The sequence below is a fragment of the Lissotriton helveticus genome, chromosome 4_2, assembly GCF_964261635.1.
Source record: "Lissotriton helveticus chromosome 4_2, aLisHel1.1, whole genome shotgun sequence".
NCBI lineage: Eukaryota > Metazoa > Chordata > Amphibia > Caudata > Salamandridae > Lissotriton > Lissotriton helveticus.
In genome coordinates, this window is record NC_136064.1 from 79,601,403 (window position 1) to 79,745,581 (window position 144,179).

Here is a 144,179-nt window from a genome sequence, read left to right on the forward strand (position 1 = left end):
GAATAGGTCCATCAGAGGCGGCACATGAGAGGGGCTAAGTGCATCAACAGTCAATTGCACAGAACAGGTCCATCAGAGGCGGCACATGAGAGGGGCTAAGTGCATCAACAGTCCATTGCACTGAACAGGCCCATCAGAGGCAGCACGTGAGAGGGGCTAAGTGCATCAACAGTCCATTGCACTGAACAGGCCCATCAGAGGCAGCACGTGAGAGGGGCTAAGTGCATCAACAGTCCATTGCACTGAACAGGTCCATCAGAGGCGGCACATGAGAGGGGCTAAGTGCATCAACAGTCAATTGCACAGAACAGGTCCATCAGAGGCGGCACATGAGAGGGGCTAAGTGCATCAACAGTCCATTGCACTGAACAGGCCCATCAGAGGCAGCACGTGAGAGGGGCTAAGTGCATCAACAGTCCATTGCACTGAACAGGCCCATCAGAGGCAGCACGTGAGAGGGGCTAAGTGCATCAACAGTCCATTGCACTGAACAGGTCCATCAGAGGCGGCACATGAGAGGGGCTAAGTGCATCAACAGTCCATTGCACTGAACAGGTCCATCAGAGGCAGCACATGAGAGGGGCTAAGTGCATCAACAGTCCAAGGCACAGAGCAGGTACATCATTGGCAGCATATGAGAGGGCAGAATGCAGTATCAGAACAGCAACAGGGCATTGTGGACAACAGAGCAGGTACATCATTGGCAGCACGTGAGAGGGCAGACTGCAGTATCAGAACAGCAACAGGGCATTGTGGACAACAGAGCAGGTACATCATTGGCTACCCAAGTACGTGTGTCAAGCGACCCGTCCCAAGGAGATTAATAATACCTAGGTGGTTACATCCGTCAATCTACACACAAACTTAAATGACATGTGACTGATGGCAACTAGACCTCACACCACAGAATCTGGTGGACTGACTGAACAACTCGCCTCGGACACACCGCCAGCACCAGCAACAGGAGTGTGAGACACAGCCACCGATCTACTGACTGACACATGAGCCCTAGACCCAGACACACCACCAGCACCAGCACCAGGAGTGTGAGACACAGCCAGCGATCTACTGACTGACACATGAGCCATAGACCCAGACACACTGGCCGGACATGTCCCTGTACACTGACCAACAAATACCATGCCTGCACCTGACACATGTGAGTGAACAGCAGCTGAGCCACTAGGACCACTGAAATGGTGAGCCACAGGGCTGTATGGGCCAGGAGGCAGGGTGGCTCTGGGAGCTGGGGACAGCTGTACTGGAGCGACATTGGGGTGTTCAGGTCTCAGTGGTGTGTGTCTCCGTTTCTTTGTGAAATGTAGGGGCACCCCGGACATGCCTGTACTGGTAAGTGGAGTGGCATCACCAGACATCAAAGGTGTATCATGTGCTTGTGGTGGTCTGCTCTCTGGGGACGTGCTGGACCCTGCCTGCCATTTGCTGTGGGCCTGCCTTCTGCCCTCTGCATCATGTGTAATGGGGGATGCAGCAACAGTGTACTCCTTCCTCTGCTTTAGCGGGGCGTGGATGGGATTAGAGGTATGGGGGGACTCCACCGCTGACACATGTGTTGTACGTTCCTTAAACATCATCCTCAGTGCAGCCAGGGGTGAAATATGCCTGTCCTTGATGGTGCTCGTGTCCATGGGAGAAGCCTTGGCCATGGGATGTGCCTTGGACATCGGAGGTGTCCTGTCCCTGGAATGGCCCTGATCCCTTGCCGGTGCCCTGTCCCTGGGTGCAGACTTGTCCATTGTAGTGTCCCTCTCCTTTGAAGCTACCTTGCTCTTGGGAGGTGCCCTCACCTTGGTACTGTCCTTGTCCTTGGGCACGTCCCTGCTCTTGGGAGGTGCCCTTTCCTTGGTACTGTCCTTGTCCTTGGGAGTGTCCCTGCTCTTGGGAGGTGCCCTTTCCTTGGTACTGTCCTTGTCCTTGGGAGTGTCCCTGCTCTTGGGAGGTGCCCTTTCCTTGGTACTGTCCTTGTCCTTGGGAGTGTCCCTGCTCTTGGGAGGTGGCCTTGGCTTGGGAGTCACTTTGGTGGGGGATGGCTGTGTAGCTTGTGAATCCATTTCCACACACACCCCTAGATGATCCTGTGTGTCAACTCCAGTGTTGGACACGTCATCTTCGGATAAAGAGATCACAGGCTTAGGGGATGGTGTCTATGCCCTCCGTGCCCTGCCTTGCTGCCTGTGGCTGCTCCTAGTGTAATAACCTGAATAAGAGGCCTGGTCTGAAGACTCACTCTCCCCTGTAACATCAAGTGGTGTGGATGGTTGTACAGAAGTAGCACCCTGTCTATGCGACTGTACAATGGCTGAGGACACAGTGTTTGCCAATGACTGAACTGTTCTGTGGAGACCAGCAACATCGCCATGCATCCCCTCCATGAATGCCACCACCTGCCCCAACTTCCTATCATGGTCTTGGAATGCATTGATTATGTTGGTCTGCCCTACACACAGCTGTCGCAGCAGACCAACAGCCTCAGCACAAAGTGCACTTTGTGTCACTGGGGCAGGGGTGGCGGTTCCTGCACCGAAGGCAACTCTGCTCCCCCTCCTCTGGTGAGCACGAGCAGTACATGTTGCAGTGGGTGGCAGTGTGGGCCCTGTGTGCTGTGTCCCGACTGAAGGTGTCGATTGCCCACTCCCTGTCTGTGCCAACAGTGCGGACTCACCAACACTTTCTGAGGATGATGGCGATGGTGTTTCCACATGTGAGTCCTCAGGGACGGTCCTGTCCCCCTCTCCAGGGCTGCCCTCTTCAGTGTCAGTCTGCGTGTGTGTGACCTCTGATTCGGAAGCATTGCCACCACTCATCTCCGTCGTCTGTGGGTTAGTGCCCTCTGCCAAAGCTGAAATAGAGAGAAACGCGGTGTGAGTAAGTGCCACACTCATGTACTGAAGGACAACAGATCTAGGATTCCATTACATACATTGTACATGTAGCACACATCCTGCACACGCCCCACCCCTACTATCTGCACACATGTCATGCCATGGGACCACAGACCTCAACGGCATGTCCTGGAACCCTCAACTACTAAGCAAGTGGGCTGTCCACCTGGCGGACATGGATGCCAACGCCTACTCCGCTAATGGCACCAGCATGGTATTTCAGCTAAACATACGCACCACGGAAGCCACTACTGTGTCTGAGCAGCAATACATGCATCGCAGGCCCAAGTAACATACACATACAATCTGCTTACCGCTAGTTTGCTGTGGTTCCCCACTCAGCTGGGCGGACAGGTCAGGATGCGTCACAGCAATGATACGGTGCATAAGAGGGGTCATGGTGCGGCGGGCCAGACGTCTAGATCTTGGAATCATCCCCAGTGTCATCTCCGCCACATTCTTGCTAAGCCTGGAGATGTCGTCCCAGCGCTTGTGGCAGTGTGTGTGTCGTCTATTGAACCCCTCCACTGCCCCTACATCACGTGCTATGGTCCTCCACACGGCCTTGTGAAGGTGCAGCTTTACCTGCCATGATGGGAGACAAGAGGGTAACGTAAGTGGACAGTATGACATGCACAAACATCGTAGTGACACGTTTCAACATGCAGCCATGCTCAGCACTACACATGTAAAGGTCCCACAGCACACCGCCAGGCCTGCAAAAGACAGGAGCCACTGAACACCTCATGACCAACAACATGTACACCACTGTACTTACCACCTGTCCGGGTGCACCGTGGAGCCGTTGGTAGTGGCTGAGCACACCGTCCACAAGGACATCCAGCTCCGCTGCGGTGAAGGGACGCGACCGGGTCTCTCGCACTCCCTGCATGGCAAGGTCCTGGACTGTGGCACAACAGCAGCAGCCGTTGGTCAGCTCAGCAGCAGCAGGTCGAGGTGATGGTCACAAGCAGCAGCCGTTGGTCAGCTCAGCAGCAGCAGGTCGAGGTCATGGTCACAGGCAGCAGCTGTTGGTCAGCTCAGCAGCAGCAGGTCGAGGTCATGGTCACAGGTAGCAGTCGTTGGTCAGCTCAGCAGCAGCAGGTTGAGGTGATGGTCACAGGCAGCAGCCGTTGGTCAGCTCAGCAGCAGCAGGTCGAGGTGATGGTCACAGGCAGCAGCCGTTGGTCAGCTCAGCAGCAGCAGGTCGAGGTGATGGTCACGGGCAGCAGCCGTTGGTCAGCTCAGCAGCAGCAGGTCGAGGTGATGGTCACAGGCAGCACTGGATCAAAGCAGTGAATGTGTGCTTGTGAAAGTCACACATATATAGGGCCCAGAGCCCATGTCAGTGGCACACGTCGCCAGCTATTGGTTCCCCCTGGATGCCTCATTCGAAAAGGCCCAATGACAGGCCCTGGTGTGGCGGTGCACTGTTTCCGCCATTGTCGATGGCGCATATGTGCCCCACGGTACCTCTTCCCATTGGCTGCCTGTGCACGTGCCGTCACGGACACACATCGGCAACCGCAAGTGCGCACTACCGCGACGGTTGCATCTTTTGCAACAATGTTTAATCAGTGGCGCCACCATGGCGGTGCACGCCTTCCGCGGGGGAGGTGCAGGCCAACACATACTTGTAATTATGGAAATCGAAATGGCAGTTCATGACCCCCCTTACAGTCACATTCCATCATCCACCATAGACCGACCGTCCCAGCCCGGTCACCCACCGCCGGGCCAGGCCGGTCACCCACCGCCGCCCCAGGCCGGTCATCCACCGCCGGGCCAGGCCGGTCACCCACTGCCGTCCTAGGCTGGTCACCCACCGCCGTCCCAGCCCGGTCACCCAACGCCGGGCCAGGCTGGTCACCCACCGCCGTCCCAGCCCGGTCACCCACCGCCGGGTGTTGACTGGCTGGCCCAGCGGTGGGTGACCGGCCTGGCCCGGCGGTGGGTGACCGGCCTGGGACGGCAGTGGGTGACCGGCCTGGCCCGGCGGTGGGTGACCGTCCTGGGACGGCAGTGGGTGACCGGGCTGGGACGGGGGTGGGTGACCGGCCTGGCCAGGCGGTGGGTGACCGGCCTGGGACGGCAGTGGGTGACCGGCCTGGCCCGGTGGTGGGTGACCGGCCTGGGACGGCGGTTGGTGACCGGCCTGGCCCGGCGGTGGGTGACCGGCCTGGCCCAGCGGTGGGTGACCGGGCTGGAACGGTCGGTCTACGGTGGATGATGCAATGTGACTGTAAGGGGGGTCATGAACTGCCATTTCGATTTCCATAATTACAAGTATGTGTTGGCCTGCACCTCCCCCGCGGAAGGCGTGCACCGCCATGGTGGCGCCACTGATTGAACATTGTTTCAAAAGATGCAACCGTCGCGGAAGTGCGCACTTGCGGTTGCCGATGTGTGTCCGTGACGGCACGTGCACAGGCAGCCAATGGGAAGAGGTACCGCGGGGCACGTATGCGCCATCGACAATGGCGGAAGCCGTGCACCGCCATGTCGACGCCACTGATTGTATATTTACAAAGGCAGCACCGTTGTGATAGTCCGCACATGCGTTATGAGGGGTGTGAACGTGATGGCTAAACAGCATATGTCATGCACTATATCATGTGTGTTGACACTATGGCCATTGATGTGCACCCAATTTGCTACACATGTGCATGTCTACGTGTCGACCTCTTGTTTTACCGTAACACGTTTCAACGCATACACATCTACACACTACATCAACGCTGTCTGGCCACATTCAGGATCTGTTATGAGTGTGTGGTTTGTGCGTGCAAGTAACAATGGTGGGGGTACACATGGAGTCAGTGTATGCGTATGTGTGTTGCCTCTTGTGTGACCATGCATGTAATGTGAGGATGCTCAGCATTGTAGGAGTGGTAATTTGTGCATGAAGATATGGAGTGTGTGTGTGTGCACGTGCATGTGTGTCTGTGATGACGCGTGTCCACATTAGGGTCCTTAGGCATGTCTTGTTGGCAGTTATTTTGACATGTGAGTACGTTACATTGTACATGGTGGCACACATCATGTTGTTAGTGGCTGCACATTGTTTGCATGCTACTCTGTATTGTAGGTAATTGCAGACATGTCACACATATGATAATTGTCGACGACATTTCTCATTTTGATTGTGTTGGCCTACATGTGATAGAGTTGCACAGCTATGCGTTGTTGGTAAATTGACATCTACTACATCTACTCCCACACAGGAGGGCTCCAAATGTGCATCGCCCATACACTGTGCTGGAGGACATGGTAGACGAGGAGGTGATCAGGAAATTCCGGCTTGATCGACGTAGATTGCTGGAGCTTGTAGACCAATTGTCTTCTCATCTGCAGCCACGAAGAACATATCCTGGTTCCATTACACCCACAGCAAAGGTGATGGCGGCACTTCACTTCTTTGCAACTGGCACCTTCCAGTACACAGTTGGACATGCCGGGGGGATGTCACAGTCCATGTTCAGTATGGTACTGCGGGATGTTCTCAGGGCCATGATGATTTACAAGGATGATTACATCCATTTTCCACGGGCGGCAGAGTTGGCAGCAGTCAAAGCAGACTTTAATGCACTGGGCCAGATACCACACGTAGTGGGTTCCATTGATGACACCCATATCGGTCTCATTCCACCCCGGGCACGTGAGCCTGTATATCGCAATCGGAAACACTTCCATTCGCTGAACGTACAGGTGGTGAGCCTGGCCGACAACATCATATCCCATGTGTGTGCCAGATTTCCAGGGTCCGCACATGACTCCCACATCATGCGGAGCAGCATTGTATCTCAACTGATGGCAAATCTGTGACCAGAACGTGCGTGGCTTGTTGGTGAGTATGCTGTGGGGACAGTTGTGTATTCTGTGTGGCATGGGGTACCCACCAGTCCTGGTAGTGATATCTGTGTCTGTCATCCCCCCACATAGGCGATTCAGCGTACCCAAACAGGCCGTGGCTGCTGAGTCCCATACGTAATCCAACTACAGCTGGTGAAAGGCGATACAATGATGCCCATGGAAGGACACGTAGAGTGGTGGCACATACTTTTGGACTGCTAAAGTCTAGGTTTCGCTGCCTGGATAAAACCGGAGGAGCCCTGCCTTACTCACCAGGCAAAGTATGCAGGATCGTGATTGCCTGCTGCATGCTCCAAAACCTGGCCGTGCGCAATGACATTGAACTGATCTTCGACCCTGAAGACCAACAAGTCCCTCGGCCTCCCATCCCACCCATGTCGACTGATGAGGATAGTGGTGAGGAAGAAGGTGTGGACCAGAGGCGTCAGCTCATTGATCGCTATTTTCCTTGAATGTGAGTGACTACCTCTTGTGCAGGTTGACAATGTGTGATGTATGTTTGCTGGTGGTGTGTGGATGTGGTGTGTGAAAGCTGGCTGCCCTAGTATGTTATGTTAGCATGTGTGTGTTGTATGCATTGTGGACATGCAAGGCTCCATGATGTGTGTCCTCTCATCCACAGATTTTGTGGTGTGTGTGGTTTGTGGTATCTTGCAGTACAGTGTGTTGTGATGGGTATGATTCAGTTTCATGACGTGTGTTTGTTGTCTCTCATTTTCCCTAGGTCACTCCCACTGAGGCATAATTCTCACCGACATAGTTCCCTGCGCCTGGTGACGTCTGATTCTGATACAATCATGTGATTAAAACATGGAGGCAACACATAATTGAGTGTGTAAGTGAAATTTATTTACAGGTTGTGAATTGATGCTGGTGGATATTTACAAGTAAGTGTTGGGTGGGGGAGTGTGAGTTGAAGGTCATGGTAGATGAAAAGACCGTGGTGACACCACATTGGGTGATGTCCAGCTAGTCCAGCAGACCGGTGCCAATACTTGGCGTTGTGGATCAGGATAGTTGGCGGGTGAATGGCAGGGTCAGGCAAGGTTAATGTCATTTGCGGCCCCTCTTTGGGTGGGTGGATGGTGCATCCCCACTGCTCTCACCTACTTCCAGCCTCGGACGGCCCCTCCGTCTTGTAGCCGGAGCGGAGACAGCTGGGGGGGCAGGTTGGTCATGGGCCACATCCGTGTCCATGGGCTCAGGTGGCGGTAGCGGTGGTGTTGGCGGCCGTGACAGCTGGGCACTTGGCTGAGGGGGGGGGGGGTGTTGCGGGATAACCAGTCCCTCCACAGTGCTGCTACCTGGCCCACGATTTCCACGAGTTGCCCTATGCGCCTGTCAATTGACCGCAACTGATTTGTGTTCTCCACAGAGTCCTGGTGGGCACGGTCAGCCTGTGCTTGCCCCCGGTTATAGGAGGCCTGGACTCTGGCTAGGGCTTCCAGTGTTTCTGCAGCAGGATGGGGTGGGTGTCCTTCCACACCTCGCCGGCGAGAAGCACTCCTGTGGGTGAGATGTGGCCTCTGGTCTGTCCTTTGCCGTCCACTCTCCCTGCTTGGCTGTGATGTAGATAGGCCTGCGTCCTGCGATGGGTCAGGCAGGGTGGCACAGGCAGGAGTGGTGGTACAGGTGGTGGTGGAGGTGGTGGTGGTGGTGGTGGCTGCACAGGTCACTATGGCAGGTGTTGTTGGGGTGACACAGGCCAAGGTTGTGGAGGCAGGGATGTCCTGTGAGCCAGATGGCCCTGGGAGTCGGCTTGGGCCCGCTTCGTCCTCCGAACCGGAGCTGACAGTGGGATCATCCCCAGAGAGTCCGTGCTGTGAGTGTGGCGACTGTTGCAGGCGGTTGCTGGTTTCGCCTGTCAGGTTGCGATCACCTTCGGGACAAGATTTTAATGATCAATGCAGTGGACATGACATGTTGTAATCTTTCAAACATTAAAAATCACTGACCCCTCTACACACCCCACCCACCTCCCAACACACCCCACCCACCTCCCAACACACCCCACCCACCTCCAAACACACCCCACCCACCTCCCACCACCACCCTCCCTGTGGACATGGGGGCCTGTTGGGAGTCGTAGTGCTGGTCTCTCACACACCCCACCCACCTCCCAACACACCCCACCCACCTCCCAACACACACCACCCACCTCCCAACACACCCCACCCACCTCCCAACACATACCACCACCCTCCCAACACACCCCACCCACCTCCCAACACATACCACCACCCTCCCAACACACCCCACCACCCTCCCTGTGGACATGGGGGCCTGTTGGGAGGCATTCACATTTTGGTGAGTATGTGGCCCACATGCATGTGTTGGGGCCTGGGGGATGTGTCCTCTCAGTTGTGTGAGGCAGGCCATGTCGGTGTGATAGTGGTGCTTGGTTTGTACTTATCAGCCTCTTCTCCCTCGTCGATTCCTTCAAGGCTCTCTGGGTGCAGTATGCCCAGCACCTTTTCCTCCCAATCTGCATAGGGTATGGGCTCCGGGGGTGTGCCGCCGCCAGTGTGGTGTGCCCGCAGGTGATTTTTGGCACGGATGCCTTTGACCCTTGTTTTGAGGTCGTGCCACCGCCTCTGGATGTCATGCTTGGTTCACTCGACTGACTATCCTGTCCCTCATGTGGTTTTTGGTTGCCACGGTGGTCTGCTGGACTAGTGTGCCGAAAAGGTGGGGTTCGACACGGATGATTTCATCTACCAGGACCTTCAACTCTGTGTCTGTGAATTTAGGATTTTTCTTGGGTGCCATGGTGTGTGATGTGCAAGGTGTGGGTGGAGTGGTTTGGGATGTGCAGGTGTGTGGTGTGTAGGAATGGTGTGGTGGGTGTTTGTGTGGTGGGTGTGTTTGTGTGCAGGTTGTATGTGTGGACTTTAGTGTCTGCTGTAAGTTGTATTGAGCCTCTTGCTTGCAGCTATGCTGTGGTGCAAAGGATTGTGGTAGTGGGTGGGAATCTTTTTATACTCGGTGTCGTGTTCGTGTCCCAATGGTTGTTGCCAGTCAGGTGCTAGGTGGGTGTGTTGACTTCAGTGGATTTTTAGGTGCTTGGGGGGTGTCACTGTGGCTTGTGATTGGTGTGGGTGTTTCAGGTGGGTGGGTGTCCTGTGTAGTGTGTTTTGTATTTACTTCCGTCAGCCATTTGTAAATTGGTTTGACGGTAGGGATGGTGTTCGTGTTGTCCTTCCGCTGGGATGCTGGGTTTCTCGTTGCATTGTTTCCGCAGCGGTCGTGGATGGAGGTGAGTTCCGTGGGACTGGCGGCGTTATCCTAATAGCGGGAACAGAGCATCCGCAGGTATTGCGGTGGCTGTGCCTGTTCCTGCGGTCATGTTCGTCCGCGGCGGACGGAGTTTCTTAGGTTCCGTCCGCTTACGGCGGTCTCAGGTGTACTCCGTCCGCCGCGGACGGGGTTTGATGTACTCCGTCTGCCGCGGACGGAGTTTCATGGCATTATTATCCTAATCGCAACGGCGGTTTCTCCGCGGAGCGGTCGGGAGTATCTTGGCCGCGTCCTTAGCGGACGGAACCCATTTCCGTCCGCCATCCTAATCGACCCCATGGTTCGGAGCCCTTCCGACCCGAATCGGAATCGGCCCCTAAGTATTCAGTCTTGGTGGGACTGAGGTAGGTGCTGGACAGGCAGGTCTGGATGAGGAGCAGGCAGTGTTGAGACCCTCTGGGTGAGTAGTGCGCTATATAAATTTCTGAACTTGAACTTGAACTTGCTCGAGGCACTGGATATCTGGAGCGCGGCAGACTTTCAAGGATAGTGCTGCAATGTATATTGAATGGAGCTAAACCTGCCATTCACGTTGGGATATCAGGGATGCTGGCATTCTTATTGGATACTGTGGATGCTGCCGTTTACATTGGATGATGGAGATGCTGCATGAGACTTGAATAATGAAAATGGTCCTCTCAATGTTAGCACTAGGGATGTTTGGGATGGTGATACAGTCACTCTCTTCAGATGTTGGGCATGTATGCATTCACATTCAGTGGCAGGGATGCAGCATTCAAATTCCATGATGAGATGCTGCCTTTCATACTAGATGCTGGGAGCACTACCCTTCTCCTTGGATGTGGGCAGTCTGCCATTTATATTGGATAGTGGGGATATTGGATCCATTTGTGACAGTACAAACACTGTCTTTTTATTTCATGGTGGGATGCTCGAGCCCACATCAGGTTGTATGGAAGCTATACAATACAATACAATACAACAACATTTGTAGAGCGCGCTGCCTACCCGTGAGGGTCTCAAGGCGCTGGAGGAGGGGGGGGGGGGCTGCTACTGATCGAAGAGCCAGGTCTTGAGAAGTCTTCTGAAGGTCGGTAGGTCCTGGGTCTGTCGTAGGTGGGTGGGGAGAGAGTTCCAGGTCTTGGCGGCGAGGTAGGAGAAGGATCTGCCGCCGGCGGTGGATTTCCGGATGCGAGGAGTTGTGGCGAGGGCGTGGCTGGCCGAGCGGAGGCTGCGGGTGGGGGTGTGGCAGCTGAGTCGGTCGTTGAGGTATTTGGGTCCGGTGTCGTGGAGGGCCTTGTGTGCGTGGATGAGGAGCTTGAAGGTGATCCTCTTGTTGACGGGGAGCCATTGTAAGTCTCTCAGGTGGGGTGTGATGTGGCAGCGTCGTGGTGCGTCGAGGATCAGTCGGGCCGCGGCGTTCTGGACGTGTTGGAGCTGTCCCAGGAGCTTGGTTGTTGTTCCAGCGTAGAGGGCGTTCCCGTAGGCCAGTCTACTGGTGACAAGGGCGTGGGTGACGGTTTTTCTCGTGTCGAAGGGGATCCATTTGAAGATTCTGCGGAGCATTCGGAGGGTGTTGAAGCAAGACGCGGAGACGGCGATGACTTGCTGGGTCATGGAGAGGGTGGAGTCGAGGAAGATCCCCAGGTTGCGTGCGTGTTTAGTGGGTTCTGGTGGAGTTCCTAGCGAAGTGGGCCACCAGGAGTCGTCCCAGGCTGAGGGGGTGGAGCCGAGGATGAGGACCTCTGTCTTGGCTGAATTCAGCTTCAGCCTGCTGTCTTTCATCCATTCGGCGACGGCCTTCATTCCTCTGTGGAAGTTGTCTTTGGTGGTGAGGGGGTCTTCGGTGAGGGTGAAGTTATTGTCCTTATTGGATGGTCAGGCCTTTTCACTGTCTTTTTATTGCATGGTGGGATGCTCGCGTCCACATCAGATAGTGTGGAAGCTATTGTTCTTATTGGATAGTCAGGTCCTTTCACTGTCTTTTTATTGCATGGTGGGATGCCCGCGTCCACCTCAGATGGTATGGAAGCTATTGTTCTTATTGGATGGTCAGGTCCTCTCACTGTCTTTTTATTTCATGGTGGGATGCTCGAGTCCACATCAGGTGGTATGGAAGCTATTGTTCATATTGGATGGTCAGGTCTTTTCACTGTCTTTTTATTGCATGGTGGGATGCTCGCGTCCACATCAGATAGTGTGGAAGCTATTGTTCTTATTGGATGGTCAGGTCCTTTCACTGTCTTTTTATTTCATGGTGGGATGCTCGAGTCCACATCAGGTGGTATGGAAGCTATTGTTCATATTGGATGGTCAGGTCTTTTCACTGTCATTTTATTTCATGGTGGGATGCTCGAGTCCACATCAGGTGGTATGGAAGCCATTGTTCTTATTGGATGGTCAGGTCCTTTCACTGTCTTTTTATTTTTATTATTGTGGAGAAGTGTGGCTCAGGGGTTAGAGGCAGCAGACCCGGAAGCTGAGATCGGTCCTGGACCAGGGTTCAATTCCCCGCCTCGGCGGGTCTTGGGCTAAAAATTCCACGGACTCGATAATTCTCGCCCCGGTGCCTCCTCGACTCACGGGTTCACAGTCTGCGACTCTGGGCAATAGCTTGCTTAATCTCCACAACGGCCCCTTGCGGCGGGATGCCTGACTTTCACCTTGTGGATACCCTGCTATCTCACAGGGGAATATCAGGACGGGTTCCCTAAGCAAGTGCTGGGAAACCCACTGCGGGTAGCTGTGCGCTATATAAGCTCAACTACATTTACATTTCATGGTGGGATACTCGAGTCCACATCAGGTGGTATGGAAACTATTGTTCTCATTGAATGGTCAGGTCCCTTCACTGCCTTTTTATTGCATGGTGGGATGCTTATTCCACAATAGAGGGTATGGGAGCTATTGTTCTTATTAGATGGTCAGGTCTTATCACTGTCTTTTATTTGCATTGTGGGATGCTTGCATCCACTCCAGTTGGTCTATTTTCAGCTATTGCTCTTATTGGATGGTCATGTCCTTTAACTGTCTTTTTATTGCACAGTGGGATGCTCACGTACACATCAGATGGTATGAAAGATATGGATCGTATTGGATGGTCAGGTCCTTTCAACTTTTTGGGTATGTACAAATACAGTTATTTGTGATTTAAGGTATGTTGCTGACCTAAACTGAACTGACTGACCTTATAAGGCACACACTACCTCAGAACTGAGAACCCTTGACACAGGTCAAATGGTTCAGCTGAAAGCCAAGAGGGTACATGTTTTCAGAGCCTTGTTTAAACTTATAGGAATGAGAGCAGGGTATTTGAATAGGGGGTGTCTTCATGCGAGTGCACACTTCGGGTAAAAAAGTCTTCAAAGATGCTGGAAGGCGACTAGTTTTTGTATCACGCGAATTTTTTATACATTTTGTGAAATTTGCACACAGCAAAATTCGGGATTACACAAATTTCTCCATCACAACAAAATTTTACCTGATTCTAGTTGTGTTCCAGAGAGCTGCAGAGAGGCATGTGTGATGTTTCTAAGGGTTTTTTCTCCCCAATTATATGAAGTTCTTTTTAAAAGTTTGTCACCTTTATGGACTTCAAACGAAGAAACGTCCTCCTCACGTGGGTTTGCAGGAGAAGAACCCTGCAAAAATCAGCTCATAACAGGGGACTTAATAATGTTTTTAGTATGCAGAAAACTTCTCCTGCAAAAAGGACTGGGCAAAGTGTTATAAATCGGCAAACTTTTCAAAATGGAGCTAGAGCAAGGTGTAAACCTTGGCCCCCAGGCTGGCGACCAGACTCATCTATATGGAGCATTATTGTGTGTTTGCCCTCTTGTCTTCTGTCTCTGTAAATACAAGTTTTGCAAAGTGCGCTAGTTGGTTAAGTCCTGGGAACAGCCAGGAAGTAACCACCCCTTTGACTGGATCTTGGAATCAGCCAAAGGAATTCTATTCCACAGTTTAGAGGCCAGAAGGCAGAATGAACTCCAACCCTTCTTCTGCCTGAAAGAAACATCACCTGATGAAGGCAGTAGTGAGCCAACAGAAGCTATTTAAGGAGTGCTTGTGATGAGTTTATTCTTCTTAGTAAAGGACATTAAACTTCCACAAAGAGATCAGTTTTTATTGCACAAAATTTTGGATTGTTCCCGAAAAGCCAAAGGGATCCCAGGAAAGGCCCTTGAAGGAGGCGGGATATTATCAAACTCTTGCGCTCCATTGGTTGGAAAGTCAGCCTCGTTCTGAATGACCAGTCCTAGATGAGAGACTGGCAGCCATTTTTAGATGGGAATTACTGTAGTCAAAATCGTAATCAAATAACAGAAACATTTGCAGATCCCCCGCACAAAGGGATACATTGAGCTGACTTTGTTTTCAGAAGGCCTCAGAAGTTGATATTGACTCTCTTATGATGCCCAGTATTAGGAGCCTTCTATCCGAGCTCCCTCATGTTTTGCAAACGGAAACTTTACAAAAGAGCACCATGTTTTTTATATTTATGGTAGCAGAATAGAGTGGAAATGATGCCTAGATAGATTGCAGATGCTGGTGGGAATGAGGTAGTGTGGTGATAGCAGGGGATGTGTGAAGCTCTCTTATAGGATATGACGTCACACACAGTTTGACATCACACTTGACCCTGATGACTCACACGATTGACCCTTTGTCCTACCTCGCTACCTCCACAGCCTCTGTTTGCATTGGGCAAAGTCAATGCGTGGACACTACTAAAAGTCAACATAGCTCTTATAACCTGTTCAATTTCTATCCCAGCTTAGACGCTGATGTCACCAGAGACCAGGGATAGCAAAGACAGTGCGATGGGTAGCAAAGGGCAAGTCAAGGGGAGCAGCTGCTACTCCTGGCGAGCCAAAATCACATGCTTACTGGATGGAGCGATGACTGAGGAGTGGGTGGGCGAATGGATTCAAAGCAAGGTACATGTGGCAGTGGGTAAATGTAGCTATAATGGTGATTCATGGGTTGATGTGTGCACAGAAGAGAACATAAAAAGAGGTGACTAGGAGAATGAATGAGTGATTGAATAGCTGGGTAAAGCATTGAGAACCTATTACCATGGAATGCAAAAATGATTTCTTGAAAACTTGATGAATGAAGTGGAGGTGAAGAGAGAGGAGCTTGGATGAATGGGAGACACACTGAGACATGTGTGCACATGCCTCCTAAAAGACAACTTCGCCCAAAAGGACAGGCTAAGTATCCAAGCCAAACCCGGCATAAGCAAGAATCAAAGCCCAGGGAACGCGAGAGACCAGTTTATTATTCTGGTCCCAGTGCAAATAAATGGACACCCAGTGGTGTCAGATCTGGGACTCCGTCTCCAGATGTGGCTCGGGTTCTTCTCCACCATGTATTATTCATCGCCAGCGCCTGATGTGCACCACTCCGAGCTGGATCAGAGAAACCCCGCTAATAATAATAATCACCGCGGGGCCTGAATAAATATGAAGGAGGCTTCTCGGTGAGGTGCCCATCCAGGCCTCCCCTCGGACAAGCATCCATCAGTCAGCACAAAAACGCTTTCCTTTCCCTTCCCAGAATGCCCGGGGCAGGGCTGTTTACCTTAGCTCCTTTAATGGCCTCTTTCTCTCCTCCGCGGCCGCCATTTTCTTCGACTGTGAAGCCGGGGCTTTGATAATGTCACCAGTGGCCGCCACGCACCACAAATAAACCCGGGCCTCCTGGTTTACTTTTCTTTTGCCTGAGATGGAGGTTTCTCTGTTGTTTTTGCAGTTCATGAATTTCCAGTCTTTGGCTGAAGGGCAGAGACCAGGAAGAGGTTTGTGATGGAAATAGATTCCTTCCATGTTGCCTTTCCGAGATCCCGAGATGGGGAGACCCCACAGATGACCCGAAACAAACAAGTTTGAGGTTCAGAACCACTGCCCTAGGGGAGAGCATGAATAGAAGGAAAAAATCAAAAAAGGCTTTCAAATTCCGAAAAGAAAAACAAGCAGTACACGAGGCGGGCATTTTCCAGTGGTGGTGCGCTCTCACTACTGCAGCTCATAGTGTATTGGCATGGGTGAGGCAGTAGTGTGAGAAAACGCTTTTTGGTGGAGAGAGTAGGAGATGCCTTCACTGGCTCTCACCACAATTGTTGAAGATAAAATCATACATGGGTTCTGTGAGGAAGTGGGGTGTTGGTAGAGTGAAATCCTTCTCAAGCAACAGCCATAATCCTTGTCAGTGCAAGCCACAAGAAGACACTTAAATTAACCTGCGCTGAACCCTCGGGTAGCTTGGTACAAAAGCAGCCAGGCTTAACTTAGAGGCAATGTGTAAAGTGCTTATGCAGCACACAAACAGCAATAACGTGAAAACACAACACAAGAAAAATCCCTCAGAAATAGGAAAATAGAGTAAAATGTAATACATTATTTGACACCAAAACAACAAAAATCCAACCAGTAGAACCGGAGTAATGCAATATTAAAGTTTTAAAGTAAGTATAGCGCCTAAAAGTGCAATGAGGCAACTGGGCTTATTAGGTCGTGCCGGAGAGGGACAGAGTCACAAGTTCAGGCTGACCGCGATGAAATGTGGGCCGGATACAGGGACCAGGTTAGTCCCACTTAGAATTGTATCTTATGTCCAGCATTGCATCGCGCTGCTTTGGTACTGATAAGGTGCTCTGAGCACTGCAATGCAAGGTCCTCCGTCGGGTTGCGTCATGCTGCATCATTTCTGATGAAGAGCTGCAATGCGAGGTGCTGTGTTGAGTTATGTTGCTCTGCACCGGTTCCTAATACGAGCTGTGAGGGCTGCGAAGTGAGGTACTGTGTTGAGTTATGTTGCTCTGCACCGGTTCCTAATACGAGCTGTGAGGGCTGCGAAGTGAGGTACTGTGTTGAGTTATGTCGCTTTGCATCGGTTCCTAACACAAGTCATCACTTATTAAAGGGTAAGCCCTTGTTACCCAATAGGAGAGGTAGGCCTTGCAATAGTGAAAACCGATGTTGAGAGTTTTTCACTTACATGACTTGTAAATGTGCTGGATTTGTAAAGCGCACGGCTGCCCGTAAGCGTCACGGAACTCGCTTAGGGAAGCCGTCCTGGTATTCCCCTGTGAGAAACCCCGGTAGGGTGTCCACAAGGTGAAAGCCAGGCATCCCGCCGCGAGGGGCCATAGTGGAGATTAAGCAAGCTATTGCCCAGAGTCGCAGAGTGTGACCCCGTGAGTTGAGTAGGCACCAGAGCGAGAATTGTCGAGTCTGTGGAATTTTTGAGCCCGAGACCCGCCGAGGCGGGGAATCGAACCCTGGTCCACGGTCGATCTCAGCTTCCGGGTCTGCCTCTAACCACTGAGCCACGCTTCTCCACGGATGTATGACGTTAGAACGCATACATTGACAACGCGTACCTTTACAACGCGTTCGTAACAACGAAAGTTGTTACCACGCATTGCGCTGGGGGGCGCAAAATTGATTAATTTAATTTACTATTCCAACACCAGTCCCCGTGGATAGTAGGGAAGGTGTTGGGATAGTAAATTAAATCATTTACTATCCTTGAGCGCCCCCCAGTGCAATGCGTGGTAACAACTTTCGTTGTTACGCTTGCGTTGTAAAGGTATTCCGTGGTAATGCTTGCGTTCTAAATGCTGCATACCTTCTCCACATGTAAAACATAAAAGTGTATTTGCAACAATTTAAATACAATGCACCCTGCCCTATGGGCTGGTTAGGACCTACCCTAGCGGTGACTTATATGCACCAAAATTGAGGTTTAGGCCTGACAAATGTGTATTTTGCCACATTGAAATAGCAGTTTAAATGTGTACATACAGTCTGCAATGGCAGGCCTCGGACATGTTTTATCGGACTACTTAAGTGGGTGGCACAATAAGCGATGCAGGTCCACTAGGAGCATTCATTTACCACTTTACTAGGGACGTATAAGCTAATTAAATGTGTAGTTGGGTTTAAGCCCATTTAAAATATTTAAAGAAGAAAGCACAGCACTTTAGCACTGGTTAGCAGTGGTAAAGTGCACAGAGTCCTGAAAAGGAACAAAAACGGGTTCAGAAAACAGGAGTGGGGAAAGCCAAAAGTTTGTGGGTGACTTTGCAGACAGAGGGCCAGGTCCAACAAGTTGAAAGCCACACAATTGGTATTAAGTACAAAACACAGCAAAGCAGCATCAGAAAATTCCTTGGAGGGAATTACATTGGAAGAAGAAGCCAATGGGCCTGTTGAGAAAGGGTGCAAACTCACCCTGCTAGGAATTTTGATAAGATTGCCCCGAAGGGATGTGTTTTGCTGCTTTGAAGGTCATTCGAAGGTGGGACGAGCCATCATGAGGTGTAGTGGAATCTGCTGTGGTCTGGGTCCATTTCCTTATTTCACATGAAGCATTGCCGCTCTCCTCCTCCTTTATACAGTGATCATTCACGTGTGGGGATGCTATATAAAGGATCTCTCCTATGCTATGAAAGATCACAGTGACTGTGTGGCAACATTTAGAAAGTGCCTTGAATCGCTTCTAGGCACTGGAGGTAATTGGGCTGCAAATTGTTTATTTTGACCAGTAGCTACCTGTGGATTGAGTTCCATGGGGCGGTGAGGCGGGGCGAGGGAGGAGCAGGGTGTGGGGGTAGTAAACACCGGAATATGGATGAACAGAGGTAAGTAAACATTTAAATAAATAAAACGAATTTCATTGCGGGCTCTGCATCGCAAAATGTGGCCTGTGAGAACCTGCAGGCAATTTTATTCACTTGCACTTTCAATGTTTTTTTTTGTTGCTGTTTTATGAGGAGCGAATTAGACCCAAAGGTTCTGGAGTGCTCTGTGAGCACCAGTTACATTACACAAGGACACATTCGTTAAAAAAAAAGACTGAGTTCCAGAAAACCACGGAGCAGAGTTTTTTCCTCCACTTGCTCGCCAGGGTTAAGTTGGCGAGCATGAGCAAGGAAAATCCAACGCTAGACCACTTCCCAGCTAGATTTTTCAACGCTGCTTTTCGTATAGAGGAAGCTGACGCTCGAGTAGAAAATCTATTCAAGCAGCAGAAAGAAGCAGCTCCCTCTTGTGCAATGCACAGTTTACTTCTCGCTGATTTTCCAGTGCGGGACAAACACCCGGAGCTAAATATCAGCTCAAACTGTGCAATCGAATGCACTCGAGCCGCTTACGGAACTTCGCGTAGCACTGCAGCGTTTTTTGGTCACTTCGTGGAGTTCCGCTGAACTCCGCCCAGGCCTAAATACCAGCGTACTCCCCCACATTCAGGAATCAACTCAAGTACCTGAGTCGCTGTCTAATTGCCAACTTGTTGTGCCCAGGAAGGATGCAGCCCTGTAGTGGGGCAAATGCTCCATCTGTCACTCATCATGAGTGAGACTCACACATGAAAACATCACTCACACTAAGCTGAATCTTACATCGGGAGATGAGGACTAGAACATGATATCAAGGGGTGTGTTGAGCTGCACAGGACCTTCAAATGGGCTCCCGGGACCCTCTCAACCACAAGGAGGAACCCCTCAGGGCCTCGGCACTAGAGTAGTAGTAGTGATTCCTCACATTGGGGAGGTCGGCTCCACGTGTAATCGAGACATCCTCGTATCACTTCAGTGCTATTTTACCAAGGTCTATGCTAAATGTATTCTTATTAAATTAATTTCTGTGCATTTCCTTAGGTTTGCATTGATGTCAGTGGGTCGGTGCCGTCCATCTGCTTCCTGTTTTATTAACCCCTTCGGCGCTGATGACGGAACCGCTCCGTCATCAGCTGCGGGTGCGCTGTGCTGATGACGGAGTGGTTCTGTCATGGCCCGCCCCGCTCGATAGAACGCTCATGCGCGGCGTGAATTCCGCGCCTGCGCTGAGGGTTCTATTGAGCGGGGCGGGCCGTGACGGAACCGCTCCGTCACCAGCATAGCTCAACCAACGCTGGTGACGGAACCGCTCCGTCACCAGCGTTGGTTGAGCGGCTGCCCCACACCCTCAGCACTGCGGCGGAATAGCCGCCGCAGTGAAGGTGTTAAATATTCAGCGCAAATGACGTGCAGACTGGTGCCCTGTAACTCCAAGACACACCTCCACATAGACACTAAGGGGCAGATTTATAAGCCCCGTGCGCCACATTTGCTCATTTTTAACACGGGAAAATTACGCAAAAGTGGCGCAAGGGTCTTGTAAATCTGCCCCTAAATTCTTTTATTCAGAATTTAAAAACATGCGTTTGTTCATTAGGAAAACTTTCAGCAATTCCATCCACAGAAATGTGGCTTGTGTGTCAGCCTCCTGGGCTCGCAAGTCTAGATTCCTCCTTTTGGGGCCCTTGGCTTCTCACACTGTCGCCCCGGAAGCCCCCCTTTCTCAAGTTGAACCCCAGCTGCACACTTTCACTTCCGGTGTCGCCCCGGCCTGCACGCGACTATTGAAAGGAGAATAAATGTGCGCGAGGTCCGCGGAGTTAATATGAAACCCAGGGGTCACCCCGGTGCCTGACCCCCGCAATCTCTGTTAATGACTTACTCACTCACTCCGCAATTAAAAAAACCCGCGCTCTCTTTTCTCCCTCTGGTAATTATTTCGGCGCTCAGTCCGTGTCAGGCCCGGCTGCCCAGCCGAGGCCTCATTAATCACGTCTGATGGATGCTCTCACCCCAACAATTACTGTTGTGTTTTTTGTTGCTCTACAAAATAAACCGAGCTTGGAATCTGTCATCTGTCGCGGAGCGGCCGAAGGGAGAGTGGAAACACGAGATAATGGCGCGGGCCGCGTCTCTGGAGGGGAAGGGATATGTTTTTTACCGCAGGGTCTCAACTGCAGAGCGACAGCCTCATTTATTCTCAAAATGTCCAAGTTCGTGGTGAATATATTTCATATTTAAAAGGAACAGATTGCCTCGCCTTCTGTGAGCTTGCCCTGAAGCCCCTGGCTATGTCTAGGGTCACTCGAATGATGTGATTGTGCAGCCGCATAATTGTACATTTGCCACATAATCTGCAGATTTTAGCAAAATAAAATCGTTTCTAGCTCAAACGGTTCAAAAGTTAGTAAGAACACAGCGACACGTGTTGCCGCGCAGTGAAAGGTTGATGGGTCACCTTTCTGAAGCTTGCTGCTATACTTGGGTTTTAAACTGGGACCAACGAGGTACCCCGACAGTATTAACAAGCTTAAAAATTACAAAATAATGAAGCCATACTATCACAAAATTTGCCGCATAATACTGTATCATTTGCCTGTGCTTGCCGCCTAATTTACTCAACCCTGCCACATATGATGGACACTTAGGAGTGAAAACAGATTAAATGGGGTACTTGAAACACAGATATATCTAGGGGTTAAGAAACGGCAATTATTTTGCAGAATGTTTGTGACTTTTTGCATTTGTTTACAAGCTTCACAGATCTCACAAATGATGCAAAGGTAAATTTCAAGTAAAAATCCCCAGATTAAGGGGCATATTACCAACGAGTAGCAATATTTATCGCTAACTAGGCTTAGCACCAATTTTTTTATCGCTAAGCATCGCCGGAAATTATCGCTGAGATAACGTGCTATTAGCAACGTTTATCTCCAAAGCGATAACTTTTCCGTCGATAGCGTGAATATCGCTGAGAATACAGCGATATTCACGCATTAGCGACTAAATGCTCTTAGCCATGTTATCCACCTCCCATTGGATAACATGGCTAAGAACTGGTCAGAGCAGGCGTTGGTTTTTGGCGATAGGGCGAATATTTCCATTGCTCGCCTGCCTTGTTAATAGGCGATAGCGACGTTAGCGACTGCTTTCAGTCGCTAACAGGTTGGGTGCGCCCACTTTGCATGTCATTAGCAATAAATATCGCTGACATGCAAAGCGGGCCCCAAACCGCTCGCTATCGCCTACAAACTGTCGCTAACATCAGTTAGCGACAGCTTGCTAATAAGGCGATGAAATTATCGCCGCTTAGCGGCCGAAAACGGCCTATTTGCCTATCGCCCCCCTTGGTAATATGCCCCACAGCGACACGTGTTGCCCGCAGTGAAAGTCCCTCTGCAAAGGTTGATTGGTCACCTTTCTGTAGCTTGTTGCTATACTTGGGTTTTAAACTGGTACCAATGAGGTACAAGTTGCCCTGGCAGTATTAACAAGCTTAAAAATGACAAAATAATTAAGCCATACTATAACAAAATGTGCCGCATAATACTGTATCATTTGACATTGCTTGCCGCATAATTTACTCAACCCTGCCACATATGATGGACACTTAGGAGTGAAAACAGATTAAATGGGGTACTTGAAACACAGATATATCTAGGGGTTAAGAAACTGCAATTATTTTGCAGAATGCTTGTGACTTTTTCATTTGGCCACAGATCTCACAAATGGTTCAAAGGTAAATTTCAAGTAAAACCCCCCAGATTAAGTTTTAAGAGCCATATGTAGGTAATCTCTATTTACCAATTCTTAAATACCGAATTTAAGAATTTAAGGGTATTTAAGAATCGGTAAATAGTATGTAGGTAAAACTTCGGTAAATTTTACAGAATCGGTAATATTCGGTATTACCGATTCGGTATTTACCGATTTGGTAATTCCCATTAATTCCTATGGGCCCGGAGGCCCATAGGAATGATTGGGAAGCCATTCACTATTACCGATTTGGCAATTACCAAATCAGTAATAGGGGGAACATATTCAAGGGTGGCGGGTGTCACATTGACACCCTGTTGCACCCCTGAATCGTGCATGTACATACATGCCCTAATGGCATGTATGTCTGCCACATGGCACTTTTAAAAAAGCACAAAATTGCTTTTTTAAAGGTTTTCGATATTTACCACCAACTTGTAGTTGGTGGTAAATAACGAATCCTTAAGGCTAAAATGCACTCACTTGAGTGCTACCTACATAGGCTTTAAGGAATCGGTAATTTACCGATTCCTTAAAATAACAAATCGGTATTTTACCGATTCCTTAAAATAACGAATCAGTAAATTACCGATTCCTTTATTTGCAGCCTCCTACATCTCAATTCCCTAAATACCGGTCGGTAACGGTGAAATTTACCGAATTTCACCATTACCGACCGGTATTGCCCCACCTACATATGGCCCTTAGTAACTAAAACTGAAAAAAACTGCTTTATGACCCTGGTTACAAGCTCGGGCTATATTTCTATTAGAACTTTGAGTTCTGTGATAATTAGCACACCATGTTGCGTCAAACTTGTGAAAATTTAATAGGGGTTTAAAAAAGAGTCAAAAAAGGCAAAACATGAAGAATTTGGTATGTTGATATGCTTAACACTGATTCTGTGAGATAGTCCTCATTTTCAAGATGAAAACTCAGACTAACTAGCAGGTATTCACCATAATTGGGGTAATGCTATGTATGAGGTGTGATAAGCATTAGTGGAATATTGGTCACATTAAACGTTTTTTCCATATAATGCTTCATCAAAACCATTTTTTGAAAGAAATTTTGCCCACGTGTGGTTTTTAATTTTTTTTTCATTTTCACCTCATCCCCAGATATTTCTCCCACTAGACCCTGTAATTTCTATGCAGACTGATGATCCAATCAGAGCCAAAGCTGAGCAGGCCTTTAAACCCAAAAGTTAGCAACCCCCTACAACACAACCGCAAGCAGGGACATTTTTTTTCTCAAAGTTTAATTTTTTTGGGGGGTTTTTGTTAGCAAAAGCTCTTGTAAATTATATATATATATATTTTTTTTTTTTAAAAGGGCTTAGTGGCCTACTTACATTTACTTAGCATTGGTTGGCTCACATGTCACTCTCATTTCCTTGCTTTCTATTGGTCAGCGCTCCTTCTGGGCTTTGGCTTCCTCCTCCTGGGCTTGGAGTGCTTAGAGTCTTTGTTCATGCCGAGGAGCTTGGAGCAAGTACTGCTTCCTGTGACCAATGTCCTTCCACTGGCTGCATGGTTCCGAAGGTACTTTTTTCAACTTTTACAAATGCACTCTGTTAGACTGCATGTGTCTGCACTCTGCAGTGTGTCCGGCCAATCCTACTGTTTGTGCTTTTTCGGTCTCCCTCCCGCCACCAATGGTCTTGGCCAAACATCCTTTGTGCACCCCCTTGTATTGCTTTCCTGTCTAGTCCTACTCCCATCTCCTTCTGTACACCACCCCACATGCCCTCTTTAGTCCTCCCGTCTGCCAAAAACACAGCAAAGGGAACATGCACTGTAAAGGAGACCAGCCGATGCTGTGGAGGGCATGCATACTGCATCTTGTGTTTTATTGTTTTAGGCATAGGGAGATTAAGTGATTTGCCCAGGATCACAGGATGTTGAGTTGATGCTGAGACTCGAACCTAGGCAGTGTTGTTTGGGAAAAATAATTTGCCATTTATAGGATACTAGGACCGGCTGGTCCAGTATTCAAGCGTCTATAAGCCATTGAGTCACTTATTTTCTTCCCCAAACTTAGCTTTTCTCATTAATTGATTATAATAACTGTTGTTTGTGATATAATTATCATAATTTTTTTGTAATGCTTGATGTTGAAATGTTTTCTAATGTGTAAATACTTTTTGTCTTTAATGTTTGTATAGAGTCTATTTAGCCTTGTAAATATTTCCATTTATTGTCTTCTTTTCTGTTATGAGTTTTTGCAAATATGAAAAAGATTTAAAATAATGGACACAAAGTATTGTTGTCTAGGGAAGTGACAATAAATTGGTTTCTTACCCTTTGAAAACACGTATTGAGTAATTGTGGTGTGGGCACTGTGTGTTGATTGAGACTCGAACCTGGCACCTCAGCTCCAAAGTTGGCAGCTCTGGCCATCATACCACATCCTCGCCATTCTTTCTGAGCCTTCCTTTCTTCAACTGAAGAACAAAGACATGAAAATATACTTGGTTTGCACTTAAACATGAAAACTCACTCTAATCGCTAAAGAACTTCGAAAACCCACGCCCCCACCTGCTTGATCATGTTAAGTGCATTCAATGCATGTATTATGTCTTTATTGGGCAAAAGCGTGATCATAAAAAGCCCACCCTTTCAAAGCCCCACAGACCATTGGCCCTTTTTGATGCTAGAAAACTCAAGCTGCCGTGGGCAGTTATGATATGTGGCGCTGCAAAAGCACTACTGCCATTTTTAGGTTGTGCATTCGAGACATCTTGTATATACTTTGGTATATATTTATATGTATATGTACTTTGTGGGCTCTGGAGATCAGCCCTATGACTTGTCTGCTTCCGCTTAGGGACTTTTTTCTGTTCAACTACCTCTATTTAACTTTCTTGATAGAAAACGACCAGCAGAGGTCAGTAAAATACCGGAATCACTTTAGCATTCTCTAGATTCCAGTCCATAGAAATTGTCTTCCACGAGCACCCGTAGACAATAATATTTTTTTCAAATATTGTATTTTCAGTGCTATGACCACTGAAGGCCCTGCTTTTATATTTAAAACTGAGCTTTGGACTATACCATTTCCAGCTGAAAGGCAATATTTCTCTCCATGCGTTCCCATACCTGGCGCGTCACGCAGTTTGGTGCTTACTTTCCCTCCATGTTAAAGACAGTAGATGTTTCGGCACCCAGGCTAATATCCTGCATAGCTAAATACATATAAGTTCCCAAAGGCAAGACCAATTTCATTGCAAATGCTTGTTAAGGGCTGTGATGTGCTGTGTCCTAGAGTGGTTCATGTGTTCGCACCATACCCCCACAAACACCCCAGTGTGTTTTTTTTCTCCATGTTGCACGGCAGCGCAGGCTTCTGTGCAGCATGGAGAAAAATGCCTCTCCTCTCTCCTCAGGGTGTCTTATGCACTTGCCAATTTGGCAAAAGTCTCTTCTGCCTCATTGAAGAGCACAAGTGGATTCCCTTTTTTCCTCCTCAAATGTGAAATGCAAGGGAAGAGTGCCATTGGAGGGGGTCAACCAGCTTCCAGTCTTCACTGTCTGGCTCCTCTCCAGTGTGCATGAAATTGCCACCAAATAAAATTTTAAAACAAGCATTGGAAAAACCAATAGGTTTGACATTGGCAAAATCTATTGGCTTCATCAAGATGTTTTCACATGTTGCAGAGCAGTTGAGCTGCTGTGCAACATGGCTTAAAGGTAACAAAAAAGCAATATGATGCAGTCAAAGCCAGCCACGTCATAGCTCTTTAAAAAAACATTAAACCATGTCGCACAGCCGCTCAACTGCTCTGCAACTTGTAAAAAAATATTGACAACGCCAATAGATTTGCAAAACCTATTGGCTTTTCCAATGCTTGTTTTACCCTATGCTATGTGCACAAGGCCAGAGCAGGGAATGATCAAAGCTACATACAAGAACTGGTAAAAGTGTACCAACCTTCCTGGACGCTACATTCCTGTGAACGCGCCCAATGCATGGTTCTTTCAATTAAACGCAGACCCATGGGAGGCCAGTCCTTCGCGGTCCAGGGGCCAAAACTATGGAACGGGCTCCCAAAGTCCCTGAGAAACTGCCCACCATTAACGATATTTCATAAGCAGCTTAAGACATGGCTATTCTAATGTAGGTGAACTGGAATACACCATCCTGATGTTACAGCGCCAGGAAACCCCAACGGTGTATCTGAGCGCTCTATACATTTCTATAATAACAGTACTAATGAGAGCTTAGAAACAGCCCTTTGGAGTGAGTGGAGGGCAGAAATGTGAACAACTTGAGTGAAAGGGAACCTGCAGGGGCGGCCCTAGAGCCGCCCTTGGAACCTGTCATGGCCACAGGGAGAGGCTGACGTTAAGAAGACACAGAGGGGGATATGTACAATGAAGTGGCGGAGCATGTCGTTAACTACAAGCTCCGCCACTTCAGAAACGCAAGGCTGCATCATATTTACAAGAATGTGGTGCAGCCTTGCGTTTACCCCTGTGATGGCGCTAAATTTAACAACTTCGCGCCAACGCAGGCACCCTTGCACCAGAGTGCAAGGGTGTCTGTGTGCAGGGGAGGATTGGTTATGTGTAAGAAGGTGTCCCTTCCTGCACATAAACAATCCTAAAATGCCATTTTGTAACTTCCATGTGTGCTGCTTCGTGCAGCACATATGAAAGTTACAAAATGGCATTTTCCCTGTACATAAGCAAACAATAGCATTTTGCTTTCTCCATGTGTGCTGCACAAGGCAGCACACATGGAAAAAGCGAAACGAAGAGAAATAATTAATTTCTCCCCGTTTCGCCAACTTAAGTCCAGGATTTTCCTGGTCTTAATTTTGGCGCTGGCTCCTGTGTACGCCACCCTTGAACATAGGGGGCAGCGTCAAATACAATGGGTGTTGCAGTGGAACGCCCACCACAATACCCACTGCACGCCCCTTTCACACTAAGTTAGCATGAAAGGGTGCCTTATGTACAAGGCAGCGTTAAGCCACGTTAACGTCACAAAAAGTGACGTTCCTGTGGTGGAAGGGGCTTGTACATATGCCCCAGAGAGCCTGTGATGAAGGGATGGCTGAGTTAGACGTAGGGGAGATACAGAGAGGCAACGAGGAGTGTACGAATAAAGGCAGTCATAGGTTTTTTATTGTGTTTAATCTGGTATTTGTTTAGCGCCATAGGATGCGTCAGCCTGTTTCAGGCTGCTGATTGAAGACTGTTGACATAGGAATATACAATATTTATTTTTGTTTTGGTGGGAGCAGAACTTACACATCCCCCTCTCTAATTTCAAATGTTTTGGTCTGCATGTGGTCGGAATTTTGTTTTTCTCTGCAATAAATCTGAATTGTAAAGAGAGGTCGGAGCCAAGTTATGCAATTAGTAATCAGAACCAAATGCGAGCAGCATGGGCTTGTTGCTCTTCAGTCCCGGGCCTGTGTACGCCGCCATGTTTTCTTTCCCTGTAAATAAACACACATATTAGGGCAGACATATTTTGTGGGGCCTCGTTCCCGATTAGTTCCTTACAAGTGCGGAGTCAGGCCGGGTGCACGTCCCCGGTGGGGGCCGCTGTTCGTATCCATTAATGGCCCTTTTGAGTGTTTCTGTCAGAGAGCGCTCAGACACCGGGCCTCTGTGCGCTGTGCTGCGTTCAACTGCGCGGGGCGTTTGTGGTTTAACTCCCAGGGCTGCCAACACCGGTTCAGATTTGTAATTCATTTCAGACTGGCAGATGTCAAGCAGAGGGCACGCACAGAGAATGAATGGCAGGGAGCTTGCAAGGAAGGGGTGAGTAAGATGGCGCCCATGTCTCGCGCTGTGTGTATTGCAGATGGAAATATACTTCCCTTGGCACTGGCTGAGTATAAATTGTAAAATTGTAAACTGATACTTGTATAGCTCAGTACTCACCCGCAAGGGTTTCAAGGCGCTTGTACAAATACCGCTGTGGAACCCATCCTGGCTTTCCCTGTGAGGTGTCCACTCCTGGGCACCCCCAAGGTGGAGGCCAGGCATCCTTAGCGTTGTGGGGGCCGTTGTGGAGATTAAGCAAGCTTTTGCCCAGAGTTGCAGAGTGGGACTCCATGATTGGAATTGGCACCGAGGCGACAATTATCAGGTCCGTGGAATGTTGAGCCCAAGACCCGCCGAGGCGGGGAATTGAACCCTGGTCCCGGGCTAGACCTCAGCATCAGAGTCTGCCGCTCCAACCATTGAGCCACACTTCTCCACTGGCATATCTAATATTGGGGCTTATTTACAGGGAAATGTTGGAGCGCAGAGCTGTCCCAAATTTGGCAGTGCCACACCATACTCCGACTTTTCCGAAATGCAGGGATGCGCCATATTTACAACAATACGGTGCACTCGTGTTTTCGCTAGCGCTGGCGCTAAAATTAGCTGCCTAGCACCAATTCATTCACAGTACTTGTGTTGCAGGGAATGATTGCTTATGTGCAGAAAGGTCTCCCTTCCTGCACATAAACAATCATTAATGGTAATCTGTCACTTCTATGTGTGCTGCAGAATGCAACACACATAGAAGGGGCAAATGGTTATTATTTAATGTTTGTTTATGAGCAGGAAGGGACACCTTCCTGTACATAAACAAACATTAAATGTGTTTTGCTTTTCTATGTGTGCTGCAGAAAGAGCACAAACAGAATAGAAACAGCAAAAATGAGGAGGAATAAAAGTATTTCTCCTCGTTGCGCCATTCTCAAGCCTGCTGTTGCATGGTGTTTAGTTTTTGGTGCTGACTCAGATATACACCTTTTTGTAAATCTGGGGCAGCGTCAAAATGTAATGGGTGTTGTGGGGGAACGCCCACGGCAACACCCATTGAACGCCCCTTTCATGCAAAGTGATGCATGTTAAGGGGCCGTATTTACAAGGTGGCGTTAAGCCACAAAAAGTGGCTTGACACCACTTGGTTAATATGAGGAAGGGCATCGCGGCACTAGAACTTTGGTAAAAGTGATGTTCTGGTGGTGCTGTCCCCTTTCAAATAAACCCCATAGGGCGATGAAGCTGTCTCTGAGAAGAAACTTCTCTAGTGACCTTTGTCGAGGTCTTCCGTGCCCCACCGAGTGGGTTTAGTGCAAAGAGTACTTGTGATCAAAGAGAAAGAAACATTTAACATGGCATCCAGCTTTCTTGGCTAGGGAATGCCTTTTGGATGTTAACAGAACCGCTTGCGTTACACTATGTCACACAGTATCACATTCTGCTGTGTTAAATTATGTTATGCTGTACTGTGCTATATTCTGTCAACCTATGTTTTTTGTTATTTTATGCTACATTACGTTATTCTTGTTGTGCTCTTCTGTGCTGTGCAATGCTATGCTACTTTGGGTTATTGTATGTTTGTTGTGCTGTGCATTGTTATTTTAGCTACTCAAACACATGATGGATGTTATGCTGAATAAATAATACATTCACCCCCAGTCAAGAGATATGGGTTAAATCCATTGTTCTTTTGCTCACCATGCCACCCCAGTTTAGACCCAGCCATTTGCAAATCAGTCTGACCCTGTGCCTCATGGGAACAGTCCAGACCGATCTGCCAAGCCAGGTTCTCCCTGGACCGGAAACAAGCATCCTGGGACCGGTTTCTGGGTATTACCCTTCATCAGCCAGGCTAGCTTGAATCCAGTGGCAAAGTAAGCAAGGGACCAACGTCTGGGCATACCCTTCCAACTTAGGGTGAAAAGAGCTACGCAAACAAATGATGGACGGAATGCTGAATAAATCATACATTCACCCCCTGTCAAGAGATCTGTGTTAAATCCATCGTTCTTTTGCTCACCATGCCACCCCAGTTTAGACCTGGCCATATGCAAATCAGTCTTGACCCGGTGCCTCATGGGAACAGTCCAGCCCGAACTGCCAAGCCAGGTCGTCCCTGGACCGGAAACAAGCATCCTAGGACCGGTTTCTGGGTATTACCCTTTGTTATTTGTAACACCCGTCAAAGTCTTTGGGCTTTATTTAGATCTCAGCGGATGGGTTACTCGGTCACAATGATGATGGATATCCCTTCCGTCCACATATAAATCCTATATAATATATTGGGATTTATATTTCAGCGGACGGGTTATCGGTCACAGTTGTGACGGTGTCTCCCGTCGGCCGAGATCTAAATCAGGCCCTTCTTCTTAGACAACCTAATGCTTGTACTCATCTCTCGCCCTATCAATGCCACATCCGACGTCAACGCCCTTCGAAGCACCTGCAACAAAACGATGGGAACATCCATGCCTCAATTTAAACACACATGTGCAAGCCATAGCCTTCAGGCCCCGCTAGAGACCCCTGCAGACAATAAATGATCCATCCGCAGCCAGGACAGAAAATGGAAGAAAAGCATAAGTGCAGATGACCTCATGATACTGAAATCCCTCCGTGCAATACGCCGCCAGCTTATCACGTGAGCCAAAGCAAACTACAAAACAAACATTAGTGCCCACCTGAAGCTCAACCCAGCCAAGACAGAATTCCTGTCATTTTCCACAAACAACGAACAAGAAATTGCACAAACCTGCCTCAGTGACATGAACAATGATAGATATGAACCTCAACTTTCACTGAATGCCAAGTCACTTGGATTCACCCTGTACGCCAACCTCACCTGCAAAAAACTCATTGTCAAAAAGCACAGAGATGGCCTGGTACCAGCTCTTTTGTCTAAAGGAAGTGACACTGTTTCTTCCAGAAAGCGACTTCAGAAATGCTGCTCAAGGCCTTGCACTAGCCCATCTAGATGGTGCCAATGCCCTGATCCATGGCCTCCTAGACTTCACACTGGCACACTCTCAGGGCATCCTACACACCTCTTCCAGAGCTGGAAAAACTATCATCACATTACTCCCACCCTGAACGTCACTGGCTCCCCTTCAAAATGAGCTTCCTCATTTACAAAGTTATCACAACCAGCACTCCCGCTTTTCTTGCAGACAAGCTCACTATGTTGTGTTATATTTATGTGCATTTTGTATAGTGCACTATCACCCGCGAGGGTGTCCTGGCACTTAGCAGGTGTGTGAGGCTATTTCAGGGAGACTTACTCAAAGGAACTGTTTTATAGAGCACATCATATCACATTGTATTTTTTCAGAGCACTGCAGATGTGCCAGAGTCTGTGCTTTGGGAAAGCTGGAGCCCAATGGGTAAGGATGGGATGCTGTCTCATAGTCTGAGTAGCTATCTTCATTTGCATGTGATTCAGTTATAGGTGAATCAGATTAAGTGCTCAAATTCTAAAATAAGAAAAATAAATGCAAGGGTCCAAAGTTATTTTAAGGGACCACCGCCGGTACTGCTGAATGTTGGACTCACAAAACATCAAGGCTGCCTCGTCTTGAATCCTTTTCATGCCTCATTCTTGCACTTTCCTGTCTCTTTAGCTCACTCTTACAGGTTCTGATTCATCCCTGCCTTCTCCGTTTTTTACTTTTTTCTTCTCTTTTTCTTCCTCCATATTATACTTTTCTAGCTCTTGTTCTGTGTCAAAGACTGAAGAAGAAAAGAAAATCCTGGGGGCATATTACCTAGTAATAGCGATATTTATTGCTAAGCAGGGTTAGCGGGAATAAATTTATCGCCGCCCTACAACGATTTTTATCGCTGAGAGAACTTGCTATCGTCAAGGTTTATCTCAGAAACGATAAAAATCATTCGAAATGTGTGAATATCGCTGGAAATACAGCGATATTCACACATTATCGTGACAATGCTCTTAGCCATGTTATCCACCTTCCATTGGATAACATGGCTAAGAACTGCTCTGGGCAGGTGTTAGCTTTTGGAGATATTCGCGCTTAGCGCGAATATTTAAAAAACTACGCCTTTGTAGGTAATAGGAGATAGCGATGTTAGCGACTGTTTTCAGTTGCTAACATCTTGGCACGACCACTTTGCATGTCATTAGCGATAATTATCGCTGACATGCAAAGTGGGCCCCTAAATGCCCGCTATCGTCTACAAGCTGTCGCTAACTGGTGTTAGCGAAAGCTTGGTAATAGGGCGATAAAATTATCGCCGGATTAGCGGGAAAAAGTCCCGCTAAAGCGGCGATAATGGCCCTTGGTAATATGCCCCCTGGTTCCATAAATAGCGATGGTGCTCGCCATCCTGCAAGCACCTCCGCAAGTTAAGCACCAGTCAGAACAGTCCTGATTTCATGCAATTCTTGAAGCACATGTTTTTAAGCTCTGGTCTCAAACTTGGGTTCCATATTTTCCACAGTGTGTGTCCCCAGACTCCAAAGTTCATACCTCCATGTTTGATCTGACTGGACACTCATTGGGTGTTAAAGTGTACAATGAGAAAGCTAAACTGAGAAGCAATCACAGGTTTTCTTTTGCAGTTTTTTTTTATATCGCTCAAACTAAACCCAAATGAGTTGGATCTCTTTACAGAAGCACCAGTTACATCACACTAGGAAACATTTAATTTGGTATGCACGGGATTATTAAGTGAAATGCCCAGATTCACAGGATGTTGAGCAGACGCCAAGACTCAAACCTGGTTCCCCAGCTCCAAAGTCGGCAGCTCTGGCCTGAAATGAGGCAGAGAGATGGTTTAGATGTGTTCTGATAAATTAAATATTTTAAAATCAGCACAGTGATCGTAAAACCTCCTATGCTACAATTTCTTGAAGGAACTAGGGGGCATAATATCAAGGGATTTATCTCTGCTTTTTTGGCTTTAAAAGCCAAGAAAGCAGAGATAAAATTATCTCCCTATCAGCAACAGGGTGCTAACAGGCAAATTCGCATGTTAGCACCCTTTTTCTCTACGTTTCCCCTTGCATCTCTAATGAGCTGCAAAGGGGGCGTTCCAGAGAAAAATAATAGGAGAAATGTTGTTAAGCGACATTTCTCCTATTATCAAGGATTTCGCTAACCCTGTTAGTGATAAAAAAAAGCAGCGCTATCCGCGGTTAGCACTGCTTTTTTTACACCTGGTATTTTCCTGATTTAGCCATGATATCCTATGGAAGGTGGATATCATGGCTAAGTTTGTGAGCCCCTATCATCAAGCTAACGCCAAACTTCGAGAGATTATCGTTGGTTTTCCAGCGATAATCTCTAATTTGGCAGTTAGTGCGAGGATTTTTATCACTTCTGAGATAAACCTTGCTAATAGCAAGTTATCTGTGCGATAATTTCCGGCGATGCTTAGCGTTAAAAAATTTGTTGCTAAGCATCGTTAGCGATAAATATCGCTAATCGTTGGTAATATGCCCCTAGATGCAGCCAGAGTGGTTTCCAGTGACTGAGATTACTTCAAATATTCCAACCATTACTTTTTTGTTTTCTTTAAGCTACAATAACTGTGAGCTCCCATAAGCGTGTTTACTTTCCTCTACCTGACTTATGTTTAAATTAAATACTTCTTCATCTCACTTTAGAGTTACACGCGTCATCACTTGCATATATATTCTCCTACAGACCTGAGATGACAAAAAAACCTTACACACCTACACACTTTCCATCTCAAATTGGTTTCACTTTTACATGATTTGAAAGTCTCTTAGAAATTCCCATTAGTTTAAAAATTATCTCTCTGTTATGCTAATTCAGCTTTCCATATAAACATTATGCACTGAGACACCCTCTAATCCCTAGATGTCTTTGAGCTTCATACATTTGGGCCCATATTCGGGTTAGCGATACTTTTTTAATGCAAACCCAAGGTTAAGCCTACTTTGGGATTATCAAGCAAAGGCAAATTGGTATTTGCTTTGTTTTGTAGAGAAAAGTAACGCAAAGCAGTGCAAAACTGTTCTTTGCATTACCTTGTGTCATGGGGGTGTTAAATTGGTGGTACATGGATGTCCCGATTTAAACGCCCATGCTTTATGATGCGAACCCCTTTCTACAAACATTGGCAGGCAGGGTTTGGTGCCAAAAATTAACGGCACTGGAAAGCAGGTGTTAAAAGGAGAAATGTTGTAATTTTTCCTTGCTTTTCTGACTTTACATGCTTGCTGTACTGTGCAGCACGAATACAAAGTAGAAAAAGCTTTTGAACTGTGTCTATACATAGTATTTTGTACCGAAGGGTACCCTTACTGTATAAAACCTATGGTAGAGTCAGGCATGCAGCCTAGCGCTATGGCGCTAAGGTGTGTGCTTGTCGCACGCCAGCTGAAATCAGCGCAAGCGCTAGGGAGAGGGGGGAGAGTGGCATATCTCTGTGAATATGGTGTCTCTTGCTCTTCTCTCCGTGTCATGCAATGCAGTGCAGCCTCTTTGAGTGCTGCGCTCGGGTGAGCTGCGGTGTGTTGCCTGACAGCTATGAGTATCAGGGCTTTGGACTCACCAGGTCCTGCATCTGAAAATTTGCACTCGTGCGATACAACAGAGCAAATATATTTGCACCAATATTTTCAACTCTGGGGCCCAGATTCTCAGAGGTTTAGCGTCAGGTTAGCGTTACTTTTTCAATGCAAACCCGACGCTAAACCTGTTTTGGGATTTACAAACCAACGCTAATTGGTTTTGGCATTGATTTGCATGTAAAAGTAATGGAAAGCAGCACGAAACACTGCTTTGCATTACTTTTCTTCAAGGGGATGTTACATGGGTGGTACATGGGCGTTCTCGTGCCAACACCCATGCTTTTTGACGTTAAACCCTTTTCACTAGCATTTGTAGAAAGGGTATAGCGCAAAAAATTAAGGGCGCTGAAAAGTAAGTGTTAAACGGAGAAAGTTTGTCATTTTTCTTGCTTTTCTGACTTTACTTTACACCATACAACACACATACAAAGTAGGAACAGCTTTTAAACTTGTCTAGCCAAGTATTGTGTATCGGAATGGCACCATTCCTGTACAAAATCTATGCTAGACTCAGGCACGCACCCTAGCACTATGGCGCTAAGGTGTGTGAATCTCTAAAGAAAATGGAATCAGCTCTCATCAGTTATAAATCTTAATTAAAGTTCATTAAAACATCAAGTATCTGTGATATTTGAAGAAAGCAGGTCCAGATTTTTCTTATGGTTACAACAATTTCTCTTTATTGATAATTATGTTCAGTTGTTAAAATCCAAAGAATTCATTTAGCCAATGCGTTTCGTCTCAGTAGAGACTTCTTCAGGGCTCAATATTGTATACATGTTGTTTATTCGTACCAAGGAGAGACTCTAGGACACAATTAAATATAGTGCCAAGATAATCAACTTAATATGATGAGGATAATGCAGACGGTGGCATGAATAGGCTGGGTGGCTAGTTTGTGATTGTTTTTGGGGTCGAACCCAATAGGAAGTGGAGAGGGGTGCACTTCCTGACTTTTAGCTCCATCAATAGGTTGTGAAGCCACTTGTAGTGACAGGTGCAGGACATTTGTCTCAACCCTCCTTGTGCTTTGGTTTTTGGTGTATGAATCTCTGTGAATATAGTACTCTCCTGCTCTCTCCCTGTCATGCAACGGAGACCAGCATTTTTCGGTGGTGCGCTGCGTTGCCTGACACCTTTCTGTTATGTTATGTTATGTTATATTTGTCTTGTATAGCGCACGGCTACTCAAAGAGTGTCCCGGCGCTTTAATGCACACCTGTATCACAACATAACAGAAAGAAAAAGCAAAAAAAGAGGAGGGAAATCCAGACTAACCAAGAAAACTAATATCTAAGAAGTAAAAAGCCAGGTTTTAAGGCCCTTCCTGAACGCCAGTAAATTTGAAATACTGCGCAAAGTCACTGGCAGAATCTGGGCCTGTGTTGCAAAAACAATGCTACACTACGGCAAATATAGTGAACACATATCACAAAACCCATGCACCTCATTTTAAATGAGCAATGGAGGTTTTACTTAGGAATTCACAGAGTGTGAATAAACCTTACAAAATTAAGCTAAATCTTTGTGCTACTTATGTAATAATGAGTGGAACATATTTTTTTCCATCTCAAATACAGAGGCACATGTTATATGTGGTAAGAGGTGAAACTGTATTTCCTCCACCTTCTTTATAAGTAAACACAAGGATTAATAGTGCGATGTCAGGTTTGCACCATATGTGCATGTTTAAATACCATTTTCTGCATTCCCTATTACAGAAACCACATAGGTGGTATAGATGACTTTACCCTGCTTTTTTAATGGATTTACATTTCTGTGTACATTTTATAAACATATCAACCACCAAAAACCATCACCATTTATTCCCCGCCACCCCGATACTCCAGTCAGCACACAATCACCCACAAAGGCCCCGTTAACAAAATCCAACAGAAAACTGCATGGTCACCAGAGGATGATACAAGCAAGGGCCGCGCCCCCACCACCCTGGTTGGGTCATTAAAGCAAGCCACAGTTGGAGTAGTGTCCCCTCATGGCCCTGAGCAGTAGCCAGGCTCTGCGACTGATGCCCGCACCATTAAATTGTCGGCCAGCTACTTGCGCCCCATGCTATGTTACAGCAATTCTCCAAATGCCCATCAGTAACTACAAACTTTCACAATTGGACATGACAGAAACACTGCCCACTCTACATTCCCAACACCAATACTTGGTGCCCCCCTTTCCATGTCTCTGTCTGCACTTTCTATATTAAATTAGCGCTTGCCTTACCTCAGCGGCCGAAACAGGTGTTGGAAAAAGTCCAGCTGATCTCCATGGAAGAAAGAAGTAGGAAACATACTCACTTGTAAATTCAGAACTTCATCAGACCCCAGCTCACCTAAAAATATGCAACTAGGCAGACCAGCTTTTGGTCCACCTGTGAGAGAGCTATTGAATGATTCTCTTAGAGAGATACTGCACCAGCTAGCTGCAAACACGCCACAGTGACTCTTCCATCAATAAAAGGTAACATTGACATCACAGAGCCCAATAACTACAGACCATGTTCTTTTCTGTGTCAACCCAGGAAAACTTTAGAGAAACCCAGTCACAATTTCTAGATCCAACTGCGCCAGGATTCGGGCCTAGATACAGCATGGAGACAGCCTTGCTGGCAGTCACTAAAGACCTAAGAGCCCTCCTGGAAGGTGGCATTGAAGACAAATGGATACAATCAGGGCCCTGTCGCCACCACTATCAATCAAATTACAGAAGTGCACCAGCACAGAAAGTTGGTGGCCTCTGAAATTGTTGTCTATTCCACTCTTCTTAATAAACCTCAAGAGATGGGCACATGGAACTTAGTACTTCACTAGCTCACCTCTCTTTTAACAGGAAGAATGTAGTTGGTTTATCTTTCCCCTTTCAGTTCTGTGCCCAGAGCCCTCAAGCAGGGCATCCCTCATGGTTCATCTTTGAGCACCACTTTATTCAGCATTTATATGGCCTCCCTCGCAGCTCTGATTAAATCTTGTGGCTTTCAGATCCCCTCATTTGCGGATGATACCCAACCGATCGTCTCCATTTCAGATGATCTGGAAGCCACACGCTGTGCCTTTCAATCATATCTCCAGAAATGGCCATAGGGATAAACAACAACTGCCTAAGTTCAAGAAAACTGAAATGCTACTATTTGGGCCTAGTGTATGGTGGACAGCTGAACTGAACTCTCCTTTAACAGCATCGACCAGAGCCAGGAACCAAGGGGCATATTATCAAGAATGGCGTTAACATTATCGACGCTTTAGCGGCAGAAAACTGCAGCGAAAGCGGCGATAATGGGCTTGATAATACGCCGTAGAGATTTCCCATAGAAGCCCAGGTTAACACCAGAACATGGGCTTCTATAGGAATTCACAAGGGCGTATTATCAAGCCCATTATCGCCGGTTTAGCTGCAGTATTCTGCCGCTAAAGGTGCAATAATGTTAACGCAGTTTCTTGATAATATGCCCCCTTGGCTTCTCGATTGATACCCCTCTATCCATGAAAGACCAACTCTCCTGGACCATTGCATCTTGTTTCTTTATCCTTGGAAGGCTAAGAAAGATTCTCCTCCTCTCAGACTCATCTAGGAAGGCCATAACACATGCTCTGGTGACTTCCAGACTAGAGTATACGAACTCATTTTATCTCGTCTTCCTAAATACAAAATGCAACAGCCGCAGACAATACAGAATGTGGCAGCCAGACTGGTGCTGACACTCCCTGCATGGAAATCTGTATCCATAAGTCTGATACAGCTACTCTGGTTTTTAGTCACAAAAAGATGCTTATTTAAAGAAGGCAGCATCATCTTCCAAGAAGTCAATAAGATCAGATATGTAAGCGCACAGTGCGCCGGAAACCTATGTTCTGCCAATATTAAACTTCTATTCATCCCCAGATTTAGACGTGAGTGAATCAGATGTCACTCTTTTGCCCTTCTCGTAGTCAAATTTCGGAACTCTCAACCGCTTGTCTTAAAGACCCCATAATAGGCTTTGGACATCTGTAAGCAGCTAAAAACATGACTTTTCCAAAACTAGTAGAAACAACGTGGACAAACCCACAAACAACGTTACCACTTCAGGTGACTCAATATCCAGTAAGATAGACATCCAATGGATTTGTAAGAAGACCCCTCACCCACCAACCTAGGTGGTAGCATGATTCATCATTGGGGTCCCAGTTGGGTTGCCAAATACAACCCAGCTGTGCTACAACACCTGATTACAGCAGAGCATTTTTTGAGGGAGTGAGCTGAGTGCTCTGTGAGTTGGGTACTCACAGAGAGGTGGGATTAAAAATGTCTCTAAGAAGTGCCCAAGTGAAAAACTTTATTAAAAAGGGTCTTTAGTCATTGTTAAAAATAGAGATGGGACATAGTGAATATAAAATTGTACTTCAATATCCCTTAGGTAAAGGTCAACATGTTTCAGTCGCTTATGCTACTCATAAGGTTTTCTTCAGGACCATATTGTGAAAAAATAGTGAGGTGGCTGTAAAAAGTGGAAGCAGCCACGTGAGTGTAATATCAGCGCACACGCTAAGGTGGGCTGTGAGTGTAGTGGGCACACTGTACTCACGGACCCACTTATTGGTTGAAATTTAAACCAAGATTGAAAAATAAATTCAGACCGATCCTGCCAGTGGGAGCCTCCTAGAGTCAAACATTTGTCAAGGATGGACTCCCACCGATCAGACCTATTGCGTGCTGAACAGGATTCCGCCGGTTTTCCCAAACTAGTCCTGCTTTATGTTTTATGTGGGTCTGTCATCAGAATGAAGATGTCCTATCGGGGTGAGAATACACTTCATAAATTTTCATTCATTTATTCATTCATTCATTTAAAACATTAACTCTTGTTTCTGGCAGATGCAGGCACATTCTCCCGAGTTATCTGGGCTACTGGTTGCTATGGCTTCTGATTTTGCTTGTGTGGGAACCTTTGACTGGTGTCATGCCACAGTGTGCCTTCCCAGGGCAGAGTAAAGCAGCGCAGAGATTTGCGCTGCGTTGAGTTACTCCGGATTTATCTAGCCACTCAGGGCCATTCAAAATGACCTAGTGTGGCTTGATGCATTGCATTTTAGGGTTTGCTTCATGCATGCACCATGGTGCGTGGCGCAAACGCCATACAAACCCTTGATAAATGTGTCCCTCTGTCCTTGTAAGAGTCAGTAATCCTCTTTGAGACCTGAAGTAAATATTAGAGAGCGAGTGCAGATTGTGACTGTAGGCCATATTACACTTAAGGCTCCAATTTTCAGTTTTAACCAACGTTTGCAGATGAATACTAGCATGTTTCCTGTCTGTATTTATTTTTAACCCCTCCCCTGCTGGTGACGGAACCACTCCGTCATCAGCTGCGGTCACGCTGTGCTGATGACGGAGCGGTTCCATCACGGCCCGCTCGGCGTGCCTGCGCGGCGCAAATAGCGTGCCTGCACTGGACGTTCCATTGAGCGGGCGGGGCCGTGACGGAACCGCTCCGTCAGTAGCACAGCTCAACCGCGGCTGGTGACGGAGCGGTTCCGTCACCAGCATGCGGCCGCCGTGCGTCCGCCCCACCCCCTTAGCACTGCGGCGGAATAGCCGCCGCAGTGAAGGGGTTAAAAGTGGAAAAATACAGATAATCAACCATCTTTTGAGTGACTCTCTGTGCTCTCATTTATGAATTCCAGGCCAATAGCTGTACAAATTGACAGCATAGGGAGTTTGAAAAAAAGATGATATTTCCTTAAGTAACTCCATATCTCAACGTGTGTTTGTGGTATAATGCTAATATTTTCATGTGGGTGTATTTTATTATATTTGACTTTGTGATGTGCTGAAATCAGACAGGCATCAAACTATGAGGGCACATTTACCAGGAAAACAAATTTGGAATTATGCAAGTTACAACTTCATTTATTCAAAAAACTCAACTGATAAGATGCCAAAAATAAATATAGGTGAACAGAAATAGGAGTAATCCCGTTATCCCAGCTGTGACTGGGCAAATATTATAACAATAGGACAATGTCACAACTGTGTAATATGTGTATCAATTACCTAGCACAGAAAGGGTACAAGGGAGACCAGGTAAGAGTGGAAGGGTTGTTAGTTGCATATAGAAGCACAAATTACAACCAAATTGCAGTAACCATACCAACCAAATGTGCACTGGGAGTGTTACAGTGAATAAACGGTGCAGTGACACAAGTGATTAGGAAAACAACGTGAGGCGGCGAAAACAAAGCAGTGGATCAAACAAAAGTATTTACAATCTCAAAACATGATTTCATTATTTGCGAATGACCCTTAGATTGCAGCGAATGTTGTTGTCGAGTCGACGGCATTTCGACCTCTTTAACTTGAGGTCATCATCAGGACGATGGTTACAGCCACTAAGGGAAGGCAGCTGTGAATAGGTGTGCGATTGCGTGTGCTCTCCCCTGAGGCGGAAAGCCGGGGGTTCTCTTCCCTCTTTCCTTTTGCAAGAGTGACATTGACAACGTTTTGCAGCATATTTTGGCAGCATATTTTAAAACTGTGTAATATATTTTAATTGCTCGATTTTATTTCTGCCTGAATACTAGACCCCTCCGTGCAAGATTTTAGTTGCACCGAGGCCCCTCATCCACTTCCTGACCGGTATAGCCGAGCTTAGGGCTGACGCCGGCAGGACTGTACGGGCGCCATCTTGGGGGAACATTTGGGGTTGCGGTCCAGTAGTTGGACGCTTCCCACCCGCCTCAAACGGGATTAAATGACGACGTATTCCCGTCCGCGTAGCGGGCGGGCGCAGCGGGCGCGCCAAAGGCGCGCCAAAGGCAAGCCCGTCTGCGCCCGTCCGCGCCTGGATCGGGCCCAGGGCCACCCCCCCTGGTTCCCATCCGCTGCCCCCACGAGGCCACTACTCAGCCACCCAGCTCCGACAGTTACGCCCGCCGACACACCAGGCCTGCCTTATATCTAATCCCCTTTCCCTTCTCACAAGCCTGGTCATACACTGTTCAGGTTGTAAAGCTTCGATTCCTGTTATCCACAAACAATCTTCTTGCACTAAGCATAATCCAGGGGAACTGTACACGATCGCTCTTACCAATGTCCGCTCGCTAGGCAAACACTGCCAGGACATTCATGAGCTGATTATTGATTATAAAATAGACATACTGTTCATGACAGAAACTTGGATGGATCATGCATCCGATCCCGATCTAGTGATCGCTGTCCCCAATGGATTTACCATACACAGATTGGACAGACAACTAAAGAAAAAAGGTGGTGGCATTGCCATAATTGTTCGTGATACCTTCTCGGTAAGGACCAGAACTATCACCCGATCTTCCTGTGAGGCCCTTGAATATAAAATCAAGTTGTCCCCATCCTACACTTTCGAGGGGATCCTCCTCTATCGTCCTCCGGGGCCCAGGAATGATTTTATCTTTGACTTTAGGTCAACATTGGAAGAATCAGCTCTTGATAATTCTCTCACTATATTAGGAGATTTTAATTTTCATTTCGACCTACCAGACAACCCTGATACCGCCACTCTCTTAGCAGATATGTCCACTTTTGGTCTTCATTCCCTGGTTCATTCCCCCACGCATGAAGGTGGCCATACTTTGGATGGCATCTTCACAAATGTAGCGGGCCTACAAGTTACTCAAATACTTCCCCTCACCTGGACCGACCACCATCTCATCATGGCATCTCTATCAGCGCATGATCTACTTACTAGTAAACGGTGCCCCAATCCCCGTCAATCTTACTTGGCTTGGGATGATATAGATACCTCAAGGCTGGAAACCCTTCTGGCTGACACCATCCCAGCGCTCTCACCCGACCCTAATACTTCTACCTCCCAATTATACGATTGGCTGAGCTCCGCAGCCTCAGAATTGGTCCAAGTCAAGCAACGGTCTCGCAACAGACCTGCTCCTTCGGCCCCATGGTATTCAGAGGCACTACGCACTCAAAAGCAACAGTGCAGGAATAGAGAGAGACACTGGCGGAAAGATTATGCAGAGGAAGCTAAATCTAAGTACAAAGAGTCAGTGACCAAATATAAAACTTTAATCTCCGAAGCCAAGAGAAAATACTATTGTGAAAAAATAGAATTAGCTAAAAACTCCATAAATTACTTTATGAGACCACCAAACAGCTGGCTGGTTTAACTGCAGATCTGACACCTCCCCCCTCCCAAGCCCTTTGCGATGATCTGTCTAACTTTTTCTTCAGCAAAGTTGAAGACATTTATCGGGTGTTCGCCAACAACATCAATGTCCTCCCGAAACCCTCGACCCCCTTCATGGTCCTACTTTCCTCCAGTTCAAAGAGGTCACCTGTGAGCAGATATATAATATCTCATCTTCTATAAAATCGGGCTCAGCCCTAGACCCATGTCCGCTAAAGGTCCTATTCCCAATTATGGAAGTGGTTCTTCCGGCCATGACCACAATCTGCAATTCTATGTTTGACACAGGTATCTACCCAGAGATTTTAAAAAAGACCCTCATAAAACCCCTCCTCAAAAAACCCAACCTGGACAGGGAAGAACCCAAAAGTTACCGCCCAATTGCCAATCTCCCACTCTTGGCGAAAATAGTTGAGAAAATCATGAACTCTCAATTATCTTCCTTTCTTGAGGAACACAAATTGCTGGACGAATCACAGTTCGGTTTCCGCCAATTCCACGGAACAGAGACCGCCCTGGTTAAAGCGGCGGATGATATCAGAGCCATCCGGGATGGGGGAGGAACGGCAGTTTTGATACTGTTGGACCTTTCGGCGGCCTTCGACACGGTCGACCATGTCACCTTGGTCGACCGTGTCGAGAGCTTGGGCGTTCGATGCAATGCCAAGAGACTGCTCGCCTCTTTTCTTGCAAACAGGTCCCAGGTCGTGACTGTTGGATCCTTCAAATCATCCCCCTTGTCACTGCCATGCGGTGTCCCTGAAGGCTCATCCCTGAGTCCGACACTATTTAACATTTATGTGTCGGACCTTGCCCAAGTCATCCGGGCACATGGGATGAGCCTTACATCTTATGCTGATGACACCCAGTTGGTACTCGCCGTCAAGAATGATGGGCCTAAAATCGCCAGCAATTTCAATCAAGGCATGTCAGCAATTGGGAGTTGGATGGCCTCAAATTGCCTGAAACTGAACTCCGACAAATCGGAAGTTGTCATTTTTGGCAACTTATCTCCGGCGTGGTCATCCATCTGGTGGCCGTCATCCATGGGCCAGCCCCCGGTTCCAATCTGTAAGGTGAGGAACCTAGGAGTCATGTTTGACAATGGCCTGACCTTTCTACCACATGCAAATCAGATCTCTTCCTCAGCCTTTCATAAATTACGGCTTATCAAATTTTTTTTTACCTTTGTTACCTGAGACTGCTGGCAAAACATTGGTGAGCTCCCTGGTTTTGTCTACTTTAGACTATTGCAATGCTCTGTTCTTATGTGCCCAAGAGACAGTGTTACAAAAGATGCAGGCTATTCAAAATGCTGCGGCCAGGCTTCTAGGACGCATTCCCAAATACCAATCGGTATCACCCATCATAAAACAGCTCCATTGGTTACCTGTACGAATGAGAATAAAATTCAAGTCTCTCTGCCTGGTATATAAGGCTTTACATAATGCTGGACCTGCATTCTTCACTCAAAATCTTATCCCCTACCATCCTTCCAGAACGTTACGATCAGCTAGCTCACATGATCTGGTGGTACCACGTACCAAATCGGTCTCATGGGGAGATAGAAGATTTCTTGTAGCTGCACCAAAACTTTGGAATACCCTGCCACATTCAATTAAAACAAGCACATCCCTTTTGTCTTTCCGTAAGCAGCTTAAGACCTGGCTTTTTAATCAATGAACCTCCAGCTCCCCCGTGGGTTGAACACTGCAGTAACTCAGCGCCGAGATGCCCAAGGGCCTTCGTTTCGCGCTTTATAAGTGTTGAAAATAAATAAATAAATAAATAAATAGGCTGCTTAAGTCAAGTCTGAGAGCGCTGCCCCGGCATCCTTACGCCACTTCCAATAACGTGGACATTGAGCCTTCAAATCGATCTTAATTCAGCCCTTCACCGCTGCCTTCCCCCTAGTGGACGCTGCACTCCGGGTCCAGACAAGTGGAATCTATCCCTTGGACTCTCGCCTTCGCCCCCCCTTAGTGCCACCAGAGCACAGTTCTAATCGTGTAACTATCGTCCTGTCAGCAGGTTGGGAAGGGCAGCTAGGGTACGGGGGCACCGCTATTAACAACAAAAAATGGCAACCATTTTTTGTTGTTAATAGGAGTGCCCCCGTACCCTAGCTGCCCTTCCCAACCTGCTGACAGTAATTTCCCAGTGCTGTTTAATTAGGCAGGAACAACGCTGACCAAAACCCACATATCCTTTCTGGGTTCTCCACCCAAGCAAAAGCCTGTAGTTAACTTGACAAGATTGAAGTGTGAAAATCAATAAAGAGAGGTCAGAAACTACCACAGAGTGGTGAAGATGACGATGCAGAAGTTGAAGGATAAGTTTAGATACTATGGTGTAGACTTACGTCATGAAGGGTCCTACAAGACAAATGAAACACAGTGCTTTCTGTGTGATTCTTCTGAAAGGCTGAAAGTCAGGCATCACTAATACAAGATCTCATTGCAGGGCATAGAAATTATCCCACTAAGTGTGCACTGGTGCATAGGTGAACATGCTGGTAATAGAACAATTTTGCAGGCTCAAAAATAGATCACAGCGCAGCACCATGATTGTAGCCGTCTGGGTCCCCAGTCCCTTTGAGAGGCATATTTGAGTTAACAATTAAGGGCCAGATGTAGGAAGCCCTTTACCGGTCGGTAACGGCCGATTTCGGCCGTTACCGACCGGTAAATGGGTATTTGGTATGTAGTGGGCCATTTTTACAGATTCGGTAAATTTACCGAATCGGTAAATTTACCGATTCTGTAAAATACCGAATCGGTATTTTTACCGATTCGGTAACGGCCAGATGTAGGTGGGACTCTTCAGAGTCCCTAAGGCCTTACAGATTCGGTATTTTACCACCCAATCCAATTGGATGGTAAAATACCGAATCCAGGTGTGCATGCACATCTGTGCATGCACACCTAGCCATGTGACAGACAGACATGCCCTTAGGGCATGTCTGTGTGCCACATGGCACACATGCCCGTCTTTGGGGTGCTAGAGGGTGTCAAAGTGACACCCCCTGCACCCTTGCAAAAATCGGTATTTACTGAATCGGTAAATACCGATTCGGTATTGCCCATTGATTCCTATGGGCTTCAGGGCCCATAGGAATCAATGGGCATTACCGAATCGGTATTTACAGAATCGGTAAATACCGAATCTTAACGATTCGGTATTTACCGATTCTGAAATACCTACATCCCCCCCCCCTCTATTTTACCACTTCTTAAATACCGAATCGGTAAAATTCGGTATTTAAGAAGTGGAAAATAAGAATTACCTACATCTAGCCCAAAGTCCGTTAATTCTATGTATGTAATTGTTGCTTACACCAGTACTCTCCCAAACAAAAAGTAATGCATAAAAAATGGAACTGATTCATGTTGCCCTTGGTGTTCACATAGGCACCCTCTACAGTATTCTAGATGAGTTTACTTCCCTAAATACCGAGAAGGGATTTCTTAATGAAAAAGGTGCCCCTACATACAGACACCTCAGAGAAGCCTGTGGTCTTGTGAGAGCTTTACATAAATTACTGCTGTCCAAAGTTCATAGAGAAAACTGAAGAACCTGGAGGAGGTCAACATAATAGGGGAGGTGAAACCTATAGTCATCACAAAGAAGGTGAAGCAGTCAGAAGAGTTTGGATATGTGTGGACATGAGACTACCTAACAAAGTAATAAAGTATAAGTAGCATAGGAACCCTACCACTGATGAAATTATGTTAGATTTCAATAGCACAAGTGTTTCTCCATGTGTGTCACGCTGTGGCTATCATTATGTCCATTACACCAACTCAAGAAATCTAAAGTCCTTAGAATTGCAAGATTATGCAGCTGTGGTGTTTTCTGCATGCTTATTGATTTTCTGCATTTGCCACATAAACTAACATCTGCTGTTAAAAGGACTAAATAATAAATTGATACTCTCAAATATAGTGCCACATAATTTTATCAACCGTGTTACATAATTTGGTCCTTGACTGCTGCATATTTTAAGTTGTCCTGTGTATAGTACATTTTTTTCCATGCACATTGCACTACAGATGAGCAAAATCCTATGCTTTGTTGTCTCATTAACTGCTGAGACATTTCAAATGGAGGACTGTGTGTTGTGGTGCCACTGCTGAGCTGAGGCACTGTTTACTGTGGCTGCCTATGCCCACTCACCGGATGTATGACGTTATAACGCATACTTTTACCACGACTACCTTTACCACGCAATTTTTACAACGCAGGATCCATTACAACGAAGTACCATTACAACGCATGTATTTACAACGCAGTACCTTTACCACGCATACCATTACAACGTAAGTATTGGTAACAGCCGCGGGCCGTGGATGGAGTTACGGTGGGGCAGGGAGGCGGGGAAGGGGAGGGGCAGGGTGGAGGGACCTAAACACTGGCATATGGATTATTGCAGGTAAGTACACAATTTAATTATTAAAACGAATTTCGTAGTGCGCACTGCATCGCAAAATGCGATGCAGTGCGCGCTACGAATTTCGTTTTGCAAATTAAATTGTGTACTTACCTGCAATTATCCATATGCCAGTGTTTAGGTCCCTCCACCCTGCCCCTCCCCCTCCCCGCCTCCCTGCCCCACCATAACTCCCTCCACGGCCCGCGGCTGATTGGTAAGTATATAATTTTATCAAAAATATTATAAGTTTGGTTGCGTGGTAAAGGTAGGTCGTGGTAAAAGTTGCGTGGTAAAGGTTGTATACCCCACTCACCATGTGCACTTCTGCAGGAGCAAGGAGGCGTCTGTGCCACTCATGGCATGCAACACCCAAAAAAGCCCCAAATTCATGGCTTAGTGACCCCCCTCATTTGACATTAGTTGGCAATAAAAAAAAATTGGCAGCCAACAACATCTATCCCATGGTGCCTTAGGTTCTGTGACATTTGTTCAGTGACGGGCAATGAAAGAGCGTCAAATAAAAACAAGGATGAAAAGAAGAAAAGATCAAAAGGTGGAAGGATACACAGGCTGCTGAAGCTGGGGGTGCAGTTATTAGGCCTTTTGCCAACCACACAATAACTCCCATCAAGCCACCGCCAGGACGGTGAATGGATTAAACTCGCTCTGAATCCCATCCACCCTCTCTCTGGCTTGGCACGGCTTTCACGCCGGGCACTTAAGCAAACCTGGACTCGATTCCACGCGCCGCTGTCCTAATGGGTTCACGAGTTATTTTAGGCCTCTTCGCAGCACGCATTGAACAAAAGGCAAATATAATAGAGGGGTCCTAAAAAAGATTGAGGGCCAGATGTAGGTAATTTTTATTTACCGACCTCTTAAATACCGAGTCATACCGACTCGGTATTTAAGAGGTCGGAAAATAAAAATACCGAGATGTAGGTAATTGCAGATGTGCAATTACCGAATCGGAAACAGTCGGTAATTTCCGATGTGGTAAATACCGACCAGTTAATGCCCATGCATTCCTATGGGCTTTGAAGCCCATAGGATTGATTGGGCATATACCGGTCGGTATTTACCACATCGGAAAATACCGACTGTCACAAGGGTGCAGGGGGTGTCACTTTGACACCCTCTGGCACCCCCAAAAGAGGCTCGGGTGCCATGTGGCAGGCATACCTGCCCTAAGGGCAGGTCTGCCTGTCATATGGCATAGGTGTGCATGCACACATGTGCATGCACACCAGAAACGGTATTTTACCATCAAGTAGTATTTGATGGTAAAATACCGATGTGGTACTGCTTGTGGGACTCAGAAGAGTCCCACCTACATACCAATTGTCCGGAATCAGTAATGATACCGACTCGGTATTTTACATACTCGGTAAATTTACCTACCGGTAAATTTACCGAGTCTGTAAATTACAGGGACCTACATGTCAAATTGCTTTTACCGGGTGGTAACGGCCGAATTCGGCCGTTACCACCCGGTAAAAGCCTACCTACATCTGGCCCTTAATGTGCATTACAAAGCATCCTTCGATCCCAGTGGGTACAGAGTGGCGTTAAAACGTTACTGCGTTTATTATGTTGGCAGTGGTCTATGCAGTAATGCCTGCCATGGATATGCGCAGTTTGCCAGTGTGCCAACACGGTGGTGACGAATCGCTAAACAAAGCAGCTTGCCCTCTCTTCTCACCGTGCAAGAACCACAGAGCTGAGAGTTGCAAACTTACCTCTTGAGAGGAGGTTGGGTGTTGTGAAGGGCTAGCTACAGGCCTATGGGGCTAGCTACAGGTCCATGGGGCTAGCTACAGGCCCCTTTGGCTAGCTACAGGCCCCTGTGGCTAGCTACAGGCCTATGGGGCTAGCTACAGGCCCATGGGGCTATCTACAGGCCCCTTTGGCTAGCTACAGGCCCCTGGGGCTAGCTACAGGCCCGTGGGGCTAGCTACAGGCCCATTGGGCTAGCTACAGGCCCATGGGGCTAGCTACAGGCCCATGGGGCTAGCTACAGGCCCATGGGGCTAGCTACAGGCCCATAGCCAGGAATACGTGTTTCGGGGGACCTGGTCCTAGAAACAACAACATGAAGTCAAATGATCATCCTCAGAAGGATGAATCGCTGAGCTGGTTTTATTGATGTTACAGCAGCCTCGAGGGGCCTCAATAAATACTTTCTTACAGACAGGGTAATAAAGGCATGAGATTGGCTAAAATATGGGTGTGGCGGGTGGTCTGCTGACAAACAGTAGGAGCATTTAATAAGTCCTGGTGCAGGCTGTCTGCTATCAAGTGTGTCCTCAGTGACACTTTTTTTGACCCTGTGCAGCATAATACTGATGAATCCTGAGGCTGCACCCCTCTGATTGTTAGAGTGAGGTCAGGGTTCAGCAGAAGGATTCCTGTCTTGCTGACTCCATTGAGTCCATGCCCCCCTCCCCCTCCTGTTCAATCATCTTTAGTGTCACACACTCACATGGGGAGGCCGACCATCCATGGCTTAAAATCTAGGGAGCATATTAGCAACAACTTGCGATAATTATTGCAAACCGCGCTTAGCATGATTTTTTTATTGCCTCCTATCGCTGTACTTTATCGCAGAGATAACGCAGTATTACCAACGTTTATCTCCATGGCGATAAAAAATCCCGCCATAGTCGTGAACCCCATCTTTTACGTGAGATTTTCAGCGATAAAAATCCTAACGCTAAGGAAAATCTCGCTAACAGGCAGGTGGGAACTTAGCCGTAGAATCCGCCTCCCATTGACTATCAAGGCTAAGTCAGGTTTTTACCAGGTGTAAAATCCTGGTGCTAATTGGAGTTAGTGCGCATTTTTTTTATCACGTCGCGTGTATTTCTAATGGGCGAAAGCTGTGTTAGCGACTGCTTTCTGTCGCTACTAGGTTGGGTACGCCCACTTTCCATATCATTAGCGATAAATATCGCTAAGATGCAAAGTGGGCCCCAAATCGGTCGCTATTGCCTGGAATCTGTCGCTAACTGCTGTTAGCGACAGCTTGGTAATTGGGTGATAAAAAAATCGCCGCTTAATCTGCAAAAAGTGCTGCTGAAGCAGCGATCTAGCCCTTGCTAATATGCCCCTAGATGCGCAGTGATGAAGTCAAGGCCTTGAGGACCCCCTTCCCTTACAGTCCTGCGTTAATCATTAGCAGCACCAAAAACAGATCATGAGCAAAAACATAAACTAGATGTAGGCTGCTACATGCAGATGACCTGGAAACCGAAGGGAGAGACTCCTGTTGGGGGAAATGAGACAGCAGAGAAGCAGCAGGTGAAACTATAACAGGCTCATAACTCTAGGAATATGCAAGTAGGTATGAATGTGCCCAAGGCATGATAAGGCTTTTACAGGATAAAGCACAGACCATGTAACCAGAGCTCTCGCTTTATTCTTCATCTCTTTATTTACTAGACCACAAAGGGTGCCCTAATTCCAAAGAAATGCTTCAAACAAAAAAAACTGTGACAACGCAGAACATCAAGACCTATTGGGTTCCCATCTTAAATATCATACCTGGTAGGTCTGCGGGGACCAGGAATGACAGCTAGTTCCCCTCTGCAGGTCTGAGAGACATGCCTCACCTGTGGTGCAGCTAGGCACCAGGCTCTAAAAGACACCCAGGCCATGACACAAAGAAAGCCCAGGACAAGGAAACAGAAACAACTGGGAGAGAGGCAGAGAGAGTGACAGGCAGGGAGAAGGACAAACAGCAAGAGCTATCCATCGACCTGTGACTAGCTCCCCAGTCTGCGTCCAGCCTACCTAATTAGACGCTTTTGTTTGGTGGAATTAATATATGTATACCAAAATTGAAGTGTGTATTTGACATGAAAATATGTGTATTTTTTGATCCCATAATTTCCAAAATCTATTTAAATCTGATATCTGAATGACAAATCTTTCAACCTTGAGAGACCTATTACTAATATTACCTTGGTGCCAGGGGGTACTGCACCTGTGCCTGTTATGTAGTGTCCTCGTGGATGCATTCCAGATTGACTAAGCCTTTTTTTACATTACCATTAAAGAAATGGGGTAACCCAATTGGTCTAGGACCTGGGTGATTCACGTTATTATAAAACAATGGTCCAGAGACTATTTGTAAGCCAATTGGGATGACATTAGATCTTAAATATTTGGCTAATGTATGGCCATGTAAACGGGTTCTTATGAGTTTCTTTTCTAAGCGTTCTAATTTCAAGATCTTACTGTTAAGGGACAGATAACTGCTTGTGGTTTTATCTGCCAAGAAGGTGCCCCCTCCCTCTTCCTGAAGGAGTTTGTCAATGTAGTCTTCGCTATACGTTAGAGTTTCTTTTTCGGACATCATTCACCAATATAGACCAAAGCAATACATTTTTTCAACATTCAACAAAAACATATCAAACACACAAATAATGAAACAATTACCCTCGCAGACACGCTGCGTTAAGGTGACCATTAAAGAAATGGGGTAACCCAATTGGTCTAGGACCTGGGTGATTCACGTTATTATAAAACAATGGTCCAGAGACTATTTGTAAGCCAATTGGGATGACATTAGATCTTAAATATTTGGCTAATGTATGGCCATGTAAACGGGTTCTTATGAGTTTCTTTTCTAAGCGTTCTAATTTCAAGATCTTACTCTTAAGGGACAGATCACTGCTTGTGGTTTTATCTGCCAAGAAGGTGCCCCCTCCATCTTCCTGAAGGAGTTTGTCAATGTAGTCTTCGCTATACGTTAGAGTTTCTTTTTCTGACATCATTCACCAATATAGACCAAAGCAATACATTTTTTCAACATTCAACAAAAACATATCAAACACACAAATAATGAAACAATTACCCTCGCAGACACGCTGCGTTAAGGTGACCATTAAAGAAATGGGGTAACCCAATTGGTCTAGGACCTGGGTGATTCACGTTATTATAAAACAATGGTCCAGAGACTATTTGTAAGCCAATTGGGATGACATTAGATCTTAAATATTTGGCTAATGTATGGCCATGTAAACGGGTTCTTATGAGTTTCTTTTCTAAGCGTTCTAATTTCAAGATCTTACTGTTAAGGGACAGATCACTGCTTGTGGTTTTATCTGCCAAGAAGGTGCCCCCTCCCTCTTCCTGAAGGAGTTTGTCAATGTAGTCTTCGCTATACGTTAGAGTTTCTTTTTCGGACATCATTCACCAATATAGACCAAAGCAATACATTTTTTCAACATTCAACAAAAACATATCAAACACACATATAATGAAACAATTACCCTCGCAGACACGCTGCGTTAAGGTGACTATTAAAGAAATGGGGTAACCCAATTGGTCTAGGACCTGGGTGATTCACGTTATTATAAAACAATGGTCCAAAGACTATTTGTAAGCCAATTGGGATGACATTAGATCTTAAATATTTGGCTAATGTATGGCCATGTAAACGGGTTCTTATGAGTTTCTTTTCTAAGCGTTCTAATTTCAAGATCTTACTGTTAAGGGACAGATCACTGCTTGTGGTTTTATCTGCCAAGAAGGTGCCCCCTCCCTCTTCCTGAAGGAGTTTGTCAATGTAGTCTTCGCTATACGTTAGAGTTTCTTTTTCGGACATCATTCACCAATATAGACCAAAGCAATACATTTTTTCAACATTCAACAAAAACATATCAAACACACAAATAATGAAACAATTACCCTCGCAGACACGCTGCGTTAAGGTGACCATTAAAGAAATGGGGTAACCCAATTGGTCTAGGACCTGGGTGATTCACGTTATTATAAAACAATGGTCCAGAGACTATTTGTAAGCCAATTGGGATGACATTAGATCTTAAATATTTGGCTAATGTATGGCCATGTAAACGGGTTCTTATGAGTTTCTTTTCTAAGCGTTCTAATTTCAAGATCTTACTCTTAAGGGACAGATCACTGCTTGTGGTTTTATCTGCCAAGAAGGTGCCCCCTCCCTCTTCCTGAAGGAGTTTGTCAATGTAGTCTTCGCTATACGTTAGAGTTTCTTTTTCGGACATCATTCACCAATATAGACCAAAGCAATAAATTTTTTCAACATTCAACAAAAACATATCAAACACACAAATAATGAAACAATTACCCTCGCAGACACGCTGCGTTAAGGTGACCATTAAAGAAATGGGGTAACCCAATTGGTCTAGGACCTGGGTGATTCACGTTATTATAAAACAATGGTCCAGAGACTATTTGTAAGCCAATTGGGATGACATTAGATCTTAAATATTTGGCTAATGTATGGCCATGTAAACGGGTTCTTATGAGTTTCTTTTCTAAGCGTTCTAATTTCAAGATCTTACTCTTAAGGGACAGATCACTGCTTGTGGTTTTATCTGCCAAGAAGGTGCCCCCTCCCTCTTCCTGAAGGAGTTTGTCAATGTAGTCTTCGCTATACGTTAGAGTTTCTTTTTCGGACATCATTCACCAATATAGACCAAAGCAATACATTTTTTCAACATTCAACAAAAACATATCAAACACACAAATAATGAAACAATTACCCTCGCAGACACGCTGCGTTAAGGTGACCATTAAAGAAATGGGGTAACCCAATTGGTCTAGGACCTGGGTGATTCACGTTATTATAAAACAATGGTCCAGAGACTATTTGTAAGCCAATTGGGATGACATTAGATCTTAAATATTTGGCTAATGTATGGCCATGTAAACGGGTTCTTATGAGTTTCTTTTCTAAGCGTTCTAATTTCAAGATCTTACTGTTAAGGGACAGATCACTGCTTGTGGTTTTATCTGCCAAGAAGGTGCCCCCTCCCTCTTCCTGAAGGAGTTTGTCAATGTAGTCTTCGCTATACGTTAGAGTTTCTTTTTCGGACATCATTCACCAATATAGACCAAAGCAATACATTTTTTCAACATTCAACAAAAACATATCAAACACACAAATAATGAAACAATTACCCTCGCAGACACGCTGCGTTAAGGTGACCATTAAAGAAATGGGGTAACCCAATTGGTCTAGGACCTGGGTGATTCACGTTATTATAAAACAATGGTCCAAAGACTATTTGTAAGCCAATTGGGATGACATTAGATCTTAAATATTTGGCTAATGTATGGCCATGTAAACGGGTTCTCATGAGTTTCTTTTCTAAGCGTTCTAATTTCAAGATCTTACTGTTAAGGGACAGATCACTGCTTGTGGTTTTATCTGCCAAGAAGGTGCCCCCTCCCTCTTCCTGAAGGAGTTTGTCAATGTAGTCTTCGCTATACGTTAGAGTTTCTTTTTCGGACATCATTCACCAATATAGACCAAAGCAATAAATTTTTTCAACATTCAACAAAAACATATCAAACACACAAATAATGAAACAATTACCCTCGCAGACACGCTGCGTTAAGGTGACCATTAAAGAAATGGGGTAACCCAATTGGTCTAGGACCTGGGTGATTCACGTTATTATAAAACAATGGTCCAGAGACTATTTGTAAGCCAATTGGGATGACATTAGATCTTAAATATTTGGCTAATGTATGGCCATGTAAACGGGTTCTTATGAGTTTCTTTTCTAAGCGTTCTAATTTCAAGATCTTACTCTTAAGGGACAGATCACTGCTTGTGGTTTTATCTGCCAAGAAGGTGCCCCCTCCCTCTTCCTGAAGGAGTTTTTCAATGTAGTCTTCGCTATACGTTAGAGTTTCTTTTTCGGACATCATTCACCAATATAGACCAAAGCAATAAATTTTTTCAACATTCAACAAAAACATATCAAACACACAAATAATGAAACAATTACCCTCGCAGACACGCTGCGTTAAGGTGACCATTAAAGAAATGGGGTAACCCAATTGGTCTAGGACCTGGGTGATTCACGTTATTATAAAACAATGGTCCAGAGACTATTTGTAAGCCAATTGGGATGACATTAGATCTTAAATATTTGGCTAATGTATGGCCATGTAAACGGGTTCTTATGAGTTTCTTTTCTAAGCGTTCTAATTTCAAGATCTTACTGTTAAGGGACAGATCACTGCTTGTGGTTTTATCTGCCAAGAAGGTGCCCCCTCCCTCTTCCTGAAGGAGTTTGTCAATGTAGTCTTCGCTATACGTTAGAGTTTCTTTTTCGGACATCATTCACCAATATAGACCAAAGCAATACATTTTTTCAACATTCAACAAAAACATATCAAACACACAAATAATGAAACAATTACCCTCGCAGACACGCTGCGTTAAGGTGACCATTAAAGAAATGGGGTAACCCAATTGGTCTAGGACCTGGGTGATTCACGTTATTATAAAACAATGGTCCAGAGACTATTTGTAAGCCAATTGGGATGACATTAGATCTTAAATATTTGGCTAATGTATGGCCATGTAAACGGGTTCTTATGAGTTTCTTTTCTAAGCGTTCTAATTTCAAGATCTTACTGTTAAGGGACAGATCACTGCTTGTGGTTTTATCTGCCAAGAAGGTGCCCCCTCCCTCTTCCTGAAGGAGTTTGTCAATGTAGTCTTCGCTATACGTTAGAGTTTCTTTTTAGGACATCATTCACCAATATAGACCAAAGCAATACATTTTTTCAACATTCAACAAAAACATATCAAACACACAAATAATGAAACAATTACCCTCGCAGACACGCTGCGTTAAGGTGACCATTAAAGAAATGGGGTAACCCAATTGGTCTAGGACCTGGGTGATTCACGTTATTATAAAACAATGGTCCAGAGACTATTTGTAAGCCAATTGGGATGACATTAGATCTTAAATATTTGGCTAATGTATGGCCATGTAAACGGGTTCTTATGAGTTTCTTTTCTAAGCGTTCTAATTTCAAGATCTTACTGTTAAGGGACAGATCACTGCTTGTGGTTTTATCTGCCAAGAAGGTGCCCCCTCCCTCTTCCTGAAGGAGTTTGTCAATGTAGTCTTCGCTATACGTTAGAGTTTCTTTTTCAGACATCATTCACCAATATAGACCAAAGCAATACATTTTTTCAACATTCAACAAAAACATATCAAACACACAAATAATGAAACAATTACCCTCGCAGACACGCTGCGTTAAGGTGACCATTAAAGAAATGGGGTAACCCAATTGGTCTAGGACCTGGGTGATTCACGTTATTATAAAACAATGGTCCAGAGACTATTTGTAAGCCAATTGGGATGACATTAGATCTTAAATATTTGGCTAATGTATGGCCATGTAAACGGGTTCTTATGAGTTTCTTTTCTAAGCGTTCTAATTTCAAGATCTTACTGTTAAGGGACAGATCACTGCTTGTGGTTTTATCTGCCAAGAAGGTGCCCCCTCCCTCTTCCTGAAGGAGTTTGTCAATGTAGTCTTCGCTATACGTTAGAGTTTCTTTTTCGGACATCATTCACCAATATAGACCAAAGCAATACATTTTTTCAACATTCAACAAAAACATATCAAACACACAAATAATGGAACAATTACCCTCGCAGACACGCTGCGTTAAGGTGACCATTAAAGAAATGGGGTAACCCAATTGGTCTAGGACCTGGGTGATTCACGTTATTATAAAACAATGGTCCAGAGACTATTTGTAAGCCAATTGGGATGACATTAGATCTTAAATATTTGGCTAATGTATGGCCATGTAAACGGGTTCTTATGAGTTTCTTTTCTAAGCGTTCTAATTTCAAGATCTTACTGTTAAGGGACAGATCACTGCTTGTGGTTTTATCTGCCAAGAAGGTGCCCCCTCCCTCTTCCTGAAGGAGTTTGTCAATGTAGTCTTCGCTATACGTTAGAGTTTCTTTTTCGGACATCATTCACCAATATAGACCAAAGCAATACATTTTTTCAACATTCAACAAAAACATATCAAACACACAAATAATGAAACAATTACCCTCGCAGACACGCTGCGTTAAGGTGACCATTAAAGAAATGGGGTAACCCAATTGGTCTAGGACCTGGGTGATTCACGTTATTATAAAACAATGGTCCAGAGACTATTTGTAAGCCAATTGGGATGACATTAGATCTTTAATATTTGGCTAATGTATGGCCATGTAAACGGGTTCTTATGAGTTTCTTTTCTAAGCGTTCTAATTTCAAGATCTTACTGTTAAGGGACAGATCACTGCTTGTGGTTTTATCTGCCAAGAAGGTGCCCCCTCCCTCTTCCTGAAGGAGTTTGTCAATGTAGTCTTCGCTATACGTTAGAGTTTCTTTTTAGGACATCATTCACCAATATAGACCAAAGCAATACATTTTTTCAACATTCAACAAAAACATATCAAACACACAAATAATGAAACAATTACCCTCGCAGACACGCTGCGTTAAGGTGACCATTAAAGAAATGGGGTAACCCAATTGGTCTAGGACCTGGGTGATTCACGTTATTATAAAACAATGGTCCAGAGACTATTTGTAAGCCAATTGGGATGACATTAGATCTTAAATATTTGGCTAATGTATGGCCATGTAAACGGGTTCTTATGAGTTTCTTTTCTAAGCGTTCTAATTTCAAGATCTTACTGTTAAGGGACAGATCACTGCTTGTGGTTTTATCTGCCAAGAAGGTGCCCCCTCCCTCTTCCTGAAGGAGTTTGTCAATGTAGTCTTCGCTATACGTTAGAGTTTCTTTTTCAGACATCATTCACCAATATAGACCAAAGCAATACATTTTTTCAACATTCAACAAAAACATATCAAACACACAAATAATGAAACAATTACCCTCGCAGACACGCTGCGTTAAGGTGACCATTAAAGAAATGGGGTAACCCAATTGGTCTAGGACCTGGGTGATTCACGTTATTATAAAACAATGGTCCAGAGACTATTTGTAAGCCAATTGGGATGACATTAGATCTTAAATATTTGGCTAATGTATGGCCATGTAAACGGGTTCTTATGAGTTTCTTTTCTAAGCGTTCTAATTTCAAGATCTTACTGTTAAGGGACAGATCACTGCTTGTGGTTTTATCTGCCAAGAAGGTGCCCCCTTCCTCTTCCTGAAGGAGTTTGTCAATGTAGTCTTCGCTATACGTTAGAGTTTCTTTTTCGGACATCATTCACCAATATAGACCAAAGCAATACATTTTTTCAACATTCAACAAAAACATATCAAACACACAAATAATGAAACAATTACCCTCGCAGACACGCTGCGTTAAGGTGACCATTAAAGAAATGGGGTAACCCAATTGGTCTAGGACCTGGGTGATTCACGTTATTATAAAACAATGGTCCAGAGACTATTTGTAAGCCAATTGGGATGACATTAGATCTTAAATATTTGGCTAATGTATGGCCATGTAAACGGGTTCTTATGAGTTTCTTTTCTAAGCGTTCTAATTTCAAGATCTTACTGTTAAGGGACAGATCACTGCTTGTGGTTTTATCTGCCAAGAAGGTGCCCCCTCCCTCTTCCTGAAGGAGTTTGTCAATGTAGTCTTCGCTATACGTTAGAGTTTCTTTTTCGGACATCATTCACCAATATAGACCAAAGCAATACATTTTTTCAACATTCAACAAAAACATATCAAACACACAAATAATGGAACAATTACCCTCGCAGACACGCTGCGTTAAGGTGACCATTAAAGAAATGGGGTAACCCAATTGGTCTAGGACCTGGGTGATTCACGTTATTATAAAACAATGGTCCAGAGACTATTTGTAAGCCAATTGGGATGACATTAGATCTTAAATATTTGGCTAATGTATGGCCATGTAAACGGGTTCTTATGAGTTTCTTTTCTAAGCGTTATAATTTCAAGATCTTACTGTTAAGGGACAGATCACTGCTTGTGGTTTTATCTGCCAAGAAGGTGCCCCCTCCCTCTTCCTGAAGGAGTTTGTCAATGTAGTCTTCGCTATACGTTAGAGTTTCTTTTTCGGACATCATTCACCAATATAGACCAAAGCAATAAATTTTTTCAACATTCAACAAAAACATATCAAACACACAAATAATGAAGCAATTACCCTCGCAGACACGCTGCGTTAAGGTGACCATTAAAGAAATGGGCTAACCCAATTGGTCTAGGACCTGGGTGATTCACCTTATTATAAAACAATGGTCCAGAGACTATTTGTAAGCCAATTGGGATGACATTAGATCTTAAATATTTGGCTAATGTATGGCCATGTAAACGGGTTCTTATGAGTTTCTTTTCTAAGCGTTCTAATTTCAAGATCTTACTGTTAAGGGACAGATCACTGCTTGTGGTTTTATCTGCCAAGAAGGTGCCCCCTCCCTCTTCCTGAAGGAGTTTGTCAATGTAGTCTTCGCTATACGTTAGAGTTTCTTTTTCGGACATCATTCACCAATATAGACCAAAGCAATACATTTTTTCAACATTCAACAAAAACATATCAAACACACAAATAATGAAACAATTACCCTCGCAGACACGCTGCGTTAAGGTGACCATTAAAGAAATGGGGTAACCCAATTGGTCTAGGACCTGGGTGATTCACGTTATTATAAAACAATGGTCCAGAGACTATTTGTAAGCCAATTGGGATGACATTAGATCTTAAATATTTGGCTAATGTATGGCCATGTAAACGGGTTCTTATGAGTTTCTTTTCTAAGCGTTCTAATTTCAAGATCTTACTGTTAAGGGACAGATCACTGCTTGTGGTTTTATCTGCCAAGAAGGTGCCCCCTCCCTCTTCCTGAAGGAGTTTGTCAATGTAGTCTTCGCTATACGTTAGAGTTTCTTTTTCAGACATCATTCACCAATATAGACCAAAGCAATACATTTTTTCAACATTCAACAAAAACATATCAAACACACAAATAATGAAACAATTACCCTCGCAGACACGCTGCGTTAAGGTGACCATTAAAGAAATGGGGTAACCCAATTGGTCTAGGACCTGGGTGATTCACGTTATTATAAAACAATGGTCCAGAGACTATTTGTAAGCCAATTGGGATGACATTAGATCTTAAATATTTGGCTAATGTATGGCCATGTAAACGGGTTCTTATGAGTTTCTTTTCTAAGCGTTCTAATTTCAAGATCTTACTGTTAAGGGACAGATCACTGCTTGTGGTTTTATCTGCCAAGAAGGTGCCCCCTCCCTCTTCCTGAAGGAGTTTGTCAATGTAGTCTTCGCTATACGTTAGAGTTTCTTTTTCGGACATCATTCACCAATATAGACCAAAGCAATAAATTTTTTCAACATTCAACAAAAACATATCAAACACACAAATAATGAAACAATTACCCTCGCAGACACGCTGCGTTAATGTGACCATTAAAGAAATGGGGTAACCCAATAGGTCTAGGACCTGGGTGATTCACGTTATTATAAAACAATGGTCCAGAGACTATTTGTAAGCCAATTGGGATGACATTAGATCTTAAATATTTGGCTAATGTATGGCCATGTAAACGGGTTCTTATGAGTTTCTTTTCTAAGCGTTCTAATTTCAAGATCTTACTGGTAAGGGACAGATCACTGCTTGTGGTTTTATCTGCCAAGAAGGTGCCCCCTCCCTCTTCCTGAAGGAGTTTGTCAATGTAGTCTTCGCTATACGTTAGAGTTTCTTTTTCGGACATCATTCACCAATATAGACCAAAGCAATACATTTTTTCAACATTCAACAAAAACATATCAAACACACAAATAATGAAACAATTACCCTCGCAGACACGCTGCGTTAAGGTGACCATTAAAGAAATGGGGTAACCCAATTGGTCTAGGACCTGGGTGATTCACGTTATTATAAAACAATGGTCCAGAGACTATTTGTAAGCCAATTGGGATGACATTAGATCTTAAATATTTGGCTAATGTATGGCCATGTAAACGGGTTCTTATGAGTTTCTTTTCTAAGCGTTCTAATTTCAAGATCTTACTGTTAAGGGACAGATCACTGCTTGTGGTTTTATCTGCCAAGAAGGTGCCCCCTCCCTCTTCCTGAAGGAGTTTGTCAATGTAGTCTTCGCTATACGTTAGAGTTTCTTTTTCGGACATCATTCACCAATATAGACCAAAGCAATACATTTTTTCAACATTCAACAAAAACATATCAAACACACAAATAATGAAACAATTACCCTCGCAGACACGCTGCGTTAAGGTGACCATTAAAGAAATGGGGTAACCCAATTGGTCTAGGACCTGGGTGATTCACGTTATTATAAAACAATGGTCCAGAGACTATTTGTAAGCCAATTGGGATGACATTAGATCTTAAATATTTGGCTAATGTATGGCCATGTAAACGGGTTCTTATGAGTTTCTTTTCTAAGCGTTCTAATTTCAAGATCTTACTGTTAAGGGACAGATCACTGCTTGTGGTTTTATCTGCCAAGAAGGTGCCCCCTCCCTCTTCCTGAAGGAGTTTGTCAATGTAGTCTTCGCTATACGTTAGAGTTTCTTTTTCAGACATCATTCACCAATATAGACCAAAGCAATACATTTTTTCAACATTCAACAAAAACATATCAAACACACAAATAATGAAACAATTACCCTCGCAGACACGCTGCGTTAAGGTGACCATTAAAGAAATGGGGTAACCCAATTGGTCTAGGACCTGGGTGATTCACGTTATTATAAAACAATGGTCCAGAGACTATTTGTAAGCCAATTGGGATGACATTAGATCTTAAATATTTGGCTAATGTATGGCCATGTAAACGGGTTCTTATGAGTTTCTTTTCTAAGCGTTCTAATTTCAAGATCTTACTGTTAAGGGACAGATCACTGCTTGTGGTTTTATCTGCCAAGAAGGTGCCCCCTCCCTCTTCCTGAAGGAGTTTGTCAATGTAGTCTTCGCTATACGTTAGAGTTTCTTTTTCGGACATCATTCACCAATATAGACCAAAGCAATAATTTTTTTCAACATTCAACAAAAACATATCAAACACACAAATAATGAAACAATTACCCTCGCAGACACGCTGCGTTAATGTGACCATTAAAGAAATGGGGTAACCCAATTGGTCTAGGACCTGGGTGATTCACGTTATTATAAAACAATGGTCCAGAGACTATTTGTAAGCCAATTGGGATGACATTAGATCTTAAATATTTGGCTAATGTATGGCCATGTAAACGGGTTCTTATGAGTTTCTTTTCTAAGCGTTCTAATTTCAAGATCTTACTGGTAAGGGACAGATCACTGCTTGTGGTTTTATCTGCCAAGAAGGTGCCCCCTCCCTCTTCCTGAAGGAGTTTGTCAATGTAGTCTTCGCTATACGTTAGAGTTTCTTTTTCGGACATCATTCACCAATATAGACCAAAGCAATACATTTTTTCAACATTCAACAAAAACATATCAAACACACAAATAATGAAACAATTACCCTCGCAGACACGCTGCGTTAAGGTGACCATTAAAGAAATGGGGTAACCCAATTGGTCTAGGACCTGGGTGATTCACGTTATTATAAAACAATGGTCCAGAGACTATTTGTAAGCCAATTGGGATGACATTAGATCTTAAATATTTGGCTAATGTATGGCCATGTAAACGGGTTCTTATGAGTTTCTTTTCTAAGCGTTCTAATTTCAAGATCTTACTGTTAAGGGACAGATCACTGCTTGTGGTTTTATCTGCCAAGAAGGTGCCCCCTCCCTCTTCCTGAAGGAGTTTGTCAATGTAGTCTTCGCTATACGTTAGAGTTTCTTTTTCGGACATCATTCACCAATATAGACCAAAGCAATACATTTTTTCAACATTCAACAAAAACATATCAAACACACAAATAATGAAACAATTACCCTCGCAGACACGCTGCGTTAAGGTGACCATTAAAGAAATGGGGTAACCCAATTGGTCTAGGACCTGGGTGATTCACGTTATTATAAAACAATGGTCCAGAGACTATTTGTAAGCCAATTGGGATGACATTAGATCTTAAATATTTGGCTAATGTATGGCCATGTAAACGGGTTCTTATGAGTTTCTTTTCTAAGCGTTCTAATTTCAAGATCTTACTGTTAAGGGACAGATCACTGCTTGTGGTTTTATCTGCCAAGAAGGTGCCCCCTCCCTCTTCCTGAAGGAGTTTGTCAATGTAGTCTTCGCTATACGTTAGAGTTTCTTTTTCGGACATCATTCACCAATATAGACCAAAGCAATACATTTTTTCAACATTCAACAAAAACATATCAAACACACAAATAATGAAACAATTACCCTCGCAGACACGCTGCGTTAAGGTGACCATTAAAGAAATGGGGTAACCCAATTGGTCTAGGACCTGGGTGATTCACGTTATTATAAAACAATGGTCCAGAGACTATTTGTAAGCCAATTGGGATGACATTAGATCTTAAATATTTGGCTAATGTATGGCCATGTAAACGGGTTCTTATGAGTTTCTTTTCTAAGCGTTCTAATTTCAAGATCTTACTGTTAAGGGACAGATCACTGCTTGTGGTTTTATCTGCCAAGAAGGTGCCCCCTCCCTCTTCCTGAAGGAGTTTGTCAATGTAGTCTTCGCTATACGTTAGAGTTTCTTTTTCGGACATCATTCACCAATATAGACCAAAGCAATAAATTTTTTCAACATTCAACAAAAACATATCAAACACACAAATAATGAAACAATTACCCTCGCAGACACGCTGCGTTAAGGTGACCATTAAAGAAATGGGGTAACCCAATTGGTCTAGGACCTGGGTGATTCACGTTATTATAAAACAATGGTCCAGAGACTATTTGTAAGCCAATTGGGATGACATTAGATCTTAAATATTTGGCTAATGTATGGCCATGTAAACGGGTTCTTATGAGTTTCTTTTCTAAGCGTTCTAATTTCAAGATCTTACTGTTAAGGGACAGATCACTGCTTGTGGTTTTATCTGCCAAGAAGGTGCCCCCTCCCTCTTCCTGAAGGAGTTTGTCAATGTAGTCTTCGCTATACGTTAGAGTTTCTTTTTCGGACATCATTCACCAATATAGACCAAAGCAATACATTTTTTCAACATTCAACAAAAACATATCAAACACACAAATAATGAAACAATTACCCTCGCAGACACGCTGCGTTAAGGTGACCATTAAAGAAATGGGGTAACCCAATTGGTCTAGGACCTGGGTGATTCACGTGATTATAAAACAATGGTCCAGAGACTATTTGTAAGCCAATTGGGATGACATTAGATCTTAAATATTTGGCTAATGTATGGCCATGTAAACGGGTTCTTATGAGTTTCTTTTCTAAGCGTTCTAATTTCAAGATCTTACTGTTAAGGGACAGATCACTGCTTGTGGTTTTATCTGCCAAGAAGGTGCCCCCTCCCTCTTCCTGAAGGAGTTTGTCAATGTAGTCTTCGCTATACGTTAGAGTTTCTTTTTCGGACATCATTCACCAATATAGACCAAAGCAATACATTTTTTCAACATTCAACAAAAACATATCAAACACACAAATAATGAAACAATTACCCTCGCAGACACGCTGCGTTAAGGTGACCATTAAAGAAATGGGGTAACCCAATTGGTCTAGGACCTGGGTGATTCACGTTATTATAAAACAATGGTCCAGAGACTATTTGTAAGCCAATTGGGATGACATTAGATCTTAAATATTTGGCTAATGTATGGCCATGTAAACGGGTTCTTATGAGTTTCTTTTCTAAGCGTTCTAATTTCAAGATCTTACTGTTAAGGGACAGATCACTGCTTGTGGTTTTATCTGCCAAGAAGGTGCCCCCTCCCTCTTCCTGAAGGAGTTTGTCAATGTAGTCTTCGCTATACGTTAGAGTTTCTTTTTCGGACATCATTCACCAATATAGACCAAAGCAATACATTTTTTCAACATTCAACAAAAACATATCAAACACACAAATAATGGAACAATTACCCTCGCAGACACGCTGCGTTAAGGTGACCATTAAAGAAATGGGGTAACCCAATTGGTCTAGGACCTGGGTGATTCACGTTATTATAAAACAATGGTCCAGAGACTATTTGTAAGCCAATTGGGATGACATTAGATCTTAAATATTTGGCTAATGTATGGCCATGTAAACGGGTTCTTATGAGTTTCTTTTCTAAGCGTTCTAATTTCAAGATCTTACTGTTAAGGGACAGATCACTGCTTGTGGTTTTATCTGCCAAGAAGGTGCCCCCTCCCTCTTCCTGAAGGAGTTTGTCAATGTAGTCTTCGCTATACGTTAGAGTTTCTTTTTCGGACATCATTCACCAATATAGACCAAAGCAATACATTTTTTCAACATTCAACAAAAACATATCAAACACACAAATAATGAAACAATTACCCTCGCAGACACGCTGCGTTAAGGTGACCATTAAAGAAATGGGGTAACCCAATTGGTCTAGGACCTGGGTGATTCACGTTATTATAAAACAATGGTCCAGAGACTATTTGTAAGCCAATTGGGATGACATTAGATCTTAAATATTTGGCTAATGTATGGCCATGTAAACGGGTTCTTATGAGTTTCTTTTCTAAGCGTTCTAATTTCAAGATCTTACTGTTAAGGGACAGATCACTGCTTGTGGTTTTATCTGCCAAGAAGGTGCCCCCTCCCTCTTCCTGAAGGAGTTTGTCAATGTAGTCTTCGCTATACGTTAGAGTTTCTTTTTCGGACATCATTCACCAATATAGACCAAAGCAATACATTTTTTCAACATTCAACAAAAACATATCAAACACACAAATAATGGAACAATTACCCTCGCAGACACGCTGCGTTAAGGTGACCATTAAAGAAATGGGGTAACCCAATTGGTCTAGGACCTGGGTGATTCACGTTATTATAAAACAATGGTCCAGAGACTATTTGTAAGCCAATTGGGATGACATTAGATCTTAAATATTTGGCTAATGTATGGCCATGTAAACGGGTTCTTATGAGTTTCTTTTCTAAGCGTTCTAATTTCAAGATCTTACTGTTAAGGGACAGATCACTGCTTGTGGTTTTATCTGCCAAGAAGGTGCCCCCTCCCTCTTCCTGAAGGAGTTTGTCAATGTAGTCTTCGCTATACGTTAGAGTTTCTTTTTCGGACATCATTCACCAATATAGACCAAAGCAATACATTTTTTCAACATTCAACAAAAACATATCAAACACACAAATAATGAAACAATTACCCTCGCAGACACGCTGCGTTAAGGTGACCATTAAAGAAATGGGGTAACCCAATTGGTCTATGACCTGGGTGATTCACGTTATTATAAAACAATGGTCCAGAGACTATTTGTAAGCCAATTGGGATGACATTAGATCTTAAATATTTGGCTAATGTATGGCCATGTAAACGGGTTCTTACGAGTTTCTTTTCTAAGCGTTCTAATTTCAAGATCTTACTGTTAAGGGACAGATCACTGCTTGTGGTTTTATCTGCCAAGAAGGTGCCCCCTCCCTCTTCCTGAAGGAGTTTGTCAATGTAGTCTTCGCTATACGTTAGAGTTTCTTTTTCGGACATCATTCACCAATATAGACCAAAGCAATACATTTTTTCAACATTCAACAAAAACATATCAAACACACAAATAATGAAACAATTACCCTCGCAGACACGCTGCGTTAAGGTGACCATTAAAGAAATGGGGTAACCCAATTGGTCTAGGACCTGGGTGATTCACGTTATTATAAAACAATGGTCCAGAGACTATTTGTAAGCCAATTGGGATGACATTAGATCTTAAATATTTGGCTAATGTATGGCCATGTAAACGGGTTCTTATGAGTTTCTTTTCTAAGCGTTCTAATTTCAAGATCTTACTGTTAAGGGACAGATCACTGCTTGTGGTTTTATCTGCCAAGAAGGTGCCCCCTCCCTCTTCCTGAAGGAGTTTGTCAATGTAGTCTTCGCTATACGTTAGAGTTTCTTTTTCGGACATCATTCACCAATATAGACCAAAGCAATACATTTTTTCAACATTCAACAAAAACATATCAAACACACAAATAATGAAACAATTACCCTCGCAGACACGCTGCGTTAAGGTGACCATTAAAGAAATGGGGTAACCCAATTGGTCTAGGACCTGGGTGATTCACGTTATTATAAAACAATGGTCCAGAGACTATTTGTAAGCCAATTGGGATGACATTAGATCTTAAATATTTGGCTAATGTATGGCCATGTAAACGGGTTCTTATGAGTTTCTTTTCTAAGCGTTCTAATTTCAAGATCTTACTGTTAAGGGACAGATCACTGCTTGTGGTTTTATCTGCCAAGAAGGTGCCCCCTCCCTCTTCCTGAAGGAGTTTGTCAATGTAGTCTTCGCTATACGTTAGAGTTTCTTTTTCGGACATCATTCACCAATATAGACCAAAGCAATACATTTTTTCAACATTCAACAAAAACATATCAAACACACAAATAATGAAACAATTACCCTCGCAGACACGCTGCGTTAAGGTGACCATTAAAGAAATGGGGTAACCCAATTGGTCTAGGACCTGGGTGATTCACGTTATTATAAAACAATGGTCCAGAGACTATTTGTAAGCCAACTGGGATGACATTAGATCTTAAATATTTGGCTAATGTATGGCCATGTAAACGGGTTCTTATGAGTTTCTTTTCTAAGCGTTCTAATTTCAAGATCTTACTGTTAAGGGACAGATCACTGCTTGTGGTTTTATCTGCCAAGAAGGTGCCCCCTCCCTCTTCCTGAAGGAGTTTGTCAATGTAGTCTTCGCTATACGTTAGAGTTTCTTTTTCGGACATCATTCACCAATATAGACCAAAGCAATACATTTTTTCAACATTCAACAAAAACATATCAAACACACAAATAATGAAACAATTACCCTCGCAGACACGCTGCGTTAAGGTGACCATTAAAGAAATGGGGTAACTCAATTGGTCTAGGACCTGGGTGATTCACGTTATTATAAAACAATGGTCCAGAGACTATTTGTAAGCCAATTGGGATGACATTAGATCTTAAATATTTGGCTAATGTATGGCCATGTAAACGGGTTCTTATGAGTTTCTTTTCTAAGCGTTCTAATTTCAAGATCTTACTGTTAAGGGACAGATCACTGCTTGTGGTTTTATCTGCCAAGAAGGTGCCCCCTCCCTCTTCCTGAAGGAGTTTGTCAATGTAGTCTTCGCTATACGTTAGAGTTTCTTTTTCGGACATCATTCACCAATATAGACCAAAGCAATAAATTTTTTCAACATTCAACAAAAACATATCAAACACACAAATAATGAAACAATTACCCTCGCAGACACGCTGCGTTAAGGTGACCATTAAAGAAATGGGGTAACCCAATTGGTCTAGGACCTGGGTGATTCACGTTATTATAAAACAATGGTCCAGAGACTATTTGTAAGCCAATTGGGATGACATTAGATCTTAAATATTTGGCTAATGTATGGCCATGTAAACGGGTTCTTATGAGTTTCTTTTCTAAGCGTTCTAATTTCAAGATCTTACTGTTAAGGGACAGATCACTGCTTGTGGTTTTATCTGCCAAGAAGGTGCCCCCTCCCTCTTCCTGAAGGAGTTTGTCAATGTAGTCTTCGCTATACGTTAGAGTTTCTTTTTCGGACATCATTCACCAATATAGACCAAAGCAATACATTTTTTCAACATTCAACAAAAACATATCAAACACACAAATAATGAAACAATTACCCTCGCAGACACGCTGCGTTAAGGTGACCATTAAAGAAATGGGGTAACCCAATTGGTCTAGGACCTGGGTGATTCACGTTATTATAAAACAATGGTCCAGAGACTATTTGTAAGCCAATTGGGATGACATTAGATCTTAAATATTTGGCTAATGTATGGCCATGTAAACGGGTTCTTATGAGTTTCTTTTCTAAGCGTTCTAATTTCAAGATCTTACTGTTAAGGGACAGATCACTGCTTGTGGTTTTATCTGCCAAGAAGGTGCCCCCTCCCTCTTCCTGAAGGAGTTTGTCAATGTAGTCTTCGCTATACGTTAGAGTTTCTTTTTCAGACATCATTCACCAATATAGACCAAAGCAATACATTTTTTCAACATTCAACAAAAACATATCAAACACACAAATAATGAAACAATTACCCTCGCAGACACGCTGCGTTAAGGTGACCATTAAAGAAATGGGGTAACCCAATTGGTCTAGGACCTGGGTGATTCACGTTATTATAAAACAATGGTCCAGAGACTATTTGTAAGCCAATTGGGATGACATTAGATCTTAAATATTTGGCTAATGTATGGCCATGTAAACGGGTTCTTATGAGTTTCTTTTCTAAGCGTTCTAATTTCAAGATCTTACTGTTAAGGGACAGATCACTGCTTGTGGTTTTATCTGCCAAGAAGGTGCCCCCTCCCTCTTCCTGAAGGAGTTTGTCAATGTAGTCTTCGCTATACGTTAGAGTTTCTTTTTCGGACATCATTCACCAATATAGACCAAAGCAATACATTTTTTCAACATTCAACAAAAACATATCAAACACACAAATAATGAAACAATTACCCTCGCAGACACGCTGCGTTAAGGTGACCATTAAAGAAATGGGGTAACCCAATTGGTCTAGGACCTGGGTGATTCACGTTATTATAAAACAATGGTCCAGAGACTATTTGTAAGCCAATTGGGATGACATTAGATCTTAAATATTTGGCTAATGTATGGCCATGTAAACGGGTTCTTATGAGTTTCTTTTCTAAGCGTTCTAATTTCAAGATCTTACTGTTAAGGGACAGATCACTGCTTGTGGTTTTATCTGCCAAGAAGGTGCCCCCTCCCTCTTCCTGAAGGAGTTTGTCAATGTAGTCTTCGCTATACGTTAGAGTTTCTTTTTCGGACATCATTCACCAATATAGACCAAAGCAATACATTTTTTCAACATTCAACAAAAACATATCAAACACACAAATAATGAAACAATTACCCTCGCAGACACGCTGCGTTAAGGTGACCATTAAAGAAATGGGGTAACCCAATTGGTCTAGGACCTGGGTGATTCACGTTATTATGAAACAATGGTCCAGAGACTATTTGTAAGCCAATTGGGATGACATTAGATCTTAAATATTTGGCTAATGTATGGCCATGTAAACGGGTTCTTATGAGTTTCTTTTCTAAGCGTTCTAATTTCAAGATCTTACTGTTAAGGGACAGATCACTGCTTGTGGTTTTATCTGCCAAGAAGGTGCCCCCTCCCTCTTCCTGAAGGAGTTTGTCAATGTAGTCTTCGCTATACGTTAGAGTTTCTTTTTCGGACATCATTCACCAATATAGACCAAAGCAATACATTTTTTCAACATTCAACAAAAACATATCAAACACACAAATAATGAAACAATTACGCTCGCAGACACGCTGCGTTAAGGTGACCATTAAAGAAATGGGGTAACCCAATTGGTCTAGGACCTGGGTGATTCACGTTATTATAAAACAATGGTCCAGAGACTATTTGTAAGCCAATTGGGATGACATTAGATCTTAAATATTTGGCTAATGTATGGCCATGTAAACGGGTTCTTATGAGTTTCTTTTCTAAGCGTTCTAATTTCAAGATCTTACTGTTAAGGGACAGATCACTGCTTGTGGTTTTATCTGCCAAGAAGGTGCCCCCTCCCTCTTCCTGAAGGAGTTTGTCAATGTAGTCTTCGCTATACGTTAGAGTTTCTTTTTCGGACATCATTCACCAATATAGACCAAAGCAATACATTTTTTCAACATTCAACAAAAACATATCAAACACACAAATAATGAAACAATTACCCTCGCAGACACGCTGCGTTAAGGTGACCATTAAAGAAATGGGGTAACCCAATTGGTCTAGGACCTGGGTGATTCACGTTATTATAAAACAATGGTCCAGAGACTATTTGTAAGCCAATTGGGATGACATTAGATCTTAAATATTTGGCTAATGTATGGCCATGTAAACGGGTTCTTATGAGTTTCTTTTCTAAGCGTTCTAATTTCAAGATCTTACTGTTAAGGGACAGATCACTGCTTGTGGTTTTATCTGCCAAGAAGGTGCCCCCTCCCTCTTCCTGAAGGAGTTTGTCAATGTACTCTTCGCTATACGTTAGAGTTTCTTTTTCGGACATCATTCACCAATATAGACCAAAGCAATACATTTTTTCAACATTCAACAAAAACATATCAAACACACAAATAATGAAACAATTACCCTCGCAGACACGCTGCGTTAAGGTGACCATTAAAGAAATGGGGTAACCCAATTGGTCTAGGACCTGGGTGATTCACGTTATTATAAAACAATGGTCCAGAGACTATTTGTAAGCCAATTGGGATGACATTAGATCTTAAATATTTGGCTAATGTATGGCCATGTAAACGGGTTCTTATGAGTTTCTTTTCTAAGCGTTCTAATTTCAAGATCTTACTGTTAAGGGACAGATCACTGCTTGTGGTTTTATCTGCCAAGAAGGTGCCCCCTCCCTCTTCCTGAAGGAGTTTGTCAATGTAGTCTTCGCTATACGTTAGAGTTTCTTTTTCGGACATCATTCACCAATATAGACCAAAGCAATACATTTTTTCAACATTCAACAAAAACATATCAAACACACAAATAATGAAACAATTACCCTCGCAGACACGCTGCGTTAAGGTGACCATTAAAGAAATGGGGTAACCCAATTGGTCTAGGACCTGGGTGATTCACGTTATTATAAAACAATGGTCCAGAGACTATTTGTAAGCCAATTCGGATGACATTAGATCTTAAATATTTGGCTAATGTATGGCCATGTAAACGGGTTCTTATGAGTTTCTTTTCTAAGCGTTCTAATTTCAAGATCTTACTGTTAAGGGACAGATCACTGCTTGTGGTTTTATCTGCCAAGAAGGTGCCCCCTCCCTCTTCCTGAAGGAGTTTGTCAATGTAGTCTTCGCTATACGTTAGAGTTTCTTTTTCGGACATCATTTACCAATATAGACCAAAGCAATACATTTTTTCAACATTCAACAAAAACATATCAAACACACAAATAATGAAACAATTACCCTCGCAGACACGCTGCGTTAAGGTGACCATTAAAGAAATGGGGTAACCCAATTGGTCTAGGACCTGGGTGATTCACGTTATTATAAAACAATGGTCCAGAGACTATTTGTAAGCCAATTGGGATGACATTAGATCTTAAATATTTGGCTAATGTATGGCCATGTAAACGGGTTCTTATGAGTTTCTTTTCTAAGCGTTCTAATTTCAAGATCTTACTGTTAAGGGACAGATCACTGCTTGTGGTTTTATCTGCCAAGAAGGTGCCCCCTCCCTCTTCCTGAAGGAGTTTGTCAATGTAGTCTTCGCTATACGTTAGAGTTTCTTTTTCGGACATCATTCACCAATATAGACCAAAGCAATAAATTTTTTCAACATTCAACAAAAACATATCAAACACACAAATAATGAAACAATTACCCTCGCAGACACGCTGCGTTAAGGTGACCATTAAAGAAATGGGGTAACCCAATTGGTCTAGGACCTGGGTGATTCACGTTATTATAAAACAATGGTCCAGAGACTATTTGTAAGCCAATTGGGATGACATTAGATCTTAAATATTTGGCTAATGTATGGCCATGTAAACGGGTTCTTATGAGTTTCTTTTCTAAGCGTTCTAATTTCAAGATCTTACTGTTAAGGGACAGATCACTGCTTGTGGTTTTATCTGCCAAGAAGGTGCCCCCTCCCTCTTCCTGAAGGAGTTTGTCAATGTAGTCTTCGCTATACGTTAGAGTTTCTTTTTCGGACATCATTCACCAATATAGACCAAAGCAATACATTTTTTCAACATTCAACAAAAACATATCAAACACACAAATAATGAAACAATTACCCTCGCAGACAGGCTGCGTTAAGGTGACCATTAAAGAAATGGAGTAACCCAATTGGTCTAGGACCTGGGTGATTCACGTTATTATAAAACAATGGTCCAGAGACTGTTTGTAAGCCAATTGGGATGACATTAGATCTTAAATATTTGGCTAATGTATGGCCATGTAAACGGGTTCTTATGAGTTTCTTTTCTAAGCGTTCTAATTTCAAGATCTTACTGTTAAGGGACAGATCACTGCTTGTGGTTTTATCTGCCAAGAAGGTGCCCCCTCCCTCTTCCTGAAGGAGTTTGTCAATGTAGTCTTCGCTATACGTTAGAGTTTCTTTTTCGGACATCATTCACCAATAAAGACCAAAGCAATACATTTTTTCAACATTCAACAAATACATATCAAACACACAAATAATGAAACAATTACCCTCGCAGACACGCTACGTTAAGGTGACCATTAAAGAAATGGGGTAACCCAATTGGTCTAGGACCTGGGTGATTCACGTTATTATAAAACAATGGTCCAGAGACTATTTGTAAGCCAATTGGGATGACATTAGATCTTAAATATTTGGCTAATGTATGGCCATGTAAACGGGTTCTTATGAGTTTCTTTTCTAAGCGTTCTAATTTCAAGATCTTACTGTTAAGGGACAGATCACTGCTTGTGGTTTTATCTGCCAAGAAGGTGCCCCCTCCCTCTTCCTGAAGGAGTTTGTCAATGTAGTCTTCGCTATACGTTAGAGTTTCTTTTTCGGACATCATTCACCAATATAGACCAAAGCAATACATTTTTTCAACATTCAACAAAAACATATCAAACACACAAATAATGAAACAATTACCCTCGCAGACACGCTGCGTTAAGGTGACCATTAAAGAAATGGGGTAACCCAATTGGTCTAGGACCTGGGTGATTCACGTTATTATAAAACAATGGTCCAGAGACTATTTGTAAGCCAATTGGGATGACATTAGATCTTAAATATTTGGCTAATGTATGGCCATGTAAACGGGTTCTTATGAGTTTCTTTTCTAAGCGTTCTAATTTCAAGATCTTACTGTTAAGGGACAGATCACTGCTTGTGGTTTTATCTGCCAAGAAGGTGCCCCCTCCCTCTTCCTGAAGGAGTTTGTCAATGTAGTCTTCGCTATACGTTAGAGTTTCTTTTTCGGACATCATTCACCAATATAGACCAAAGCAATAAATTTTTTCAACATTCAACAAAAACGTATCAAACACACAAATAATGAAACAATTACCCTCGCAGACACGCTGCGTTAAGGTGACCATTAAAGAAATGGGGTAACCCAATTGGTCTAGGACATGGGTGATTCACGTTATTATAAAACAATGGTCCAGAGACTATTTGTAAGCCAATTGGGATGACATTAGATCTTAAATATTTGGCTAATGTATGGCCATGTAAACGGGTTCTTATAAGTTTCTTTTCTAAGCGTTCTAATTTCAAGATCTTACTGTTAAGGGACAGATCACTGCTTGTGGTTTTATCTGCCAAGAAGGTGCCCCCTCCCTCTTCCTGAAGGAGTTTGTCAATGTAGTCTTCGCTATACGTTAGAGTTTCTTTTTCGGACATCATTCACCAATATAGACCAAAGCAATACATTTTTTCAACATTCAACAAAAACATATCAAACACACAAATAATGAAACAATTACCCTCGCAGACACGCTGCGTTAAGGTGACCATTAAAGAAATGGGGTAACCCAATTGGTCTAGGACCTGGGTGATTCACGTTATTATAAAACAATGGTCCAGAGACTATTTGTAAGCCAATTGGGATGACATTAGATCTTAAATATTTGGCTAATGTATGGCCATGTAAACGGGTTCTTATGAGTTTCTTTTCTAAGCGTTCTAATTTCAAGATCTTACTGTTAAGGGACAGATCACTGCTTGTGGTTTTATCTGCCAAGAAGGTGCCCCCTCCCTCTTCCTGAAGGAGTTTGTCAATGTAGTCTTCGCTATACGTTAGAGTTTCTTTTTCTGACATCATTCACCAATATAGACCAAAGCAATAAATTTTTTCAACATTCAACAAAAACATATCAAACACACAAATAATGAAACAATTACCCTCCCAGACACGCTGCGTTAAGGTGACCATTAAAGAAATGGGGTAACCCAATTGGTCTAGGACCTGGGTGATTCACGTTATTATAAAACAATGGTCCAGAGACTATTTGTAAGCCAATTGGGATGACATTAGATCTTAAATATTTGGCTAATGTATGGCCATGTAAACGGGTTCTTATGAGTTTCTTTTTTAAGCGTTCTAATTTCAAGATCTTACTGTTAAGGGACAGATCACTGCTTGTGGTTTTATCTGCCAAGAAGGTGCCCCCTCCCTCTTCCTGAAGGAGTTTGTCAATGTAGTCTTCGCTATACGTTAGAGTTTCTTTTTCGAACATTATTCACCAATATAGACCAAAGCAATACATTTTTTCAACATTTAACAAAAACATATCAAACACACAAATAATGAAACAATTACCCTCGCAGACACGCTGCGTTAAGGTGACCATTAAAGAAATGGGGTAACCCAATTGTTCTAGGACCTGGGTGATTCACGTTATTATAAAACAATGGTCCAGAGACTATTTGTAAGCCAATTGGGATGACATTAGATCTTAAATATTTGGCTAATGTATGGCCATGTAAACGGGTTCTTATGAGTTTCTTTTCTAAGCGTTCTAATTTCAAGATCTTACTGTTAAGGGACAGATCACTGCTTGTGGTTTTATCTGCCAAGAAGGTGCCCCCTCCCTCTTCCTGAAGGAGTTTGTCAATGTAGTCTTCGCTATACGTTAGAGTTTCTTTTTCGGACATCATTCATTGCTTTGGTCTATATTGGTGAATGATGTCCGAAAAAGAAACTCTAACGTATAGCGAAGACTACATTGACAAACTCCTTCAGGAAGAGGGAGGGGGCACCTTCTTGGCAGATAAAACCACAAGCAGTGATCTGTCCCTTAACAGTAAGATCTTGAAATTAGAACGCTTAGAAAAGAAACTCATAAGAACCCGTTTACATGGCCATACATTAGCCAAATATTTAAGATCTAATGTCATCCCAATTGGCTTACAAATAGTCTCTGGACCATTGTTTTATAATAACGTGAATCACCCAGGTCCTAGACCAATCGGGTTACCCCATTTCTTTAATGGTCACCTTAACGCAGCGTGTCTGCGAGGGTAATTGTTTCATTATTTGTGTGTTTGATATGTTTTTGTTGAATGTTGAAAAAATGTATTGCTTTGGTCTATATTGGTGAATGATGTCCGAAAAAGAAACTCTAACGTATAGCGAAGACTACATTGACAAACTCCTTCAGGAAGAGGGAGGGGGCACCTTCTTGGCAGATAAAACCACACCAGTGATCTGTCCCTTAACAGTAAGATCTTGAAATTAGAACGCTTAGAAAAGAAACTCATAAGAACCCGTTTACATGGCCATACATTAGCCAAATATTTAAGATCTAATGTCATCCCAATTGGCTTACAAATAGTCTCTGGACCATTGTTTTATAATAACGTGAATCACCCAGGTCCTAGACCAATTGGGTTACCCCATTTCTTTAATGGTCACCTTAACGCAGCGTGTCTGCGAGGGTAATTGTTTCATTATTTGTGTGTTTGATATGTTTTTGTTGAATGTTGAAAAAATTTATTGCTTTGGTCTATATTGGTGAATGATGTCCGAAAAAGAAACTCTAACGTATAGCGAAGACTACATTGACAAACTCCTTCAGGAAGAGGGAGGGGGCACCTTCTTGGCAGATAAAACCACAAGCAGTGATCTGTCCCTTAACAGTAAGATCTTGAAATTAGAACGCTTAGAAAAGAAACTCATAAGAACCCGTTTACATGGCCATACATTAGCCAAATATTTAAGATCTAATGTCATCCCAATTGGCTTACAAATAGTCTCTGGACCATTGTTTTACATTACTGCTGGCAATCCTGCACTGAGGTGGTCACAAAAGTAATCTTGTCTGATGTGTACAGCACTAATATTATTAGTAGCTCGGGATGATTTTCATTGAACATAAGCAGCTCTTGTTAGTGAAAAGGTTGGAGGCCCCTGGAATAGAAAGTGAGAAGAGGAAAGAGGTGAGGGATGATATATGCGTACAGAGGATTTCAGAAAGATGTGAAGAGAAAAAGGACGTGTCGAAGAGACTCAAAGAGGTGTGAGGGGGACAACAGCAGTGATTAGGACCCTCTGAAGAGCACTGCCCCTTTCACAGACCTTGGAATATATATTCAATGCATAGTCTAATAATGTCAGAATTTAAACATTTAATTTTATTATTCTTCACAATACAATCATTATTGCCCACGGATCTGAGACTGCGAACAAGCATTGACAGCTCTAGTAGTCACCAGAAGGTCTGGATAGTTTTAGGCATACGTTCATTGGTGTGTGATATGTCTTGATACAGCAACAGAAACTCGCAGAGGAGGGCTCAGATCCTGGCCGATGCTTTGATACACTTGTGAGAAAGTGTCACTCGAAGTGTCACACATTTGATAGTAGAATGTCACTCATACACACGCATTGGAAGCATAAAAATGTCATACATAATCATTCTAAAAACATGTCAGCTAGGGCATCATGACACCATCATTCCTTCCTGAAGCTTGTGCCCTCATTGCCTTCAGCCTGCTGCAACAGACCCAGCTGCAGATCTGCCCATTTCATAGTCTTGGGGCCAGGTGTAGGACACCAAATACCGGGCGGTAACGGCCGATTTCGGCCGTTACCGACCGGTATTTGGTGTTTGACATGTAGGGGGCCTTTTATTTACAGAATTGTATATTTACCGATTCGGTAAATTTACCGATTCTGTAACATACTGAACCGGTAAATTTACCGAATTGGTAAATCCAGATGTAGGTGGCACTTCAAACAGTGCCACAGGCCATTACCGATTCGTTATTTACCATGTAATACTATTGCATGGTAAATAACAAATTTCTGTGTACATGCACATCTGTGCATGTACACCTGTGCCATGTGACACACATACATGCATGGCATGTATGTGTGTCACATGGCACACAAGCCAAAATCAGGGGTGCAACAGGGTGTCAAAGTGACACCCTGCTCCCCTTGCAAAATCGGTATTTTAATACCGATTCGGTAATTGACATTGATTCCTATGGGCCTCAAGGCCCATAGGAATCAATGGCAATTACCGAATCAGTAAATACCGATTCGGTAATTACCGAATCATTCAGATTCTGTAAAAATTACCGAATTTTTACCTACATCTGATTTACCGAATCTAGAATACCGAATCGGTAAAATTCGGTATTCTAGAGTCGGTAAATCAGATTTACCTACATCTGGCCCTTGGTCCCTAAGCGGCTACAGCAGCCGCCGTCATCCGTACTACCTGTACCCGCTCTGTGCAGTTGTAGCCGCACCAGTGACTAGTCATGGGCGGTGATGGCCCTTGCTCTACTCTTACTTGCCAGCCAGAATCAAGGAAAGGAACGGCCCTCAGTACAGCTGAGCAGGGTCAGATTGGCAAAGCGGGCAATCGGGCATCAGCCGATGAGCCGATGCCTGAGTGACAACTGAGGGCCGATTTCTTTTTAAGGGCCTCTGCCAACTGCCCACATTGCCCTACTGCCCCCATCCCGGTTCCCACCACCATGCCTACTTGACCAGGCCATTGTCATAGGGCGCAGGACCAGGTGGGCTAGAGACGCATAGTGCTAGGTTTAGAGGAGGGGTGGGCAGGGGTGCTTGGGCTTGCAGCGGCATTGTTGGGCGGTCAGTACTGTGGCTTTGACGCCTTCACATTGGCCCCAATGTGTCGGCCCGCCCTAGAAGCAGTGTCCTTCCTCTGCCCCATCTCCTCCAGCTGCTACACTGAGGACATGGTAAGAGGGTGAGGGAGGAGTGTGAAGATGCTAAGAGGCCAGGTGATGTTGTGGCCTTTGCACCATTTCTCCTCGCTGGCCCAGAATCTGCATGCTTTACCTGATCCTGACCCCATTGGGGTTTCACATTCAGCCCATAATATGGGGGGAAGGGGGTTGGGTGCAGAGGTCTCGCTGAGAGGTCAGGTGTTGCTTTTCTCCTGCTTGGCCATTCTCACCTCGGCCCCCATGGGTCCAGCCTGCCCAGAACTAAAACAATGTTTTCATGTGACCCAGGCCTTTGCACTCAGGTCATAGTTGCGGGGGTGCACAAAGGTTGAGAGGCCCCGCTGGAAGGTCAGGTGTTGTGGCCATTTTCACCTCAGATTGGCCAGCCTAAATTATATTGTTTAATGTACTAGCACATGCCCAGTTTTTCAGAGAGTGACATGCTTTTGCTGGAGAGATCTGTTGTTAGAAGTGGCGTTTTGGTTGGCTAGAGTATACACCTGAGCCAGGAAGAACCCACCACTCTAGTCAGGTAAGGGAGTTACACACCGAAGATAAGCCCTGCTCACCCCCTTGGTAGCTTGGCAGAGCTGTCAGGCGTATCCCAGAGGCAGTGTTTAAGTGTTTACGCAACACACACCAGTGGCACACTAGGCACACCACAAAAGAGAATCCACACCAGGTTATTTAAAAATAGCCTTTGGATTATTCATAAAGACACATTAGGCCAACAGAACATAAATCATTGCGCCACTAGTCACTTGTCTGGGACACAACACACCAAATAGGTTTATTCGCTGGGCAGGACGAGAGGAATACATATTACTACCTGGCTACCCCATCGGGACCCCGTTAATACTTATAGTTCCCTCAAGTTGGGCTGAATTATTTCACAGAAAAATAAGGGTAGATAAGTATTCTCCCTATTACGTTTCTTTTTCACTGCATAGAACAATTTTCATGAAGGTTGCAGCTTTCTGCACCTTCAAAATTTAAAATATAGGTCAGCTAATATTGTTTTTGATTGATACCAGGGAGGGAATCTTGAATTTGCCCTGACGAAAGCCTGGGACCCATTTTGAGCGACTTCTTTGGGCTGAAACATGTTGGCAGTCTCTTAGGATCTTAGGACCATAACCTCCAATATAGACCCGTTTTAACTTATTTTTTAGTATCCACTACATCACCACTAATAAAGGGATACCTGGCGGTGCAGCAGGATTTTTATCTTTAAGTCCCCCTGGCCTACATCTCCTAAGAGCTCCCTGAAATATGGTCGAGTGCACCATGACCTTTAGGAGTCATGGTTAACCCGATAATGAAGCATGACACCAATAGGGTGTGTGAGGGTTAAATAATAAAAGGAATGTTTTCCTTGCCGACAATGCATAGAGCGCCATCTAAGGAGTTGAAAAGGTTATTTTTAGCCAATTCGGGGTCAGGATATTTTGTTGTGAGCACAGTTTAGTCTGGGAGGAGGTACTTACTTTCACCTTTCGTACCACTTATCGTGGACAGTGGGGGTTCCTCCACTGCCACTTATTGGTTACAGTACTTTTCATAATAAGGCATGTAAATGTGTAAATGTAAAATGTGTAAATGTGTTGTATTTGTATAGCGCGAACAGTAACCCGGAGGCATCCCGGCGCTTGTACTCCTACCACAAGGGAACCCCTCCTGGCTTTTCCTTGTGAGGTGTCCACTCCTGGGCATCCCATGGTGAAACCAGGCATCCCTTGTGCATCGGGGGCCGTTGTGGAGACTAAGCAAGCTATTGCCCAGAGTTGCAGCGTGGGGCCCACGCTTAGATTCGGCACTGAGGCGAGAATATCCGGTCAGAGGAATTTAAGCCCGATCCCGCCGAGGCGGGAATCGAACCCTGGTCCCTGGCCAGCGTTCTGCATCAAGGTCTGCCGCTCTAACCATTGAGCCACACTTCTCCACCTATATAAAAACCAATCCTAAACATACATAGGTGATAGCCCCCTTTGTATCATGAGTATAGCACGGTAGCCCACAAAGGACATTGGCCTATATTCACCTTGTCATAAGGCAAGCAGATCTCTGGCTATCTCCACAAATCACTTCACTGAGAATGAATCTTAGGTGGTTTGTCATGGAATAACTAATCAGGCCCACTGTTACCTTTGTAAGTGGAGACTAAGGGCCCAAGGCACTTGCCATGCACCACTGGGTTCTCTGCTCCTGGCGAGGCCCTGGTGGCCCTTTGCCCCCTTTGTCCAAATCCCTCCGTCGGCTGCTCGCGACTCCGGCAGCACCGCGATGGTTGGGGGAAACTCAGAGGCAGGGGAAAAAAACCAGAAGGTGCTTCCCTGATTCTCGGTCCGGGGCGGTGAGCTCTTCTCATGCTGGCGGCTCGGAGCGGGGAAGCGGGATAGCTCCTTTCAGGTTAGAGCGTGTCCCTGCTACCCCAAGGCTTGATGCCGTGTCCTGCTGGGCAGGGATGCGGCTTGCTCTCAGTTTGACCCCCGTGCTACGCATCGTCTAGTAAACATGGCGTCGGCCTCAGTAGGGAAGAAGAACAAAGATCTCAGACCCGGACTCAAGCTACAGGCGGTGAGCAGGCGGCGACCTCGCCAGATAGCTTTCTCCCACACTGAAGCTCAGTGAGAGGCCTCGGGCTAGACTGAAAAGCAATTCATAACACAGTGCGTGCATGGAGCCCACAGCGACTTGAGCCAAACTCTGAGCTCCCATAAACAATGTGGAGAGAGCAAGGCACAATGTTCCCTGGAAAAAGGGATTCCCACAAAGCCCTTGCAGAGCTAAACACACGGGGCTCTGCAGAGGTAAAGCACACAGGAGCCCTGTGAACCAGAATAGAGAGTTCTGTGCCAGTACAGCACGCAGGGCAGTTTTAGGAAAGAGTACCTGGAAACGTTGATGTACCTGAGTTTCCCACAACAGAAGACCAGCACACACAGGCCCTTAGAGATCCTTCTTCATGTAGGTTCACAGCAAAGTTTCAGTCGTTGTCCTTTCCTGGGCAGAAACAGTAACTTCAGGCCAACCCTAGACAGCACACAGCAAAGGTACTCCTCCTCACAGTTCTTCAGCTTTTCTCCTTGGCAAAGGTTCCTCTTGAGTCCAGAAGTGATCAAAATCTTTTGTGGTATACTTATACCCCGAAATGTCTTTGTTCTCTTTGTGCTAGGGTCTCTGAGCCCAGTCCAAACCAGTTCTGTCCTCACTGGTGCAGTATGACCACAGGAGGTGGAGACAGCATTGTGCAAGGGAGACAGGCCCTATTCAGGTGCAAGGAAATCTCCCACTTCTCTCAATTCAGCCAAGGTCTATTCAGCTCAGCTCCGAGTCCTCCAGGAAGGGCCAGGCACACCTCAACCCCTCCAGTGGCTGTCTACAGTGAATACACACCCCTGTTACTCCAAAACCAGACAGTCAATACACAAACAGGCAGAGGCACACAGAATGGTTGAACAAGAAAATGCCTAATTTCAAAAAGTAGCAACAACACGCATGCCAATACTGATACTCAATAAACAAATTACTTCTGAATTTTTTTTTAATTCTTTGATTGTTTAAGGATTTTGAGACTTAATTGCATCAAGAAACGTTATCAGTTCATACTGTAGTCCATTAATCAATTTTGCGTAGACCACAATAATTCCATCACATATATAACATGTATAACATATAATTTTTTGTCACATATATTAGACGACACTTGACACAACATAGATAGAAAAATCATACAATAATAAATGAGCAAGCTCAGGTTCAAAACTTCACAAAACATAAAAGGTGACAAAAATGAAAGACAAGAAAGAAAAGAAAGAAGCCCAAAAGGGTTGGAAGTTTTTTTTAGAAATGCAGTGTTTCTTTTTTTGAAAAAGCAGCACAACCTCAGTGAGGCAACTGGTCAAACAGTGTTTTGTTCAGATAACCCAGGCAATTATTTCCATAATGATTCAAAGGATTAGTCACAATTATACAAAAAAAGGGGTTTAGCCTGATCGTGAATTCATGTTCCCTTGTTCGGTCAGAATTTAGGTCAACGCATTTCGACCCCCTAATAGACTTTAAGCAGGGTTCTCCTCAGGACCTGGAACACAAAAGAGCTTGTATGAGAGTATACAATCTCTTGCAAAACAGTTTGTGTGGCTCTTCACTTAAAAATTTGAGATCAATCGAAGACTGGAGCAGTAGCTGGTTGAGGTGTCTTTAAAAGTTTGTGCAATGTTGTTGGAGAGGGCGCTATGTTTCATAGACTTTTTAATTTCAGCTGTTTCCTTGATCATGAGCACAGGGTTTCAAAGGAAGAGTTTAAACCTCTTTTGTTTTCTTCCTTCGTTTCTGTCAGAGATCACCGTCGCGTCTCCTTCCAACTTGATGCTGCCACTTCTCTCTATTGTTGATAATACTTTCTAAAAGTGGCATTTTCAAACACACAATTTAAAAACCATCTTTACTAAAAGATGTGTTATTAAATTCTGAGTTCAAAGAGCCTATACTTTATCCCTCTATCTTGTCCCAATGGGAAGTTATTTATTTATTTATTTATATTTATTTATGAAGTTTTATATAGGGCGAACAAGATCCCGAAGGATATCAGAGCGCTTTATAATATGATTGGAGGAAGAATATAAATGCAATATCAACATCGATACTTGAAAAATGTTACAAAGCATTTCCCATTCTATCCTACTGGGCAAGACAGCCTTTCAATAAAGGAAAAACGAAATTGCCAGTATTTTACCATCAGGACATGTCATACATACCAGCGCATGTTCTACCTTTCACACACACTGCACCCTACTCAGGAGGGTACCTTGAGCCTTCCATAGGGTGCACTTGCCAAGTTGACATGGCAGTTCGTGACTACGCACAGACACTACAGTGGCAGGTCTGAGATGCCTTTTCTGGGCTACTCATGTGGGTGGCACAATCAGTACTGCAGACCCACTAGTAGCATTTGATTTACAGGCCCTGACACACTTCAGTGCACTTTACTTGGGACTTACCAGTAAATCAAATATGCCAATCAGGGAGAACCAATTGTAACAACAATTTACACAGGGAGCACTTGCACTTTGACACTGATCAGCAGTGGCACAGTTCCCAGAAGCATCTAAGCCATCAAAAACGAAATCCAACACAGCATAAAAAATAAAGGAGGTAGAAGCAAAAAGTCTAGGGCAACCACGCCAAAGATGCCAAGTTTAACATCCGTGTTCTTTCTAGTCACAGTTTTGACTCATCATAATTTAGCACATGTCGTTAGTGTGCCTGCTGCAACAAAGAGCAACGTGTAGCTTGCAGATCACTGATCTATTTTATGTAGCTAGCTGAGTTAGTTACTTCTTTCGTCATGGACTTTTTTTTGTTACTTGCAATGCATCAATTCTAATCAGGACCACTGGGATTATGCGTCAGAAAAGTACCAAATTATGCGGCAACAAAATGCAAATTATGGTGCATAACGTGGTACATTTTGTTATAGTATTGCTTAATTTGTTCTCATTTTTAAACATTGTAAACCTGTCTGTGCAAATGTTTCACCTTATTAGTATCAGCTTAACAACAAAATATTGCAATGAAACAACTGAGAGATGAACAGTCAGCCTTTGTGAAGAGCCCTCCAATGTGCAGGAACATTTATTTATTTTATCTTGAGAGTTTTATATAGCGCTGGCTGGACTCCGAGGTATCAGAGCGCTTTACATAAGGTTTCACAGAAGTTACAAAATTACATCAGCCACACATTACATCAGATACTAGAAAAACATTTCAAGAGAGTAGAAGACAAAATAAATGGAGCTTATAAGGGTAAGGGGGTGGAGTAAAGGGGTAGGAGGTAGATAGGATGGAGAGACGAAGGAGAGTCTGCCCAAAGTCCGGCTGGGTAGGTGACAGCCGAGGGGGGAGTCCACACCCCATCTCCTCTTTAGCTATCAGGTAGCTCCACTGGGCATCAGCCAAATAGCTAGGTCTCAGCAGGAAAACAATTAAAGAGCAAAGAGGAGGGATAAATGAAGCGTAAAGGAGAAAGGGGGTGGAGTAAAGGGGTAAGAGGGAGAATACAACGGAGAGACGAAGTAAGTTCTGTCCAAAGACCGGCTGGGTAGGTGACGCCTGATGGAGTAGTCCACAGCCCATCTCCTCTTTAGCTATCAAGTAGCTCCACCGGGCATCGGTCAAAAAGCTAGGGGGCATATTTTCAAGGGATTTATCTCCACTTTGTTGGCTTGAAAAGCCAAGAAAGCGGAGATAAAATTATCTCCCTATCAGCAACAGGGTGCTAACACGCAAATTCGCATGTTAGCACCCTTTTTCTCTACGCTTCCCCTTGCATCTCTAATGAGATGCAAAGGGGGCGTTCCAGAGAAAAATAATAGGAGAAATGTTGTTAAGCGCCATTTCTCCTATTATCAAGGATTTCGCTAACCCTGTTAGTGATAAAAAAAGCAGCACTAACCGCGGTTAGCACTGCTTTTTTTACACCTGGTATTTTCTTAGCCATGACATCCTATGGAAGGTGGATATCATGGCTAAGTTTGTGAGCCCCTATCATCAAGCTAACGCCAAACTTCGAGAGATTATCGTTGGTTTTCCAGCGATAATCTCTCATTTGGCAGTTAGCGCGAGGATTTTTATCACTTCTGAGATAAACCTTGCTAATAGCAAGTTATCTCTGCGATAATTTCCGGCGATGAGTAGCGTTAAAAAATTCATTGCTAAGCATCGTTAGCGATAAATATCGCTAATCGTTGGTAATATGCTCCTAGGTCTCCACGGTCAGAGGTAGGTTCACAGATTCCGTATCCTGATGGGTAGGCCGGATGGGAGATGTGTTCGAGGACTGATCGATGTCCGTTTTTTTCTAAAAGTAGTAGCACGGCATGGTAGGGACCACTGTGGCTGGGCCCCTCTTATCTCTGGGGGTCCCCTTTTTGTGCTGCGGGGAAAGGACGCGTCCGTAGAGAGTTGTCCCTGATATGTGCCCAGGACATTCTAAGCCCCTGAAATGGTGGGTCTTCTCGAGATGACTCATAGCGGCCATCTTAGGGTCAGGCATGGGCTGGGTGACTTCTTCAGGATCTCACATGCAAAGGCCTGTATCCTGGGATGCAGAGCTGGATGTATAGCAGGAATCTATAACACTGTGCAAGCAAGGGTTTCAGTGGCATCCTCTTTGCTGAAGTGAAGACAGAGGCGCCGGTAAGTATCAATCCCAAATGAACGACATAACACACGTTTGACCAAAGCCCAATAGATAAATATAGCTTCTCCTGTTGTAAATACTCTGAGGATGTGCTGACAACCCAGGGCCCTAGGGTCAAGGTGCAGAACTTTGTGTGGCAAACAAACACCAACGATGTCCTGTCTCCAGCAGTGGAAGGCATGTGTGTGCCTCTCAATTATGGGGGTTCGGGAGACACTACCAGGCGAAACGATCTCAAATGTAGTTCTTACTTTTCCACTCCTGAAAGAGTTATTTTTAAAATGCCATTCGAAAGTACTACTAGTCAATGTAAAAAATGCTGCATGAAAAATGCAACTCTTCAGAGTGCAGACCCGGAAAAGCCTGCACAAAGCTTGCAACGTTTTTAGTAACTTTTGAACCAATTGAGTTAAAAACAATTGTTGGGGGGGCTAAAATCTGCAGATTATGCAGTAAATGATGGATTAAATGCCACATGTGGCAAATCCATAATTATGAGGAAAAAGTTGTAGCCACTTAATCGCATAAACCCAGTGACTCCAGATATAATCCTTCCACTGCAGCACTGTGAGCTGTAAGCCAACATCAAGAAGTTGCATACAAAGTACTAACCATGGATTTAAAAACATTTTGTTTTAAAAAAAATTAAAACATTTAAAAGTCTTTCTTTATTCTGAGATTGCTAAAAAAAGTTCTTTGGGTAGTAATAAAGACTCATTAGTACAAGAAAACCAAACCACTGTGTGATGCATAAAGTTGGCTGTGTTTCTCAAGAGCAATTACTCTTAATATATGGTGCCAATCAACCTAGAAGATATCTGACTTTTACATCTTGTAACTCTCATTGGTTTATGTAATTTCCAATATATTGATTTACACAGTAGAATGATTCATTCTCTGTGTACAATATATGAGTGTGATGTAAATCTCTTTGACTCCCTACCCTGTTTTGTGAAAGATGGCACTCTATGAATGTTGGGCACTTTTTTTGGGTTGCCCGGGCCATTTTTGCTCCAAATCCGAGCCAGCAGCCGAGCCATCGAACCAGGGTCATCTGCTGCTCCACAAGACGTTCTGCACAACACAAACAAATGAGGAGGGACCTATTTCTCACAACCACAACCAGCAGTGGCAGGTAGTGTCACTGACTCGTTTAACTCCTTTGCCGCGGCTCGAATTTCGCTGCGGTGCAAGGGGGGGTGGGGATAGGCGTGGCGCTCAGGTACTCATGACGGCTTCCGGCCGTCATAAATCATGGTGGGCGTGTGCTCATGACGGGGGCCATAAGAACTCTGCCCACTGATTAGTTCTCCCGCACAGGCAGGTTATTAACCGCGCGTGGGCGGAGCAGCAACGTTCTGATGGCTCCCGGCCATCATGAGCACACATCTACTGTGACTCATGACGGCCGGGAGCCGTTATGAGCACCGAAGGAGTTAACCATGTCCAGTTCCCCATGGTTTACTCTGCCGTTTAATGAACAAGCACCATCCTCAAAGTGTTCAGAACTATCCTATGTTGGGTAGAGCTATACAAGTGTATCAACATAAATTCTGTGATATTAGCCAGATTTCGCTCACTATTACATGTTCGTCTGCTGTAGTTTTGCTAGTCACTAAGTCGGAGGACCGTAGTCTTGAGTTCCAGACCATGTTTTATTTCTGCTAATTGTATAGTGTCCAGGATTTCAAATCAAAAACCAGGACAAGCAGTAAGCGTTAGCTTAGTAATATAATAATATGAGACAGTGACAGAGCACTATGGTCACAAAGTTCGGCCTCATCTGAAGTATTGCTTCACTGGCCTGATGCCTGGAGCGATGAATGGATGGTTGGTAAATATAAACAACTGGAAATAATAATGCAGCAAGCATTCATGTGTGTGAGCATGTGTGTGTGTGTGTGTGTGCATGTGTGTGTGTGTATGGGTGTCTGTGTGCATGTGTGTGTGAGCCTGTGTGTGTATGTGTGCATCTGTGTGTATCTGTGTGTGTATGTATGTGTATGTGTGTGTGTGTGTGGGTATGTGATGTACATGTTCCAAGTGCATATGTATGTGAAAGAGAGATGTAGTAAGAGTTCTTAGTGTGTTTGTGTGTGTGTATGATGTAGCAAGTGCTGCTAGTGTTTGTATGCGTGTGATGTAATAAGTATTCCTAGCATGTATATGTGTTTGTGTGAATTTGTGGTTAGTGTATGTTTGTGTACATGTGATATATAAGGAGCTCCTAGTGTGTGTGTGATGTAGTAAGTGCTCTGTGTGTATGTGTGCGTGTGTGTGTGTGTGTATGATGTAGTGAGTGATCCTAGTGTGTGTGTTTATGTGTGTGTGCGTGTGTGTATGTGTGTGTGGGTGCACATGTTTGTGTATGTGAGAGAGAGAGATGGAGAGATGTAGTATGTGTTCCGTGTGTTTGAGTGTGTGTGTGTGTGAGAGACACAGAAAGAGGGAGATGGAGAGATGTGGTATGTGTTCTGTGTATTTGAGTGTGTGTGTGTGTGTGTGAGAGACACAGAAAGAGAGAGATGGAGAGATGTAGTATGTGTTCTGTGTGTGTGTGTGAGAGAGAGAGAGACATAGAGTTAGAGTTCTGGTGTCTGCATGTTTGTGTGTTAGATGCAGTATGTGTTCCGTGGGTGTGTCTGTGTTTGAGTTATGTAGTAAGTGCTTGGTGTGTTTCTGAGCTTCAGGGCTGTCAGTAGTATGTAGGGGTGAGCACGTTCCACCAATGCTCCTGGGGCCCCATTATGTATAGGGTGCACTTTCCCTGTTTGTGCCTCGGCGCACCTTAAAGCAGGTGCGGCGGGTGCAAACAGGGAAAGTGCCCCTATCACATAGAATGCGCTGCTCACAGGGTAGCTGTGAACTCGTGCTGCCCCAGGGGCAGCACATTCAAGTGAAATACGAAGCGGCTTTGAAGCAGCCGCTCCATGTTTCACTGCGCTACCCGCTTACACTTTTAAAGGGGATTGGAGATCCCCTTGCAGATGGGTGCAGTCAGTGACTGGAAGGAGATGTCTGGAGGGTCCATAGGACACCCTTTCCCCTCGCCAGAGGGCTGCAATCAGGAGGCGCCTCCTGAGAGCGTCTTTGCCTCTGTGCCCACACGGTAATACGGCATTGGCGCAGAGGCAAAGAGATTCCCTCAGTTGCATGAGGCATGCACCCATGCATATGAGGGATCGCCCTCTTGAGGAAGCGCTGGTGCTGTATGTGTGCCAGCACTTTGAATGCGCGGCACAAGCGTCTGCAACCCTTCTGTAATACCAAAGTGCCTTGGGGGCATGCAAAGCAGACACAAACGCCTGTTGCGCCCCTGGGACACTATGTATAATATGGCCCCTGGTGTTGTTTCTGCCTAAATATAAATTGTCTCATTGCCGCTGCAGGGATGTATGACAGTACAATGCGTGCTTTTAAATCGCGTACCGTTACGACACAGGTTTTACAATGCAAGTCGTTACAATGACTTGCGTTGGGGGGCGCTGTATAGTGAATAGTTTAATTTACTATTCCAACTCCAGTCCCCGTGGATAGTAGGGAAGGAGTTGGATAGTAAATTAAACTATTCCCTATCCTGGAGCGCCCCCCAGCGCAAGTCGTTGTAACGACTTGCGTTGTAAAAGCTGCGTGGTAATGGTAACACTTTGTAAACGTTTCGTGGTAAAGGATGTTCCCCCCGCTGCAGCAGACAAATATTGCCCCACAGGAAGCCTGGTGAAAGATGGCTTTATGTATTTATTACAATTAGTCATGTCTTCATTGTAAAGTTATAAGTAAAACTCAACAGTGACTTCAGCCTCCAATTGACCACACACAGCATTAATCCATAGAGCACTCAGGACAAGATACACACAAAACTCTCAGGTACCCTGGAAGACAAAGGCAGAGACACAGAACACATAATGTGTTTAATCCATGCCCAGGGGGTTAATATTCATGGCTCAAGTTATGCAGAGACAATAGTATCCTAATTTATGACTTGTGTGTTCTATAAATACTAGTTCAATTTCATCTAACTTGATAGCTACAAATGTACAATATACAGTGTTAATCATTCTCCTGCTTTCATATAAATAGGCGAATGGCCTATATTTCCTTTTTATTCTGACAGAATCACATTTCCCCACAGAGGATGAAAGGATATACAATATCTGTGTTGTTCGTGGTTCTCTTTTTTCTTTGTCCTCAAAGAGATGCCACTTTTCTTTATAAATCATGCCTGCAGCTGTCCCACATTCCAATTGATGCTGAGGTGGTAAGACAGACAGCTGTGTTAGGCAGCAGGTGGGGGAGATATTAATTTAATTCTTCTGGGATCTGCTTTGGGAAAGGTGTGGGAGAAATCCCTGTCTTCATTTTGATTTTAATAGGCTTACATTTTCTGCTGTTGATTTGACGTCATCATTTGGTGGCATGAGCAACGCAAAACCTGCATGAGATTTACCAAGCAATGCAAGGCCACTTTGCGTCGTCCTTCTTCGATAAATCTAGAGTAACACAAGGTAGTGCACATCACTGCCTTGTGTTACTCTGCGGCAGGGAGGCGTGCCACCCATGGATTCCGACATTCCCAGATTTACAAACATTCTTAGATGTTGGAATGCGTTCGAAATGTACGCCTCCACACTAAAGTTGCAACGAGGAGAAAAGTCTTTGGGGCACATTACCAACGATTAGCGATATTTATCGCAAACGATGCTTAGCAACAAATTTTTTAACGCTAAGCATCGCCGGAAATTATTGCAGAGATAACTTGCTATTAGCAAGGTTTATCTCAGAAGTGATAAAAATCCTCGCGCTAACTGCCAAATGAGAGATTATCGCTGGAAAACCAACGATAATCTCTCGAAGTTTGGCGTTAGCTGGATGATAGGGGCTCACTAACTTAGCCATGATATCCACCTTCCATAGGATATCATGGCTAAGTCAGGAAAATACCAGGTGTAAAAAAAAGCAGTGCTAACCGCGTTTAGCGCTGCTTTTTTTATCACTAACAGGGTTAGCGAAATCCTTGATAATAGAAGAAATGTCGCTTAACAACATTTCTCCTATTATTTTTCTCTGGAACGCCCCCTTTGCATCTCATTAGAGATGCAAGGGGAAGCGTAGAGAAAAAGGGTGCTAACATGCGAATTTGCGTAATAGCACCCTGTTGCTGATAGGGAGATCATTTTATCTCCGCTTTCTTGGCTTTTAAAGCCAAAAAAGCAGAGATAAATCCCTTGATAATATGCCCCTTTATTTCTCCTCGTTGTTTTAAGGGGTGGGCTATAAATTCCACTCTATTGGCAGAGTTGTCAGAGTTTTGGCCACAACGTGGAGTTCCGACCAAATTCTGCCAACCACCAGATGGTGAAGTTTTTTCTAATGCGTGGCTCATCAATGGTAAGTTGGCAATCGAGATTTGCGACCCCTAATGACATTTTTTGGATCTATGAGGGAACCTGGCGAGATTTCCCATACGCAGGCGGTCACGGGCGATTGTGACCATTGGTGGTCAAAAAGCTGCAGCTCGAGTTGAAAATCTACTTAAGCAGCAACAAAATCAACTCGAAAAGCTGTCCCCTCTGGTGTGCTGTGTGGTACTGTTCGCACTGAAAGGCTCCCCGTGCTAAAAAGAGGCACAATGTGTCTAATTCCGCCCGTTCACGGAACTCCCTGAAATCTCATGGAATTTTCATGAATCTCCGGTAGTTCTGAGCATCACTAGTTGTTTCCTCTTTCTAAGTTTGCTGTATTCAGCAACACACTTAGAAAGAGGAAAATACCTCTGAAGGTGTCGGTTCCTGCAATAAAACAATTCTGCCTTTAACACAGGTACCCTTGCAATGTCACAAGTGTGACTACATTGGCGATAGGCAGCAAAAAGTGCTCCAGAAAAATTATGGATGAGAAGCTGACAGGCGGGCACCTTTATCCACAAATGTATCTTGTCTTTCTCTCAAGTTTACAGATTTTACTTTGGTTCTTGATGAAGTGACAACGTATCCGATTTACATGTGTCCTTCCACTGCTCAATTTCAGGAGACTGTTTTCTTCTTTTTGCTAAAGCACTTCATGGGGGTGCATGTATTTTCCAGCTGACCTCCCTGTGTGCTTCTTCTTCCTGTTTCCATGTTAATCTCTCACTTATGGTGCTTCTCTCCCCAGGAGTCTATGCTGCTCTCTCCTGCCTGTGTACTTGTACTCCGTGCTTTGTTTTGCTCTTGCCCATGTGCTTCTCCCTCTGCGCTGTGATGTTCTCTCTATCATAAATAACTCCCCTCTCCTCCTTGTTGCTCCTGCCCTAGTGTGTTCTCCTTTACCTTCTCACACAGGGCTATTTAAATATATATTTTTTTTTTTTGGGGGGGGGGATACCAGGTAGAAAATTGCTGGTGACACTTGCACTTTAGAAATAAATGGACATTCATTCTTTTTCATTTTCATACTTTTTTATCCATTGGGACATCTCAGATTGGTTAATAAAAATGGTTCTCACATCACAGGCATGCATTGTGGCACATGATTGCGCTTACTCAATGACACAACCACTGCCACATCTTTGTGCTGTTTTTCTCTTTTGTTCATGCCGTGCTTCATTAGCAATGCACAACATGAACAAAAGGCTTTTGACAGGGCCAATATAGGTCTCAAAGTTGGGGCCTATTGGCTTTGCCAATGCTTGTTTAGATATAGGTTATGACAGCATAGCTGGCAAATGGATCCATTGCTTACAATTGGGGCTCCGGGCTTTATGGTATTAATTTTTCTAACATTTCCGTCTGTATTTATCCATATTTATTTTTGGGCAATCTTATTGGCATTTATCCATATTTATTTTGTTTTCAGAATAAATGGACTTGTAAAATGGTACATTTTCACATTTATTTAACTCTTAGATGTGCACTCATACATGGATGCCTGTCACATTTTAGCACATAAACAGTTTCTTAACACTATAGAACAAAACAATACACCCAAAGGTACATATTAGTGTTATACTACAAACATATATATGTTAACATATGACTGTATTAAAGAAAATCTGATCCTATTTTGTAATTCCCTTTGGTGTCTACCTGCTCTGCTTTTGCCTGGAATTCATGAAAGACGGCATGGAGAGTCTTTCACAAAAAGCACAATTTTCAGTATTTTTCCGCTTTTAAAAATAAATACAGACAGGAAACACATTATATTCTGTCTGTATTTATCTGTAAAAATCAGTACAAATGGAAAAGTGGGAGCCTTTCTTACAATGCACAAAGAGTGGCTTTAGTTTCATCCCTTTCAAACACAGTTTTTTTCGTTCTTTTCTTTTAGTAGCTTTAGAGAATGTCAATCCAGGGTCAGTCCACTGTGGTATTCATGTCACACCTAACTAGGGTGAACAGAGTACTGGATTTGCCCGGACAGTCCCAGTTTTTTACCATCTGTCCCGACAGATTTCGGCAATTTTGGCTAAAGTCCCAGTTTTTAGAGGGGGTCGACTGAAAACAGCGAGAGGCACTTTTTTTTTGGTGTTCTAAAGCTGTGCTAGCAGGTGTTATAAGTAAGCAATTTAATTAATAGGTATGATGTTGGTTGTAGAAATTACATTTTATTTATTTTCTTAAAGCATCTTCTGTGATCCTATGTTGATGAGAGCTGTAATTCTGCGCCATTCCATGGATGAACAATTGTAGTCCTTCTTCTATTTTTCGAAAATGTCCCGGTTTTTGGTTCTCAAGATCTGGTCACCCTACACCTAACACTTTTGGCTGTTTGGGCCTATCCTTCCACCTCCTTTCCAGTGTGTGAATTGAACTGCATTGGGGACTATTTGCCAAGTATAGCCCTCACTGTCTACACCTGCTGTCTTCCTCTTGTGTGTCTCGCACTAATGTACTACCACAGTGTGCATTAGGATATTAACAGCAGGGCTTTTGGCTTTGCCAATGCTTTTTTTATTTGTGAAAGAGCTTTAGGGCCATATTTACAAGAAACAGACGCATCCGTAGAGATGTGTCAGTTTCCCTGCGCCAGCATGCAATACCCTTGCGCCACCATGGTTGCCCCGTATGTATAATACGGCGCACCATGGCACAAGGATTAACAGATGTGTCAGAAATTCTGACGCATCTGTTGGCCCAAAAGTTACACATTGCTGGAGTTGTGTCAAAAGCACGATGCAACTCCAGCAATGCATGGTGAGGCCTATACTCATTATACTGCATCTCTCCTTACTCCTGCTTGAAGCAGGCATAAGGTTTTGACGCAGTAGCATCCTAGAAGTGGCGCAGTGAAATCTGACTCCACGCTGGTACGTGCAATTAATGAGTGCAAAGCCGGCTGAGTATACAAACATGAGACTAGTTTGCACATTGCATCAAAGCTGTATTCTGCAGTGCAAGTGCAGACAATTGTTTTCTTTTTTTCCCCTCCTATAAAGTATTTTTTTATCCTTCTGAAGGTTTTTACCGACTTCACAGACCTAATGTGTTCCAAATAAGCACTACATTTGCCCTAGATATTTGACGATGCCCCTACGCACCCCCCTACAGCAGGACTTTTTACTTAGTTTGCCCACGAAGCGCTGCCAAGCTGGTCGCACACCATGGGGCAGATTTACATTTCCTGGTGCATTCCTGCAAACCAGCAGGAATGCGCCAAGAAACTTGCGACCCGCAAGACCACCCGTGCGCCACCACTGATGCGCTGCATTTACAATGGCGGAAATGGGGCGCATTGCTGGCATCACGTTGCAAGCGCGACACGACTCCAGCAAGGCTCGGGGGTGCCCTCTGCCTACCATGCTGTGTCAATCCTTACGCCTGCTTCAAGCATGCACAGGGTTTTGTCGCAGCATGGCCGTAAAAGTGACTCCGTGAAATCTTGTAGATTTCACTGCGCCACTTTTATGAGGCGTACCTGCGAGGGAATGCCCTCCATGTGCTGGAACGCCCATATGAAACCTGACACAGGTTTACAGCGTGACGCAGGGGTTTACAACGTGACGTATCTCCCTAGATGCGCCACGTTGTGAATACAGCACAACATGGCTCATGATTTCCACCGCCGCTGTGTCACAGAAGTTGACGCAACGGCGGCGTAAATGTGTCACAAGGGGCTTGTAAATCTGCACGCTGATCTGTTACACTGCCCACTGGGCAGGCTGCCGCGCATGCGCAATCAGATCCCAGCTCGCAGACGCTCCCGCTGACACCTTCTGACAGTCACTGCCATGTGCCTCCTCCTGCCTGGCTGGCAGCTGGGCAGGCGTTGGTCCTACCAGGCGCAGATACATCTCACTCTCGCCCTGATGCAGAAAGTGCCCGGGGCTTCCGTGCCAACACAAGCACAGCCTGCCGGGGGCCTGGGCGCCAGAACTCCTGCGCGAGGCGGTGCCAGAGCAGGTGTTTCAGTATTTTTGCCCTTTTCAGTAAGAATACACCGACTGCTAAAAACGAGACGTCCATGGCATCATTACCAAAGGCAATATTAACTGGCATGGCCGATACTTCTTTTAACACAATAAACACGTCTGTAGCATTCAGTCATTAACGCTATAAAAATGTGCAGCGCATGACTGACGGCTGGAGACGCTGCCTGCACCAATGGTGGGCCACGAGGATTCACCTGAGCCGCAGGGGCGTCTCCAGAAGCCCTCCTTCCTTGGGTCAGGGGCATGACGCAGCCCCCTGCAGCCCCTGTGGTGCAGGGGGAGCCCCCGCCGTCAGGGGCCCCTCCGCCCTTCAGAGGGCCCCATTTGTCTCTGGACATTTTCTGTTGCGGCTCTGGCTTGGATGCAGCTGGGGCCTGGGAGATGGGTCCTAGGTCCCTCTTCTCGGATTCTGTTGATGGAGCCGGGACCCTGAGGGAGGGGCAGGTGGTGGGGATATGACGTCAGGATCACAAAGGTCTGCTGGCACTAGCTGAGGTGTTAGCAGAAATATATATGCACACAGCGAGGCATGAGAGTTCACAGCTTTCAACGTGCAGCAGGACATTTCTTTCGGCGCCCCCTCACCAGGGTCGGTAGACTCCCTGGGCCACATTTACAAAGACCGGAGCTGGGGTTGGGTCACATAAGTGAAGCAAATCTGCGCAAAATGTTTTTTTTGGATTAACACAAAGATTTAATAAGGGCTTGCCTTGCGTTGACCTTGCATGACGGAAGTCGGTGTACGTTAACACACGTCCTTAAATGGGATTTTACAAAGCCACACAAGGGGTTATTTGCACCACCTTGCGTGACTTTGCAAAGAAGTGTAACGCAGCGCAGCTGCTTGCACTGTGTTGCATTACATTGTGTTGTGGTAGGGGTTCCATAGGTGCAACATGAGCGTTCACATCCACCCAGGGCTTTAAGTAGAATGATAAAACGAGGGGCCATATTATCAAGTTTTATCGGTAGGAAACTGCCGCTAAAGCAGCGATGATGGGCTTGATAATACGCCCTTGTGAATTCCCATAGAAGCCCAGGTTCTGGTGTTAACCTGGGCTTCTATGGGAATTCACAAGGGCGTATTATCAAGCCCATTATCGCCGCTTTAGCGGCAGTTTCCTGCCGATAAAAGCGGCGATAACTATCAAGCGCCCTTGCTTGATAATATGGCCCAGGGGTGTCTCTCAAAGGGGTGTGTCTGATGCAATTAAGGGCGTGGTTTAAAAATATGCAAGGTAAAACTGTGCTTAGCATAGTGTGCCGCCCGACTGGTATTTTGCTGCTTCTGTCTTTGCATCCAGATATATAATAAAACACGTAACATTACACCGACAACAAGCTAGGACAATTGGCTTTGCCAGTGGTTGTTAGATGTGTAAGATAAATAAGCAACAACTATGGTTTCGTTGTATAGAATACTGAAAATGCTTCAGTTCTGAAATGAGTCTGAAAACTATAACGAGTCTCTTTAAAGTTACCTCAAAGGCTGCTTTTTAGAACTGCTGGTGCTGGGCACCGGCAGGACCCGGCCCACTTAAAGCCCTGCATCCACCCACCCGTGGACTTTGATGCAATCCCAGACTGACTAAAGGTAGTGAACCAAAGATTGAGCCAAAATGGTTCACCTACCACAGAGAGGCGTAAGGAGGACAAATATGTTTATTTCACATTGTCCTTTCCTTTTTCTATAAGTGATGCATTCTGCAGCACATACAGAAAGAGGAAATTGCCTCTTAGGATTTTTTCTGTGCAAAAGCGTGTCCATTCCTGCACAACAACAATCCTGCCTGTAAGGCAAACACGCTTGTAATTTGGGCCTTGTAGAATAACACACGGGTCCCTGCATTCGCTCTAGGCAGTCTCAAGTGTGCCAGCGCAGGTGCAGAGCTGAAGTGCGGCATATCCTAGTAGATATGCCGATGGTCAGCTCTCTCCTATTCACGCAACGCAGCACAACAACTTTGTTTGCTGCCCTGTGTTGCACAAACGTTTAGTAAATAAGCCCATTCATTCCCAGCACAAAACAGGTTTTGCGCTGCAAATTTGCCTAGGTTCTACTTTGTTTTACTCTGCATTAATAGGGTATTCCAGGGATTGTACGTGGGCATTCCTGTGAAACCACCTATGGTTTTGACGGAAAACCCTATCTATTAAAAGTAGAAGGCAGGGTTTTGCACCAAAAATTAGCACCACTTAAAAGCAGGTGTTAAAATGCTTTTATTTCTCCTAACTTTCCCACCTTTGCATGTGTGCTGCACTGTAGAACCTACATCCAACATAGGAAAAGCTGTACACTTTATCTAGGTGTAGTGTTTTGCATTGAAAGGGCACCCTTACTGTACAAAACCTATGCTAGACTCATACAGACACCCTTGAACTATAATGCAAAGGAGTGTGTGGGGCATTCAGCAGTCTGACTGCGCCAGCGCTAGAGAGAAAGGAGGATAGTGCCAAATCTTTGTAGATATGGCGATTTCCTGCTCTCTCCCTCTAATACAACGCAGTGTAGCAACTTTGGGTGCTGCCCTGCATTGTGTGTGACAGATTTATCATTCTGGGCTAAAATGATCCTACAGACTGGGCACTTCATCTAAGAGACAGCGCCGGGCCTACAACCATCCCTTGACTTTCTGGGATAGTTTGGTTGAGATGCAGTTGCGTGCCCACCATTAGAACAGAGGAGCGACGCCCCCCCTGCTACCACCCGCAAATAAAACGATAATGAAACGGGTTACGTAATCGCAGAACGGGTCCTTTTGTATAGAAGGACACCACTTCAAGCACCAGATAGTTAGCTTGTACCGGACTGTAAGGAAATAAACTAAATTACTACAGGGGGAGCAACGACGCGGTGTTTACACTGCACTACCATTACAACGATGGCTTTACACTTGCGCTGGAGGGCGCTCTAGGCTAAGGAATAGTAGATTTACTATTCCAACACCTGCCCTACTGTACGTAGGCTGGAGTTGGAATAGTAAATGTTACTATTCCTAAGTCCAGCACCCTACAGCGCAAGTCGGGGTAACGACTTGCGTTGTAAAACCAGCGTTGTAATGGTGGTGCGGTGTAAACACCGCGTTGTATTGACATATTACCGTAGCAACCATAGTGCACTTCTAGACTTTCACAATCACAGGCACCTTTTTTAACTCAGCCCTCCATGCTTTCCCCTTGCAGGCTTGACTCAGGTCTTGTATCGTGATGCCATATGCGGCTTTCAATTTTCTACAAGCTGCAATGGACCTTCCCTTCCTAACGGTAAGCGCTCCCTTACCTTAGCAGCCTTCAGCTTTCCTTAAATTTTAGCTTGCTACCCTCGTAGTAATTTAGTTTATTTCCTTTCAGTCCGGTTCAAGCTAATTATTACCATTGACCCACTCAGGTTGTCTACAGTGCCTCGCTAGCAGTCCCCATTTGGGCTTTGGTAAGTTTGAAGTCCATGCTCACCCTCCGGCGCGCCCCTAGTCACAGCTTGAGTACTGTAATGCCGTCTACTCTCATCCGACAATAGATTCACTGCCAGCGCCCCTGCACACCTCGCACCTTCGCTACGATATACCTATAAGCTACCTATTGGCTTCGCCACTCTCTTCTATTCACGGGCTTTCGCAATTACAGTTTATTAAATACAGGCATGTTACTCTAAAGTCCTGAAGATGATCCCACTATTTATTTAAGGGATCGAAACGTCGTCAACACAATGTAAACCGCATTCGTTTACCAAACTGTTATGTTTAATATGTAATGATGTCTCTATTATATTCTGTCTGTTCCATTTGTATTGTGCTCAGATACAGACACACTTTTTTTGCCTGAACCCTTTACTTAATGTTGTTTGTCTGTTCGTGTTAGTAGGATGCAAGTTGTGTCCCACTTGGATTGTTTCCCTTATTTTGTGTTATATTTTTATTACATATTAAATACCTGTCCGGCTGGAAAGAGAAATATAGTAGTGATTGAGTCTATATTAATTTGTATTATACTAGATTATTGTCTAGGGACCACTGTCTTTAGAAATACTTAAACCCATCTATGTCATTTCTCGGCGGTTGTCTATCCTCGGAATATAGTTTTGAATAATAGGAGGCAAACTCCCTAGATATGGCCTTGTCCCCTCTGAGAGGGATTACATCTTCCGATCAATGTTCACTATAGGGTTTCTCTATGTCTCTAAGTCCTGTTTGAGCATAGTCAGTGTGGTGTTCTACTTTCTTTCTTACCCCATTGGTAAATGCGGCTTTGTGTCGCTTTCCATGCTTGTTTGGCTTCGTCTAAGTGTAACTGTGTGAGAGTGTCCTGTGCATATATGAGGTTACAGTGTGCATCGGAGAGACGGAGAGAGCATCAGTTGATGTTCAATCTCCAAAATGAGAGATTGGACCCGCTGAGGGTTTGCTGCTTCTTTCTTACCACTCCCATCTGGTACCTAATGAGTTCACCTCACAGGGTGGCCTTAAACATCTCCCACAAAATGACCGGGAAGGTCACAAAGTTATTGTTGGTTTGGAAGAAGGAGTCTACTGAGGCCATAAAATTACGTCTAGGGTCTGCAGTCGCTAACAACCAAGGGGTCCAAACACCACCCTCTATGTTTAGTTGCAGGACCCATTCCCATTGTATTTCTATGGGTGCACGAGCAAGGATCGTTTACCACCCGGTGAATATCCAAGCTTGCGATAAGGAAGTAATCTAATCTGGATAAAGTCCTATGAGCCCCTGAATAAAAAGTGTACCCCCTCTCATATGGGTGCAGAGCCCGCCATGTATCTATGGGACCCAAGGCCATCGTGAATTTTGCCAGGTGGGTTGCCCCGTAAAGTGAGCAACACACTTACTTGAACAATTCCAGTCCCAGTTCAGTATGAAATGAAAGGTGCTGCTAATCAATCTCAGACCCGGAGAGCATTGTGCAAGCACATTTTCCACCATTTCTAGGAAGGTTTTCGTCAGGGATGGAGGGGCATAAACACAGAGGGGCATATCATCAAGGAGAATTCCGCTGCTTTAGCCGCCCATTTCGGCCGAAAAGCGGTGATTTTTCTAACGCCCAATCATCAAGGACACGCTAACATGTGTTTCCTTGAGTATGCAGCCCTTCAAACGCCACTTTGCATGTCAGCAATGAACATCGCTAATGACAAGCAAAGTAGGCGTTCCCTGACAGTACGCCGTGGAAATCCGTGCTGAAACGGCAGTGCACTATTAAGAGGGCTCGAGCAAACCCACGATGCGATTAAATAAACCGCGCTAACCGTGGTTATCGTGGGTTTGTTATGCCTGGTTGGAAACTGACTTTGCCATACTTATTATGGCAGGTGGATTGTACGGCTGAGGCAACGGGGAATCTTATCAATGAAACACAATATATATCGCAATTCCCGCTTTGCGCAATTCTGTTTGATGCTGCTATCGCAGGATTTTTTCACCGTGCAGGTATGCGTCGATGATAACGCGATATCTCGGCGATTAAATCCTGCGATACGCGGCGTTAAATAGAATCGCACAAAGCGGGAAATGCAATATTTATCTTGGTTTTTGATAATATGCCCCTGAGTATCTTAAGCAGAATTCCATATAGTAGCCCAGCCACTCCAGCATACCTGCCTTATGGGTCCTGCCAGGTATGATGCACCTCAAAAGGCAGTCTGCGCCATAGGATGATAGCCCCTTCCCTTGATTCCCTTGTTAAACCGGCACAAAATACCTGTGAAAAAGACAATCGGGCCAGGAAGGGGCATTGATTGCCTAGGAGGTGGGTGTCTTGGTGGTCAGCTTTACGCCATTTTGCCGCTCTAAGGACAGCTCCATGCTTAGTCTGGTCAAGGTGCCCATTTACATTCCATGAGAGGATTTTCACCACGCCTCGCCCAATAACCAGGGTCATGAACACATAGAAACAATCTGGGGAGGGACCCTAGAGGAGAGGGGTCTACCAGAGCGGCACAATCATGGGTCCCTGACATCAGGCGGTGAACTATAAATGTCTGAACAAAAACCAACAAGAAAATAACATCCCCTGGCTGGATTTTTCTTTCCCACCACTTTACACTTCGAAAATATGAAGCATCTGTTGTATCACAGTAAGGGGCAGAACATGCCACATGCAAGTCAACATCAACAAAGTCTTGTGGTACATTGAACTCCCTAACATCCCCTAGAAAATTGTAAGAAAGAAAAAAAAACTTGGTCAGATGACAGTGGAGGGGAATCCACCAATAAAGGATTTCCTCTGTTGCTGCACCAGGCGTGTGTAATCTTGGAATATTATAATCCTTTGGGAGCCAAATACCGTGACATTCTGAATGCAGCCCCAGCAGAGAAATCAATCAATCAATCAAAGACATTTATAGAGCGCACTACTCACCCGTAGGGTCTCAAGGCGCTAGGGGGGGGGGGGTGCCGTTACTGCTCGAACAGCCAGGTCTTGAGCTTCTTCCTGAAGGAGAGGTGGTCTTGGGTCAGTCGCAGGTCGGTCGGGAGGGAGTTCCAGGTCTTGGTGGCCAGGTAGGAGAAGGACCTTCCTCCTGTTGTCGCTCTTCGGATGCGGGGGACGGCGGCGAGGCGTGGCTGTTTGATCGGAGGTGGCGCTTGGGAGCGTAGAAGTTGATTCGGTTGTTGAGGTAGCTCGGGCCTTGATCGTGTAGGGCTTTGTGTGCGTGGGTGAGGAGACGGAAGGTGATTCTTTTGTTGACGGGGAGCCAGTGCAGGTCTCTCAGATGTCCGGAGATGTGGCTGTTTCGTGGGATGTCGAGGATGAGTCTGGCTGAGGCGTTCTGGATCCGCTGGAGTCTCTTCTGGAGCTTGGCGGTGGTTCCGGCGTAGAGGGCGTTGCCGTAGTCCAGTCGGCTGGTGACGAGGGCCTGGGTGACAGTCTTCCTGGTCTCGGTGGGGATCCACCAGAAGATCTTCCGTAGCATGCGCAGGATGTTGAAGCATGACGAGGAGACGGCGTTGACTTGTCTGGTCATGGAGAGGGAGGAGTCCAGGATGAAGCCCAGGTTGCGTGCGTGGTCCGTCGGTTTGGGTGCGGTGCCCAGGGCGGGGGGCCACCAGGAGTCGTCCCAGGCGGAGGGCGAGAAGCCCAGGATGAGGACCTCCGTCTTGTCTGAGTTCAGTTTCAGGCGGCTGGTCGTCATCCACTTGGCTACATCTTTCATCCCTTCGTGCAGGTTGGCTCTGGCGGCGGCGGGGTCGTTGGTCAGGGAGAGGATCAGCTGGGTGTCGTCGGCGTAGGAGATTATGTTGAGGTTGTGTTGGCGTGCGATGGCCGCGAGGGGGCTCATGTAGACGTTGAAGAGGGTGGGACTCAGCGAGGATCCTTGAGGGACGCCGCAGATGACTTCGGTGGCCTCTGACTTGTACGGTGGTAGGCGGACTCTCTGTGTTCTTCCGTCGAGGAAGGAGGTGATCCATTCCAGCGCCTTCTCCTGGATTCCGACGTTGCCGAGGCGCTGCACTAGGGTGCGGTGGCAGACAGTGTTGAATGCCGCGGAGAGGTCCAGGAGGATGAGGGCCGCTGTTTCTCCGTTGTCCATCAGGGCTCGGATGTCATCGGTGGCAGCGATGAGGGCGGTCTCGGTGCTGTGGTTGGCTCGGAAGCCAGACTGCGAGGGGTCGAGGGATCCATTTGTCTCGAGGAAGGCGGCCAGCTGTTTGTTGACGGTCTTCTCGATGACTTTGGCCGGGAACGGGAGGAGCGAGATGGGACGGTAATTCTTGAGTTCGGTGGGGTCCGCTGTAGGTTTCTTGAGTAGAGCGCTGAGTTCGGTGTGCTTCCAGCTCTCAGGGAAGGTGGCGGTGTCGAAGGAGGTGTTGATAATGTCCCGCAGGTGGGGTGCGATGACAGCGTCGGCCTTGTTGAAGACGTGGTGAGGGCAGGGGTCGGTCGGAGATCCGGAGTGGACGGAGTTCATCGTGCGGACGGTGTCTTCGGTGCTGATCGCAGTCCAGGCGCGGAGGGTGGTGGTGGGTGGCGTTGCTGCGGTCGTGGCATGCGTCGGTTGGATGCTGAAGCTGTTGTGTATGTCCGCGATCTTGTTGTGGAAGTAGGAGGCGAGGGAGTTGCAGAAGTCTTGCGATGGGGTGATGTCGTTGTTTCCGGCGTTGGGGTTGGAGAGCTCTTTCACGATGTTGAAGAGTTCCTTGCAGTTGTGTGCGTTGTTGTCCAGCCGGTCCTTGTATGCATTTTTCTTGGTGGCGCGGATCAGTTGGTGGTGTTTCCGGGTGGCGAGCTTGAGGGTGGTCATGTTGTCCATTGTTGGTTCCCTTCTCCATACTTTCTCGAGGGCTCGGCAGTTCTTCTTGGAGCTCTTGAGTTCGTCGGTGAACCATGGGGCTTTTCTGCTGCCGGGTCTGCTGGGCGGGGTCCTCAGAGGGGCGAGTTCGTCCGCGCAGTTGCTGATCCACTTCGTGAGGTTGTCGGCGGCCTGGCTGGGGTTCGCTGAGCCGGCAGGAGGGTGCTGGCTCAGGGAATCGGTGAGCTGGTCGGCTGTGATCTTGTTCCAGCTTCTTCGGGCAACCTGTTGCTGGTGGTGGTGGATCGTCGTTCTTTTGAAGGTGAAGTGGACACAGCTGTGGTCCGTCCAGTGGAGTCCTGTGGCGTGGCTGAAGGCGATGTCTTTGCTGGATGAGAAGACGGCGTCGAGTGTGTGTCCGGCGAGGTGGGTGGGGGTGGACACCAGCTGCTTGAGTCCAAGGTTGGCGAGGTTGTCGAGCAGGGTGATGGTGTTTCGGTCGCTGTTGTTCTCCAGGTGGAAGTTGAGGTCCCCCAGGAGGATGTAGTCGGCGGAGGGGAGGGCATGCGGGCTGATGAAGTCGGCGATGTCCTCGCTGAATTGTGTGCGTGGTCCCGGGGGTGGGTAGATCAGGGTGCCTCTGAGGGTGGTCTTTGGGTCGGTGTGGATCTGGAAGTGCAGGTGTTCGGCGGTGGTTAGGGTGTCGTCGGTGTTGGTCGTGATGCGGATGGTGTCCCTGTGGATGATGGCGATGCCTCCTCCCACCTGGTTGGCGGTGCGGTCCCTCCGAGTGATCTTGTAGCCCTCTGGGATGGCGATGGCGATGTTGGGCGCTGAGGAGGCGTTCATCCAGGTCTCCGTGAGGAAGGCGATGTCAGGGGCTGTGGTGTCGAGGAGGTTCCAGAGTTCGATGGCGTGTCTGTGGACGGAGCGGGTGTTGAGCAGGATGCACTTGAGGTGGTTGCTGCTGGTGTTCGGCTTGGCGGGTGCTGGTGCAGGGTAGGTCCGGATGCAGGTGAACGTGCAGGCGTGGCAGCTGAAGGGTCCGTGGGTGTGCTTCGGGGTGGCTCGGTGACATCCCGGGATGCCGCCGGTGTTGAGTGCGATGAGTTCGGCGGCGTTGTAGGTCAGTCGGGTCGTCTTCTGTCAGTGGGGGCCAGGGGTCCTGGCACTGGGCGCGGACGGGCGCAGACGGGCTTACCTTTGGCGCGCCTTCGGCGCACAATCGGCGCACAATCGGCACGCCCGCTGCGCGTCAACGCTGCGCGTTCGCACGGTCGCCATATATGGCCAAGTGCGAGGGAGGGCGGAGCAGCTGGGAGGCGGGAGCGGGGAGGGTACAGAAAGAAAGGGGGCGTGGTTAGCGGCGGTGGCGGGAAGCGGGTGGGAGGAGACCGGGGGGCGCGAAAATCAGGCGACAGAACAGTTGGACAACAACAATAATACAATTTCACAAAGCAAGGCAATACAAATGAGCAAAGGCTCTTAAGCAGAGGGGGACACAGCAAAAGCAGCAGCAGGTCAGGCAGGCACAGCGAGACCACGCCGCTCGGTGGTAGGGGGCGTGGTCACCCGGCGGCGACCGAGGCAGACGAGGCAGGCAGGCGGGAAACGCACGCAGCAGCTGGTGGCCGTGCGGCGCGGGGGGCGACCTAAACTAGGTCACACTCACGTGCGTCGCACGGTCGCCATATATGGCCAAGTGCGAGGGAGGGCGGAGCAGCTGGGAGGCGGGAGCGGGGAGGGTACAGAAAGAAAGGGGGCGTGGTTAGCGGCGGTGGCGGGAAGCGGGTGGGAGGAGACCGGGGGCGCGAAAATCAGGCGACAGAACAGTTGGACAACAACAATAATACAATTCCACAAAGCAAGGCAATACAAATGAGCAAAGGCTCTTAAGCAGAGGGGGACACAGCAAAAGCAGCAGCAGGTCAGGCAGGCACAGCGAGACCACGCCGCTCGGTGGTAGGGGGCGTGGTCACCCGGCGGCGACCGAGGCAGATGAGGCAGGCAGGCGGGAAACGCACGCAGCAGCTGGTGGCCGTGCGGCGCGGGGGGCGACCTCGAAAGGCGTCTCGAGCAGGATAGTTGAGTAAACTAGCAATAATTTGACACGTGAGGCCCAGGTGAGGGACGGGCGGCGAGCACTCTATGTGCCCGTTCGATGATAAAGCAAGAGGAGAATTCACTGGGTCGAAAGTGGTTCCATAGCCAGTGTTCAAAGAATTTATCTGGGGAGGGTCTTCACAGCCCTCCGGGAAGCCCACAGAGCACACATTTTTTCTGCATGGCCTCCCTTCAGCAATGTCCACTCCTATGGACAGTTCCTTGGTCATGGTCACCATGTTGCTAAGGAATTGTTGCAGTGCATTCATCGTGTCCTCTAGCTCTGACCCTGTCTGCTGCTTGTCGCAGGTCTTCTCTCAGCAGGAGCACATCTTTGCAACCTGCCCCAATGCGGCACTCCAGGGCCTCCTTGTATTGCGTAATGACTGCGAGTATTGCTGCTGTGTCTGTTGCAACTCCCCTGGTGGGGGCTGCCTGTAGGATAGCCTGTGGAGTGCCAATCATGAGCTATGCAATTCTAGCCTGGGCGAACTTCTCCAGAGTGCCCTGCTTTCTCCCCTGTCTGAGGCTTATCTTTAGCCATTAGTTGGCTCTGTCTCTAGTGGGCACCCGGCTGGTGATACCCAGAATATTCATTTGCCTGCCCTCCCCAACTTCAGTGGAAGGAAGCAGCACAAGCAGCCATCTGCCAACCAGGAGGTGACTGGTGTGGTTCCGCAGGCCCATCTGTTCATGGCTTAGTCCCTTTGCTGCTGCTGGTCACTCAGATATCCGATGAATTAAGTTTGCGCTATTAGTGCTGTCTGGCCTTGCGGGGAGGGAAGCTCCAGCCAGCCAAAAGGATAGACTCACAGTCTGTGCTCCAACACACAGGGTCTGGTAACCCCGAGGGAGGGATTTAGCACAGAACCCAGTGACTCTGTGCCCAGAGCCAGCTAAAGGGTTCCAGTCACAGGGGGCAGCCATCACGCCCACAAGAAGCCCTGAGCCCTAGAAAGATCGGGGCCAGATATAATGCAGACCAGGACAAGCAGCCGGGGGCAGCCACAGCCCGGGGCAGCCCAGCCACTACTAAGTCCTGGGGTTGGCCATGGTGGTTCATGTCCTCAGTACCTTCCGATCGCCACATCCGATGTTGTCAGACGCAACGTGCTGTTCTCCACTCCCCATCTACTGTCTGCTCGGCGTCAGCAGCAAGCGAGCCAGGGGATGAGCTGGGCTTCGAGGCCTCTCCCAGTGCCTGCAGCGCACCACACGATCCGCACTCTTTTACCCTGGCAATCACTGTAAGCCCAACAGCTACTAAGTGTCCAGGGTGTCCACAGGTTGCTGAACTGCTGAACTCCAGCAGGATGATGTAGTATGATGTGGGGGCCACACAGAGTAAAATTAACTCGCCGTTGCCATCTTCAGCGGTTTCACCACGGCCCCCTGTATTTGGAAGCAGATAACCTCTTTTATCACAATTAAAGTAGGTAACATCTTTCAGAGGAGAAAAAAGCTTCTTTGAAGTGTGTGTGGCATAGTAAAACATAACAGCAAGAAGTTCAACAGCAAAGAAGAAAAAAAAAGTAGTGCTTCAATCACAGCATGATCAGCGGAAGGACAACAACCAAGCTTAAGCAATCAGTACTTGGTCCATGCTCCAGCCAAAAGAAGAGGAAGTGAAACCAGCACGCACTGGGCAATTAGAAGGCAGCAAATAACAAATGTTATGTAATGGGCAGGCTGCAAGTCCCTTGTTGTATGAATGAATTCGTACTTGTATAGCACACTTATACCCTGAGGCGTCTTGCCGCTGTACGCATACCGCTGTGGAACCCTTCCTTGCTTTTCCCTGTAAAATTCCCACTCCTGGGCACCCCCAAGGTGAATCCAGGCATCCCAGTGCTGTTGGGGCCGTTGTGGAGATTAAGCAAGTTATTGCCCAGAGTTGCAGAGTGGGACCCCTGATTAGAATAGGCACCGAGGCAAGAAAAATCAGGTCTGAGGAAATTGAGCCCAAGACACGCCAAGGCGGGAATTGAACCATGGTCCCGGGCCAGACCTCTGCATCAGGGTCTGCCACTCTAACCATTGAGCCACACTTCTTCACAACATCTCTTCCAAGTGAGAGTGCATGCAGTTCATGCGCTGTCGCAGGCGAGACCTAAAAATGTGGGAGTGTAAAGGACAACACGGAGTCTGGTGTAACTATGCAACCATTCACCCTGTCCCCTGCTCCCCAGGCAAATAAATTAGGTTATACGGTGTATCATACCCTCTCCACCATGCCCAAAGCATTTTCTAGCTCACGCTGCGGCCACCCAGATTTGAAAGGGCCCCACATACCCAATTGAGATCTTGCCCACCCACCTGCAATCTTTCTGGTCTGCCCCTGTGCTGATATCTCCATCACTTATCACTGTTTGTGGGAGGATCTAGGTACCTGGTGTAGTATTTAATGCTCAAGTACATCCTTGGATGGGACATTCAGAGCAGGAAATTGTAAAGAGATGCTGTGCATGTCTAGTAGTCACTACTCATAGAAGTAATTTTCCAGTTTACACCAACTGTGCTGGCACCCATTAGGTTTTTGCCCTCCCCATCAGGCAGGCATAACTCCCAGGTAGATGACAGAGCAGCAGGCCTTGGTAGAATTCAGGCTTGGGTCCAGCAAAACATTCCGCATCGGAGGCCAAGCAACAGGAAGCACCGATTGACTACACAGGTAAAGTTCAGAGTACCACGTCAACGTGATGCGGGCAAGCTCCAGCTAGCCAAAGCTCGCAGCAGTTGAGCCAGATGCCCACTTCCAATCAGATGCAATGCGCTCCTGAAGGTTTGGTGCTGCCCAATCAGGCTGGTTGTCTCTTCACAGCTGATCTCTCAAAGCGGAGACTCTGGAGCTTGCTTCATCTGGGTCTCTATTGCTGATTCGACACTGAAGCCGAATCAACATGGACATACGCCATGTATTGGGCATCGCGTGTTGTCTACGTGTGGTGGTCTTCTGATGAGGCTGGGTCTGGTGGGTCAGTGGACTAATGCATCCACTGCTGGGGCATGTGTTCAACCGCATGGTCCCAGGTTCAAACCCCTGCGGGTTCACTCAGCCTTTCATCCATGTGAGGTCGATAAAATGAGTACCATTGAGTTGGCTAATAATAAACATCTGTTATTCAGCGCCAAGATACCTCCGGGTGAACGTGCACTTTACAAATACACATGTTATGTTATTATGATGAATCGGTCAGATCTGCTGCTGGCAGGCTTGTGGTCATTACTGGTAGGTCTCATCAAGTTAAGAAGAAACTGGACCAAGGCAACACATGCAAAGGAGGCTGAGCCGGATCAGTGGGGATGGAGCCTCAGAGACGCCAAAAAGGAACAAGAATGAGCTCAATTGTTAGCTTTCTTCAGACTCTTTGGATCCTCTTTTGCTGGGATGGAAGCATGAGGCTGACATTTGGAGATCATTCCTGACACAGGTGCAGTTTGCACAGCATGCAGCAGGTGGCAAGATGCCAGGGCAGGGGACAAGGGGAGTTAGGGCTTTGTAGGTCACCCCTGTAAATAAAAAAAAAGAAACACAGGGCAAGAGGAGATAGGGCGGAAAGATAACCGAGAGGCAAACACAGGTACCAGTACGTTGGTATTTGTCTTGTGGTTAACTCTCTGCAAATTCTCTATCACATACTCAACTTCTCTAGTCTCCCATTGATTCTCTTTAATGATGGTTCACTGTCCCTACCTTCATCTACTTGACCAGCCGTAGGACCAGCCTGTCCATCCTTCGGTCCAGTGCTGTCCTTGCTGTTCACTTCTTCCTTTATTTTACAAATCAACTAAAACTGAACCACACATACACTAAAACAACTTTAAACAACTACTTTGTCATTCATTCCGGCCACCCAGAAATACATTCCTCAATGGTGTTTATTTTCGTCCCACAAATTCTTCTTTCTTCATGGCCTTAACATATTAGTCGACCACCTGGACTGTTTCCGGTCCAGTGACGTCCTGGCTTGGTAGTTTGAGCTGGACTGTTCACATAAGGAACAGGGTCAAGCCAGATTTGCATATGGCTGGGTCCAAACTGGGGTGGGGTGGTGAGCAAAAGATCGATGGATTAAACCAAGATCTTAGTGACTGGGGGTGAATGTTTGCATTATTTTGCATTCCGTCCATCATTTGTTCCTTTTACATTTGTCACCCTAAGTTGGCAGGGTATGTCCTGATGTGGGTCCAGTGCTCTCTGAGCCATTGGCTTCAAGCTAGACTGGCTGGTGAGGGATGATGCCCCAAAACCAGTCACAGGATGCTTGTTTCCGTTCCAGGGAGGACCTGGCTTGGCAGTTCGGGCTGGAATGTTCCCATAGGGAACAGTGTTAAGACTGCTTTGCATACGGACGGGTCCAAACTAGGGTGGCATGGTGAGCAAAAGAACGATGGATTAAACCCAGATCTTTGTGATTGGGGGGGGAGGCGAATGTTTGCATTGTACAGCATTCCGTCCATCATTTGTTCCTTATGCATTAACATTATGTCTGACAAATATTGCTCTTAACAGTGTCTTTTCCAATGTGGACTATTCCGGCTGCCTCCTGTTCTTGATGTTCACTCGCCCATAACCTTCCTTCTTGTCCTGAACCATCTTCCCATCATCTTCTAGCACATTCTCCCCTCTGCTGGTTCATGAGCCTGGAATAGCTTGCCATAAAACCTGCAAGTATTCCTGATACTCTGGAGAGGGACAGACCTTTCTCAATCAGAGGCATGACGTACTTCACCATATGTGTGTCCTGTTTGCTTGTGACATGAAAAAGCTGGGACCACTGCTCTGCAAGCAAAGTTCAAGTGACTGATATGTTGCTGAATTTGCGTCCGCTTGTAGTCCTTCTTCCCTTTCCCCTCCCCACTGAGTCTCTCCCTTTGTCTGTGCTTGTCAGCTTGTGGTGTAGAGACCTTCATTTTGGAAGCCCACTCATTACCCAGGGAAGTGAAATTTGAGCATTTGCAGAAAAAGCACATAGGCTGCAACAGAAGGTGGCACGGTTTTGGATTGTGAATTGAATGCAGAGCACTTTCCTGGAAGCTGTAAATAAGCATTGGTTTGCACCACAGGGTCAAGGTGCTGGAAGATGTAGTCTTTGAGCACTAGCATCCTGGCTATTGCAACCCCTTTTGATGCCAGCGCTCCATCTTTCTGCCCCTCCAGCCCCTCAATCTAGTCCTACAGGGCCCGATTCACAGAACTAACTTAAGACTCAATCCTACACTTACTAGCATTTTGATATTCACAGAAGGCACTTACTCATTTTGGTATTCACAGAAGTTAGGACTCCTAACTTTACTACTACTAAACTGAGAAAAATCCTAACTTTTAGACTTTCGGTATTCACAGCAGGCATTTAGGAGTCCTAACTTCTGTGAATACAGAAATGAGTAAGTGCCTCTGTGAATACCAAAAGTAGTAAGTTTAGAATTTTGTCTTAAGTTAGTTCTGTGAATCGGGCCCACAGTTCTGGTCTCTGCTTCTCATCGCTGCTCCTCCATATCAAAGAAAGTAGAGAAAGTTATCCCAGGTATTCCCTCCGCCCACAGCTTCTGCGTTGCCGCCGGTTCCAAGAATGCAGGCACATTTCGAACACGGCCCTGACAGTGAGCCCCCATTGTGAGCGTCTTGTCGACGAGTATCTGCCTTTGAAACTGAACCCCGGGCAGGTAACACTCGGCCAGGTGCGCGCGAGCAGGTGAGAGGCGGATCTGGTATCTCACTGCGCCATCTTCGGGTCCGGCCTTTCAGTGCTTCGGTTTCTTTTCTACTGAGAAATCCTCCTATTTAATGAGGTCTTTCACCTCCATCCCTAGGGGCCATAGTAGGTTATGCATTAACATCAACTCTTCAACCTTCTAGTTTATGGCACGAGGCCCAGGGGTGGAGGCCTCGAGTTCACGGATGCAATGTCTGAGAAAGACCCTGACATTCTGCCTTGCTCCACCACTTTACCCAGTTTCACTCTCACTTTCTCACCCTTTTCTTTTTACAATCCCTAACTCACTCCCTCTATATTCTTTCTCGACCCTCTGCAAGAAAGGCAGGACGCCTCGCTGAGAGTAGAAAGTAGCAGAGAGACACAGGTGTAGGAGAGAAGAGGTTGATACAGAGGTACAGCGTGAGGCAGGCTGAGGTGGAGAGAGTTGTGATGTAGAGAGACAGGTAGAGATTCAGGTGAGGTGGGTGTATAAAGAAAGAAGTAGTGAGAGATAAGTGGGATACAGGTGGTGTGTTGAAATGGAGAAGGGGTGCACAGAGAAATGAGAGGAGGTAGCCATGGTAACTGACAAAGGGAGAGGGTGTGGCGTAAGGGCCAGAGCTGCCGACTTTGGAACCGGGCCGACTCGGATTGACAAGGCGTGCAATCGGACATTCGCCGATGGGCCTGTTGCCGAGACCAATTGGGGGGGTGTTTTCTGTGTGGACTAAGCAGTCCAATCAGCCGGGGCTTTCTCTGTCTCCACTGCAAGTGCACAAAATAAAAGGATGTTATTACAGCCTATATATACATATATATATCTATATATTCACTGAAAAAACCATAGGTTATAGACCATATATAGTTAGGAATTAGCATTTAAAAAACCTTATTTTACTCACACAAAACCATTGAAATTCCATATATAGTTAGTTGCACTAACTATATATCGCGCACCCGCAATCCACTGCTGATCATGTCACATATTACATCATTCATGACATGGTCAGTGACATCACTGATGACATCACTGATGACATCTCAAATGACATCACTGATGAGATCACTGATGACGTCATCCAGTGACTGTGTGTTTCTGTGAAGTTTAAATATGTTTTACATATTGAAGAATGAGTAGATGTATAAGTGTCTGGACGAAGGATTTAGTAGGTGCATGACTGAATGTATGAGTGAGTGATTAAATGTGTCTCACTGAGTGCATGGGTTAGTGACTAAACTGTCTTAATTTGTGCATCATTATGTCTGTTGTTCTGTAAACTGCTGCATGTGTTGATCATTAGCTATACGAGAGGCTATATGTGTTATTAATTGGTTGCCCAAGTATTTCTATGGCAGATTGAGTTTGTGTGGGGGTGGCTGGAAGGTGTGTGACTCTATGCATAGATGTGTGAGCAGTTTATTCACTAGATGTATGAGTTCAAGACTGCATGTGGAAACAGCTACATGGGCAGTTGACTGTGTGCATGAGTGTATTGATGAGTGAATGGATATCTCAATGCTACATGTCATAGTAAGTACATATGTTAAACACAGTACATGTGAGAGTTGGCATATATAAATAACTGTGCATGAGAGCCACTGAATGAGTGAGTGGTTGTATCGATCATTGTGAACTTGTATCAGGGATTGTATAAGAGAGTAAATATGTGTTAGTATATGTTTCAATAAGTAAGGTGTGTTTAACTGTATAGTTGAAGAAATGGAGGTGAGATTGTTTCTTTGCATGACTGACTGGGTGTGTGAGTAACTCCATGGATGAGTGGCAGTGTGTGAGTGTCTGTATACACTGAGTGTATCTAAGGTTATATTAGAGTCTGAAGAGGTTTATCGTATTAGCACAAGAATGATGTCAAATGAGATGTCATCAGTGATGTCATCAGTGATGTCATTTGAGATGTCATCAGTGATGTCATCAGTGATGTCACTGACCATGTCATGAATGATGTAATATGTGACATGATCAGCAGTGGATTGCGGGTGCGCGATATATAGTTAGTGCAACTAACTATATATGGAATTTCAATGGTTTTGTGTGAGTAAAATAAGGTTTTTTAAATGCTAATTCCTAACTATATATGGTCTATAACCTATGGTTTTTTCAGTGAATTTTCAAGGTTTTGTAAATGCTAATTCCTAACTATATATGGTCTATAACCTATGGTTTTTTCAGTGAATTTCAATGGTTTTTTAATAGCAAATATCATAAGCTGTCGAATGTCAAGTACGTGGTAAGTGAAAACATTTTCGTGTTTATGCACACTGATCTGCTTTGAATGGTGCCCCCCCCCCTCATTTCTATTAGGAGTACTCTCTCTTTGCAGATAGTGAAAGGTAGTTAACGCAGGCCTTTGCCCCCGTTGTAATCCGTCGTGCCTGCTTCTCTCTCCATCTGATTGATTGTTATCCAAGTATTTACTATTTTAGAATTAGTTCTCTTTGGTTCATTCTCTATTTACAAACAAACACAGAGTCGCAATACTCTGTTTAGTCTTTGCAGATAACGAAAAATCGTGTAAAAAAAAATAAAAGGAATCGAGCAAAATCAGTAGGCCACTAATGGGATCTCTTTTTGACCTCGCTAAAATAGAAACATTAGGAACAACCCCTCATGACAAATACAAAACTAGTGAGATGAACTGAACTCCACACAATGATGGCTGCAAAACAGCTCGGCTCCGCCACCCACCCCGCCCAAAATAACGATAAAGAGTGGCTGCCATGATTGGTTGCGGAATGGCCACGACGGAGCTACGAAATGGTGCTGCTCTCATGCTAACCCCAGCTTCAGTCTGAAACATCCAGAAACACTGTAGACTACCAATTCGATCAGTTCCGGTAGCGCCCCAATGTAACCCGGTAGAGAAGAACTAGCCCTCCCCTCTTTGACTGATGGTTCTTGTTGCCTGTCCCTTCTGTTGTCATTTAACAGAACTATTTAGCCTGCTGAAAGGGGTTGTGTTTCGACCGCTGGTTGGTGGAGACATTTTGACTATATTCTGGACCTGCGTTGTCGCGTAATGCGTCATATGACGCGCCGCGTTAGCTCATCCGGAAGTCATCCGGGGCGCGCAGCGCGTAACGTAAGCATAACAAGTCATGTGACTTGTTAATAAAACTTTTCATTGGTTCATTTTACTTTTCTTATTCTAATGATGAAAGCCTTGGTCATATCACCTAAAAATTACGCTTTTAATTACTTCCGAACATTATTTTTTCTTAAATATATGTTATAATGTTCCAGGCTAATGTACTTTCCCGGAAATTTTACAACTGTCCTGCAAGTAAAACATATTCTTTTTTCGAGAAAAAGAGCGTTTCTTCGTCCCATGACGGAGCCGTTGAGCAAAAGAGGGTCGACCTGCTGTCTTAGTCGCCGATACGCCTGAATATGAGATTCTTATCGATCACTTTATGTTGCAGGAATAGAAAACACAACAGCCCTTGACCATTTATCTTTACTGCGTTCCTTCGTATTATACCTTTTACCCTTCATGTAATTGGTCTGCTTTATTTCACTTGCCTTTTAATGATTCTAAAACAGTGACTATTATTAAAAACTTTACCAATGTATATACTACTACCATGTTTTCTTTTAAAAACCTTTATTGTGAAAATTTCATTATACAAATACGAGCCTATAACCACGTGGGCCTGCCACGGAGCAAACTGTAATCGTATATGATGAATAGACATTTACACTGTAGAGGAACGTAACGGGCGGGCCATTAGGTTGCAAGAACTAAGGTGTCTAACAGTTACGGAATCGGTGGACGTACATTTTATAATTAAAATACGACAGGGCCAGTTACAATAAAATTATCTAGATATACATTTGCGGGCAAGTACCATGGGTGACGTTAATTCGAACTTTCAACAGTACAGTAATCAATAACACATCAGAACTTAATATCAATAGGGATGTCGAAATATTTAATCAATTCTCGTCCCCGCCCGCCATGTGCTTCAAAACTGCATACGTATCTCGTGATTTCAAGGTTCTGCAACCAGTACACAACAAGGAGTTACGAGTCCCATTTATTCCGGCGCCATTTTGGGCGAGGACGGGCAGGTCCAGGATATAGTCAAAATGTCTCTACCAACCATCGACTATGATGATGTTCATATGCTGTATTTATTAGAGTAACACTCATCTGTCCACATGAAATTAATTTACCACAATCTAAACATGTCATTTTAATCTTTCCAAAGTTCTTCTAAATATTTGGGACCATTTCCCTTGCCTCTGAAGCTCTCAGTGCCACTTCTTTGATGAATGTACTAGCAGGTCAGGGGTTCTCCTCCAAATCTCTCTTTTATGCAGCACTATAATTAATTGGTGCCACCTCTCCATATGACGATGCATGGTATAGTTACCACAACTATATTTTTTTTCGGTTCCTCTGGAGAGTTCATCGTGGCAGATGAAGCGTGTAACGTACCGGGCATTTACCTTTTTTTGCATGTACAGGAAAGGAAAAAAAAATCGAGCGTCCAAGTTCTAAGGTGTCCCAGGGCCATTTTAGTGGACCAGGCCCAAATCCAAAGAACAGGCCGCCATTTTGAGAGTCCTCTTGCAGCCGCCTGTCGCTGTAGCATCAAGAGCAGCCGAAACTCAGCTGAATGGCAACTGAAACGGTAAATGGGCGCCCCACTACATTTCAGCATTGTAGGATGACCACACCAGTACAGCAACTTGCTAGACATCACCTCGGTGCCATCCGGATCTCGGCGCCCCACTGCAGATGAAGAGCCTCTCAACTATGAAACCACCACGGTGACATCCGGATCTTGGCGCGTTGTGCTGCCTTCGGCCTATTCGCACATCGGTCCGCTACTGACGCCATCTCACAGGCTAATGGGGTGACCCACGCCGAGTTTCAGCATTGTAGGATGACCACACCAACTTGCTAGACATCACCTCGGTGCCATCCGAATCTTGGCATCTCAACGCCTAGTGGTATCTTCCATACAGAAAATATTGTTACGCTGCCTTTGGCCCCATTCGCACATCAGTCCGCAACTTAGACATCACCTCGGTGCCATCCGGATCTTGGCATCTCAGCGCCTTGTGGTGTCAGTCAGAAAATATTGTTGCGCTGCCTTTGGCCCCATTCGCACATCAGTCCGCTACTGACACCATCTCACAGGCCAATAGGGCGCCCCACGCCGACTTTTACCATTGTACGATGGCCACACCAGTGGCACAACTTGCTAGACATCACCTCGGTGCCATCCGAATCTTGGCATCTCAACGCCTAGTGGTATCTTCCATACAGAAAATCTTGTTACGCTACCTTTGGCCCCATTCGCACATCGGTCCGCAACTTAGACATCACCTCGGTGCCATCCGGATCTTGGCATCTCAGCGCCTTGTGGTGTCTTCTACTCCGAAAATATTGTAGAAAATATTGTTGCGCTGCCTTTGGCCCCATTCACACATCAGTCCGCTACTGACACCATCTCACAGGCCAACAGGGCGCCCCACGCCGACTTTTACCATTGTACGATGGCCACACCAGTGCCACAACTTGCTAGACACCACCTCGGTGCCATCCGGATCTTGGCATCTCAGCGCCTTGTGGTGTCTTCAAATCAGAAAATATTGTTGCGCTGCCTTTGGCCCCATTCGCACATCGGTCCGCTACTGACGCCATCTCACAGGCCAACGGGGCGCCCCACGCCGACTTTCAACATTGTAGGATGGCCACAGAAGTGCGACAACTTACTAGACACCACCTCGGTGCCATCCGGATCTTGGCGCGTTGTGCTGCCTTCGGCCTATTCGCACATCGGTCCGCTACTGACGCAAACTCACAGGCCAACGGGGCGCCCCACGCCGACTTTCAGCATTGTAGGATGGCCACACCAGTGCGGCAACATGCTACACACCACCTCGGTGCCATCCGGATCTTGGAATCTCAGCGCCTAGTGGTGTCTTCTATTCCGAAAATATTGTTGCGCTGCCTTCGGCCCCATTCACACATCGATCCGCTACTGACACCATCTCACAGTCCAACGGGGCGCCCCACGCCGACTTTCAGCATTGTAGGATGGCCACACCAGTGCGGCAACTTACTAGACACCACCTCGGTGCCATCCGGATCTTGGCGCGTTGTGCTGCCTTCGGCCTATTCGCACATCGGTCCGCTACTGACGCAAACTCACAGGCCAAGGGGCGCCCCACGCCGACTTTCAGCATTGTTGGATGGCCACACCAGTGCGGCAACTTACTAGACACCACCTCGGTGCCATCCGGATCTTGGCACGTTGTGCTGCCTTCGGCCTATTCGCACATCGGTCCGCTACTGACGCAAACTCACAGGCCAACGGGGCGCCCCACGCCGACTTTCAGCATTGTTGGATGGCCACACCAGTGCGGCAACTTACTAGACACCACCTCGGTGCCATCCGGATCTTGGCGCGTTGTGCTGCCTTCGGCCTATTCGCACATCGGTCCGCTACTGACGCAAACTCACAGGCCAACGGGGCGCCCCACGCCGACTTTCAGCATTGTAGGATGGCCACACCAGTGCTGCAACTTGCTGGACACCACCTCGGTGCCATCCGGATCTTGGCGCATTGTGTTGCCTTCGGCCTATTCGCACATCGGTCCGCTACTGACGCCGCCTCACGTGCCAACGGGGCGCCCCACGCCGACTTTCAGCATTGTAGGATGGCCACACCAGTGCTGCAACTTGCTGGACACCACCTCGGTGCCATCCGGATCTTGGCGCGTTGTGTTGCCTTCGGCCTATTCGCACATAGGTCCGCTACTGACGCCGCCTCACGTGCCAACGGGGCGCCCCACGCCGACTTTCAGCATTGTAGGATGGCCACACCAGTGCTGCAACTTGCTGGACACCACCTCGGTGCCATCCGGATCTTGGCGCGTTGTGTTGCCTTCGGCCTATTCGCACATCGGTCCGCTACTGACGCCGCCTCACGTGCCAACGGGGCGCCCCACGCCGACTTTCAGCATTGTAGGATGGCCACACCAGTGCTGCAACTTGCTGGACACCACCTCGGTGCCATCCGGATCTTGGCGCGTTGTGTTGCCTTCGGCCTATTCGCACATCGGTCCGCTACTGACGCCGCCTCACGTGCCAACGTATTTTCTCCGCATTTTACACCCTATGCCGCATAACAGGTCATGTGACTTGTTTATAAAACTTTTCATTGGTTCATTTTACTTTTGGTTTCCTAATGATGGAAGGCTTGATCATGTGACCTAAAAACAACACTTTTCATTGGATGAAAACTTTTTTTTTTTCCCAAACGATGAAAGCCCCACCTTGTTTCTGGATGTTTCAGACTGAAGCTGGCGTCAGCATGAGAGCACCACCATCTCGTAGCTCAGTCGTGGTCATTCCGCGAGCAATCATGGCAGCCGCTCTCCACCAGAAGCCTGCAGGAGTCGGAGCCCCCAAAACTTTTGATGAATTCTCAAGGCGGAGGGGACGCTTTCGAGAATGGGGTCCAAGACCTAGCAGACAAGCGTCCGATTTCCAAGGTGTCCCAGGGCCATTTCAGTGGACCAGGCCCAAAAAGGAAACAGCCTGCCGCCATTTTGAGAGTCCTGTGACAGCCGCCTATCGCTGCACCGCAAGAGTGGGCGCAACTCAGCTGAATTGCGGCTTTTGACACAGTGGACCAAAAACGGACGGAATGGCAACTGAAACGGTAAAGGGGCGCCCCACTACAACAGATGACACTCCACCTGGAGAGGCCCGTTCACCGCCTCCCCCGGGGCGCCCCGCGCCGTTATTCGGAGCAGCATTGTAGGATACCAAAACCAGTGCGGCAACTTACTGGACATCACCTTGGTGCCATCGTTCTGCTGCCTTGGAACTATTCGCGCAACAGTTTGCTACTGATGACCCACCCCCCGCGACGCCCCATGCCGTTATTTGCTGGGTGGCAACTTACTAGACATCACTTTAGTGTCATCTAGATTTCAGCGCGTTCTGCTGCCTTGGAACTATTCGCACAACAGTTTGCTACTGATGACCCACCCCCCGCGACGCCCCACGCCGGAAATCTGGACGTTGTGCTGCGTTGGGACTATTCGCACAGCCGACCGCTACTTCGTTGTTTTTCCCTAAAAATGTTTATATGTTATTACTATTTTTGTTTTCTTGTATATATTTATAAATTATTAAAGTTTTATAATCTTACTACTTTGTCGGAGTGCTATATATTTTTAATGTGACACATAATTGTAAAAACTTTGATGTACAAAGAGTCATCCCTGGAATCTTCCGCTTCAGGCTCGGTCCCCTCCCCAATCACAATACAGGATGGTTTTCAGATAATAGCAACGCTTCTGCTGTGACGGATCTCATCGAGTGTGGGCCTTGATCTACTATAACTCCTTTGAAGAGGGGTGATTCTTTACAGCTGTGGCCATAAACTACATCTGCAGGGCTAGCTGATACCCTAGGACCAGCCTGGACAATCGGACACAGAGGAAAAGGAGTGTCAGAGGGTGCGGTAGTGAATAGGGCGAAAGGGAGGTGTCGGGCGGGCACAGGGTGTGATTCTCAGGGAAGAGCAGCGCAGATGGGGGGAGGTTTATTACCCATGCATAAGACAGAGAGCGGGGGTGACCACTGCCTGGGGGAGATGCTTGCGAGGGTGGGGAGCCATGCTAAGGATCAACAGCGTGCACAGAGTGGGTCTGGTCAAGGCATCTAAAATGGCTGCCGTGCACGACAAAAGTGTGGCATTTGAAAAAAGACAAGATGGCGCAGACAATGTTTTTCAACACTTCCTGATTTCCTTCGAATCGAACGTTAACAGACGTTGGGGCATATTACCAAAGTTAAACGATATTTATCCCTAACGATGCTTAGCAACGATTTTTTTACCGTCAGAAATTATCGCAGATAAACCTTGCTATTATCAAGGTTTATCGGAAATACGATAAAAAACGACCGCAATGCATTAATATCGCTGAAAACTCAGCGATATTCATGCATTACCGAGCTAATGCTCTTAGCCATGTTATCCACCTCCCATTGGATAACATGGCTAAGAACTGCTCAGGGCAGGTGGTAGCTTTTGGAGATATTCGCGCTTATCTCGAATATTTCCAAAAGTTGATAATAGGAGATAGCGATGTTAGCGACTGTTTCCAGTCGCTAACATCTTGGCATGCCCACTTTGCATGTCATTAGTGATAAATATCACTCACATGCAAAGTGGGGCCCAAGATGGTCGCTATATTCTACTAGCCGTCGCTAACTGGTGTTAGCAACAGCTAGGTAATACACATATAATTTTATCTCCGCGAAGCGGAGCGCTGTTACAGATATATATCTTGTTTCTGAACGTTAATTTCTCAAAATGCACTGAAGCACATATATTGAGACCTAGCAAAGGCACATCGGGCTACCAGTCCCTACAATTTTGCCAAGTTTCGTGCAAATCCATTCAGCTGTTCGATCCTACCGAGAGACAAGATGGCGGCCGCTACGAACTGTTTGGAATGTTTACAGACACCGGAGAGCCAATCAGCTTCGCTTCGCAAAGCTCCGTAACGCGAAAAGTACGCGAAGCGGTGCGCTGTTACAGATATATATCTTTTTTTGAACGTTAATTTCTCAAAATCCACTGGAGCACAGATATTGAGATCTAGCAAAGGCACATCGGGCTACCAGTCCCTACAATTTTGCCAAGTTTCGTGCAAATCCATTCAGCTGTTCGATTATTATTATTTTAATTTTTTTTTGCCCCGCGGGGCCCTTTTAAAACCTCCACATCAAACCTAGGGGGTGAGCGACAATGTACTATGCCCCCTTATGGTCATTTGCCCCTTCGCTTTGGCCTCCTCTTGTCTCTCGATCCTACCGAGAGACAAGATGGCGGCCGCTACGGACTGTTTGGAATGTTGACAGACGCCGGAGAACCAATCAGCTTCGCTTCACAAAGCTCCGTTGCGCGTAAAGTACGCGTCCTGGGACGCTGCCAGGTCCGCTGTTACAGATATATATCTTTTTTTAAACGTTAATTTCTCAGAATCCACTGGAGCACATATATTGAGACCTACAAAAGGCACATCGGGCTACCAGTCCCTACAATTTTGCCAAGTTTCGTGCAAATCCATTCAGCCGTTCGGGCTAAAAGTGAGGCCAACCGCCCTATGGAAAACTCAATGTTAAAAACACGTTTTGGGACCCCCCTTTTTTCTCGGCCCCCCCTTGACGAACCCCCCCCCAAATTTTCAAGGGCTGCTCAGAAACAAAATGTGCCATTTTCCTGAAAATTTCAGCCAATTCCGTCCACAAACGCCAAAGTTATTAGACATAGAATTTTCAAAAAAACCATAGAGAAAAAATCCTAACTATATATACCTACTGGCGACCGCCAGTAGGTAATATATATATATATACATATATCTATATATATAGATCTATATATATATATATATATATATGTATATATATTCACTGAAAAAACCATAGGTTATAGACCATATATAGTTAGGAATTAGCATTTAAAAAACCTTATTTTACTCACACAAAACCATTGAAATTCCATATATAGTTAGTTGCACTAACTATATATCGCGCACCCGCAATCCACTGCTGATGATGTCACATATTACATCATTCATGACATGGTCAGTGACATCACTGATGACATCACTGATGACATCTCAAATGACATCACTGATGACATGACTGATAACAACATCCAGTGATTTTTTGTTTCTGTAAAGTTTAAATATGTCTTACATATTGAAGAATGAGTGGATGTGTAAGTGTCTGGACGAAGGATTTAGTAGGTGCATGACTGACTGTATGACTGAGTGATTAAATGTGTCTCACTGAGTGCATGGGTTAGTGACTAAACTGTCTTAATTTGTGCATCATTATGTCTGTTGTTCTGTAAACTGCTGCATGTGTTGATCAGTAGCTATATGATTAACTATATGGGTTATTGATTGATTGTCCAAGTATTTGTATGGGAGACTGAGTGTGTGTGTGGCTGGCTGGGAGGTGTGTGACTCTGTGCAGATCAATGTGTACTTGTATCAATGATTGTATAAGAAAGTAAGTATGTGTTAGTATATGTTTGAAAATGTAAGGTGCTCTATGTTTAACTGTATAGACAAGAAAATGGAAGTGTGATTGATTCTTTACAGGACTGACTAGGTGTGTGAGTAACTCCATTGATGAGTGGCAGAGTGTGAGTGTCTGTATAGGTGTATGAGTGCATATGATAGTGTTGTAAAGATGAGTGATTGTATGTATGAATGATTGTATGGGTGAATGAGTGAATGTGTGTGTAGACGTAGGAATCAGTGAGTACGTATGTAGTAACTAGTATTGGTGTGTCAATGGTTTCAAAAATTATACTCTGTATTTAACACTGGGTGAAACAGAGGTTATATTAAAATGTGAGGAGATGCATTGTATTGTCACATGAATAATATCATCAGTGATGTGGTCATTGATGTCAAATGAGATGTCATCAGTGATGTCATCAGTGATGTCATTTGAGATGTCATCAGTGATGTCATCAGTGATGTCACTGACCATGTCATGAATGATGTAATATGTGACATCATCAGCAGTGGATTGCGGGTGCGCGATATATAGTTAGTGCAACTAACTATATATGGAATTTCAATGGTTTTGTGTGAGTAAAATAAGGTTTTTTAAATGCTAATTCCTAACTATATATGGTCTATTACCTATGGTTTTTTCAGTGAATTTTCAAGGTTTTGTAAATGCTAATTCCTAACTATATATGGTCTATAACCTATGGTTTTTTCAGTGAATTTCAATGGTTTTTTAATAGCAAATATCAAAAGCTGTCGAATGTCAAGTACGTGGTAAGTGAAAACATTTTCGTGTTTATGCACACTGATCTGCTTTGAATGGTGCCCCCCCCCCTCATTTCTATTAGGAGTACTCTCTCTTTGCACATAGTGAAGGGTAGTTAACGCAGGCCTTTGCCCCCGTTGTAATACGTCGTGCCTGCTTCTCTCTCCATTTGATTGATTGTTATCCAAGTATTTACTGTTTTAGAATTGGTTCTCTTTGGTTCATTCTCTATTTACAAACAAACACAGAGTCGCAATACTCTGTTTAGTCTTTGCAGATAACGAAAAATCGTGTAAAAAAAAAAGAAAAGGAATCGAGCAAAATCAGTAGGCCACTAATGGGATCTCTTTTTGACCTCGCTAAAATAGAAACATTAGGAACAACCCCTCATGACAAATACAAAACTAGTGAAATGAACTGAACTCCACACAATGATGGCTGCAAAACAGCTCGGCTCCGCCACCCACCCCGCCCAAAATAACGATAAAGAGCGGCTGCCATGATTGGTTGCGGAATGGCCACGACGGAGCTACGAAATGGTGCTGCTCTCATGCTAACCCCAGCTTCAGTCTGAAACATCCAGAAACACTGTAGACTACCAATTTGATCAGTTCCGGTAGCGCCCCAATGTAACCCGGTAGAGAAGAACTAGCCCTCCCCTCTTTGACTAATGGTTCTTGTTGCCTGTCCCTTCTGTTGTCATTTAACAGAACTATTTAGCCTGCTGAAAGGGGTTGTGCTCCGACCGCTGGTTGGTGGAGACATTTTGACTATATTCTGGACCTGCGTTGTCGCGTAATGCGTCATATGACGCGCCGCGTTAGCGCATCCGGAAGTCATCCGGGGCGCGCAGCGCGTAACGTAAGCATAACAAGTCATGTGACTTGTTAATAAAACTTTTCATTGGTTCATTTTACTTTTCTTATTCTAATGATGAAAGGCTTGGTCATATGACCTAAAAATTACGCTTTTTATTACTTCTGAACATTATTTTTTCTTAAATATATGTTATAATGTTCCAGGCTAATGTACTTTCCCGGAAAATTTACAACTGTCCTGCAAGTAAAATATATTCTTTTTTCGAGAAAAAGAGCGTTTCTTCGTCCCATGACGGAGCCGTTGAGCAAAAGAGGGTCGACCTGCTGTCTTAGTCGCCGATACGCCTGAATATGAGATTCTTATCGATCACTTTATGTTGCAGGAATAGAAAACACAACAGCCCTTGACCATTTATCTTTACTGCGTTCCTTCGTATTATACCTTTTACCCTTCATGTAATTGGTCTGCTTTATTTCACTTGCTTTTTAATGATTCTAAAACAGTGACTATTATTAAAAACTTTACCAATGTATATACTACTACCATGTTTTCTTTTAAAAACCTTTATTGTGAAAATTTCATTATACAAATACGAGCCTATAACCACGTGGGCCGGCCACGGAGCAAACTGTAATCGTATATGATGAGTAGACATTTACACTGTAGAGGAACGTAACGGGCGGGCCATTAGGTTGCAAGAACTAAGGTGTCTAACAGTTACGGAATCGGTGGACGTACATTTTATAATTAAAATACGACAGGGCCAGTTACAATAAAATTATCTAGATATACATTTGCGGGCAAGTACCATGGGTGACGTTAATTCGAACTTTCAATAGTACAGTAATCAATAACACATCAGAACTTAATATCAATAGGGATGTCGAAATATTCAATCAATTCTCGTCCCCGCCCGCCATATGCTTCAAAACTGCATACGTATCTCGTGATTTCAAGGTTCTGCAACCAGTACACAACAAGGAGTTACGAGTCCCATTTATTCCGGCGCCATTTTGGGCGAGGACGGGCAGGTCCAGGATATAGTCAAAATGTCTCTACCAACCATCGACTATGATGATGTTCATATGCTGTATTTATTAGAGTAACACTCATCTGTCCACATGAAATTAATTTGCCACAATCTAAACATGTCATTTTAATCTTTCCAAAGTTCTTCTAAATATTTGGGACCGTTTCCCTTGCCTCTGATGCTGTCAGTGCCACTTCTTTGATGAATGTACTAGCAGGTCAGGGGTTCTCCTCCAAATCTCTCTTTTATGCAGCACTATAATTAATTGGTGCCACCTCTCCATATGACGATGCATGGTATAGTTACCATAACTATATTTTTTTTCGGTTCCTCTGGAGAGTTCATCGTGGCAGATGAAGCGTGTAACGTACCGGGCATTTACCTTTTTTTGCATGTACAGGAAAGGAAAAAAAAAACGAGCGTCCGAGTTCTAAGGTGTCCCAGGGCCATTTTAGTGGACCAGGCCCAAATCCAAAGAACAGGCCGCCATTTTGAGAGTCCTGTTGCAGCCGCCTGTCGCTGTAGCATCAAGAGCAGCCGAAACTCAGCTGAATGGCAACTGAAACGGTAAAGGGGCGCCCCACTACAGCAGACGAGCCTCCACCTAGGAAGGCCCGTTCACGCCGCCCCCCCCCCCCTTCGGGCACCCCACGCCGTTATTCGGAGCAGTATTATTGTAGGATGGCCACACCAGTGCGGCAACTTGCTAGACATCACCTCGGTGGTAACCGAATCTCAGCGCCTTTTGGTGTCTTCTCTTCAGAAAATATTGTTGCGCTGCCTTTGGCCCCATTCGCACATCGGTCAGCTACTGACGCCATCTCACAGGCTAATGGGGCGCCCCACGCCGAGTTTCAGCATTGTAGGATGACCACACCAGTACAGCAACTTGCTAGACACCACCTCGGTGCCATCCGGATTTTGGCATCTCAACGCCTAGTGGTGTCTTCTATTCGGAAAATATTGTTGCGCTGCCTTTGGCCCCATTCGCACATCGGTCCGCTACTGACACCATCTCACAGGCCAACAGGGCGCCCCACGCCGACTTTTACCATTGTAGGATGGCCACACCAGTGCCACAACTTGCTAGACACCACCTCGGTGCCATCCGGATCTTGGCATCTCAGCGCCTTGTGGTGTCTTTTATTCAGAAAACATTGTTGCGCTGCCTTTGGCCCCATTCGCACATCGGTCCGCTACTGACGCCATCTCACAGGCCAACGGGGCGCCCCACGCCGACTTTCAACATTGTAGGATGGCCACACCAGTGCACCTTACTAGACACCACCTCGGTGCCATCCGGATCTTGGCGCGTTGTGCTGCCTTCGGCCTATTCGCACATCGGTCCGCTACTGACGCCATCTCACAGGCTAATGGGGCGCCCCACGCCGAGTTTCAGCATTGTAGGATGACCACACCAGTACAGCAACTTGCTAGACATCACCTCGGTGCCATCCGGATCTCGGCGCCCCACTGCAGATGAAGTGCCTCTCAACTATGAAACCACCACGGTGACATCCGGATCTTGGCGCGTTGTGCTGCCTTCGGCCCATTCGCACATCGGTCCGCTACTGACGCCATCTCACAGGCTAATGGGGCGCCCCACGCCGAGTTTCAGCATTGTAGGATGACCACACCAGTACATCAACTTGCTAGACATCACCTCGGTGCCATCCGGATCTCGGCGCCCCACTGCAGATGAAGTGCCTCTCAACTATGAAACCACCACGGTGACATCCGGATCTTGGCGCCTTGTGCTGGTTCCGGCCTATTCACACATCGGTCCGCTACTGACGCCATCTCACAGGCTAATGGGGCGCCCCACGCCGAGTTTCAGCATTGTAGGATGACCACACCAGTACAGCAACTTGCTAGACATCACCTCGGTGCCATCCGGATCTTGGCATCTCAACGCCTAGTGGTATCTTCCATACAGAAAATATTGTTGCGCTGCCTTTGGCCCCATTCGCACATCGGTCCGCAACTGACACCATCTCACAGGCCAACAGGGCGCCCCACGCCGACTTTTACCATTGTAGGATGGCCACACCAGTGCCACAACTTGCTAGACACCACCTCGGTGCCATCCGGATCTTGGCATCTCAGCGCCTTGTGGTGTCTTCTATTCCGAAAATATTGTTGCGCTGCCTTTGGCCCCATTCGCACATCGGTCCGCTACTGACGCCATCTCACAGGCCAACGGGGCGCCCCACGCCGACTTTCAACATTGTAGGATGGCCACACCAGTGCGGCAACTTACTAGACACCACCTCGGTGCCATCCGGATCTTGGCGCGTTGTGCTGCCTTCGGCCTATTCGCACATCGGTCTGCTACTGACGCAAACTCACAGGCCAACGGGGTGCCCCACGCCGACTTTCAGCATTGTAGGATGGCCACACCAGTGCTGCAACTTGCTGGACACCACCTCGGTGCCATCCGGATCTTGGCGCGTTGTGTTGCCTTCGGCCTATTCGCACATCAGTCCGCTACTGACGCCGCCTCACGTGCCAATGTATTTTCTCCGCATTTTATACCCTATGCCGCATAACAGGTCATGTGACTTGTTTATAAAACTTTTCATTGGTTCATTTTACTTTTGGTTTCCTAATGATGGAAGGCTTGATCATATGACCTAAAAACAACACTTTTCATTGGATGAAAACTTTTTTTTTTCCCAAACGATGAAAGCCCCACCTTGTTTCTGGATGTTTCAGACTGAAGCTGGCGTCAGCATGAGAGCACCACCATCTCGTAGCTCCGTCGTGGTCATTCCGCGAGCAATCATGGCAGCCGCTCCCCACCAGAAGCCTACAGGAGTCGGGGGCCCCCAAAACTTTTGATGAATCCTCAAGGCGGAGGGGACGCTTTCGAGAATGGGGTCCAAGACCTAGCAGACAAGCGTCCAATTTCCAAGGTGTCCCAGGGCCATTTCAGTGGACCAGGCCCAAAAAGGAAACAGCCTGCCGCCATTTTGAGAGTCCTGTGACAGCCGCCTATCGCTGCACCGCAAGAGTGGGCGCAACTCAGCTGAATTGCGGCTTTTGACACAGTGGACCAAAAGCGGACGGAATGGCAACTGAAACGGTAAAGGGGCGCCCCACTACAACAGACAAGACTCCACCTGGAGAGGCCCGTTCACGCCGCCTCCCCCGGGGCGCCCCACGCCGTTATTCGGAGCAGCATTGTAGGATACCAAAACCAGTGCGGCAACTTACTGGACATCACCTTGGTGCCATCGTTCTGCTGCCTTGGAACTATTCGCACAACAGTTTGCTACTGATGACCCACCCCCCGCGACGCCCCACGCCAGAAATCTGGACGTTGTGCTGCGTTGGGACTATTCGCACAGCCGACCGCTACTTCGTTGTTTTTCCCTAAAAACGTTTATATGTTATTACTGTTTTTGTTTTCTTGTATATATTTATAAGTTATTAAAGTTTTATAATCTTACTACTTTGTTGGAGTGCTATATATTTTTAATGTGACACATAATTGTAAAAACTTTGATGTACAAAGAGTCATCCCTGGAATCTTCCGCTTCAGGCTCGGTCCCCTCCCCAATCACAATACAGGATGGTTTTCAGATAATAGGAACGCGTCTGCTGTGACGGATCTCATCGAGTGTGGGCCTTGATCTACTATAACTCCTTTGAAGAGGGGTGATTCTTTACAGCTGGGGCCATAAACTACATCTGCAGGGCTAGCTGATACCCTGGGACCGGCCTGGACAATCGGACACAGAGGAAAAGGAGTGTCAGAGGGTGCGGTAGTGAATAGGGCGAAAGGGAGGTGTCGGGCGGGCACAGGGTGTGATTCTCAGGGAAGAGCAGCGCAGATGGGGGGAGATTTATTACCCATGCATAAGACAGAGAGCGGGGGTGACCACTGCCTGGGGGAGATGCTTGCGAGGGTGGGGAGCCATGCTAAGGATCGACAGCGTGCACAGAGTGGGTCTGGTCAAGGCATCTAAAATGACTGCCGTGCACGACAAAAGTGTGGCATTTGAAAAAAGACAAGATGGCGCAGACAATGTTTTTCAACACTTCCTGATTTCCTTCGAATCGAACGTTAACAGACGTTGGGGCATATTACCAAAGTTAAGCGATATTTATCCATAACGATGCTTAGCAACGATTTTTTACCGCTAAGCATCGTCAGAAATTATCGCAGATAAACCTTGCTATTATCAAGGTTTATCGCAAATACGATAAAAAACGACCGCAATGCATTAATATCGCTGAAAACTCAGCGATATTCATGCATTACCGAGCTAATGCTCTTAGCCATGTTATCCACCTCCCATTGGATAACATGGCTAAGAACTGCTCAGGGCAGGTGCTAGCTTTTGGAGATATTCGCGCTTATCGCGAATATTTCCAAAAGTTGATAATAGGAGATAGCGATGTTAGCGACTGTTTCCAGTCGCTAACATCTTGGCATGCCCACTTTGCATGTCATTAGTGATAAATATCACTCACATGCAAAGTGGGGCCCAAGATGGTCGCTATCTCCTACTAGCCGTCGCTAACTGGTGTTAGCAACAGCTAGGTAATACAGATATAATTTTATCTCCGCGAAGCGGAGCGCTGTTACAGATATATATCTTGTTTTTGAACGTTAATTTCTCAAAATCCACTGAAGCACATATATTGAGACCTAGCAAAGGCACATCGAGCTACCAGTCCCTACAATTTTGCCAAGTTTCGTGCAAATCCATTCAGCCGTTCGATTATTATTATTTTTTTTTTTTTTGCCCCGCGGGGCCCTTTTAAAACCTCCACATCAAACCTAAGAGGTCAAGGAGGATCTACTATGCCCCCTTATGATCATTTGCCCCTTCGCTTTGGCCTCCTCTTGTCTCTCGATCCTACCGAGAGACAAGATGGCGGCCGCTACAGACTGTTTGCAATGTTTACAGACGCCGGAGAACCAATCAGCTTCGCAAACCTCCGTTACGCGAAGCGGAGCGCTGTTACAGATATATATCTTTTTTTGAACGTTAATTTCTCAAAATCCACTGGAGCACATATATTGAGACCTACCAAAGGCACATCGGGCTACCAGTCCCTAATATTTTACCAAGTTTCGTGCAAATCCATTCAGCCGTTCGATTATTATCATTATTTTTTTTTTTTGCCCCGCGGGGCCCTTTTAAAACCTCCACATCAAACCTAGGGGGTCAGCGAGGATCTACTATGCCCCCTTATGGTCATTTGCCCCTTCGCTTTGGCCTCCTCTTGTCTCTCGATCCTACCGAGAGACAAGATGGCGGCCGCTACGGACTGTTTGGAATGTTCACAGACGCCGGAGAACCAATCAGCTTCGCTTCACAAAGCTCCGTACCGCGAAAAGTCCGCGAACCGGAGCGCTGCCCGGTCCGCTGTTACAGATATATATCTTTTTTTGAACGTTAATTTCTCAAAATCCACTGGAGCACATATATTGAGACCTAGCAAAGGCACATCGGGCTACCAGTCCCTACAATTTTGCCAAGTTTCGTGCAAATCCATTCAGCCGTTCGGGCTAAAAGTGAGGCCAACCGCCCTATGGAAAACTCAATGTTAAAAACACGTTTTGGGACCCCCCTTTTTTCTCGGCCCCCCCTTGACGAACCCCCCCCAAATTTTCAAGGGCTGCTCAGAAATAAAATGTGCCATTTTCCTGAAAATTTCAGCCAATTCCGTCCACAAACGCCAAAGTTATTAGACATAGAATTTTCAAAAATCCCATAGAGAAAAAATCCTAACTATATATACCTACTGGCGACCGCCAGTAGGTAATATATATACATATATATATATATATATATATATGGTTTCCGCTGCTCGGCACCAGCACTTAATTGTCAACACACTGCCACGTGGGGGCGCCGTTTATGTAATATCGCAGAGGCTGCTCCCGTAGGGGGCTCGAGAGCCGGCGCCATAACCAGCCCCGCGCCCCCGGACAAACCAGGGAGACCTGCCGTTTGGTGCGAAAGAAACAAGACAAAGGACAAAGTAAGCCCCCCGGGCACCCCCACAGCATCTGCCAAAATGGCGCCAACCCCCCCCCCCCGGCTAATGGGGGCCAGGGCGGGATACAAACCCCCCAATGACAAGGGGGTCTACAAAGGGCCAAAGGTGAATGGGGGCATATAAGTGCTGCTCCCCCAGGCAAGCTCCTATCTTCACGGAGCAGGGGAGCATTGACGGCGTTGGAGCAGAATCTTGACCCACCCACCCACACCTAAGGAACAGCAATGTCGCAGGGCTGAGGAAGAGAACTAGGCTGCTATCGGTTGGTACAGAGGCACACCGGAGGGCGGTGTGCCAGAATAGGTCCACTCACCTTCAGATGCCTCACGGCTGGGGAAGATGGCCTAAGGACAGGTGTGCAGGACCACCCACTATGGGATGCCTCAAGGCGGGTAGCCTGGCCTACCAAAGGAGGGGGTAGCAAATGGAGACGGCGCTGGCAGCCCATCCCCCATGGCAGGGCACAACAAATTCGGACAAGGTAGCGAGGTGGCCTAACTCCGGAACAGAAGCTACGCACCATCCTGCGCAAACTGGGCGCAAGAAACCCACCCAACCAAAGAAGGTGACCCAGAAGGGCCAACAGACAATACCAAGGAAGTTTGTTCTGACATAACATGAAAAATGCAAAGTATGTACATGTTTCCTTGTATTTCTAATAAACTGCAGCCAACAAATGACCACTACAAGAAAAACGTGTAAGTCGGCTTTTCTTGGCATGATGAGGAGTACGGTTTGGGGAGATATGACATACATGTGGGAATGGGGCAGAGTGCGGGGTTATAGAGATGAGCAGAACAACAGTTGATTATTAATTGAATAGACACTAAAACAACTAATATCTGCCTCTGAGCCTTTCTTATATCTTTGGGGGACCGTGCACTGCCTGAACTGTCACACTTGTAGCATTGTGATGGTTAGTAGTTGTGTTGGTGCGGTCATTGGCAGCTCTGGCAGGGGGAATGTGTGGGGCAAGTTGCACAGGCCTCCGACGAGGGCCCTGGCACATATTTATTTTTAAATTAAGCACTGATTATATTCATCAATGTCTAAGAGTTCATATATATTTTAAAATATATGACTACTAGCTGTTAGTGTGCGAAATGCAAACATCTGTCATTTAATGCTATATTTTATTGCGAAATGTGTCCTCATGTCAAGGGCACATTTCGTGCTAAAAACGCAAGTGTTGTAAGTTACATCTGCTTGCTTTCTGCCTCTCTGTAAACATTTTCACTTAATTACATGTCATGGCATAGTGGTGTCATTCTGGGAATTTCGTGTAACCAGCTCCATGCAAAATTCCTGAAAGTGAGCAAATTATGAAACTGTAATTTAAGTTTCATCCATGTCTAGTAAGCATGAAGAACGCTGAAAGTAACTCTCTGTATTTTGTTTTTTTGGATGGAAAGGGTGGGCAGACAAATGAAAGGATGGATGGATGGATGGATGGATGAATGGATGGATGGATGGATGAATGGATGGATGATGGATGGTCTGGTTTGGGTGGATGGTTTGGATGGATGGGTGTTTTGATGGATGGTTTGTATGGATGGGTGGTTGGATGGATGGATAAGTGGTTTGGATGGATGTGTGGATGTGTGGATGGATGAATGGGTGGTTATTTTGGATGGATGGATGGATGGATGGTTAGTTTGGATGGATAGGTGGTTAGTTTGGATGGATGGATGGATGGATGGACGATGGATGGATCATTGGATGGATGGATAGATGGATGGATGGATGGACGATGGATGGATCATTGGATGGATGGATAGATGGATGGATGGATGGATGTGCAGTTCTGAAATGGGACAAGTGGGTGGGAGGAAGACGGATGGATGGATGTTGTAAGGATTGATATTCATATACCCTGGTCACTACAGAATCAACCACCATTAGGTAGTATTAACGTTCCTTCCTAAAAGGCTGTCCGATGTCCAGCAGTTCAGCAGGTGGTCCATGATAGGCTCTCTTCAAAGGAATGCAAGTGACTGGTTTTACAAATGGACCCCAGTATTTGTGTCGGTTTTGGGCCGGACACTGTGAGTCTATAAAACATGAAGGGTCTGAGGAGAGAGGATGAGACCTTAGAAGAATTTATCCTTCTTGCTACATGAGAGTAAATTATTGGAATTCTGTGTAGTGAGGTGAGGATCTGAGGTGTGACATAGGTCTGCACACATCTGTGGTGCGGGTCTGTTGTACACCTTTGGACTGGGCGAGGCAGAGCTCTGACTCGAGCGTGCCACCATTATGGCAGTCATGCCGGTCCACTCCGCTCAGGGGAGGTGGGGGGGTCGCCGCGCGCACTAGTGATGCGGCGTCCCCACCTCACCTGGGCGGCCAATACCAGTGGCCGGTAGGGGCGCAAACCGGAAGCACTAGAGTGGTTCCGGTTCAGCGCGAAGCTGAAACGCAGGGGCAGGCCAGGATAGACCGGTCTGCCCAGTACACCCCCTTAAAAGGGTCTGGGGGAGCAAGAACAGGCTCTTGTTTTCTCGCCGCCGCAGCCGCCAGCATCTCCCACGGGTCCGGGTCACCAGCGGCCCATAACGAGCTTTTCCCCACCCACCATCCCTTAAGGCAGGCAGTTCATATGTGTGTTGCTGTCATATGTGTTTTGCTTTGTTTTCTTAAATTCCTTGTGGCAGGTATCTCAGTAAAAATGTTTACTGGAAAGTTGTGTTGTTGATGCTTTGTTATTGTGTAATAAAGGTGTCAGTATATGTTTTTTTCATTTGCAGGCAATGTTTAATGTAAAGTTGTGTGTTCATGCTTTGGTAAAGTGTCATAAAAAGTGTCAGTATATGGTGTTTTTGCATGCAGGTAATGTTGTCATATTTTAGTATGTGTTTCCCTGGTCAGGCAGTTAGGTCATGATTTGTAAGCATAGTTTTCAGTCCTTAGCGGCCAGCACCATGGAACTCCAGGGGCAGGTACAGCCGGTCGGTAGGCTGAAAGGGTGTGGGGGCCAGGGAGTCACTCTTCCAGCAGGCTGGTCGGCCACCCCTGCACACGCATGCGCAACAGGGTGCAAGGATGCAGAAATGCAGCGCCCCGTTATGGAGTTAAGGCTCAGGGCGTAGGGGAGGCCCGGGAGAGATATCCGTCTGATAAGTTGGACCCCCCACGCAATCTTACTCCAGTGGAGTCTTTGTAGTTACCGGGATCTGGGGCTGCCGGTCACTGACCTTGCCGTAGGCTCTAGCAGGGATACGCAGAAAGAAAAGAATATCATGTTTTAGATTACGGTTGGAATGGCTGTGTATTAGAAGCATGTTAAGGTTAGCCAAATAACATCTTGTAGCTATCAATGTAACTGGACTTTCTACGTAATTGTACAAAATGTAAATAATAAGTTTTATGTTTTTTTTATTTTGTAATAAAAAACGGCCGGGGTTTACTACCACAAATCCAAAAGAGTGTGGTTTGAAGTGCTTGCCTTGGAGGAGGGAGGGAGTCCACATCCAAGGGCGGTCTTGGGTCTAAAGTATAAGGGGGACTTAGGCAGTACCAGGCCAAATGACCTCTGGCACCGTATCCAGGTGGTAAGTATGCACTGAGTTGGTAACATTTCTACCACCTCTACAGTGTGCTTGAGATGAGACAGAGTTCACAGGCAGCAAATATCTATCAGTAGTGTCAAAGGGGCCAATCTACTGAGCAGCCTATCGGACAGTCTCTGCCTAATCAATAGATGCTGCTACAGTCAAATACGAAGAACAGGGGGCGTTGATGTGATCAATTAAATAGGATTGCATCAGCTTGTGCTGAAACAGAAGGGTTAACAAGCAATCAATGAGCAAGGTGTGTATTATCGAAAGATCGAATAACTAGCAATGAGCAAGGTGTGTATTATCGAACGATCGATTAACTAGCAATGAGAAAGGTGTGTATTATCGAACGATCGATTGGCTAGCGAAGAGGCAGGTCACAAGGGATCCCTTAAGTAGCAGTCTATTAGGTCGAGGCTTCAGATTATGCAATGGGCTGGTTACCAGGCCTTCTAGGAGTTGATCAAGATTATTTTGTGGAATTCTAATCATCAATTGAGTATCGATTAGGAAGAGTGCGTAGGGTCAAAGAATCAGTAGCTAAGGCGATAGTCTACTGTTCATCACTGTCAGTGTTTCTAGGCCGGAGGGCATCTTTTGCGTGGTTTTAATACACTAAGGGCTAGATGTAGGTAATTCTCATTTACCGACTCTAGAATACCGAATTTTACCGATTCGGTATTCTAGATTCGGTAAATGAGATGTAGTTAAAAATTCGGTATTTTTTACTGAATCTGTAGGATTCTGTAATTACCGAATCGGTATTTACTGATTCGGTAATTTACATTGATTCCTATGGGCCTTGAGGCCCATAGGAATCAATGTCAATTACTGAATCTGTAAATACCGATTCAGTAAAAATACCGAATTTGCAAGGGGGACAGGATGTCACTTTGACACCCTGTTGCACCCCTGATACTGGCTTGTGTGCCATGTGGCACACATACATGCCCTAAGGGCATGTATGTGTGTCACATGACACAGGTGTACATGCACAGATGTGCATGTACACAGGAATTCGTTATTTACCATGGAATAGTATTCCATGGTAAATAACGATTCGGTAAGGGCCTGTGGCACTGATTACAGTGCCACCTACATGTAGATTTACCGATTCGGTAAATATACCGATTCGGTATTTTACCGAATCTGTAAATTTACAGAATCGGTAATTATACCGATTTGTAACATTTTCAGGACCCTACATCTCCATCTGCAAATACCGGTCGGTAACGGCCGAAATCGGCCGTTACCAACCTGTATTTGCCTTCCTACATCTGGCCCTAAGGGTCATATTTACGAGTACTGTGATACTGCATTTCTGCCTATTCTTCTACGCTGGCGCTATTTAGCAACCTAGCGCTAGCGCAGGCACCCCTTGCCCATTTGTGCAAGGGTGCCTGCCCTGTATGCAGGATTGGTTTTGTGCAGGAAGGGGCCCCGTCCTACACCAAAACAAGCCTGAGAGGCAAATTCCTAAATCTATGTGTGATTCTGCAGCACACATCGAAAGATGAAGTAACGAGGAGAAATAAAGGTATTTCTCCTCGTTACGCCTCACCTGAGGAGGCGTATCTTTTTGGCACATTGCCAGGGTTACCAGTTCTGGTAAATATGGAAATGCATCAAAAACCATGGGAACACCCATGCAGCGCCCATGGAATGCCTCCCTGGCGGAGGGTAAGGCAACACAACAATTTGCATTGCATGGCTATACTCAAGATTTATGAAGTTACTCAGGGCCACGCACAGAGGCCTTGCGCTGCTTCATAAGTCTCATTTCGGAGTTGCGTCGCTCTTGCACCACGTTGGGTAGTGAAAGAGCGACGCAACAGGCTCATAAATATGCTCCCAAGTGGCAAAGTGGACACAAGAGTGACATGTTAAGGATTTTTCGGGCCCCAGGTAAGACATTTTTAAGGGCACTCTATTCGGAGCAATTTTAAATGTGTAACATATTCTCAAATGGGCCAACCCCCAATGAATGATGCAAAACTATGAAGAATTATAAGATAAAAGAAAGACATTTATTTTTGCTCTTGGGTGTAGATTTTAATTTGTCTCACACCAACAAAAACATTTTACGTGGAATTCAGGGGCATATTACCAAGATTAAGCGATATATATCGCTTAACATGGTTAGCGGCAATATAATTATCGCCGAGCTCCGCCGATTTTTATCGCAGATAAACCTTGCTATTATCAAGGTTTATCTCAAAAGCGATGAAAATCGGCCGTAATGCATGAATATCGCTGAAAAGTCAGCGATATTCATGCATTTCCGAGCTAATGCTCTTAGCCATGTTATCCACCTACCATTGGATAACATGGCTTAGAACTGCTCTGGGCAGGCGTTAGCTTTTGGAGATATTCGCGCTTAGCGCGAATATTTCCAACAGTACGCCTTTGTAGGTAATAGGAGATAGCGATGTTAGCGACTGTTTACAGTCGCTAACATCTTGGCGCGCCCACTTTGCATGTCATTAGCAATAAATATCGCTGACATGCAAAGTGGGGCCCAAGATGGTCGCTATCTCCTACTAGCTGTCGCTAACTGGTGTGAGCGACAGCTAGGTAATAGGGCGATAAAATTATCGGCGCTTTAGCGGGAAAAATTCCCGCTAAAGGGGCGATAAGGCCCTTGGTAATATGCCCCTCAGTGTCTTACCAGCCTGATCCTCCCTTTGTAGGATGAGCATAGTAAATGCGACCTGCTGAATTTTTAACATAATACCACATGGACATGGCGCTTAAATTCACAGGTTTAAATTCCAGATGTTTGTAATTACAAATAAATCCCCCCTCACAACTGGCATTCCCACTGCAGCACTGAGAATTTTCACCTTCCCTCGGTTGAAAGGTGATAATTATCTTCTTAATTTCTTTGCTGACTTGCTACTCCTTTCCTCTTCCTTTGTGTAATATGGCTAAGTAGAGAGGCAGAGATAAAGGTGCAACTGTGAGATGATTGAGTAAGGGAGAGCTTTAAGGTAAACAGAGAAAGGTGAGTTATCCAGTAAGAAAGATACGCAGCAGTAGAAAGAGGAAAAGGTGGCTAGAAAAGAGAGGGAGTGAGAATCTATTGGGTTTTAAAGTGAGGTAGAAAGAGACAGACATGGCCTCGATAGGGAAAGGGGTAAAAGAGAGGTACAGTGAAGAAAGTGTTGAGTTAGAGAGAAGTAGAGGCAGAGAGAGAGTGGTAGACAGGTGAAGTAGCGAGAAAAGTATAGAAAGATGCAAAGAAGAGCGGAAAATGAATGGTAGAGAAAGGGGCAAAGTAAGTGGCAGATTTATAAGCCCCTTATGACACTTTTACGCCGTCGTTCCATCACTTTTGGGATGCAGCGGCGGCGTAAACCATGCGCCACATTACGACTTATTTACAACGTGACGCGTCTAGGCAGATGTGTCACATTGTAAAGCACTGAGCCACATGAAACCTGCGTCAGGTTTCATGTGAGCGTTCCGTCGCAGTGTGGGCGTTCTGTCAGAGGAAAGCCTCGGAAAAGTGATGCAGTAAAATCTACAAGATTTCACTCAGTCACTTTTCCGACGCCGCTACGTCAAAACCTTGCGCCTGCTTGAAGCAGGCGTAAGGCGCGAGTCAGCATGTTGGAGATAGGCCGGGTTAGAACAGTGCTGGAGTTGCGTCGCGCCTGCGACACGACTCTTGCACTGCGCCAACCTTACGCCAGCAGATATGTCACGCATCTGCCTATCCGTGCGCCATGGTGCCCCACATTGTAGATGCGGCGCATCCATGTCGCGCACGGGTAGTTTTGCGTAACGCATCTTTCTTGGCGCACCCCTGCTGATTTGCAGGGATTTGCTAGAAGTTGTAAATCTGCCCCTAAGTGTGGTTCGGAAAGACAAATCAGATATCAAGAGCAGTGAAGTAGGAAGAAAGGTAGTGAAAAAGAGGACCAAAGGCTGGAAAGAGAAATGAGGTATGGGGTAAAACAGGTGAAGTAGTGAGACTGGTAAAGTAGAAAAAGGGTGGCAAAATTGATCAAGTGGTAGAGACAGTGCGAGGTACAAAGAGTGGTGAGAAAGAGAGGTAAAGGCAGGCAGGTGAGTTAGAGAAATGAGCTGAAGAGAGAGTTGAAATAGAACGGCGAAACATAAATGGGTGGGAGAGGAAAAGAGCTGAGGCATTGAAAGGCTTAAAGAGACAGACATAAGAAAAAGAAAGATAAGGATGAAAAAGAGGAAATAGCTGGGAGGTAAATTCAGGGAGGTGAGATGCAGAAGCTGTGAGCTGCAGAGAGAGATGAGTTTGAGAGTGTTGTTGTATAGAGAGGCAGTAGTGGCTAAGCAAAAACACAAAGATAAGCACCAATAGTGGTAAAGAGCTGAGGTCATGAGAGACAGGTAGATAGAGACAGGTGAATAGAAAGAAAGGTGAGGTAGACAGAGATGGGTAGAGGAAGTAGAGATGGAGAGTAGGTACATAAGGAAGTAGAGATTGGAAGACTGAGAGAGGGAGAGGTAAAGACAATGGGGTAAGGTGAAGTAAACAGAGAGGCATAAGACAGATAAGTGAGGCAGAGATTAAAAGGTTGAGAGTGACAAGGATAAGTGACACAGAGGTAGTTAGAGAGAGAGAGAGAGAGAGATAGGTAGAGGAGCGAGGCACAAAAGGAATTTAGTGATTAGTGGGCTAAAGAGAGTTGAGATACAATGAAGCAGAGAATGATGACGTAGAAAGGGGGAGGAGAGGAGAGGTGGTGCCATTCACGCTGATTTTACAGCGCAGAAAGAGCTCCCGGTGATGAAAGTTAGAGCAGCAGACCGGAATTCTGCTGCTTGCAGAACTCTAGGGAATCTTGCAGAATTGTAAGGTAACTCCGCTGTGTAAAACTCAGCGAGTTCCGCCCACCCCTAGTTCTCACCCCCGCCCCCTCAAGTGCTACCCTTTCAGTCCTGGTGCTCTGCCAGTCAAGCTGTGGTCTCTACAGGAACTGACACAGCATGACATAAACTCAACTCGGCTTTGAAGTGCCTCATCAAAATCAACTTGCGAGGAAACTTTATATGCAGTTTAGGATTGGTAGTCTCCCACTCAGGGCATTTACTAGCAAATGGGCAAATACAGAGAACACCGTGTGCCCGGCATACAAATATAAGCGAGAGGATGTATTTCATGTCCTGTTTTTTTGCCCTGCTTATCAGGTTTTAAGGAAATGCTGGTTGATTCCACTTTGTAGAAACCTAGCCTTCAGCCAATGTGCCCAAGCTTGTAGGGTTCTAAAATACGACACCCATCCCCCTATTGTCTTTGCTGTCTCACGGTTCCTGATTGGTATGTGGCACAGACGAAGAAAAGTGTTGTAAAGATCAAGTGTAATTATAACTTTGTATTGACTGTATATCTGGATAACCATTATTGTTTAATTCAATTTTAAATGTTTGAATTTCACTGGATATGTTATTTATTGTTTTATTCATCTCTTGTGCATTGTATGTATGTATTTTATCTGCACTTTTATGGTCCGTGGTCACCGAAATACAGTTACCAGAAGAAGAAAATCAATGTGGTGTGATGCAAGCCAGCATCGCAGCCCTCGCAGCTCATTGGAACTGCCTCGCGCGATGCATCCTCAACGATGATCCCGCAGCTCTTCAATGGAACGGAAGCAGAGTGATGCAGCCTCAATGCAAGTACATCCCGCAGCCCTTGGAGCTCATCGGAACCTCTGCTGTGCAACGCATCCTCAATGCAAACCTCGCAGCGCTCCTCGGTACTGACCCTGCCCGGCGCAACGTTCCGCAACCAGTATTTAAGATACATTTCTCAGTGGGAATTACTTGATCCCTGTATCCGGCCGGCACTCCAACGCAGTCGACCTGAGCTTATGACTTTAGCCCGGTCCGTCGCAACCAGAAACCCACATTTGGCACTTTATCCATTTCAGCACTATTTTTATCTAAACCTTTATAATTGCTTAGCACCGGTTCTACTTACTTGATTTTTACTGTTTTGGTTTCAAGTCATTTATTAAATAATACTCTATTTTCTAAATTGATGTGGAATTTGTTTGTGTTGTTTTTTCACTGTATTTCTGTTTGTGTGCTGCATAAACCCTTAACACATTGCCTCTAAGTTACGTCTGACTGCTTTTGTGCCAAGCTACAGGAGGGTTAAGCACAGGTTAATTAGGGGCTTGCTTGTTTTTCACCCCGAAGAGAATTGTGATTGCTCTTTGAGTAGGCTTTGATCCCTCAGCCTGTTACCCAATTTCATACAACTACCATTAACAAGTGGCAGGTCTCTTCTTTAGACTATTAATACTCTTCTTGTTTTTTTCATCTAGGACAGGCAGATAGTTAACACTGCACTAGGATAGACCAGTTTGTGAACGTGGAAGTTCCGGGTATCTGAGCAAAGTTTTCCCACCTAAGGAGTGTATCCATTGGGATAGAATTAATTAGATTTTGGGTCTCTGGTTTATTCAGTACCAGCAGCCCCGGCGATCACCAGTGATAGCCCCAACCACACAAGTGGAGTACTATTTTTATTGGGATACGTATGGGTATGCTGGGTAGTGGAAATTGTCTGGATCAAAGTAGATTCTGGATCTTTCCGTCACAGACATATGAGGAAAATCCAGTGGTTTCACATTTGCAGGACATTGTGAATAAAACACTTAGGGCTACATGTATCAAAGTAGTAACTTGCGAATACATAATTACAAATATCTCAGAATTGCAATTAGGTATTCGCAATTTACAATGTATGAAACTCAAGGAGTTTCAGATTGCGATTCCTAGGGGGTCGCAAATTGCTCTACCTCATTAATAGTAATGAGGTAGATCGCAATTTGCGACCCCCTAGGAATCGCAAAAATCACGGGGATGGTGGCCTGCTGATGTCAGCAGACCACCATGTCTGTGATTGCTTTTAAATAAAACAATCTTTTTTTTTGTAAGGCAGCCCATTTTCCTTCAAGGAAAATGAGATGCTTTCCAAAAAGTAAAAATGAAAAGTTTTCTTTTAATTTTTGAAGACCAGGCAGTGGTCCCTGGGACCACTGCCTGATCTTAAAAATACTTTTACAAAGCTTCACAAAGCAAAGGGACCCTTCCCATTTACAAATGGGTTACCATCTACTTGAAGTAGGTGGTAATGTGCGAATATTTTGCAACCACTTTTATGGTCACAAAATATTCATACATACCGTTATGATTCGATATTCGGAAGGGACGCCCTAAACAAGCCCCTTTCAAATACCGAATCGCAAACCCATTTTGCGATTCGGTAACAGGTTACTGTAGGAAAGTAGGATCTGCTTCTTATGGGTACCCCCACTTTTTGCTGATGTGATGCTGTTTTTGACTAGCCTGACTGGGATCCTGCTAATCATCTGCTTTCTCCCTAAACTGTTGGGTTCAGTACCTAGGTGCTTTCCAGATTGTATCCTGGGGGACCCTTGTCACTCCTTAGTATATGGTACCCATGTACCCAAGGCATAGGTACCCCAGAGGTCTCCCATGGGCTGAAGCATGTATAATGCCACCCATGAGAGACCATTCAAAATGAAACTACAGGCCTGCCATTGCAGCCTGTGTCAGCTGGTGCATGCACCACTTACGAAAGATATGGGTTTACTATATCTAAGGTTCACTGCACTTAAAACCTATGTCACCCCTCTAACAGGCCTTTACAATCCTGAGGGCAGGGTGCTTGGTTCTAAGTGAGAGGGAGCCCCTGCATGAGCAGGACACCCCTGCAGCCTACGGAGTCCATTCTCCCGGGTTGTCAGTGAAATAGCCATATACTATATAGAGGGGCATCGTGTGACTGCACAATGACCATCTCTAAAACAATTGCAAACAATGCTATCATGGTTGGTATCAAACATGATGGAATCATACCCCCACACCATTAACAAAGTGGGGGTATGATTCCAAGCACTGGGAGAGCCCTCTGTTAGGCTATCAGTGTTACCGGTACCAGCCTTCTAGTCCGGGACAGCACAAAATGGTTGCTGCCGACCAGAGACACATTTCTGCCCTCCGGCTGCTGAGCCAAGCTCGAGCAGGGGAAGGCAGAACAATAGGCATCCTGTCACAGGGAGGTGTGACCACCTCCCAGATAGGGTTTACTGTATTAGGTCTGGGTGGGTGCGCTTGTCAGCGCTTGAAATTCTGCTTGAGGGGCACATTTGGTGTCCCTGCGCTTAGTCCATTTTAAACCAGACCTAGGAGCCATTGGCTCCCGCTCTGTTGCAAAACTGGACAAAGGACATGGGAGTAACCTCCCCACTGTCCAGACCCTCTCCTGAGAGTGTCCCTTGAATCCTCTCAACCCTTTCCTTTTGGTACTTAAGGGCTCACCTGGGTGTAGGTCCCTAGATTCGTCGTGGACAAGATTCAGAACTGAAACCACTGCACTTCTGCCATCTAGGCACTCTGGACTTCACTGGAACTCATTTGGACCTGACTTCATCTCCCTTTCAGTCTGCTATATTGTCTGTGTCTGTGCACCATACAGGCTCCGTGCAGGACCTGTGGAGCATCCAAGACACTTGAAGATAATCTCCCTTGAGGTGAAGGAGTCACTTCCCTGCATTTGCCACCACAACACTGCTGACCGGTCTGCTGATCCCAAGCTCCTGTGGGCTCTGAAGAGTTTCACAACACAGGTGGTGGTCATCTACATCTCTCAAGGCCCGAGCTGTCCTCTCACTGAGTTTGAGGTCAGAATCACTTGTGAGGGCTGCATTTACCAAACCCCTGTGCACTGCATATTTTTGCAAGTGCATATGCTTGTTGGCAACTTTGCAACAAGTGCATTGGGCTCTAAGAAGCCCTAGCCTCAGGTAACTTTTTCCACCAAGATCTTCAGCCACATCGCCTTGTGAGCACTGTGGCCTGCACCCGTTTGTGAGCTGCTCGAGGTCCTCTCGCAACTCCTGTGCCTCCGGCATGTGGGTCCATTTGAGGGTCACCTTTGTTTTCATTGGGCTCCCCTGATTGCTCGGGGCCTGCCCTGAGTCCCATGCTTGTGGTGAGTCTCCTGGGCTTTGCTGGTCCCAACTGTGTACCTTCTTGATTTCTTACGTGGGTTGCATTTGACAAGGCTTCCTGGTGCTCCCACCGGACTTCTACCCCTCAGCACTCAACATCCTTCATGGGACAGCTTGCATCCAAGTCCTAGTTGTCCTCAGCATCACCTCATCCTCACAGCTGCAGAGTCAAGGTCACCATCATCCTTTCTGAAGCACCCACATCGGAGG